Raw genomic sequence first — 143,205 nt, 5'->3', positions numbered from 1 at the left:
TGGTTCCTCCTGCAAGCCGGATTAAGGCTGCTGATCTTAGGCTCAGCAGCGCCCCGCTGGACCCGCTTCTTGGTAGACCGGGGGACAGAGGTTGGGTGGCAGCGGCGCTTGAAGCCGGGCTGCTGCTGCTGCTGCAAGGCGCCGGGCTAAGTCTGCTGCGGAGGCGCAGGCAGGAGCTGCTGCAGGGAATCCGGTTTCCGCCTCGCCACCGGAGGAGGAGCAGCAGCAACACTGCCCAGCCCGGGGTAAGGAGCAGCGCGCGCGCGCATTTTCCCGCATTTCTCATGTCTCGAGGGAAGGGCGATGGGATGGCAGCTTAATGCAAAGCTCCCGATCCTCTCCAACCTCTCTCCCCCCCCCCACGCAGTAAGTCAACAGGTGCGGTTTTGCAATGCGCCCATTGGATAAGGCTTCCCCTGTTGAACTTTTTTTCCTGCTAAAGATTGGGGGCGGGGGGCGGTGCGTGTTGTAACGCAGAGGCGGCAAGGTGTGCGCTGAGGTTTAATTCTATTTCTGTGGCGCCCGCCCTTCGGTCTTTGAAGCCCGTTGTCATCTCTGCCGGAGAGGTCCGAGCTGCAGTTTTTTCAGTTAGTAACACATACTTCTTTTATAAACTGCCCGCGAGATTACCTGTTCCTGCTGTCATGGCTGGAAAGCCGGGCATCCTGTTCTAGACTGTTTTAATTTTGTGGTACGTCTCCGCCTGTGCCCGCGCATTCATACGCGCTATAACACTTCAAGGGCTTGAGCGTGTCGGTTTTCTCTGTGTTCTCCCTCTTCAGCCCCACAATAAGACGCACAAACATTCCATATATCAAACTGTTCTCAATTGTAGAGTTGGAAAGGACAATGAGGATAATCTAGTCCGACCCCTTGCAATGCAGGAATCTTTTGCCCAAACCTACAACCCTGAGATTAAGAGTCTCATGCTCTACCAACTGAGCTATACTGACTTCCATAGTTTGCGCAGTTACTGGTTTCTTTAGACCCTCACTTTCTTTCTCTTCTAGGCTCAACTGTCATCAACCTTCTGTCAGCTCGCAAGTTCCTGTTAAGTGCTTTCCGGGTTGTGATTTTTTAAAAAAAATAAATAATAATTTAAATTAACTCACAGCGACAGTATGTACCTAGGGTTTCCCCCTGGGCATGTAGAAGCAGCTAGTTTTCTTTTAGGTGGTCCTATGCGTCTTCCAAATTGATTGGTACTCAGCCACCTGAGTGTGCTATTAGAAGGAATGGTGTTGCTTTAACTGTGGCCTGTCATGTTTCCACATAAAACGATGGTGTATTTACAGCAATGAAGACCGGAACTTGTGGAGGTTTCTCATGTACTAACTCCTAACGTGGGCTTGAATGGGCCTTGTTCATCACTAGAGGGGAATGCCACAAGGTGCCACAAAAGTGGAGGGAACTGATGCTGAGAATATTTATTTTATTATATTATTAAATTTCTATCTTGCCCTTCCTCCTGAAGGAGCCCAGGTTTTAGTATAAAAGCTGATCGCTTGAGCCCAGGTGACCGTTTCCGCAGTCTGCCACGGAAGGGATTTGTGGCCTTAGCCAAGTCGTTCAGTATTTTTCCAGACTATTGTTCTTTCACCTTTAGCTGCTACATTGGCAGGCAACCTCTGGCTTGGGGGGCAGGGGGACATATACCCCCCCAGTCTGCTCTTACATAGTGGCCCTTGGAATCTGACCCATAAGTGTCTCTCTTTCTTCATTCTTGTATCCTCACTGAAAGAGTGTCAGATCTATACTTATATCTAGTATGAGAAATTGGTACAGTGGTACCTCAGGTTACAGATGCTTCATGTTACAGACTCCGCTAACCCAGAAATAGTACCTCGGGTTAAGAACTTTGCTTCAGGATGAGAACAGAAATCGCGCTGCGGCGGCGGGAGGCCCCATTAGCCAAAGTGGTACCTCAGGTTAAGAAAAGTTTCAGGTTAAGAACAGACCTCCAGAACAAATTAAGTTCTTACCCTGAGGTACCACTGTATTGGCCTCTACCATCATGCAGCCCCTGACAAATGGATTACCCCTTAGGCTGTGTTCGAAATTAGCCAGGCACATTTTGCACGTGGCTGTTGGCCACTTGTGACCAAGTGAAGATGCCCAGGTGTCAGGATGACTCCTGACATCTCCACCATCTGGAGGTGCATTCCTGGGGATCCTCAGATCTCGACTGTTTTCACACACTAATACTACAGCCTGTAGAATTCTATCTGTTATATTTCTTCTGCACAATCAAGAATGAATTTCAGGAAACAAAAAAGCCGTACTGTATTGAAAAACACAACTTTCAAGCTGTCTCCCCCCCCCCCATGGCAACTAGGCAGCATTCCTTTTTTGGCAACTGTGTCCCTGTTTGAAGGAGCCATTTGGCACCTACCTTATACAGTGGTACCTCAGAGGTCCGTTCTTAACCTGAAACTGTTTTTAACCTGAAGCACCACTTTAGCTAATGGGGCCTCCCGCTGCTGCCGTGCCGCCGGAGCACGATTTCTGTTCTCATCCTGAAGCAAAGTTCTTAACCCGAGGTACTATTTCTGGGTTAGCGGAGTCTGTAGCCTGAAGCGTCTGTAACCTGAGGTACCACTGTATATCTGAGTTTCTAACACTGCCCATAGGAAATATGGCCTTTGAGAGAGAGAAATGGCCCACTCCTGATGCAGAGGGCATTGGGCATTGCAAGAGTCCTTGACTCGGCAGATTGTGTGTGTGTGCTTGTTTCTGGGAAGCTTTGCTTCCAGGGAGTGGTGCTGAATTTCTCTTTCTGGTAGTGAGAGATTCCTAGAAGCAGGACCAATGTCCAACCCATTTTTCAGGATCATTTTGATTAGAATAGCAGCAAGGGCAAGACTCATGTGTGCTTAGAAGTGTATAAACAGTGCATGAGCTAGTGTATGGGTAGGCAAACTAAGGCCCGGGGGCCAGATCCGGCCCAATCGCCTTCTAAATTCGGCCCGTGGATGGTCCGGGAATCAGCATGTCTTTACATGAGTAGAATGTGTCCTTTTATTTAAAATGCATCTCTCGGTTTTTTGTGGGGCATAGGAATTCATTCATATATATTTTTCAAAATATAGTCCGGCCCCCCCACAAGGTCTGAGGGACAGTGGACCGGCCCCCTGCTGAAAAAGTTTGATGACCCCCTGGGTTGGACATTGACTAGGAAAGCACAGGCTCAATTCTCTGCTCAATCTCAAAGCTCGGTGGGTGACTTTGGACCGGCCACTATTTCTCAGGCAAACAAAGTTATTATAAGGGTAATATATTTGTAAACTAATGTATGTTGCCCAGATTTCCTTGGATGGATGATGGGATACAAGTGAAATATTGCCGTTATGTCTTTAAAATCCAAATTGTTGTCTTAAACTAAATATCAGCTAAAAGCTCCCTGGCTTTCCCCCATGGTGGTTGCAAAGAAAAACTTGATAACTGTAGTTTTCAAATATTTGGGCAAGCAAAAAGCAAAACCCAAATGCACCGTGTCAGCAAAGAACGTTATTTTTAAGCTGATCTCATGACTTGTGACATCAGGTTACACAGATCTACCAGGCTCCTGTCAGCCTCCGCTGATAAGAAGGAATTTCTTTGATAGAGAAACTGCAGCTGGAATTTGAAGGGAGGGAAGGAAGCACAATTCTGAGCATATTTGCAGAGAATTAAGGATCAGGCTGTGTGGACAGAGTCTCTCATGTGAAACTTAAAATCAGCTTTATTTTAAACCACTCTACAGTGAGAATGTGTAAGCCTGCTTTGACTACAGTATACTGTACAATTGAATTCTGTTCCACATTTAATCCTGAATGAATGAATAGCATTTTACATATGGCGTGATTAGTGTGAAAGAAACGTAGACCGCATATTCTCTCACCTACTTTGGAGTAAGCCCCACTGAACTCATTGGGACTTGCTTCTGAGTAGGATAGGAGTGCAACTGTTACAGATATTTGTGCCTTGATTGCCTTAAGTGTAGATGGCCTGATCTGCTATTTATTGTTGGTTATTTTAATCTGTCACCAGAAGGTACCGAGCCATGGATGGAGATCTTCTGAGAAACTGGAAAATGGAGGAGTCTTCCATCTTCATGTTCTACCAGCCTCTGGAGAGATACCAAACAAAGGTGGCACAGCTTCACTTCTCTGCTAGGACTGTGTAAACTTCTGTGCCTTCCTAAGCTATTACCTTCTCCTCGTGCTTCATTGCTGCTGTTATGGTTGCAACTTTATGCACTCTTACTTGGGAGTAAGTTCCTTTGGACACAGTGGCACGTATTTTTTGGGTAAACTTTTGGGTAAGTTGGAGCTGTGTGATAACCAATAATAATACCCTCTTGACGGTACCATAATCTGCAGTCCCAAGTCGCAGGGCATCTAGAGAGGCGTTTTCGGTGCCTGCTCCGACACTATCGAACTCCATACCTTGGGAGACTTGCCTCAGGTTCGACCACGTGTAAAGCACTTCTGAAAAATTAGAGCTGGTGAGTGGAGCACCACCATGTGGAAGGAGATCTTCCGTGATTCTGAACACGCATTGCAAATACGAACGGACCAATACAGTTTCAGGCATGTTTGTTTCGGCAAGCCTATGTGGCCTATGTTAAATGTTGATACGTGTTTCAGTCTGATATTTAGGCAATTGCTGGTTTTAATTATTGTTTTAAAATAATTGTTTTTAATGACAATACTATTTTTTTAAAACTATTTTTGTAGGGTTATTGCACTAAATAATAATAAATGAATGGATTTTAATAACGAACTAAACAAAAGAATAACAAATTGTGGACCAAGGAGTAGTCTGCAGTGTGATTTTAGTCATATCTAAATATTATTATTCTTAGAAGAATGGTTATTCTTCAGAGCTGAGCAGGCCCAGAGTATGTTCACCCAGGAGTTGGATTCCTGGATCCTAAGAGCAGTCCATTTCACTCTCCGTACATCATTCACCTAGCAATGGTTAGAGTTTCGGTATAAGCTCTGAGCCATCACAGCCCCGTTTCCAGAATGAAAATGGGTTATTCATGCAAATTGCATTTTAACTGCTGGCTTTAAATGTGTTGCGATGTATTTTAACTATCTTCTTTTTAACTATTTGTGTTTTACAAGTTGAGATGGGCTATAGATATATTGGCGTTTCCGTGTGCTGCTCTGGTGCCGGTTCACCGGAGCAGCTTCATCACGCTGGCCACGTGACCAAGAAGTGTCGGCGGACAGCGCTGGCTCCCGGCCTCTAGAGTGAGATGAGCGCACAACCCTAGAGTCTGTCAAGACTGGCCCGTACGGGCAGGGGTACCTTTACCTTTACCTTTTATAGATATATTAAATAATAGTCACCTGCTGTGTTCAAGGAATGCATAGCTATATTGTGGCAGTTCATAATGTGGTGAATCTGCAGGATAAGGGAAAGAGCTGTTTACTGGATAGTCAGTGCCAAACAGGACCGGCCCACCCATGAGGCAGTGTGGGCAATGGATCCGGTCTCCAAGGAGTCCCGCAGCCATGGTGACAACAATGGCTGTGGCGTGCTGCTTGAAATCCTGATCTGCCTCTACAGCAGCCTTGTTCCTGATGTAGATCTTCACTCACCCATTCTTCCCCAGTTGTGGGAGGAACCGTTTTGTGGCTTGCCTCGGGTACCAAAATGTCTTGGGCTGGCCTTGATGGTGAAGATCTCAAGGTGTTCATAGATTATGTTTGCATACCAGGAAGTTCTCCAGTGTTGAGTCTTCCTGCATCTCTGACTCTTAATAGCAGAAGGCACCCCAAGCAAACGCACTACCAACTATCAGGACGTAAAATAAAATGGCAGTCCCACCCCAAAGTGGTTCATCAGCCAGAGACTAGGTAGTCAGTGGGCCACCGGGAATGCTTTCCTTGAGATGATGGGCGTCCCCAGTCATCAGTGATATCTGGCAGATTGCAGATACATATTCTGTATTTCAGAGGCTTGGCCACCTGTCTCTCTTGTAGATTTATATAGATTAGAAATGGGCTCCATATATTTAGGGAACAAGAAATCTGTTAAATCAGGTAACAGAAACTTTTAACTAATGGCATATCGTTTTCATGGCAGCTTTTATCCAGAAATTTTAGAATCTGATTGCGGGGTCTTTGCCTGCCACTAATTTTGCAATAAAAAAAAAGCACTTCAGAATATGCAACACAAACAAGTTATTGAACTACTATAAATGTGTGGAAGCTGCAGTTGTAAAACATAAATTGTATGTTACAATGCCTACTCAGATATGTAGAAAGTTGGCCTGTGTTTTGATCAGGCTGTTAGCTTATTGTTGATTTGTTTATGTTTTAAATAGCTGTTTTTAACTGTTACTGATTATTTATTTATTATTATACTTGAGCTACTTTGAGTTTTTAAAAAAAACAATTGAGTGGTATATGAACTTTTCCGAAATAAATAACATGTTATTTTTGTTTTTGAACTGTAAGAGATTTAAGGCTGCATTCCTAAACTCCCTTGCTTAAAAGTGTTATTTGTTGAAATGGATGGGGTTTATTTTGATGAAACATACGTGCGATGGGTGTTGTTGTCAAATGTATGCCCATCCCTGCAGTTACACTCCTATATCTTAGGGTAGTAACTGAAAGAATTGCATCACCAAAGAAATGGAGCGTGTGTATTAGTTAAGAGCTGGTAAAATCGTCCTAAGAGTTTTGTGAATGCCTCTCCTAGAACACACTGTAGGATACCCCAGAGTGAGGAAGGAGAATACGGAATGATTCTGAAACCTGACCTTAATAGCCAGTTGGTGGTCTAGTAACCATATACAGTCGTACCATGGAAGTCAAACGGAATCCGTTCCGGAAGTCTGTTCGACTTTCAAAGCGTTTGGAAACCAAAGCGCTGCTTCTGATTGGCTGCAGGAAGCTCCTGCAGCCAATCAGAAGCCCCGTCGGACATTCGGCTTCCAAAAATAGTTCGCAAATCGGAACAGTCACTTCCGGGTTTGCTGCATTCAGGAGCAGAAACAGAAAACTCTACAGGTTTTATTTTGTAAAAGGCTTTAAGTTCTATCAATAAAAGATGATATTTATAAATGGCCTGAAGTTTTCTAGACACTATTAAGAAAGTAACACAATCCCTGCTCATAGGCCACAATCTAAGACCCCATCTGCATTAAACATTTAAAACAGTATCTTAATATTTTAACCAGGGATGGCTTTCCCCCAAACATTCCTGGGAGCTATAGTTTAAGGGCGTGAGAGTTGTTAGGAGACCCCTATTCCCCTCTGAGCTACAATTCCTAGAGTTCCCTGAGAAGAAGGATTGGCTGTTAAATCAGCCTGGGAATTGTAGTGAAGGGGAATAGGGATCTCTTGACAGCTTTCAGGATCCTTAACAAATCGTAGCTCCAAGGATTCTTTTGGGGGGAAGCCATTGCTGGTTAAAACATGATACTGCTTTAAATGTATAGTTAGTGCAGATGAGGCCTAACAGACACAATACAAAAGGAAAAACGTGTTTTTTTGGGGGGGAATAAGCATATGCAGGAACAAGTACTGTAAATGATTCATGACCAATTGGGAAGGCAGGCAAAGGGGAGATATCTGGGAAAGGAAGTTGTTCCAGTTGGTGGAGTGGGCTGTGCTGTTTCTCCTCATCCTCTTCTGTCCACTTCTGAATTAGTCTCAGGAGCACAGCTGCCAGTCATTGGAGGGCAAAGTACTACACATTAATCATAAACTCAGATGCAGAAAAAAAGAGTGGAGGAAAACAACGAAGTTCCACCACACTTGGAAGTCAAGGTATCTCCAACAAACAGAATGCTCTCTGCTGATTCTGTTGTTACTGGTTGATCAGCAGAAAGCCCAGCAGCATCTTGTCTTCCTTACCCCATCAAGTTGCTAAGAAGCTGCTTGGAGCATGGTGTTCTTTACACCAGAAGGAAGTGGGAAACTTCTTAACACTGGGCTCTGAGCAGGGAACCAGGAATAGGCTTTAAAGTAAACGAGTGGGAACAGACTGTCATTGAGTAAATGGCAACCAGTGCATGTTAGAATTTGCTGTTTGCAGTTTGCATCACCCTGCTAAGGATAAGAAGGGTTATATTGTACATCAGCTGATGTGTGCTGACTTAATATTAGGATTAGTTAGTTTGTTTAATTATAAGAATTGGTTGGCTTCTGTGTATTGATCTCAGTGTCACACTTTCTGTCTGGTATCTTTTGTCCTTAATAAGGTACCTTCTCTCGGTGTCTCTGTCTATCTGTCTCTCTCTGTGTGTGTACACTTTACATTATTTAAGTGCCAAAATGGTCTTTGGCCCACAAAAGCCTCTTTCAGTCTGTTTGTTACTCCTTATAAAGTGCTATGGGACTTCATTGTTTTGCTGCAACTTAACAATACGGCTGCCTCATTGGAGAATGTACCTTTGTGCGAAAAGGGAATTGCCTGCTAATTTGTGCACAATTGCTAACTTTGAATACCTTTCCGCCCCTTGCGGAATTGGAAATGGTGAGTTTGATAGCACTAGGTTAGCGCCGTGGCTATACAGATTCAACTTCCCCTACCTGGTGGCTTCCAGTTGATGTTGGACTCTCACCTCCCACCAACCCCAACCAGAACGGCAAATTATCAGGGAAGGTACAAAATCCAAAGAAAGCTTTTTCTCTTTGCTTCTGGGCATAAGCTCTTAGCGTCTCCCTCTCCAGCTGAAATTTCACACACGCCTCTTACTCCCCCACAGTTAATGTAATTAATGTTCCTTGGCATGAACATTAATGTTCCCCCAGCATGTTCCACCCCAACCTGACAAGAGGAGGGAATTCTTCCACAAAGCCTGAAGCAATCAGTGAGAATTGCTCTGCAGGTCAGGGATAAGGATCTTGCTCCTGCAGGAGCTTTTGCAAAGTCTTGTATTCATGCTCTCCTAACAAGGTACCAAGAAGAAGCCCAGTCTGCTCATAGGAACTTCGAGATCATAGGTTGTCTGCTATCTCTTTGTGGCTGGGGAAAATGAAGGTGGTGGAGGGACATGTTGGCTGTTTTTGTTTTTTAAATCCTGGGGCTGCATAAAGTCTAATCTGTTGTATATTGATGCATTTAAAATTGCATGTGCTCCGCATTTATTGGAATGTTTAAATTCTTCCTTCACCTGGAGAGGCACAGGAGGTGAACATCTGTATCTGGAAAGTATCAAGCAATTCCCGCCTGCCCCCCAAAAGGAAGTCTAGCCCATGGATGCAGCCTGTTGCAGCTTAAGGCAGAAACACCAGTGGGGCTGCCTAGTGCTAATCAGTAAATCTAAATTAGTGATTTGCTCTTGAGCTAAGCAATGAGATGGGGACGCGGCTGGCGCTGTGGGTTAAACCACAGAGCCTAGGACTTGCCGATCAGAAGGTCGGTGGTTCGAATCCCGCGACAGGGTGAGCTCCCGTTGCTCGATCCCTGCTCCTGCCAACCTAGCAGTTCGAAAGCACGTCAAAGTGCAAGTAGATAAATAGGTACCGCTCCGGCGGGAAGGTAAACGGCATTTCCGTGCTGTGATGGGATGATGAGCTGCTTGTGCGTAAAATGCAAGTCCCTCAGAGTTTGATCAGGTTTTCAAACCTCTGCCTGTGACGGAGCCCCTCCAGCATGGCTGCGTCAATCGCTAGTAGAATCCGAAAGTGGTTGCTTTCGGAATCGTTTCCAACATAAAAGCTCTTTAACGGAAACACATCTTCTGGACTCTCGGCGTGACAGTTTCCGGCGAGGAGTGGGTGTCCCTATAGGAGGTCCTGAGACCTCCCCACTGTTTTCGCTGGAAGCGTCTCTGAGCCATCCCTCCGACTCACTTTCCCTTGGAGTTCTTGCTCGCCCTCTACTGGTTCCCTCTTCCGCTGCTACTTCTCTCTCAACCTCAATGAGCCTTTGCACCTCCGGTTCTTTGGATGGCAGTTCCCTGACATCCACCTCCCCTCCAGGGCCCCCTTCACCCCCTCCCGTCTCCTCCCCTACGGGCGGTGAGGAGGTAAAACCCCTGAAAGAACCTCCCTCATCTTCCGAAGTCTCGAACACTTCCCTCCACTTGTTGCTGTCCCTGGTCTCTCGGTACTCTTCGTCATCGGAGTCCACTCCCTCTTCCAACTCCGACTCCGCAAACCCTTCCAGTTCCTCTTCCTCGTCGGTGGTGCCGAAATACTCCCTCCTAAACCTTGCTACCGGCTGAGGTTTCCTCGGGAATCTTTGGTGGAACGTTTCTGTTAAAACCTCGTCATTGACTTCCTCTGCAATCACCCAGGTGTTTTCTGACTCCGGTTCCCCTTCCCACGCCACCAAATACTCCACCTGATTTCCCTTCCACCTGGAATCGAGGATTTCCGCTACATGGTTGCGGCGTTCCCTCTCTTCCAAGGCTGGTCCCCTGACGTGCTCCCCTTCACGTCCCCCCCTGTATGGTGACAGTAACGACCTGTGGAACACTGGGTGCAATTTCATGTGGTTGGGTAACCGGAGTTTGAAAGCCACCGGGTTGACCTGCTGAATGACCTCAAAGGGTCCCAATCTTCTGGGCCTCAATTTCTTACAACCCCCTTTGAACGGCAACCCTTGGGTTGACAGCCACACTTGATTCCCCACCCTTATGGTTTCACCTTCCCTTCTGTTCTTGTCTGCCTGCTTCTTATATTGTGCCTTGGCCCTTTCTAAGTTGAGCTGGAGCTGATGATGGATCGCTTCCATCTCTTCTACAAAATGTTCAGCCGCTGGGACGCTCCATCTCTCCCCTCCTTCCCCTGGAAATGCCCTGGGGTGACACCCGTAATTAGCCAAAAAGGGGCTCATCCCTGTGGACACATTCTCCGCATTATTGTAGGCAAATTCTGCCAGCGCCAACTTTTCGACCCAATCGTTCTCTCTGTCATTGACATAACACCTCAGATATTGTTGAAGAATGCCATTTGCTCTTTCCGCCTGCCCGTTGGTTTCAGGGTGCCGGGCAGTTGAAAAATTGACTTCCACGTGCAGCAAGCTCATGAGCTTCCTCCAGAACCTGGAAGTAAATTGTTTGCCGCGGTCTGAGATCACCCTCAAGGGAGCCCCGTGCAACCTAAAGATGTGTTCTACAAACAACTTCGCTGTTTCTTCCGCTGTGACTGCATGTGAGCATGCTACAAAGTGGCACATCTTAGTTAACAGGTCTACTACTACCATGATGGCTGTTTTCCCCTTGGACTTCGGCAGATCCGTCATAAAATCTATTGATACCGCTTCCCAAGGCCGTTCTGGTGTGGGTAATGGTTCTAATAACCCTGCCGGCGCCCTTCTCTCCCCTTTGGCTCGCTGACATTGGTCACACCCTCTTACATACTCCCTTACATCTTCCCTCACCTTGGGCCACCAAAATTCCCTGGTAACCAACCACATGGTCTTGTGTTGCCCAAAATGTCCCGCCGTGGGGCTATCGTGCAACTGCTTGAGTACTCTCCCCCTCAATTCACCTTCGGGTATATACAGTGCCCCTTTGTAATACAATGCCCCATTTCTTTCCTCAAAACCTCCGGGGCTCTCGCCCTCCCCCCTGAGACCTCTGAGCTTATCCTAGGCATATTCATCATTTTCCGTTTCCTCTACCAGTTCTCGTTGCCCCACCAGCGCCGCCCCACACACCCAGCGGTCCTCAGGGATGACATGTCTCTCTTCGATCGCCCCCTCCCCTTCCCAATACTCTGGTTTGCGTGAGAGCGCGTCCGCCCTGACGTTTTCTGGGCCTGGCACATAACAAATTTCAAAGTGGAATTTGGAGAATTCCTGTGCCCATCTCACTTGTCGTTGGTTGAGCACTCGAGCTGTTCTCCAATACTCTAAATTCTTGTGGTCGGTGCACACTTGCACCTTGTGTTGTGCCCCAATTAATAAATGTCTCCACCTCCGGAACGCTTCGTGAATGGCAAGTAGTTCCCTGTCATACACCGTGTAGTTCCTCTCGGATTTATTCAGCTTCCGCGAGAAGAAGGCACACGGTCTCCACTCCGACGTACTCCTCCCCGGTTGAAGAAGTACCGCCCCTACCGCCCGGTCGGATGCATCGGTTTCCACTCTCATGGGTTTTCGTAAATCCACATGCAGAAGTTGTTCTTCCGAGGCGAAAGCCCTTTTCAGTTCTTCAAATGCTCGCTCCGCCTCTGCCGTCCAAACAAATTTCTTCTTGCTGCTGAGGCAGTCGGTGATGGGCGCCGTCAAGTGGGCAAAGTTCTTGATGAACTTCCGATAAAAGTTTCCAAACCCCAAGAATCTTTGCACATCCTTCTTGGTCTTCGGTGTCTTCCATTCCAGTACCGCTTGGACCTTGCCTGGATCCATGGCCAATCCCTTGTCTGACAAGCGGTACCCCAGGAATTCCACCTCCTTGGTATGAAACTGGCACTTCTCCAGTTTCACCCACAGCTGGTTGGCTTGCAGCCTGCCCAACACTTCTCGAACGTCCCTCACATGCTGCTCCTCATCTTCCGAATACACCAACACGTCGTCTAAAAAGGCCACACAATTCTTGTAGAGCAAAGGTCCCAGAACGTGGTTAATAAAAGCTTGAAAGCACGCGGAGCCTCCTTGTAGACCGAAGGGCATAACGAGGTATTCAAAGGCTCCCAAAGGGGTGAACATGGTGGTCTTCCATTCATCCCCCTTCCTTATGCGTATCAGATTGTACGCCCCCCGCAGGTCCAGCTTTGTAAAAATCTTTCCCTTCCTTACCCTGGTCAAAATGTCATCAATTCGGGGCATAGGGAAAGCCAGGGGTTCCGACACTGCATTCAGGGCCCTAAAGTCACACACAAGTCTCGGCTTATCTGTGTTTTTTTTGTCCACAAAAAACACTGGGCTGCCCCCCACCGCTCGGGACTCTCTGATGAAACCTCGCTTCAGGTTTTTGTCAATGAACTCCCTCAGCTCCTGCATCTCCCTGTCTGACATGGCGTACAGCTTGCCCACTGGGAGTTGGGCCCCAGGGAGTAGGTTGATTTGACAGTCAAAGGGTCTATGCGGTGGCAGTTTGTCTGCTTCCCTTTCGCTGAATACGTTGCTCAGATCTGCGTATTGCGGGGGCACCTTCCCTTTGTCCATTACTTCCATCCCGGCTAGGGTGACTCTGGCTCCTCCCGGAACCTTCCCCTCCTTGCAGTGTTCTAGGCAATGCGCTGACCCAAAGGAGACCACCCTCTGATGCCAGCCCACTAGCGGATCGTGTAGCGCCAGCCAGCTCATCCCCAAAATGATGGGAGCTCCTCCCAAGGTGGCCACATTAAACGCTATCCGTTCGGTGTGCCTTGCCACCCTCATTATCATCGGGACAGTCTGTTGGCTAACTTCTCCCCCCAACAGCTCTCTGCCGTCAATCGTAGTCACCTGCAAGGGGTTACTTAAAGGGATGGTCTGTATCTGGTGCTCAGCTGCAAACTCCTTACTCATGAAATTACAGGAGCTGCCTGAATCCAAAAGCGCCTTGATCTTTAGTGGGTGTCCGTTTGGCAGTTCTAGTAACACCTCTATCACTAAAGCAGGTCTGGGAGGTTCCGGCGTGGGCACTTTCACTGCTCTTTGGCCTGGCTGCTGTGCCCCGACGGTGGCAGCCAGGCGTTGGCTTTTACTTGCTCCTTGCTTTCCTCTTCCTTTTCCCCAACAGCTCCTGCCATCCCTTGCCATTCCTTTCTTTGTGGGCAGACTCTGGCAAAGTGCCCTGGCTGTTGGCAGAGATAACATCTCTTGGCGCTCTTTCCCTCCTTCTTCCGCCCTTCACTGGGATTTGAAACTGCGCGCGCCCGCGCTGTTCCAACTTCCATCGGCTCTGCCGGCGGGAAAGGTGGCTCTGGAATGTCTGGAATGCGGAGCTCCCTCCAACGGTCTCCTTTCCCTTCCCGCTTTTCCAAAGCCCTCGCCTCCTGGCGCGCTCCTATGGACAGCACAGATTTGGTCAGCTGATCCATAGACTCCGCCCTGGGCCCCCGGGAAAGTTCATCTTTGACGGCCGAAGAAAGCCCCTCTTCGAAAAGCATCTGGATGGGTTCCGCCGATAGGTCCCACCCCAATTTATGAATCAGCATAGTAAACTCAGTCCAGTACTCACGGACAGATCGGCTTCTCTGCTGGCAAGCCATTAACTGCCTTCGCACCACCCCCTGCTCAATGTCGCTGGAAAACATCAGGTCCATGGCACGAAAAACTTCCTCGTGTCCTTTAGGATCTCATTATTCGCTGCCATCAGGGGTCTAACCCAGTCTTTCGCCCCCGATTCGAGATGGCCAATTACAAAAGCCACTCGCGATTCCTCGTCGGGGAAGTCATCAAACTGCAGGTTGAGAGCGTATTGCATCTCTGTTCTAAAGGCATGATAGTTCCTGGGATCCCCCCCGAATTTCTGCACCAATCCTGGCACCTTTCTGGCGAGCGGGGTGGTTTTCTCCTTTCCCTTTTCTGCATCCTGAGCCCTCCTCTCCTCAAGCCTCGCCGTTTGCAGCGCCAGCTGGATCTCCAACGCCCTGTACCTTTCTTCCAGGCTTGGACCCCCTCCAGCTGCTCCTGCTCCTCCAGTTCCGGCTGGGTTGCTCATGATGCCTTCTCCCTGCACAAGCTGGCTTTCGGAGACTTTCGGATTGCTATGATGGGATGATGAGCTGCTTGTGCGTATAATGCAAGTCCCTCAGAGTTTGATCAGGTTTTCAAACCTCTGCCTGTGACGGAGCCCCTCCAGCATGGCTGCGTCAATCGCTAGTAGAATCCGAAAGTGGTTGCTTTCGGAATCGTTTCCAACATAAAAGCTCTTTAACGGAAACACGTCTTCTGGACTCTCGGCGTGACAGTTTCCGGCGAGGTGTGGGTGTCCCTATAGGAGGTCCTGAGACCTCCCCACTGTTTTCGCTGGAAGCGTCTCTGAGCCATCCCTCCGACTCACTTTCCCTTGGAGTTCTTGCTCGCCCTCTACTGGTTCCCTCTTCCGCTGCTACTTCTCTCTCAACCTCAATGAGCCTTTGCACCTCCGGTTCTTTGGATGGCAGTTCCCTGACACGTGCGCTGCTCTGGTTCGCCAGAAGCGGCTTAGTCATGCTGACCACATGACCCTGAAACTACGTCGGCTCCCTCAGCCAGTAAAGCGAGATGAGCGCCGCAACCCCAGAGTCGGTCACGACTGGACCTAATGGTCAGGGCTACCTTTACCTTTAAGCAATGAGATATTTCTTTTCAAAGGCAGCAAAACTCTGTGTAGCACTTGAGTCCAGTTTCTTGGCAGGCTTCAATGCTGCAGCCAAAGTAGTCTAAGGGGTAGGTCTCAAATATATGATTAAGGCAGCGCATCTTGAACTTTTAAAAGTCTACTGCACCATCCAGTCCTTACCTTGCTGCTGCCCCCTCTCACCCCCAGCGCCAACCATCTCTTTGAAAGCTAAGTATGCAAAGATCTTGAAATGCTGCTCCAGATGCCCAAAGCTGCACACAAGAATATGTAGTTCAGGGGAAATCACAGGTGCTTTTAACAGGAATCTCTACCCATCCCCTTACTGCCTTTGGGCTCTACCCTTTAGCCTGGAAGATAGAGGTCTACCAGTAGATCGCAACCTGAGAGAACTGGGTCAAACTGATAGCTTGACCATAACAAGGTGTGTAAATTAGGCTGCTAAAACAAAGATAACTTGGTTCTCAGGGAACCAGGAGTGGAGTTTGGGGTTGGAAAGACTAGGAGCTCATTTCTGGTGCCAGAAACAAATTCCTCAGCTGAACATGTGCTCTTCTCACACAGCCACTTAAGTTCCTTCAGTCGAACTGTGTGTCTGCCCTGGCTGTTATTCTGCCACCAGCCTCTGGTTGGTGGACCTAGAATCTCTAGTGAAAACGCACCAGCAAAATTGATCATTGAAGCCCAAAGTCTGTCCACCCCTGCCTAAAAGCCTGTCCTCAGTCTTGGAAGTCCTGTGAGATTGGAAGTAGCGGCGAAGAGTGCATTTGAGGACATGCAGAGTGCATTTTCCTCACAACAGGCTAACCACAGCCTACTCCCTGTCTGTCAGTGGAGCCGGATGTAAGCTCAAGGATGGTAAACATTAAGCACAACAGTGGAATAAGCTGGTCTGCACAGTATGAATGAAGGGCAAAGTCTGGGCACAGTGAGTTCGTTTGTCTGCTTGATTTCCTCTGGTTTGCAAGGTAGTTATTACTGTTTGACAAAATTCAGCTATCCAAGGAGAGGCTCTTTGTGGTTAGTATGACCTACAAGGAGGGGGAATAAACAAAACATAGTACCTAATGAGCCAGTCAAATTTACAGATATCCTTTTAAGGGGGAAATAGCCTTACAGAAAGGGACACGGGTGGCGCTGTGGGTTAAACCACAGAGCCTAGGACTTGCCGATCAGAAGGTCGGCGGTTCGACTCCCCGCAACGGGATGAGCTCCCGTTGCTCGATCCCTGCTCCTGCCAACCTAGCAGTTCGAAAGCACGTCAAAGTGCAAGTAGATAAATAGGTACCGCTCCGGCAGGAAGGTAAACGGCGTTTCCGTGTGCTGCTCTGGTTCCCAGAAGCGACTTAGTCATGCTGGCCACATGACCCGGAAGCTGTCTGCGGACAAACGCCGGCTCCCTCAGCCTATAGAGCAAGATGAGCGCACAACCCCAGAGTCGGTCACGACTGGACCTAACAGTCAGGGGTCCCTTTACCTTTACTATCCTTACAGAAGTCAACCATCTTTCAAGTCCCTTGTGCTAGTTTGTTGGGTACAGCTTGATGCCAAGATGAGCATTGCCTACAGAAGTATTTAGTCCCCTATAAGCAAACGAATAAATATAAGCCAAATTGTGACACGGGATTGATCATCTTGTTACAAATTTGGCTGTTTAGGCTGAAGTCCTATGTACGCTTCACCTAGGAATAAGTCCCACTGAAATCATTTGGGCTTACTTTTGAATAGACACATATAAGATTCCACTGTTAGATTATTGTGAACGGATTTGCCTAGCATACTACCTAAGTAGAGATCACAGGTTAAGCAAAGAGGTTTAATGTTCTTTAATGGCTGGAATATTCTCTCTAGCCTCATGTTACAGCCTCCTGCTGCTGGGAGAGGCAGAGAAACAACAGTTTGAATTTAGGTTACTTACCAAGCGATGGAAGTTCTGAGCTGGAGTCAGCCCAAACTGGGATGCAAGTAGGGGATGGTGAATAAATTACAATAATTGTTTTGTGGGAATCTGCTGCAAGGTTACTAGTTATGCTGCCTTCTTTAGGTGCCTGTTTGCTTCCAACATGCTCTTCCCCTATACTTATAACAAAGTTGCTATAAATCTCTCATAACTTGAACAAAAACTAGGCCACTCCTAAAACACTTATTTCAGTCAGGAAAGCGTCCTTTTTAGAACACGGTTAGTTGAATGCTGTCACTAGTACCTTCTGACCTGCTCCTGCACAGTTTTTTTCCCCCACAAACGCATTAAAATAAAGATAAAACAAAAATCAAAGTCACGCAAATGTCAGCAACATTTTCAAACGAGGTGGAAGGGGGTGGTGTCTTTAAGCTCAACGATTCTTTAACGTGCAGGGTTTTTATCTGCCACATGTTTCAATTTCCTTATTTTCCTTGGCTTTTCATCTTGCTTGACATAATCCAATTAAATGCCTCTTTGTATTTGGTTGTTATAAGGGGGGAGGGAGAACTCATTCATATTAGGCTGTCTGAGAAAATTGCAACAGGACATGCATTAGTAGAGTTTGTGGGGAGCATTAAGGGAAAACGTGAAACCTCACTGCAATCTGAAGATCTGTGGCATGGCTTTGAAGACTAAAATTGATGCTCTGTTACCTCCTTGAAATTCTTCCTCCAAGTATTTATTTGTTAAATTACTTGCATATATATGGTATACACACACACACACACCTCAAGGTGATATACAACATACCAGAATAAATTCAGCAAAAAGCAACCTTAAGAACAGGCATAGGCAAACTCGGCCCTCCAGATGTTTTGGGACTACAACTCCCATCATCCCTAGCTAACAGGACCAGTGGGCAGGGGTGGTGGGAATTGTAGTCTCAAAACATCTGGAGGGCCGAGTTTGCCTATGCCTGCTTAAGAACATCAACAAAACATCAATAAACAGTGGTTGGTTAAAATGGAAAAATCCATGTTGCAAAGGACTATCAAAACAATACAGTGGTACCTTGGTTTACAACCATAATCCGTTCCGGAGGTCCGGTTGTAAACCAAAACAGGTTGTAACCCAAGGCGCGCTTTCGCCAATGGGGCCTCTCCCCCAAAATTGGTTGTAATCCAAAAAAGGGACACACACTTCTGGGTCTGATGTGGTTGTAATCCAAAACGGTTGCAATCCAAAATTGTTGCAAACCAAGGTACCACTGTATATTTTCAAAAGGTGTCTGAGAGGTGATTTCTCCCAAAACTCCACAGGCAGGGAGTTCCACAGATCAGAGCCTGGTCCCTACCGAAGGCCATCTGAACCCCAGCAGTGTGGGGAACCAGAAGTGCTCTAGCAGGGAATCTCAGTCATTGAGGTGGGACGTAAGAAATCAGATTGTTCTTAAGGTACTTTTGGCTTTGTGGATTAACATGAGTACCTTGAATCTGGTCTGGTAGCAAACTGGCAAACAGTGTAGCTCTCTCAGCAGTGGAGTAGCCTATTGCCAGGAATCTGCTCCTATGAACAGCCTAGCCGCTGCATTTTGTGCTAGTTGAAGCTTCTGGGACAGATAACAAGGGCAGCCCCACATAAAGCATAGTACAGTAATCAAGCCATGAGGTTAGAAATGGTGGTCAGGCGGAAGCGGTTGAGGGATGGTTGCCGCTGATGTATTAGCCAGAGCTGGAAAAAGAACTGGCTGCAGAAGACACTTGAGCCTTGAGTGACAGAGGTGGATTTAGGGTTATATCTTGTACCCCTCCCAAGCGGTTCAGCGATAGAGGACACAACTTGCTGCCTGGTACCCATGGGCAAGATCATTAAGAGAGAATTAGGTGCTTATCATACCTGACACCATGGAATCACAAGACAAAGGGCAACTTCTCTGCGGTGCTTTCTGCCCAAGGCTTGGCAGTGAGTCACAAGCACCAACCTGCCCAGGCAGTGCCGCTACGGCAATGACGTCAATGGCCTCCGTGCATTTCAAGCAGGGTGTGGCCTGAGAAGGGAAATGCTCTTTCCTGGAAGATGTGTACAATAAATAGGAACTCTTGGCTTTTTCAGCTCATGCCAAGAGGCACTTTCTTGGTTTTGCACACAAAACAGTAGCAGGTGGGGCTGTTCTCTGCTCAGGTGCGTGGCCAACATAGTCTATCTGAGCCCACTTCTGCTGTCTTAAGAACAAATGAATTGGATCTGCAGGACTAACCTGGCCATGGGCACAGGGCTCAATGCAGATGTGTCACACCTGGAAGAAATAGGGGGTGTATTCCTCGTTCCCTGCGTTGGCTTTGTGCTAGCCCTACTTCTCACTCATGGGCTGGACCACTGCAAAGGTTGAAGCTCATATGATGGGATGCTTTTTCATACAAAAATTTGCTGCATTTAGCAAACTGCCACACTTGTGTGTGATGGGCATTATTTTTTTATTTTGCATTTGACCATTTGAGACTCCACTTCTGTAGCAGAGTAAACTAGCCAAGACACAGCTTTGACATCTCTGGCGTGTCCCAGGTTGCATTCATAGACGTTGCTCAAGCATCCTCAGATTAAATTTGGAGACAGGAACAAGGCATTGACAACTGGTTTCTTCATAGAGCAACAGCAACCATTCCTGCTGCAACCTAAGCCACGGTTTGGATTACTGTTATGTCTCAACCTGAGCTCATGGTTTCTCTCATTCTAAACAAACCATGTGTTGTCATGAAGCCTTGTTCTTGGCTTACCACTCATGGCTTGTGGGAGACAAATTATGAGCCTGGATTTGGGTGGGATGCTAAGCAAACCATGGCTTGATTCCCAGGAGTGTGGCAGGACCAGGGAAGGAGAAAGCAGCCACAATTTTCTCCCTGTGCACACTTGTTCGTTCATAGTTAAAGCCATGGTTTGGCTTAGCGTTGCATTTTAAAGATTTTAGAAGCACCACCTTTCTTACTAATCTCTTGTACTGATGACAACCCCTACAACTCTGTTTGGCTGTCCAGTCACATGGAACATAGAGGGCTTCTGAGAGATCAAACCTGATCATTGCAGTTTCTCCGCCCTCCCCAAAATAGTTCGGAATTAGCTGATAGGGCTGTTGGAAGAAGCAGCCTAAAAACCACTCAGCTTGTCATGGTCTGGGGTTCACACTGATTATGTTCAGGGGATAACGACTTGAACAGCTGCTTTTGATTTCTTCTTAATCTGTAAACATGTTTCCACAAAAGCATGACTCAAATAATCTCCCGTGCTGATGGAAACTAATCCTGAGTATAAAAAAGCAAAACAAAAACCCAACACACTGCAGGCACACCTCATTGTTTTTGCGTTTACAGGCAGTAACCCAATTCTTATATTATGGGAGCAGTGTGTTTCCTTCTCCTTGCACTTGATTCAATGCTGCTTCTGTCAGGGTAGTTGACACACATCTGTCTCAAGACACAATGGAGGGCACCTCCGGGGGTGAAGTCAAACCACTGCATTTGCAGCACTGAAGTGACCTCCCTGGGGCACAAGCCTAGGCAGTGTGTATGGAGGTCCTGGGATGCTCAGGAGACAAGACCTCCCCTCTCAGCTTGGTCCAAAGGAAAGCAGAGTGCTGCAGGAGTTGCCGGAAGGATGTGTACATGGCACCACTGAACCATCTTAAGGACTCCACTCTGGATTTGTGTAGGGTTTACTCCTTAGTTTTTCTTCTTCTGAAGATGCCTCACAAGACAGTGGAGGCATAGGATCAGAGTTTTCCTTCTCCTAGATGGGCTACCTTCCAAGGTGGACAAGTCATTGGCTGCCCTCACCTCACCTGGTTTAGCTGGCCAGTCAAAGCCCTTCCCAGGGTGTGGCCATTGTCACATGCTGGCAGCTTCTAGGAGCCACAGGTGAGTGCAGGGTGGGGACCAAAGGTGGGCAAACTACCCCAGAAGTATTACTCCTTCCCCTAACACCCCATACACCGTGGCAGAGTACATATGAAGAAATAATGTAGAAGAGTCAGAACCCAAGTGTAATGATGCTGCCCTGGTCCGGCCTGTGATGCCAGCACAGTTCTCATATGACTCTCCTGTGTTGGCAAGGCAGGTGTTCGGTGGTAGAGTAGAAGGTCCCAGGTTCAGCCTCAGGGGTCTCCAGGTACAGCTGGAAGAGAACCTCTGAACCACTGAAGAGAAGAAGAAGAAGAAGAAGAAGAAGAAGAAGAAGAAGAAGAAGAAGAAGAAGAAGAAGAAGAGGAGGAGGAGGAGTAGTAGTTTGGATTTGATATCTGCTTTATCACTACCCAAAGGAGTCTCAAAGGGGCTGAGAGACTCCTGAGAGGTGAGTGGGGCTGAGAGACTTCAAAGAAGTGTGACTAGCCCTAGGTCACCCAACAGCTGCATGTGGAGGAGCGGAGACGCGAACCCAGTTCCCCAGATTATGAGACTACCGCTCTTAACCACTACACCACACTGGCTCCCAATCAATGAAGACAATGCTGAGCTAGATGGACCAGTGGTCTGACTCATTTTAGTGCATCTCCCAACGTTTCTACCCCACTTTCCCACCTGCTTTCTTACGTTTTGCTCCAACTGGGAGCAACATGGACCACTGCCATAGGGAAGTAGAAGGCGGCACTGTGCTTCTGTCATTTAAGAATCAGGTCAAACTTGGATGTCCTTCTGGAGCTAAACCCTAAACAGACTTCCCTGAACTGCTCGGAAGGGAGAGAATGTTCTTCTGTTAACAATGGCAGCAATCTTGAGGATTGCCAGTGCATGAGGTTCCCAGAGGTTGGGGGTGTGAACTGCAAAATCAAGATGGCCGTGGCCAGACTGGAAACTTTTATTCATACCACTAATGACTTTTAGATACCAGCTTCAACTCATTCCTATGCTTGTTCTAACACTGTGCAAAATTGGCATGGGAGGTTGACTGGCTGATTTTATTAATTGCATTTTCTTGCACTCTTTCCAGTAATGTTACCTATGGCCTGTTGCCCAATGTGTTGAAAGGAGCACATTGAGAGGGAAGAATCATGCCCTTCTGGGCATCCTGCTCCATCACTTGCGCAAAATTGAGCTTCCCCAGCAACTAACTTGCTTTATTGGCTTTCATATCACCCAAAGACCACACATTTTATTCCATTAGTCAGGCTTTTAATTCCCTTTTTTAAAAAAGGAGGGAGGGGGAATGAGACCTGAAAGGCCACTGAAAATATGGCTATTTGTTACTAGGGTTCTGGCAAGCAGAACTAGTATTGTAATATTTAAAAGGTGCCAATTAAGAGTCATTCTATGGTTTCTCTGTCAGTTCATGTGTTGTAAATCAAACCCCATTCACAAATACGATTCCAACATGAACTTGATAGCTTCAGAAGAAAGATGTGGACTATTTGCAAATTTTCCCCACCGTTATCAATCAATTTATTTGTATGCCTCCTTTCCAAAGTTAAAACCATGCTCAAGGTGGCTAACAACATATCAAAATATCACATAATTACAAGCAACAACAGTAGACCTAGACAATAAAAAATAGTATCAATAGCAGCAGCAACCCCAACAACAAAAAACCTCTAAACAGTACTCTAGGTCTCTACCAGTGTGGTGTAGTGGTTAAAACCTCTAAACAGTACTCTAGGTCTCTACCAGTGTGGTGTAGTGGTTAAGAGTGGTACACTCGTAATCTGGTGAACCGGGTTCGCGTCTCTGCTCCTCCACATGCAGCTGCTGGGTGACCTTGGGCTAGCCACACTTCTCTGAAGTCTCTCAGCCCCACTCACCTCACAGAGTGTTTGTTGTGGGGGAGTGAGGGAAAGGAGAATGTTAGCCGCTTTGAGACTCCTTAAAAGGGAGTGAAAGGCGGGATATCAAATCCAAACTCTTCTTCTCTTCTTCTTCTACAATTATTCAGATAAATGTATTGGTGATTTAAAACATTCTTCTCTTTCATAACATAATATAACCCACGCTTTATGGAGTATGATTTGCGTCCCAGAATTAAAAAATCTTCAATCATGTACAGTATATTAAAGTGAAGTTACCCCACCACTGCAAGCCTTAACTGTTGGTCTATTGATGTCTGTGTGAAGCACTAGTGATGTCCCTATTTCCTGTATCTAGGTGTTTCCTCTCATGATTAATAGACTATTCTTTGAGCTGTGGGTTCCTTAAAATAACACAAAATGGATGCAGAGACAGGCTCATACAGATAGATACCAATACATTCACTAAGATACGCACACAGAAAAGGGAAAGACTGATGAATAGATAGATATGTGCATAATCATACTGAAATTGTAAAGTGTGTGTTCCTCTTTATGTAGATATAACCACAGATGTGTGACCATTTTGAATGTCCTGTATGGGACAAATACGTTATGACCTCTTTCATTATAAAATGGGATGACCTGTAAAACAAAGTCCCATCTTACCATCCCAGTTTTGGCCCTTTATCTTTTATATCTGTGTAATGTGTTCTTGAAACAGAATGGGTTACAAATAAATTAATAAGAAGATGATGGTGATGATGATTAATTGAATTTATATAACGCTCTATACCCAAAGGTCTCAGGGCGGTTGACATAAAAAGATCACAGTATATAAAATAAAAAAATAAAACAATAACCCAATAATACCCCCCCCAAAAAAAGAGCCACATTTTAAAAGGGTATGGGATGTTGATCAGGTCAAGATTAAATATTTTAAAGTGGTCCGGGAGCTTTGCTAGGGTTTGCAATGCCATAAAGTGTTTTTAAAAGATAGCTTAGGATTTAAGACACTAATCATAGTGAAGACTACTGAGTTATCTAAGGATGTAAACATTTCCCCACATGTAGGCCAAACTACATGCTTGTGCTTGAATTATGGAAGGGTAAGTATTATTGCGTGTTGCCTAATACAAAACATCTGTAGGTGACTTACATGCACGATTAAAAAATAATCATCAGATTTATCAATTCATTATTGAGAGGGGGGGCTGCAACTGCAATATAAGTACCCATATATTTGGGGGATCAGCATAGTGGAAAGGATAAAAAAATACATCTGTGGTAGTACCACAGACGCAGTCCAAATAGCCACCATGCAACATATTTTAGGAAACTTAAGAAGTCACCAGAAGTGCCATCTCTCTCAAGTCACATGTAGTTTGGCCCTATGTGTACACAGGACTACAGCCTTAGGTTTTGGATGCAATGATTTGCACGCACCTTTGGCAGCATGGCTGTTCCCATGTGAGGGCTTCATACTGCAAATGGGCCATTCAGATATAGCAAATGGCAGCAAGTTTTTTTTTTAATTTATTGGATTTTCTCCAGGAAGGGTAAACCCAGATCAAATGGTTCTGGAAGCACCCTAAGTTGCACTGATCTCTTCTGAGTGAGCATGCACAGGTAAGAGTTGCCGTGTTTCAGAAAGTGAAAATCTGGATGCAAAAGTTGTTGAGCCTTTCTTCTTCTTCTTTGCCAAAGTTGTTGAGCTCCCCCCCATTCCAACATTGGTTGACATATGTCCAGATTTTCCTGGACATTTAAGCGATTTCCTCCCTTACACTGCTTCCGACTGCAGTATTAGAGCTATGTCTGGAAAATTCCAGACATATGGCAACCCTAGAGGCTGTTAGTCATGACTAACTTCATTGGATTGTGATGAAGTTATTTCCAACCTGAATTTGCTGAGCTGGGATTTATCTGGAGATCTGACGCAATCTGACTCAGACAAGACTGGGAGTGGGTGGTTCAAGATAGAAAGCGATTGCCCTCCTCTAGATGTTAGTGTATACATTGTTCCTCTTGCTTTGCTAATTCATCACAAGCTGGATAAGACCCCATTTGAATGGATCTGCCATTCTCTTGATTGGATCTGGTTTTTCTTTCATGCTTTGCATTGGTGATAACATACTTGCTTTTCTGAACCTTCTGGCCACATTTTGTAATAATATTTCTGTCCCCCACCCCCTTGCTGGCTTTCTTTTGTACCATCTACTACACCAACAAAAAACAGCACTTCATGCATCATCAGAGGATGGTCCAAGGAACTTTGTGCCACAATAAATATGTTGGTCTTTAATGTTCCACAAGTCTGCATTGGTTTTGTTGCAACAGACTAGCACAGTTACCCCTTTGGAATATTGCTGGAGTGTCCCTATTCTATTAAACAATTTATTGTTATCAGCGGTACATCATCTGATAAATTGATATGAAGCACTCAGTATGGTGCAGCAATAAAACTGCTAGCACATTTGCAAAGCTAAGCAGGGTCCATTGTGGTTTCAACTTGGATGGGTAGCCATGTGTTGAGATTCCTGCACTGCAGAGGGTTGGACTCTAGATGACCCTTGAGATCCCTTCCAAATCTACAATTCTATGATTATTTGAGATCAAGAGCACCTATCTCTTGACAGATAGATTTAAAGTGAAAATAAAGTTAAGAATTTAGCAACGTGTCCGAAGTCCGAATATTTCCGACACCCCAGAGGAAGAAAAGCATCTTAACCGAATCACCTCCAACATGTGTGCACACCTGCTTTTAGTAGACAGTTGGCGGAATTTGCCCACGATTCCCTTATCAGTGATGGACTCAAGTTGTGTAGAGGCTCAATGTGGCGTGCTTATAAAGATTATATTTTTTTATTATTAAAAAAAATTGAGAGGAAAAAAATCCATGCAAAAATCTTTGTTCCTCCAGCTATGTTAATTTAACTTTCAGAAAGTTATGGTTATTCTTAAGCTGATCTGGGCCTTTGTGCTGCTGGTTCCCTTCTCAGCTCTTCCTCGGTTCAGTTTTACCCAGAGTAACATGATAGTGAGCAGCTGCTCCTCTGCATCTCCCATAGTGACATCCCTTCCTTTTCATTTTCGGCTGAGCATTCCAAACCTAAAGCCAGCCTTTGTCCAGAATCCCAGAAATCTCAGTACATGTTACAAAATAACCCCTCTGCTCCCAACTCCCTTGCTCCTATAACATTAACCATGACTGTATATATAGTAGATGGCGATTCAAAATTTCTTATCTCCAATCTGGGTTTCCTACGCACGTCCCCCTACCCACCCCATCTCTTTCCTGTGTATCTCCTCCTCCTCCTCCTCCTCGGAACTGCTGTCTTCTCTGCAGGAAAACCTTGCGCTCTGTGTTTTTCTGGCTGCTGCAAAACTCTGGTGAGTTTGAGAAGTTCCCGTTAATCTGCTCTGCAGATGGATGTTTCTGGATAGGGCTCAGCAGCCAGACCCTCCCTTCTTTGTGCTTATCAAGTGAAGCAGAAAAAAAACAGCACTAATTTAAATATGCTGACTGAATAACCAGTGAGACAAGATTGATTTGGATCTCACCCATGAGTAGTAAAGAAAGCAAACGGACCAGCCTGGATGTGGCCTCCTCCTCGCAGTAATTCATTACCAGTAAGGCCCGCAATCAGTTGTAACAGAGAGGCAGTAGGGAAGTGTGGGTTAATTATACGCAGGGAGAGGCGCCATTGACTAACCTACAGCCATTGAAAGCCAATGCCTTCTTGTTGCTGGCATTATTGTGCATGGGCTATGGAAAACTGACTTTAGGTCCCCACAGGGTGACCTTGGGCCGGTCAGCATCGCAGCCTGACCTATTCAAATGGTTGTTTTGGAGATCAAATGGGCTAATCCCGCGTGTGACCTTGGAGGAAGGATTGGATACAAACACAAGGAAAAGATTCCAAAGTCTTGCATCACTTTATCCTTATGCTAGGAAACTGCTCCACCTGTTACATGTCTGTGTTTCAGGCTGCTGTTAAAGGCACAGAAGCAGGGTCCTTCAGAAAAGGTTATACAGTGGTGCCTCGGGTTATGAACTTAATTCGTTCTGGAGGTCCGTTCTTAACCTGAAACTGTTCTTAACCTGAGGTACCACTTGCCGCCATGCGATGTCTGTTCTCGTCCTGAAGCAAAGTTCTTAACCCGAGGTACTATTTCTAGTTACAGATAGGTAGCCGTGTTGGTCTGCCATAGTCAAAACAAAAAAAGTTCCTTCCAGTAGCACCTTAAAGACCAACTAAGTTAGTTATTGGTATGAGCTTTCGTGTGCATGCACACTTCTTCAGATACACAGATACACACTATTTCTAGGTTAGCGGAGTCTGTAACCTGAAGCGTCTGTAACCCGAGGTACCACTGTACATCTCCCCCAGCATTTTGGTATTATTGTTACTGTTAATTGATTGATTGATTTTTACCCACCCTTCCCCATAAGGCTCCAGGGTGAGATGCAGTGCTATAAAGAATACAAGGAGGAATTCAACATAGCTCTATGGCTATTGTTTCATTGGCACAAGTTTTCCAGCTTGCCAGAGGGAATGGTCCTTCACATTCCCCCCTGCTCAGTATTCTGGGTGTTCTTGTGACTCACCCCACACCAATTTCAAGGGTCATGGGGGGAGAGACAGGGGAAGCTTTGTTGCATTAGCAGAAGCCCTTCCACCAGCTTCCGCTAGCAGGAACTGATTAGCTGAGCCCCAACCACAATATAAAAATCAGTTAAACCCAGGTCTTTTTTTTTGTTAAGCCGGAACTCACCAGAATTGTTCCAGCACCTCTCAGGTGGGCATCATTGCCATTATAAGCAGGAAGGCGTTCATGGTGAGTCCTGGTGCCTCTTTTTCTAGGAAAATAGCATTGGTTGAACCAGATTACATGCTTTATAGCTCAACTGGGGATTTGAAATGATGTTTGCCGAGCTATGCACTAGTTTGTTCCGGAACAGCACAACAGTCTTGTGGCACTTTAAGGTCCAACAGATGTATTAAGGCATACACTTTTGTGAATTGCAATCCAAATCCCATGGACCTGGGAGTAAGGCCCATTAAATTAAACAGAACGGCCTTTCAGCTAGAGGCTATTTTACCTCTAGATTGCACTGTAAATTAGTCTTTAAGGTGCCACAAGGCTCTTTGTTATTTTGGCTGCAAGAGCCTAAAGCGGCTGCCCCTCTGGAAAGAGTTATTCTCTCAGAACTAGCCAGGATACATTTATGTTCTTTTCAGGGACGTAGAACTTGCCCTTGACAAAAGTTGCCTTGGTCCGCTAACGTTGTGGTGAGGAGACATTTTCACACACTGGTTGTGATGTAATCTCATGGAATGTGAGCCATGAAAAGGTACATATGATGCAACGATTTAAAAACGACAAGTGCATACCACACGATTTAAAATCTTGAAGGGAAATAGAGCAGAGCAGAGATGAGAGCGGTAATAAAGCGTGGACTTTTGGACTTTTGCCAAGGTAAGGCTTATCCAGGGAGCTTTGAGGATGCTCTGAAGACGTGCTCCAGTTGGCATTTGCCTGCTGTCCAAGTGTTTATAAGGAAAAACAAGACGGATGAAGCTGTTTTCAGTTTGGCAGGAGCAAGACGCTGCGAGATTGCCGCAGTCATCTGAGTGACTAACACCAACATGTGGTGCTTCAGATGGGTACATTCAAATCTCATGCCAAAGCATAAAAATACCTCCCCCCCCCCTAATGTTGCGCTGGCACCATCAAGCTTTTATTGCCCCCCGCCTCCCCCCCATACCACATCTGGTCCTAATCTAAAGTGTGCCTCTCATCTCCCGTCTCCCCACCCTGCTACATCTTTTGAATAAGGGCACACTAGAAACAATGGAAGCCTCGTATTTCTACATTATTTTTACATTTGATCCAGCAAGGGAGTTCTGCACCCTGAATGAGGGTATCTCTGATATCACTGCGATTTCTTTCCCTCAGTCGTAACCCCGTCCTTTCTGCACCATTACAGAGAGTCTTCTGAAGTCCAGTGGTACCTCGGGTTACATACGCTTCAGGTTACATACGCTTCAGGTTACAGACTCCGCTAACCCAGAAATATTACCTCAGGTTAAGAACTTTGCTTCAGGATGAGAACAGAAATCGTGCCGCCGCGGCGCGGCAGCAGTGGGAGGCCCCATTAGCTTAAGTGGTGCTTCAGGTTAAGAACAGTTTCAGGTTAAGTACGGACCTCTGGAACAGATTAAGTACTTAACCTGAAGTACCACTGTAGTGATGGGGGCGCTCAAGGGACCGAAGCAGGAAGGAAGTGGAGAACCCCAAAACGCTGCTAGCCCTTCTCTGACTCCAAGCCAGAGTTTACTTTCTTCATCCAAAGGATGCCAGAAATGTTGGTTTTGTTCTCACAAGTTTTCCTCCTTTGCGGAATGGGGACAGCTGCTCATGAAGAAACTTGGATTTGTTCTTGGCATCCTTCTCTCCCTCCCCAGCCCTGCTTTTCAGTTATTCCATTTCTTCTCATCCCCACCCTGCTTCTGCTTTTCTATTTATAACATTGTTATTGCCGCATCATGAGGTTGTATGGTCCCATGATGTGGTTCTGTGCCTGCGTTGTATCACAAGGTAGAAGAAGGCTACAAGAAGAGACCGTCCTCAGAAAAGGGAATGCAAACAACTTGCTTCTTGACTCAGGGGTACTGCAGACATATCGGCTTCCGCCTAAGATAGTTTTTCTCACGATCCTTCACTTCATATCCTCCTCTTTCCTTGCCCCACCCAACCAAAGGAATGTATCCATGTTAAAAAACTGAGAGCTGAGAAGATCTCCTGGTCTAACAGACTGCCTCCACCAGCACCTCTGAGAGAGGGACTGAAAATGCCCTTTTGACAACAGCATCTGTGAGCTGTTAGTACAAGATTTGTCCAGGAGACTTTTTGAGACATTTTTGACCTTTCCAATGGGTCCAGCATTTAGCAATTACAGTGTATGAGCTTAGTATGCAACACTGTCTGAGTGCATAAGTTTGTGCATGTTTGTACACACACACACACAAACACAAACATACCTTCCCCAGAAGCAACACTATAACTCCTGTTATTGGGAGTGGGCCATTCAAGTTGCAATCCTATACCTGCTTACTTGAGAGTAAACACACTGAACCCAAGGGGTGGTACTTCCAAGTAGACATGTATATAATTCAATTGCCCTGTCACTATCAACATTCCACTGCCATCCTTTTAATTTCCCGTTTGGTACAGTTTTCAATTCCCCCTCCCCCCAAGAATGGATGGCAGCATTTCACTTAAATATGCGTGAAGGTAAAAAAAGGGTGTTCTTGGGGATGCTACTGGCATGGAATTAAACTGCCCCTGACCTTGGTAACACCAGCTGCTAAGAATCTTATATACATCCTGGGTTTACATTTTTATCACAAAGTGGGGTGGGATATTTATTTAATTTATTATTAAATTTATAGCTGGCACCTGCCTAGATAATGAATTTTGGCTGCTGGAGCTTATATAGAAATTAGATAAGCATAAATTACGTGTTGAGAAGTCCCTTGTGAAATCTCAACCACAAATTCCGTAGGTAGCATTAGGCAATTTGTTGACTTCACCTCTGCAATTTTATATATCAGAGTTGGAAAGCCTTCCAGTATCTCTGGCGATGAGCCATGCTAACTGGGACTGATATTTTCCTGAAGTCAAATGATGATGAGGATTTTATTATTTGTACCTTGCCCATCTGACTGGGTGGCCCCAGCCACTCTTGGCGGCTTCCAACACGTATAAAAATATAATAAAACATTACACCAACAAGATCCCAAGGGCCACAGGTTCTCCATTCCTGATGTATTCTAATAGCGAACTCATTTTTAAGTGTGAATCTTTAGGTAGCAAAAAAAATGGGAGCATTCACACTTAAGAGGGAGGTATCAGCAGGCTTAGGGAATCCCAAGGCTTGTAGAACTACAAATCATATTTTGGCAGAGGAAAGGACCCTACTGGAAGAGAATCTCAAAACAACCCAATGTCAATGGGTACAGTGGGGCCGCCCCTACCGTTAGTCAATAGACTGTGTGTGCCTGCCCTCCACTCCCTAAGCCAGCCTACTGCCCTCAGGTACAGTGGAATTGCCAGGGTTTAAGTAAGTTTCATATAGTTAAAGCTATGGTTTTCCCAGTAGTGATGTATGGACGTGAGAGCTGGACCATAAAGAAGCCTGATCATCGAAGAATTGATGCTTTTGAATTTTGGTGCTGGAGGAGACTCTTGAGAGTCCCATGGACTACAAGAAGATCAAACCTCTCCATTCTTAAGGAAATCAGCCCTGAGTGCTCACTGGAAGAACAGATCGTGAAGCTCAGGCTCCAATACTTTGGCCATCTCATGAGAAGAGAAGACTCCCTGGAAAAGACCCTGATGAAGGGAAAGATGGAGGGCACAAGGAGAAGGGGACGACAGAGGACGAGATGGTTGGACAGTGTTCTCGAAGCTACCAGCATGAGTTTGACCAAACTGCGGGAGGCAGTTGAAGACAGGAGTGCCTGGCGTGCTCTGGTCCATGGGGTCACGAAGAGTTGGACATGACTAAATGACTAAACAACAACAACAAGTAAGTTTCAGTCTTGTTGGCTGGTGCATGGGATGGGGGGAAGCACCTTTACTTCAGGCAATGAGATGCCTTGGGCTAGACCTGGGGGACAGAATGGCCAAACAGGTGTTTAAATGAGGAAAAACCACAACCACAATGCCGTGATTATGGATTTTGTACCCGACTGAGGTGCTAAAACATTTCGAGGACTTTGGCGAGTTTGGTATAAATTCTCAAGAGTTATCATGCTGCTGTGAATCCAACAGTGAAAGGAAAATGGCGGATAATTACTTTTCACCCTGAAAGCATCCATTATAAAACCTTCAGCTGCCGTCAGTTTCTTCAGAATTTATGAGGGGGGAATATCATTGCCTTACTGCGTTACAGTCTCTAATCTCCCTTCCCCCATATATAAAGTGCAAGGTTGTTGCCTGCAGTCTGTTTTCCATCGCTGTGCTCAATTTATTTTTAAGTGAATCAAGATGGGCCCAATTTTAATGCTCCGAATCACCTGTTCCCTTCTGCCGTTTAAGCAACTCTGTTAATGCTCCCATAAAACACACATCCATATTTTATTATTTCTGCAGTATTTTCCCAGGGCTTTAATTATATTCTAATAAATTGACTGTTGAAATTTAACAGCTATTGGCTTTTGGCAGCAGGCCCTGTGGGCAACACCTTTGGTGTGCGAGAGCAGCAGACAGTAGCAGCCCTTTCAGGTGTAAATATAAGAGTCAGCCACACAGTTTACACTCTCAGATTTTATTGCACTATTGTTTGGACTATATTTAAAGTTACTAAAATCTTGTTTGGGGCAGGGGAGTACAAATGAATTGGAAATCAGAACGATTTGAGTTTGTGGGCTGGAAACTGGAGTGACCAGGTACAAAAAGGGGGGGGCAATTTTTGAGTGTGTGCCTTTCAGTGAATTTTGGCAGGTGCAATTTTCCTCAGTCTCTGTGACAAGCTGCACCTGCTGAAATCTCCTCTTCTACTTGACAATTAAAAACAACACTGACTCCCACAGCACCTCACAAACTCGCCCGTTTATTGTGACAAACTTTCATGAGAGAAGGCCCACTTTGTCATATATCTCATTCAGAGATGCTTACCACACTATAAATGTGTTAGTTTTTAAGGATTCTCTGTTGTTCTTCATAAAGTGCATTAACACAGCTGTTCCTCTGGAATTTACATCTATTAAAGATCAAGAACTATGTCCTCCTTTGCCTCTAGTTACACCGACCCACAGTGCTGGCCGAATTTCGCTTCCTGAAGCACAGGACCAGCCCAATCTTCAGGATTCAGCCATCATCATCTGATCAGAGTTATTTGTTGTAGCAGCCAATACCTTAGCACTTAAGCTCATCTGGAACGTTGTCCTCATTTTTATATTTGCTTTTTCACTCTCTACTCATAATAGAAGCGATAAACAAATCCTTTTTATTCAAATCTTCCTCCTGCATCTCGCTGGCATTTGGTTTTTCCTTCCCTTGCCTCCCAGGACGCCAGCGTAAGTGACTTTTTAAAAGGATTAAAGCAACTGAAAGAAGACAGATCTGTCAATGGCTATTAGTCACGGCAGCAAATTAGGACCTCCACATTCAGGAACAATATACCTGTGTGTGTGCATACATGCTGAGGACAAAACAACAGAGAATGGCTATCATACAATGCTTTGTTTGTGAGCGTCTAGAGGCATTTAACTTGGAATTGATAGATACAGTGAGCAGAACCTGCCAGACCGTGCAAGGCGATTGCGACGTTCTTATTTTTATTTTTGCTAATATAACGTTTGCTGGTGAAAGAACCAAGATGTTTGGATGCCTTTCTCCCACAAAGTGTCTCTTGTTTTATTGGCATTCTGAACCATCTGAGGAGTAGCTCAAAGCTATAATTTGAATTAGCCAGAACCTGTTGCATTCCATTATTCAATTGAAAACATAGAGCTCTAGGCATTTCAAACTAGTTTAGTGTGATTATTATTAACTGTCTTAAAGTGACTTTCAGAGAACAGAAATAACAAGCATTAAAAGCAAACATAAAAACATCAATAGAACAATAATGTAAAATGCTCATCCATAAATATATATATAAAGAACAACTAATAATAATAATAATAATAATAATTTATTATTTGTACCCCGCCCATCTGGCTGGGTTTCCCCAGCCACTCTGGGCGGCTTCCAACAAAGATGAAAAATACACTAAAATGTCACATATTAAAAACTTCCCTGAACAGGGCTGCCTTCAGATGTCTTCTGAATGTCAGGTAGTTGTTTATCGCTTTGACATCTGATGGGAGGGCGTTCCACAGGGCAGGTGCCACTACCGAGAAGGCTCTTTGCCTGGTTCCCTGTAACTTGGCCTCTCGCAGTGAGAGAACCGCCAGAAGGCCCTCGGAGCTGGACCTCACCCCACTAAAAGGATGAGCACAAAAAATAGGCTACAAATATAACTAATTACAGTTCAAATGAAGGACTGAGGACCTGGGTGAATAAAAATGTTTTTGCCTACCACTTCAAAGCAGACAGGAGGAAAGCATTCCACACACGAGGGACCTTCACCGAAAAGGCCCTTTTCGTTCATCTGAATGAAGCAATTCATATGTTGGGGCCAAAGTAAATGCAGAAGATTTGCAGTAGGGTAGGCAGTTTTGCATCACACACAGGCAAAAGAAAACAGATTTCCATAACACATGCAGGTGTTAATTTGTATGCCCAGTAATTTACCAAAAAAGAAAATACTATAATTCAGATATTATTATTTTTATTTTTCTACTGCCCTTAAAGAGGGAAAAACCTCAGGACGGTTTACACAACAGAACATTGAAATACAGTACATACAAGAAAAGTCACAGTGAAATCTAAATATAAGACATTTCACTATAATGAGGAAGACCATGTCAAGCTGACCTGTGTTCCTGTTCAGTCTGCTCATCAGGTGCTGTTGATGGGCACCTTCAAGGCTGTTGCTATCCTGTCTTATGGTTTAACCCAGGATTGGACCAGACAGCCCCTCAAACAGGCTCAGAAACAGAGCAACTGGAACTGGAAAACTACCAATTCCTTCTCCTGCATGTCTTTTCCTTTCCATAATTACATGGTCTCTTTTGTCTACTTTCCTAAGATTGGAGAAGAGAGAGAGAGAGAGAGATGTGCTTTCCCAGCACTCTACAAAAAAAGTAAATCTCCTGAGCTTTTAGTTCATTAAAACCACTTATTTTGAACAGTTCCCCCCCCCCGCCTTTTTTTGTTCATTTATAACTTTGGTTCCAGATTATGGTTGCGGTTCACTAGGGGGGAAACCCTTCTCTAAACTGCGTTCAGTTTGACCCCCCTCGTTCTTTCAGTCCGTCCTGCAGCTTTCCTGCATTCCTGGTCCCCTATCTGGAATTCCTCCTTCTGCCTGCTGCCTGAGTTAAGTTATTGCTCTGCTTCCAGTCTTGTCTGCTTATCTGCTTCCTGCCTTCAGTTCCTGGGCCTTCCTGATGCTGGTTGCCACCCTGCTGGCCTTCCCAGAACAATCTGTCCGGCATCTTATACCGGCCGATGATCATAAACCTTGCGGGAGGGGAGTGAGAGACACTTTGTGTATAGTTCTTTGAACTAATAATGAAATCTGATTCTGTTCCTTTGGGCCAATCGCTTTCGGACCTTCCGCAGATGTTGGTTGATTCAGCACTGCTAAGACAATTTTGCTGTAACCAATTACTGTACTGCTGTTGCGAATGGACACTTGTACTTACTTTGCAGACATCTAAGCTCCCACTGAATTGTCACAGGCTGTCCTGTTTGCGTGCTGTTACCATTTCACCCGACCTTTTCTAGTTTTCCAGCCTTGGCACAAATACGTATATCTGACACCAACTGACATTCTGTGCATCTGATAAAAGTGGTTGGCGCTGCTCCACAAAAAGCTTATTCCAGTTAGTCTTTAAAATAATTTTGTTGCTTTTGTTGCAGCAGGTTTAATACTGCTACCCTCTGGAAGTTTTTGTAACTGTGGTTTCCCCTCTGTCGCCTGGAGTCAGCCCTGCTTTCAAAAGGAGCTCTGGTTCAACCTGATTATCTTCAATACTTTTTTAACCTGCACTCTTAAAAGATATTTCCTTATTTTCTCTGGTTTTTTCACTATGCATAAACCATCCCGCAAAGGCTAAGCTGTCATGGTGTCATGTTTTGATTGATCACCAGGAAAAACTCTTAGGTATGAAGTATTCTAAGTAGCAGCAGGTACATGGAATAAGAAAAAACAGATTCTGTACCTCTTAAATAGCTGCAATAGAGAGGGTGTGCTGTATTTCTGCAGCATGGAAGTAAAGGTAAAGGTAAAGGGACCCCGACTGTTAGGTCCAGTCGTGGACGACTCTGAGGTTGCGGCACTCATCTCGCTTTACTGGCCGAGGGAGCCAATGTTTGTCCACAGACAGTTTTTCTGGGTCATGTGGCCAGCATGACAAAGCCGCTTCTGGCGAAACCAGAGCAGTGCACAGAAACGCCGTTTACCTTCCCGCTGCAGTGGTACCTATTTATCTACTTGCACTTTGATGTGCTTTCGAACTGCTAGGTTGGCAGGAGCAGGGACCGAGCAACGGGAGCTCACCTCGTTGCGGGGATTCGAACCACCGACCTTCTGATCGGCAAGCCCTAGGCGGTACTAGTGATTAAATCAAACCAGGAAAAGTGAACCAGAGGTAAATGAACGAAGCTCATGCAGTGTGCTTTAAGGTCGCTGAGATGCACAGAATGACCAGCTGCCAAGAAAGGACACCCAAAAGGCACAAGCACTGTCAGTCATCTAAGGAAATCCTCACTGTTAAATGTGGAGGGTGAGAAACTTAGCTACTGGCAGGACATGCCTTCTGGCTGATTTGAGCTGCCTGGCTGGGCACAGAGGGGAATTAGTATCTCAGGAGGAACTGTGCTTCAAAACAATGTGGGGCTTTAAGCAGCATTTGTAACATCTTGGGCTGAACCCAGAAGTGAATGCAATAAATGTACAGGATTTGCTATCATGCACACACTTTGTACTCGCATCCTGTTGGGCATTGGCCGACCCACTGCCTCTACTATTCTGCAATAATGTCATGACTAAGGTTACCAGATTTTTTTCAATGAATCCGGGGACACTTTTCAACTTCAATGGATTCTGTATGGGGACTGATTTGTAAATCCAGGGACTGTCCCTGGGAAACAGGGACGTCTGGTAACCTTAGACGTTATTTTGCTTCTTAAGGAGCTCAGCATACATAGGCAGGAGCTGGCCGGGGCTGTCATTTAGAGAAGGCCAGGGAGGATATCTGAGTTTCAGACCGTGCATGGTCATTTCTCAGAAGCGCCACAATATTCATTATTTGTCAAGCAAATCTGTAGACCGGTCGGCAGCATAAAGCCATCGATATGATGGTGTACAAGGTAAAGCCAGAATAAAGAGAAGAACCACAAGCATCAAGAAAAAGAAAATGAATTCAGTGATCTCTAAAACACTACAGCTCTGTAAACAATGACAGCATTTCACCAAATATGACCCCCCCCGAACTTCCATAAATGACTGGGGAAATCTTCCTAAACAGATAGCTACAGTAGTACCTTGGGTTACAGACGCTTCAGGTTACAGACGCTTCAGGTTACAGACTCCGCTAACCCAGAAATAGTACCTCAGGTTAAGAACTGTGCTTCAGGATGAAAACAGAAATGGCGCGGCGGCAGCGGGAGGCCCCATTAGCTAAAGTGGTACCTCAGGTTAAGAACAGTTTCAGGTTAAGAACGGACCTCCAGAACGAATTAAGTTCTTAACCCAAGGTACCACTGTATTCAGTAGGTGTCTAAGCATCACCGGACAAGGCACCACTCTGATTTTGGCCAATATCCATTTGCTGGTTTTGTTTATTTATATTTATTTCCCACTAGAATATCTAAAAAAATAAATAAATGTAAAGCGACCACCTAAGTGGGCCTGTGCCCTAATAGGATTACAAATCCCTTTGTGAAGGAAAGAAGGGTGACAAAAGTTGCTCTATGGCAACTAAAAAGGTGAGCAATAAGTCAGGAAGACCCTTGTCCAAATCTTGCTTCTTATAAAAACCCCTGTGAATTTAGGCTTATCGGGACGTGGGTGGTGCTGTGGGTCAAACCACAGAGTCTAGGACTTGCCAATCAGAAGGTCGGGGGTTCGAATCCCTGCAACGGGGTGAGCTCCCGTTGCTCGGTCCCTGCTCCTGCCAGCCTAGCAGTTCAAAAGCACGTCAAAGTGCAAGTAGATAAATAGGTACCACTCAGGCGGGAAGGTAAACAGCGTTTCCATGCGCTACTCTGGTTTGCCAGAAGTGGCTTAGTCATGCTGGCTACATGACCCGGAAGCTGTACGCTGGCTCCCTCGGCCAATAAACGATATGAGTGCCGCAACCCCAGAGTCGGTCACGACTGGACCTAATCGTCAGGGGTCCCTTTACCTTTACCTTTTACCGTATATCCAAGAACAGGTTTTTGTTTGTATTGCTGTGAATTGTTCTTCCCCACTGAAATAGCTTTGCCCTCCTCTTCTGAAAGTGAAATGGGTGTGTTACAGGTGCTGCTTTTTATATTTATATTTTTTGTTATTAGCATTTTATTGCAGGATGCATTTTTTTATTGTGCACGGTACTGCCTACGCACGCAACATTAGCCATTCCACCCCTCCCTCCATCGCCCCATCAATGCCACGCAATAAAACATGGACACTGGGCCAGTGTAAGGTTAGGATGGTCCTTAAAAACCTGTGGTAAATTACTGCTGCCCTTATGTGACCCATGGTGGGGTGAAAAGCAGGTGTTATCCAAGGCACCTCATGTAGACTGATTTACTGGGTGGACTTGAGGGATGAATAGAGGGCACGAAAATAGCCAAACACAGTGAGATGAAAGGGGTAGGCAAAGTTTGCGAATACCAACCGGGATGGATAGGAATAGCTTTGTGAAGATGGTGGAACTCTGGGAAGACAACAAGCACACAAGGATATCGAGTGGCTCCTGGCAGCCCAGTGCCCTGGCCCTCGTAGCACCATTGGCTTAGGGGAAGGAAGATAACACATAGACAAGTTGGACAAGTATCGGTTTCATGGGCACATTCTTCCCATTTCACTGTCAGTGTGTGAAAGGTCTTGAAGGCTATAGTTGCCAGCAGTGCCCCGGGGGCTACAGAACTCATGGGCTTTTTTTTCTTTTTAATGGAAAATAAAACCCCTCTAAATACACAAGGACAAATTCTCTTGAATTTTTTGCAAGCCTGATGAATTTTCACTTGTTTTCTAGGAAAACAGAATGAGTGATACCTGGGGGGTTTGCTTTTCCTCCCCCCCCTTTCTATTTCTTTGACCACTTGCTTCGTTCCGCTCCTCCTTTTTAAATTTCTTTTTTTAACGGCACCTCTAAAGTATTGCACAGTCCTGGCCAGACATCTACACTATCTGGAAAAGCCAGTTTGAATATACAGGAATGTTGTTAGATGGGATGCATGGGGGTCATAGAGCCATGTGGGTGACCCGGTGAGTTTCTGAATATCTAATAGCTTGACCACCTGTCTCAAACCATCTCACACGAGGGTTTAGGTGGGGGGAAAGGGAGGCGGAACTGCACGTTAAAGGCACAAGGCAGACCAATGCAAGCATTTTAATGGCATGGATAAATACGCGCTTAATGATATTTTGTTTTGTTTCAAGTGTCCAACTCAATCATGCATTAAGATGCTATGAGGGGCGTGCATTAAGATGCTACCACCGCAGCGGTTCAGACCTGCAGCTCCTCATGTCCCAATTTTCAGCCTTTGCACCATCATAATGATGTGGGTGGCGCTGTGGTCTAAACCACTGAGCCTTGGGCTTGCCAATCAAAAGGTTGGCGGTTCAAACCCCTGCAATGGGGGAGTTCCCATTACTTGGTCCCTGCTCCTGCCAACCTAGCAGTTTGAAAGCACCCCAAAAAGCGCAAGTAGATTAATAGGTACCACTCCGGCGGGAAGGTAAACAACGTTTCCTTGTGCTGCTCTGGTGTCAGTGTTCTGTTGCGCCAGATGCGGCTTAGTCATGCTGGCCCCATGACCCGGAAAAACGGTCTGCGGAGCGGACAAACGCCGGCTCCCTTGGCCTGTAAAGTGAGATGAGCTCTGCAACCCCAGAGTCATTTGTAACTGGACTGAACTGTCAGGGTTCCCTTTACCTTTCTAATGACATGAAGCAATTTGAGGACTCAGCAATGAAAGGCATCTCACCCCTTTCGTTTGTTTATGTCTCATCCACAATCTCTGCTAGTATAAATATCTATACTGGTACAGGGAAACAGCAGGGCAAGTCAAGGAATTCGACATTAAAGATGGATCCACATCAGTCAAGGTTTCAGGCTTTATATTGCCATGGAAGCATATTTCTAGTTGCTGGAGGTGGCCAAAGCAGGATATAACTCCACCAAGTCTTCCTGACTTTTCAGCTGCTTAGCTACCTGAGCTAACACCTTGGCGTTTGCAGGTAGACCTGGATGAAAAGAAAGCAAAGAAACTGCAATGGCCAAGACAAAATCCCGTTTTGCAGAAGAAAAGCTGGTGATGATCTGAACCCCACCCCCACCCTATACCCAAAAAAGTCAGGCAAACTATCTACGTACCCTCAGACAAATAAAACCCAGGCCAAACAGGCAAAATCACTCCCCCACCCAGCAATGTAGCATTTCAATGGTTAAAACCTGACTTTTTGGGAAGGCACATAGTACTGACTGTAGATGTCTGGATCTCATTCGTTTTTCTACTGCTGAAGTTGTGGATGCTTTTATGGACGTTTTAATTGCAGTGTTTTAATGGCTGTTATTAGCATTTTAAGTATAATTTTATGGCTTTGATTGTATTGGCATTTTAATATGTTCCACATGGCTCTGGTTAGCATTTTGCAAACACAATTTGGATGTTTTAGCAAAAAGCGATTACAGTGGTGTAAATAAATTGCTCTATTGTAAATCCTGGATTACAAAATGGGCACGGCTATGAAAGCGGGAGTCAGCATATCTAAAGGCCGATGACATTACCATAGTAATATCAAATGCTGACTTCTCGAATGAAATATCTCTGTGAAGAGAACAAGATTGGAACATGGAAACCTTGGAGAAACACTGGAAGCGATCTTAATTTCATTTTCACACTGTCATCTGTAAACCGTTGTTGCAGACTCTGCAAGGAGAGGTGGCACTATGACCTATTATTTCAGTGTGTCTGTGTGTTATGGAATTGTTAAGCCATTGCTGAAAGATGATATAATGTCAACTGCTTGTGTTGTTATAACTAGCAGTGCCCGTTACTTCAGGCACAGCCCTTCATTTTGGGCTAAGTTTGCCAAATCTCTGGACCTACTGCTGTACCTTCAGAATCTCGAAGCAAAACAGTAAAATCTCATGATGGGATCCAGAAGCAAAGGGGGCAGATGATTATCCTCACAGTCCATCCTTATCCTTTTTCAGCATTTTAACTGAAGTCCTCCTGTTCCAGATTCCAACTAATCAGCCACACCTTCTAGAATACTCCGTTCTATCCTACTTCACCATCGGTTTTCCCCCTGTTCCACCACCCACTGAGTGTGTTTGGTCTTCACTGGGCTATTTTTGCAATTCCTCCCCCTGAGGATTCCACCCCCATAAAGAATTGCCTGCTGATACTCCCTTTTGTGCGGGCTGTTTTGGCTACATACGGATCAACATTCAGAGATGGAGTTTACTGTTAGCATATAGGACAGACAGACATGTGAGCAGAGTACTTTATATCTTCAAGAAGATTAGAAGCCCCCCCCCCTTTTTTTTGTTCCCTCAAAATCCCTCTGGGTGTGCATCTCTCACTTCTTCGCTCTCGGTTTACTCTTTTTTAAAAAAAAAAATTAAAAAAATTATTGGAAGGATTTCAGCTGCAAAACTAAAGTGGTAAAAGAAAAAAGAGAGAAAAAGAAAAAGGAGAAAAAAGTGTGAAAACAGTGGCGTAGCGTGGGGGGTGCAGGGGGGGTCGGCCGCAACATCTGGGGGTTACGGATAGGGGGCGCAAATCCACGGGTTAGGGGGTGCAAATTACTTGCCTTGCCCCGGGTGCTGACAACCCACGCTATGCCACTGTGTGAAAATATGATTAAATGCTATAATGCAATAAGTATACACAGTTCAAGGCTATAACTGTTTATGCAGGAGTAAGGTCAGCTGAACTCAGTGGGGCTTTTTCTTAGTAACACCATATAGGTATTTAAAGTGTATTGCTTCCCCCAGTCAGTCTTCGGAACTCTAGTTTATTTCTTACAGGGTTACAATTCCCAGTACCCTTGTTGTTTAGTCGTTTAGTTGTGTCCGACTCTTCGTGACCCCATGGACCAGAGCACGCCAGGCACTCCTGTCTTCCACTGCCTCCCGCAGTTTGGTCAAACTCATGCTGGTAGCTTCGAGAACACTGTACAACCATCTCGTCCTCTGTCATCCCCTTCTCCTTGTGCCCTCCATCTTTCCCAACATCAGGGTCTTTTCCAGGGAGTCTTCTCTTCTCATGAGGTGGCCAAAGTATTGGAGCCTCAGCTTCACGATCTGTCCTTCCAGTGAGCACTCAGGGCTGATTTCCTTCAGAATGGAGAGGTTTGATCTTCTTGCAGTCCATGGGACTCTCAGTTCCCAGGATTCTTTGGGGGAAAGTCATGTGCTTTACATGTATGGCATAGATGGGAGCTGTGTTTAGGGTTGCACTGCCTAAACACTGTATTGGGCTTTCATTTGTTGGAAGCCGCCCAGAGCGGCTGGGTAACCCTCAGCTTGGTGCCCTATGTGGGAGAACTGCTCACACTGCCCTAAATCCAACACTACGCCGAGTAAACCACAAAGGTGCAGGATGAGCTGGGACTGCAGGAGTAAGTGGGAGAGTGGCAGCAGCAGCAACCACTGGACTCTAAGACCCACTGGCAGCACTGCAGGGCTGTTGTGTTGCAGTCGGGCAACGAAGGGAGTGAGGAAAGCTCTCTTCCCCACAACCCGCCGCTGCTTCGTCACAAGAACCACGTTGGCTACCTCCATCCCCACCTCCCACCCCATTTTGGGGTTTGAACTACAGAGACTTGGCCAACTCTATTTCATCACTGTACTGTGTGGTTTGTACAAATCCATAGCTGGGAAAGACTTTAAAACGAGAAAGGGCATGCCGGAGACCTTTTAAACAGGCAGCTGCCTCAAGATACCTGTTTCCCAATCAAACACCTGTGTGGGCCTGCAGCAAAGCTTTTGACTAAATAGGAGTGACAGGAGGTTTGCACACTTTATTTATTTATTTATTTATTTATTTATTTATTTATTTATTTATTTATTTCTAATGATGTGTAGGTCATCTTTCAGGTTTGTTTGTTTTTATAAAAAAAATCTAGAGTAGTTTATCAGTAAAACAACAAAAACCAGAATAAAATATATAATAAACTAGAATAAGGTCAACATACAGCAGACATTGTCATTGGCCCCCTTGGATCAAGAGACAATGGAGTCCACCTCCAGGGGTAAAAGTCAAACTGCTGAGTTAGCAGCACCAAAGTGACCTCTCTGGGCAGTGTGTATGGAGGTCCTGGGCTGCCCAGACGACAAGACCCCCCTCTCAGCCTCACTGATGTGCTCCAAAGGAAAGCTGAGCAATAGGCTTAGCACCAGCTTGGCTGCAGGAGTTGCCAGAAGGAGGCGTACAAGGCCCCATCCAACCATCTTAGAGACTCCACTCTGGATTTGTGTAGGGTTTACTCCTTAGCTTTTTCTTCTCCCAAAGGTGTCCCACAAGGCAGCAGAGGATTTGGATCAGAGCTGTCCTTCTCATAGATGGGCTACCTTCCCAGGTTGACAAGTCCCACCTGCAGGTATATTAGCAGTGTAAAACAGAACAGATGAATCAAATGGTCAAATGGTATCAGAGCAGGCACAAGGGAAACCTCACTGAGGAGAACACTCCACTCCACCACCAAGAAGGCCTTTGTAAGCCTCTCATCACCCACTTCACCTAAGACAGTAAGTGCACCCCAATGGCCTTGGGCAAGCTTACAATAGAGAAGCCAATTCATCTGAGCATCATCTGTGTCAGGTGGAGGAGAACCTTTGGTCCTCCAAATGCTGGAATCCCATCACTCCCAGCAACCACAGCCAATGGTTAGGACAACAGCATCTGCATGGCCAAAAGTTCCCTGGCCCCAATATACATGCTTGTATTTGCAATGTAAAACCCACCCAATGGATTAAAGTTTATCAGTTCTGGAATGGATTGTCAAAAGCCCTTGTGACATGTGCATGGCTAATATTTAGATTCCCAACCTAGTAACAGAAGTACCCGTATTTTTTGCACCATAACACTCACTTTTTTCCTCCTAGAAAGTAAAGGGAAATGTCTGTGCGTGTTATGGAGCGAATGCCTGCGGGTGGCGGGGGGGATCTGCTGCAGTCGTGAGCAGAGGATCCATGGTTCCCCTTCCTTCCCTCCTCCGTGGTTATAAAGCATGGATCCACATGGATCCTCAGGATTTTTGCATTGGGCTACTCCAAACTCACATGTCTGTGGCCACAGCATGAACCACAAAAATCATATATCCACTATTTCGTTTAGAATATTTTTTTTCTTGTTTTCCTCCTCTAAAAACTACATGCGTGTTATGGTCTGGTGCGTGTTATAGAGCAAAAAATACGGTACCTTTCCGCCTTTACTAATCATGAATAAACTGTACAGATTCTCTCTCCCTTTGTATACAATAGTCAGTGCTGGGCCTGTTCGTTTTCTCCACTGGTTGATACATTGGTACAAGGCCTTGATGTTTCTGCACCCTTGGCAATGTTCCCTAAATCACACACTCATCGTGCCTTTGCAGCTGCGCATTGCAGGGCAAGGGGAGCAGTGGACAAGCAAACTTACTTTCTGGGGTGCTTTTCAACTGGCTGCCACTGAAAAAACATCCAAGAATTCCCAAGAACACGGTCTACAAAACGGCTTCTTCTGCGGTATAGTGGTTAAGAGCGGTAGTCTCGTAATCTGGGGAACCGGGTTCGCTTCCCCACTCCTCCACATGCAGCTGCTGGGTGACCTTGGGCTAGTCACATTTCTTTGAAGTCTCTCAGCCCCACTCACCTCACAGAGTGTTTGTTGTGGGGGAGGAAGGGAAAGGAGAATGTTAGCCGCTTTGAGACTCCTTAAAGGGAGTGAAAGGCGGGATATCAAATCTAAACTCTTCTTCTTCTTCTCTTCTTTATCAAGCTTTCTCTTCCCCCTTTACCCTATCTGCCTTACTCAATTTGTTAGCCTGAGTTATTCCGTGCATCATTTGCCATGATGCGAGCATGCCCTTGCGCATGAAGCATGTGCAAAGTACTCCTCTCACTGATTTACTAGAAATCACCCACATTGCAGGTCAGAATGTGTGACTTGCCACTGGCCTCTCATTTTATAATTCTCCAACAGTTGCTTGGAGTTTATCTAGACAGCCTCCCAGGTGGCTGGAATAAAAGCAAGAGGCACATGAGCATCATGGCGCAGCCATAGCATTGGCTCACACGACAGAGAGAGGCTATTGTGTGGCTACCGGATCCTTGCATTACACCTCTAACAACAAATACAGTGGTACCTCGCAAGACGAAATTAATTCGTTCTGCGAGTTTTTTCGTCTTGCGAGTTTTTTCGTCTTGCGAAGCACGGATCCTGTGCTGAATTTCTTCCTCAGTCGCTCAGGCTCCCCCCCTCGCTTTCAACCGGCCACCATGACCATCAAGTTGCGCTCGGGCTTCTACGTGGGCAAAAAGTCCGCCGCACTGCTGGCGCTGCTCTTGGCCGCGCTGCTCTTGGCGCTGCTGGTGCTGGCTATCCTGTATGGGCGCTGCGCGCAGGATTTGGAAGGGAGAGGCGACGAGGCGGCGGCGCCCACAGATGAGGCTCCCGCCAGCGCCGACCCATCCGCGCGGCTGCCTGGGACGTAAGAAAAAGGAAATAAACTAGCAAGACATTTTCGTCTTGCGAAGCAAGCCCATAGGGAAATTCGTCTTGCGAAGCAACTCAAAAAACTGAAAACTCTTTCGTCTTGCGAGTTTTTCGTCTTACGAGGCATTCGTCTTGCGAGGTACCACTGTATAAATAAAGCAAGCAACGACAGTGTGCACAGAGAGACAAGAGACCAAATTTGTCCGACAAGCGTTGTGCTTAGTGACAGTTCCCATGAAGCCTGTGGCTCCATACATTCCAGGGACTGTGGGTTGTTATTACATGCATGGACTCTGGCCAAAGGGATGGCATGTTGCGCAGGGCACAGAAGGTCGTAGTAGAGCAGGGTGGCAAGGACAGAAAGAAAACAGAAAGTTGCCCGTTCCAACCCTTCTCCCCAAAGCAAGGTCTTTCATACACTGCTCTCCCACTGGATGGGCTCTCAAACACCCTGAAAACTGTGGGTGTCACGGTCCAGTCTACAGGCGATCGAAGTCCCAGCTGAGGACATCGGGACCGGGGGCAAGATGGCGGGGTGGGAGCAGGAACAAGAGTCCAGAAGCAGGAGTCCGAGGGTCAGGAAGCAGGGAGTCACGAAGTCAAGGGTCCAAGGGTCGAGAAGCAAGGAGTCAAGAAGCTGAGGTCTGAGGATCAAGAAGCAAGAAGCCAAACGCAGCAAGGCAGCAAAAGTGTTGCTGTGGCAAAGAGCCGAAGGGAAATGCTGACCTTATATCCCTTCCCAGCTCTTGCCACCAGGTGCAGTGAGTTACGAAGCAGCCTCACCTGTGCGGCCACACCTTGCCTCTCCAGAACAAACTTAGGAAGGCCCCAGTCCTGCAAAGCTCTACTGGTCACAGGGCCTGGCTCCTGCATGCACTTCTGACAGTGGGAATGCTAAGGAAGGTAGAAGAGGATATATTGTTTTGATACTATCCCTGCTCACTCACGCTAGTGAGTGAACAGCAGAGCACATTCCCTTTGCAACATATTGGAAGCAAGTTGATGATTCGTTAGAATCCTTTAATTGTCTCTCTGTGCCCTTTTACCTGGTCAGTGTGGGTCACACCTATCTACCTGGTCACACACAAGGGGAGGAAACTCCAGAGCAGGTATGAAATGAAGTCCTCCCTGTCTGGAGCCACATTCCTCTATGTGCCCATTCCAGACAACAGGAAAATGTTGTACTTGACTGCTCTAGTAATAAATACATCCCACGAAAGCACACTGCCAAGAGAACGCAGCTTTGCTCTGGCTCCTTGACCCTCATTTCCACAAAGAATGTGAGGTCTTAAAAGAGCACATCTGTGGCTCAAACTTTACAGTTTGAGGGAACTCTGTCCTTGGAAGTGCTGAGACGTGTGAAAGGGCCCCCTCGGAGGAGGAGACGTGATCCAAGCCGCTTCCTGCCTGACAGGAAACGGTGACAGAGCCCTGATGAGCTTAGTGGTTCTCCATCTCTGCGGCGAAAACAAACAGGCAGACAAAAAAGCTGGACCAGCTCATCCTCCAGGCTGCTTTGTGAGTAAGAGGGGAGTCTTTATTGTCCTTTCAGTGGGGAAGCGTTTAGCAGAGAATCCCTCTGCAAACTCCCACAGCGTGAGCTGGCCTGTCACTTATAATCACAGGGCTTGTGAAGTGGTAATTAAATTGTGCAACGTGTCTGAGTCGCTCTGATTGGGATGTTCTAGCAAAGCAGGCAGGCAGGGCGGAGTTCCCCCGGCTTTCTCTTCCCCCACCCGAATGGAAAGGTTCCAGGGAGGGAAGGGAGTGCAGCATGTGAAAGGCTATTACTGAATTAACTGGGCACCTGCTGCTGCCATTCTTCCAGGGCTGTAAAAAACAACAAACCACCATGTAAGCAGTTTGCGGCGCACTGAGCTGAGAATACCCATCAGGGGATGCTGCAGCTACAGAGAGAGAAGCTGCAACTTGGCTGGCAGGCTCAAACTTCACAAGGGCCTGGGTCATCTATGGTCATGATCCCAAAATAGATCCAGTTTACTGACCATTGATAGTCAAGGCTGGGGTGACTGAGTGAGCACGCACCAGAAGACTCATTCATGTTGGCAGGTGTTATCAGCACCCAAGATATACTCCCCTTTGACTCAAAGGCAGAAGCATCTATGATTTCAGCTCCCACACAAGAAACTATGCCATCTTTGTGTGACTGGCAACACTGCTGTGTGTGGGGGACTGTAGCAGACCCCCCCTCCCACATCTTCATATAATTGCAAAGTTGTAAGGGTAACCCCTTGCCCAGGGCCATTCCTACAATGCAGGAATCTCAGCTAAATCATATCTTGCAAGGGTTCTCATCAGCACTGCGAAATCTGCGTTCTCATTTTCTCAATTCTCGTTATTCATTTATTCCTTATTTTGTTTGTTGTGAAAAGCATTGCTTGAGGGGATGGAAAATTGCAAGAAGGGGAACTCTAAAGAGCATCCGCTCCCCTTCATTTTGTCACTCGCAGCAGGCAAGGGCTGACTAGTGCAAGAAGCTATGCAAGGGCTAGCTGCCCAGTCACCACCCTCTATTGACATGGAAAAGAGAAAATCCTGACACTCTGTGCCTCTGGCCAAATAGCTTTCAGATGTGCAGAGTCCCCCACCCTAATGCAATCAAAGACAACACCTGAGATCCCACCTGCATTATAAAACAGTATCATACACGTTTTAATGGCTTCCCCAAATAATCTTGGGAACTGTAGCTCGTTAAGGATGCTGAGAGACACACACACCCCACTCCCCTCACAGAGCTACTATTCCCAGAGCTCCTTGGGAAGAGAGATTGACTCTGGTAATTGTAGCCCAGTGAGGGGAATCGGGGTCACCTGGCAATTCTTGCTACCTTTAAACTACAGTTCCCAGACTGCAGTTTAAAGTGCTGTAACATTGCGTGGGTGGCTTAGTCATGCTGGCCACATGACCCAGAAGCTGTACGCCGGCTCCCTCGGCCAATAAAGCGAGATGAGTGCCACAACCCCAGAGTCGGTCACAACTGGACCTAATGGTCAGGGGTCCCTTTACCTTTACCTTTTAACATTGCTTTACGTTTATAGTGCAAGTGGGGCGTGGGAGCTGGGAATTATTCTTTGAATTCCAGCTGCCCACCACCAAAACACACCAACCCCTTGCACCTCTTACGCTAGCTTGTTTCCTCTGCCGCGTTACAGGAGTCTGTCCCATCAGCAGTGGGATATAAATAAATATAATAATAATTTTTGGCATTGGGGAGGTTGTTGCTTTCAGTGCAAGCTTGAATGTTGAAACGTGGTGAAAACTTGGAAGAGGTATTAAGCTGCCCACTTGAATAACTTTTAGTCTTGCAATAAGGAAGGGGGCAGAAAAAGAATGGGAAATTTCTTCATGCCCAGGCTTTTGTAGTGTTCCTGGTTCTGCAAGGGGATGGGGCAGAGGGGGAAGAAGAATCTAAACGCATAATAAATAAGAGCGTACTTTGGAGATCAAGGGGAAAAGGAGGAGAGAGGCAGCTTGCTTTCATCTACTTTGGGGGTTCTCACACGGTCTGCGTTCCTTGAATCCTTTGTCAAGCCCCTCTCCTCTCCCCACCCCCAGTCTACAGATTATGAAGCGGTCCAGTGTGTCTGTAGCTCTCTGACACCCTGCAAACTGGTCTTGCTCTACCTCAGGCTGCCCTAAAAGCTAACTGGGAGTTTTTACTGCAATACACAAGCCAACCAGATTGCAAGCGACCCTTGTCTGTGCTTCTTTTCCTCCATGCGAGAGCAGGGAGTGAACCGAAGTTGTGAGATTACGGCTGCAGTCCTGGCAATGCATACTTGGGAGTAAACCCCATTGATTTCAGCAGGACTTAACTTGCTTCTGCGGAACTGTGGTTAGGGATGGCACTGCGAATCTGTAGCCAAGCAGCCCTGAGAGAGCTAGGCGCAGGCACGATGATGCCAAATGCTAAAAGAAATGCAAAAAGGGAAGCATGTAGAAATGGACTCTTCCAAAGGCTGTGCCCTTTCCCAGACCACAGCTGCCCCCCACCCTCCCCAAGGCTATACGCAGCCTTGATTGCATTGCCTGGCTGGAATGCGTCCCTGAACTTCTGCATGCCTGGAAGCAAGGATGGAAAACTCAGAGAATCGTCTAATTGCCGGTGGTGTGAGAGGCAATAGAGAAAACTGTTGTTAAGTCCAAGCACTAATTTTTCCCCAAATCACATTTGAAGTCAAAATATATCATAGTACCTTTTTATTACATAAAATGATTAATTTTTTTTTAATGAAAGTTTGAGTTCATTCCCTATCAGGGAACATTCCTTTTATAAAGCACATTCTGAGCAACATTGGTGAAATGGGTATTTTGCGGTTCCTGCAACAGATTTCCAAATGCGCCAAAGACTGTGGACCCCTGGCCCCTGGTGACATTTAGCGAGGGTTGCCAACTTTTCAGTTAGTCTCTTAAGTCGAGCCTTTCACAACAGCAGACATAAGCGCATGATACCTTTTATCTCCATAATGTGAAAAGCACCATCTATTTATTACTACGTATCAAGCTGCTCCTAAAAGCATGCATGTAAAATTGCATGCATTGAAAAATTGACACAGCTAGGCTTATGAAACTGACTGGGAAAGTGGCCTAGCTTGCTTGTGTGCCTTGAACAGTACATTGATCTGCAGAAAATAAGCAGCAGAATATTTTTCCCAGCATGGAGGCTTCCCCTTCACCAAAGCATTGTACTGCCATGAGAAAAGGGAGACTGGTGAAATTCTTGCTTCCATGCAACTATTTAGAGGTATAGGAGTCTTCCAAGGCTCTGGAGCTGGCAACTGTGTAAGTATCTGGTTATAGCATTAGAGAAGGACCGAGTATGCCTAGGTTCGAAATAACTGTTCAGAACAACCAACATCACAGGGTTGTTTTTTGACTAAAATGAGGAAGGAGAACTGTATGCTCTACCTCTGATAATAAACAAACAAACAAACAAAAATGAAGTTACAAATAGTCTTTCAGAACAGCTGTAAGCTTCTTCTGTCTAGTCTTGCTTTTGCAAATGCAAACCAGATGTAGATTTGGGTTGTGCCTGTCTTATGTGCAACAGGATTTCAGCTAGATTTATCAGTAGCATCCAGTTATGCATTTGCTAAAGAAGAAATACAATATCCCCCAAAATTGGACAAAATAGGGCACAGATTTGCATAAAATGTGCACATGCTAATTTATGCCTATTTAGAAATGATTACAGGCAACTGCCCATGTAGGCGGAGGTTACATTTCTGGGTACCGTGCATATATGTGAAATCGCATATAGTGGGGAACACCATCTAAGAAGCCTATGAACACCCTCTAACCTTGGTGCTCCTGGGATTGCTAGCCATTTCTCTGCTTTTTCCACACCATTTTTTTTGCAGTTTTCCTACTCATTTTGGGCCATTCCCCACCACCACCTTTTTGTACAAGTCAAATATGCATTAAGGGGAGACATATTGTATTTCTATTTAAATGGTAGTAAGGTGGTGGGGGAAGACGGTGAAGCTGTGGGTTTTTCCAATCTGCTGTTCAGATGCTGTCAACTCCAAGGCCCCTGCTGTGCTTTCCTGTAGTTATCTTTAAACTGGATTAGACCTTCAATAGATGCCTCCTTCAGATAAGAGGACTGCCCTTTTATAAATTAGGACAAATGGCCTCACTGCGGTTGGCATGTTCAGTTTAGATCACAGTTCCTGAACAGTGATCAGTTCAAAAGGCGAAACTGAGACCACACAAAAAGTGCTGTTTTTGCAGAAAAGTATTTCCTTAAAGGACTCCCTTTAAATGCTTATCTAAAGCAGTTAATTTCATCATTGTCATTATGGTGAACTGGGTTGAACGGAAGCAATGGAGGAGGGAGTTCCTATATCTTCCACGGTTGCACAGAAGAGGAAATTTCAGCCAGAGGAGAACTAATATATTTCTGTGCCTGAGGCAGAAAGTCCAAGTGGCCTCCGGCAATGATACAATCCCATTAAACAGCTGACAAATGGTCCTCTAATGTTATCACAATATCTGCCATTTGAGACAGGCTGAATGACAAACAGCTTTTGACAAGATTCCTCCTTCTGGACAACTTTTAGAAGTACAGATCTGTGTCCTTTGCCTGATGCACAGGAAAGAAAAATATAAAAGTGGGGAGGGTAACTTAAAGGCAGCAAGCCTCTAGATTTCTTGAATTATCTCTTACTGTTCTGCTCCAGAAGAGCACCAGGGCAAACTAATCTCGTTGAACTGAAAGAAAGCATGTTTTTCGCAGAAGCAAAGAGGTTTACATTTTGCAGGTGCCTACGACACCCTTGGAAAGATAAGAGCAGCAGGCAGGGATCCTATGATTTGCCCTCTGGGTCTAATTATATTATATATTCATGACAAAGACACTAATTGCTTAATTATAATTAATTGTTATTATAGGTTTGATCTGGAACCCAAAGCAAGGGTGTTTAGGATTGGGGAAAACAAACATCAAGCTAGTTGTCTTCTTTGAAAAATCCAGGCTAAATCATTAATTGATGTCACAAGCCTGCCTGAGAGCTCTGTGGAGGCTCACGACTTTAAGAATAAATGTAGCCTTCTTAGCTCATAAGTAAAATTCCAGAGGAATAACAACAACAAGGTCAATGCACAGTTAGGGAAAAATATTTGACAGCAAACATAGCTTATTGGCTGATTTTCAATACTTATATTTATATCCTACACATTTGGTCCAAAGTAGCTAACACAGCATATTTGAAATAGCAAATCATATTAAAATAATAGTGGTGATGATGCAAAAAGCAATTCAGCTTAGGAAAACCAGGTGACAAATTAAAGCAGGTCGGCATTCAAACTATTCCCAAAATTCTAGACTCAGAGAGGCCCTAGTAAGCAGCTCAGTTCAGCACCCACAACAGATGTGCTCTCCAGCTTCTGCTTAAAGATGGACAGTCCACTCTGTTTCTGGGTAATAGTTCCATTGTCAAACTGCTCTTACTATCAATATGTCTCTCCTAAAGTTTCACCAAAATTTACCCTCCATTAGATCTAGTCCTCCTGCCCTCTGGGGGCAGCAGAGGTCAACTCTTTGCCCCCTTCCGTGTGACAGATCTGATAGCCCTTGCGGCATCCAACTGGCCATCTCCATAAAGCAAGCAGGGAGGAAAAGGCTTGAAATATACACCATTGTAACTTCTTCCTTAGACATGTTGAGTGAGGGGACCTGGGGACTTCCCAATGTGGTGAATCTCATAACTGCTACCATGAAGGCTACAAAGAGGAAGGTACATCTCCTGCTTATTGCCGTGTGTGTCAACTTGGAAGGAAGAAGATGGCCCATTGGATAAGCCTGGTCCCAAGTAGTTGAGGTCATAAGGCAATAACCAGTGCCTTGAAATACTGTGCATTTCCTCTAGAATGAAATGGGTCTTGGTTTAAATTGTTGCCTGGTATTTCAAAGCAATAAGGGCCCTTTAAGGGTCTGAACACCCGAACCTCTACATATAAATATTTACCCAAACACATCTGCCTGAAGAATGCTCTAAAAATGGCCAGCTTTGTAGCCTAATGTCGGCGGGCTTCATCTCTGGGGACTTCAGTGTGACATGGAAAGTATGCGCATACAGATGCATGCATGCTGCTCCCAACACACACACCATCCAATTTCTTTTTTTAAAAAAAAGGATTATGGGGTGTAATTCAACATCACCAGGGGTAGGCAACCTAAGGCCCATGGGCCACAAGTGGCCCACAGGGGTTGTTTAACCGGCCCATGAGCCGCGCCCAAACAGAGCTGCCTGCTCGGCGAGTTCTCGCATGCTGCGCTAAACCGGTGCAGCGCGGCACCGGGACTCGCTTCTGCAGTGCCGGAAATCGTGTCTGTGCAGACACAGGCGCTGTAAATCGCGGGTGCATGCACTCACACACACGATTCAGCTCACAGAGGGGGCTCCATGGCAGTGAACTGGCCCAGGCAAGGTAAACATTGCCGACCCCTGAACATCAGCTAAGATGGCCGGTCTGTCAGCACAAGCCTTTCTGGTTGTCAGACAGGATAATCTCTCCTCTCCTCCACTCTATGCCATGTTTTCGGGGTTTTCCTGACCTTCCCAAGCAGAATTAGAGAGGGCGGGGGGGGAGGTGGGTGTAGGGGGAAAGTCCCATTGCACTAGCGGGACTCATTGCACTGGCTTCCGGGAACAGGGATTGTGGATATGCATCAAATACAGAGTTGCCATATTTCAAAAAGTGAAAACCAGGTCACATAAAATTGTTGAGCTTTATTCCCCTGGCAAATCTCAAAAGAAGAAGAAGAAGAAGTTCTTGAGCTATTTTTAAGGGAAATTGCCAAAATCTAGACTTCCGACATGGATTAGCCATACATCCGGATTTTCCCAGACACTGTTTCCAACTGCCATATTCTGGATTTGTCCAGGAAATTCCAGACGTATGCCAACCCTAATACTTCAGCATACATACCATGGTAGGCCTGTGTATTTCGGACTGGTAAATGCATGGATTGGAGCTTCAGCCACAACTTAATCAATGTTTTTAACAGCTACCAGACAGTGAACATACGTAGATGGATATTTACTATTCCCAATGAATCGCTTTATATATAAATTTCAAGGCAATTTGCGATAAGAACAATTTAAGAAAAAAACAAGGAACAGTTAAAGATATGAATTACAGAAAGCAGATGGAACAGCTTGTTGAAACAAAATCCCTCCCCAATTGTTTCCAAAAAATACATGTAGTAGGTGCAAGTTGTATCTCAACGGGAATTCCTGCTCCACAAAATATACTCCATCAGGGATGTAGCTGAGCATTGCTGCCTCTTTCTATGAAGAAGAAGAGTTTGGATTTGATATCCCACTTTATCACTACCTGAAGGAGTCTCAAAGCGGCTAACATTCTCCTTTCCCTTCCTCCCCCACAACAAACACTCTGTGAGGTGAGTGGGGCTGAGAGACTTCAGAGAAGTGTGACTAGTCCAAGGTCACCCAGCAGCTGCATGTGGAGGAGTGGGGAATCAAACCTGGTTCACCAGATTACGAGTCTACCGCTCTTAACCACTACACCACACTGGCTCTTTATGAGCAGCGAAGTCACCTGCTAGAACACATGGGGAAGTGCAGAATGTTGAATGAACTACCAAATTCTTCCTGAGAATTTTAGCCTCTTTTTTGCTTTTTTTAAAGTAGGTTTCCAGCACTCAAGACTAGAAGAATATGCATGGAAGTGAACGAGCAATGCCTCTTTCCATGATTAGCTAAAGCAGATTAAATTATGCAAAGTGAGAAATTCGTCTATTGAAATTTAAAGCAGCTGCTTCCAAGACTGAACATTCATTAGCGTTTCATCCTATAAAATAATGGCTTTTTAATGAAAACAGAATAAGAAACAGAGGGCTCTTGGCTGATTTGCTATGGCATACAATAAAGTTATTGTTTTGCTTCCTCCTCATCTAGGGGGCCTTTCTCCATAAAGCAAACATGAATTGGGACATTGCTTGCTTGCTTCCTGTAGCAGATCTTAAAAAGGCATCACATGTCTTCATATGCAGCGCAAGGAGTTTTCTGGCCATTCAACAGCTTTCTTTTGAATGGTATCTTTATAATTCATCTGATTGCTTGGTAACTTAAAATGCTGGCTAAATTATTGGTCAGATATTGGGATCTGATTTCGGGCTGCTCTTGCCAATAATTGGCCAGAAGGAAAAAGAAACCCACTGCAACCTGGTCTACTTCTGAGCCCAGTGAAGAGAGTTTTGATATGCAGAAATGAGCAGGTGAAGCTTTTCCCAGCTCAGAGGATGATCACCCACCAATAGAAGGCGTAGATCAAATGACAGGGACAGCTTTAAGAGTTGGCACCCTAACTACATATACGCTGTATAATATTATACAGGATTAGGGCTGGATCTAGACACATCAAAGAAGTGTTTCAGTTTTAAGTGCTGTAAATTTAAACAGGGAAAACAGGTGGAGAAAAATAGGGCTTCACGTTGCCATCTGGTGGCACAATATTATATTGCACATGCAACGCATGTACAGTGGTACCTCAGGTTAAGTACTTAATTTGTTCCGGAGGTCCGTACTTAATCTGAAACTGTTCTTAACCTGAAGCACCACTTTAGCTAATGGGGCCTCCTGCTGCCGCTGCGCCGCCGGAGCATGATTTCTGTTCTCATCCTGAAGCAAAGTTCTTAACCTGAAGCGCTATTTCTGGGTTAGTGGGGTCTGTAACCTGAAGCGTATGCAACCTGAGGTACCACTGTAAATGACTTTTTCTTTACCAGTCAATATATCTGAAGGAGTGATGAATGGAAAGAAGAACTATTTTGAAGCACCAACACCAAGAACTCCCCAATTGTGCTTTCAAGATGACTAATGCAAATTAATAAAATGCTGCAATGTTTATTTAATTTAAAACAATGGGGTTTTGATGTTGTTGTTGTTTTTAGATTTGTGTGTGTGGGTAGAGGTAGCCTAGAAAGACGGACTTGGAGACCAAAGACTGTCAAGAAAATATATGGGAATCAAGAGAGATGTGGGAAGTGTTCAGGCTACAGAAGTTGCCAGGTCACACAATCCAAAGATTCTTGTCACTTTCCAAGTCCTCAGCTGCTGGGAAAGATACAGCTTCTGCAGTCCTGCTTCTCCCTCACATCCTTGTGAAGGCTAAAACAACAAGAGTCTTCCATGCTCTAGCACAGCGTGGAAAGGTCCTCAAGAAGCTGAAGGACACCAAACTCCCACCATCCCCAGACAGCAAAGGCCAATGGCACACCTTCCAACAATTCTCCAATTAAAATAGGGACGTCCCATTCCATAATGATAATTTTACTATCTAAACCCCACATATCTTATTGGGTTGCTCCGGCCACTCTGGGCAGCTTCCAACATATAAAAAAACATTAAAAACATTAAACATTAAAAAAAAATACCTTTCCCTGTACAGGGCTGCCTTCAAATGGCTCGGGGGTTGGATAACTCCATACCCTCCAACATTTCTCCAGTGAAAATAGGGCCATCCTAAGGAAAAGCAGGACATTTCGGGATCAAATCAGAAATCGGGACAGCTTCTCTAAATCAGGGACATCCCTGAAAAATAGGGACACATGGAGGGTCTGCAATGGTCAGCGTTGATGAGCATTGCAGCTCAGCAACATCTGAAGGGCCTAACCCTGACCTAGGAAAGTGGTGGGGAGGTGTGGGGTGTGATGAGATAAATGAAAATTTGGGTGAGACAGAAGAAGCCATAATAGCTTTATCCTCTTCCACAGCCCCCTGTTTTAAGACACCGCAGGTTCTCCAGGTTGTCATCTGCACTCGCTCTAACTACTATTTCTGTAGCAAAATCTTTTTGTTAGTATTGGAGGAGTAAGGTTGCTGATAATTTCCTCTGCCAGCTCTAGAGTAATGGAGGGGAAATTTATTACCCAAGTTGCGTTGTGTCCTAACAAACCTCTGATAAACGCAGATCAGGCACAGCGATTACAGCTGCAATCCTACCTCTGTTGCGAAATAGTAGAATGCGTGCTTTTATTTAAAATGCATCTCTGGGTTATTTGTGGGGCATAGGAATTCATTCATCCCCCCCAAAAAAAATATAGTCCGGCCCTCCCTCATGGTCTGAGGGACAGTGGACCAGCCCATGGCTGGAAAAGGTTGCTGATCCCTGGGCTAGAATATACTCCTTCAGGAACTAATTTTGAATAGCTCTCAGGTATTTTACCTTTCTGAGCTGCAGTCCAGTGTTTTTGCTTGATCTCAGCTGAATACAAAACATGTGAAAAAGCACTTTTGATGGAATTCCCTAAGCCGGCTGGTGGGCAGAGGGGAATCCAGTTATCCTCTCTCCTTTTTGCTTGTGGTGGGTTGTGGGGTCTGTGTGTATCACAGGAGCCAGCAGTGCTGTGTCTGATCATGCTTATCAACCCCATACATGCAATTGCTGTTGAAAGGAATGGGAATTATGTGTGTTTTGATGTGATAACTGGAGTTGACAGATGCCAGGCTAGAAGGGGCCTCTCTCTCTCTCTCTCTCTCTCTCTCTCTCTCTCTCTCTCTCTCTCTCTCTCTCTCTCTCTACCTTTAAGACCTCAGGAGCAAAGACTTCCTGCCCCCACCTTCCCTACCCAGCTGCTGCTGCTGCTGCTGCACTCTCTATTCTCACCTCTCTGGGTACAGGCTCTGCAATTCACAACCTCTGTGGTTTCAACAGTGTTATTTTGCTCGGACTCCTTTAAGGAACCTGGAAAGCAAAGACCTTGAAAAGTGTTGCTCTTTGTTTATGAGGATTCCCTTGAACCCAGTCAGGGCAAGCTATTGGAATTTCTGCTCTGGGCGGGAAAGGAGGAATGGGCAGAAGGCCCGGCTTTGCATTTGCGCAGGGGGTAAGGGGTATCTTTTTATAGCCTGAGGACCACATTCACTACTGGACAATGTTCAGGGCCTTTGCCTCTTTTTATTCCCCCCCCCCAATCTTGTTTGACGCACCTGAGCTTGCTCCAGCTGAGTAGCTGTGTCTCGCCCCTTAACAAAGTATGTGATGGTCACCTGCCCCCCCCAGCTTAAAAAAGCTGAGTGACCGCAAACCTCCTCCCAGACCCAACAAGTCTCGTGATCTCCACCTGGTCGGCTAGTAAGCTGGGCTGTGTTCTCTCGGCTGCCTCAATCTCTTAAAGCGTACTTGCTGCTGTGCCAAACACCTCAGAGCCCATTGTGTTCACTGAGGGGGGGGAGAGCACCTCTGGTTCTGGTGATTTAGAAGGCGATTGGGCCGGATCCAGCCCCCAGGCCTTAGTTTGCTTACCCATGTGTTAGAGAATTAGTTAACTAGAGTATTCGTGATTTCAGGATTGGAACTTGCTGGGATGGGAATGGGTCCATGGGAGCCATTTCACATCAAACAAGGCAATGCAGATGCCTTAGTGCTTCCCAGGTTTTTGCTCATGTGCCGCTGTGTAGCACAGTATGTTTGCAAATGCTTTGGGACACATGACCAAGAGCAGCTGCTGCGCCGTCTTCTGCTCTGCCAGGGAATGTAAAGACACACCTCAGATTACTGGGTAGATGCAGACTAGCACCCAGGGCACTTCCAGACTGTTGCTATTTCCATCTGGGATTCAATCACATCCTGGCAAATTCAGGTTGCACAATTGTTGCTGACTGGGAGGCCTTGTATGATGGACTCACTTCCCAAAATAAATTAAAAATTAAAAAAATGTCCGGTAGCACCTTAGAGACCAACTAAGTTTGTTTTGGGTATAAGTTTTTGTGTGCACGCACACTTCTTCAGATACTTCCCAAAAGATTGGGCTTTCCAATCAGCTCAGAGGAAACAAAGTAATTCTCTGGAGACTTGGGGGTGGAAGGGAAGAGAGTGAGAAGGAATTTGGTTTAAGATCCCAGCTGAACTTTTGCAACAAGGGAAGGAGCAAGAAAATGCACCGGAATGTGTGGGATAACACTGGCTTTGATGTCATCTAACCTCCCCACAACCAAATCAGGACGAATGCTCGGTCAACAAGTTGCCTGGATGCGCCCATCACCAAAGTGTGGAGCTCCCCTGCAAACAGTGGTGGACCTACATTTTGGGGGGTCCTGAAGCTTGAACTGTCATGGGCCCCCCTTTGCATCCAGCCATGAAGTCTGTTATCTTCTTCAGCGGAGTTCTTCCACAACAGATGACCACAAATTTATTACACCTGTGCTACTGACTCTCAAACTTTGGGATTGCTGAAATATATCCAACAACCACAGATCAATTGATTTGAGTTGTTCGACTCAAATTAGATTGGCTTGCTAGACCCAAATTTGTTAAACAATGTGGACTAAAGTCACTTCTGGGGCCCCTCCAGGATTAGAGGCCCTGAAGCTTAAGCATCATTATTTTCCTACTAGATTCTTCCCTGTCTGAAAGTGCTTACATGGCAAACAGCACATTGGAAAGTGATGGCAGGCTCAGGTTGCCACACATGTCAGCTCATAGGGAGCTGCTTTATGTGCATTTTGTTCAGTACAGTATTATCTACTCAGTGCACGGTAGCGCTGTGGTCTAAACCACTGAGCCTCGTGGGCTTGCCAATCAGAAGGTTGGTGTTTCAAATCCCCACAACGGGGTGAGCTCCCATTGCTCTGTCCCAGCTCCTGCCAACCTTGAAATTCAAAAGCATGCCAGTGCAAGTAGATAAATACGTACTGCTGCAGTGGGAAGGTAAACAGCGTTTCCGTGTGCTCTGGTTTCCATCACGGTGTTTCATTGCACCAGAAGTAGTTTAGTCATGCTGGTCACATGACCTGGAAAGCTGTTTGTGGACAAACACCAGCTCCCTTGGCCTGAAAGCAAGATGAGTGCTACAACCCCATAGTCATCTTTGACTGGACTTAACCATCCAGGTGTCCTTTACCTTACTCTGCACTGACTGGCAGCAGCTCTCCAGGGTTTCAGACAACCCAGCTGGAGATGGCAGGGATTGAACCTGGCACCTTTTGCATGCAAGCAAGACTGGCGCTGTGGGTTAAACCACAGAGCCTAGGGCTTGCCAATCAGAAGGTCGGCAGTTCGAATCCCCAGTTCGAATTGGTCCCAGCTCCTGCCAACCTAGCAGTTCGAAAGCACGTCAAAGTGCAAGTAGATAAATAGGTACTGCTTCGGCGGGAAGGTAAACGGCGTTTCTGTGTGCTGCTCTGGTTCACCAGAAGCGGCTTAGTCATGCTGGCCACATGACCTGGAAGCTGTACGCCGGCTCCCTCAGCCAATAAAGTGAGATGAGCGCCGCAACCCCAGAGTCATTTGTAACTAGACTGAACTGTCAGGGGTCCCTTTACCTTTACCTTTAAGTGCCTTGACACTGAGTTATGCCCCCCATGTCCCCACTCATTGTGTTAGTGAGTGAATATGAGAAGCAACCCTCTTTTGTGTGGAACCAGCAGGACATGTGACACTTTCTATTGAAAAGGTTAACATGTTTTATTACCTGGTGTGAGCAAAACAAAATAATGGCTCCCAATCTTGTGTAGAAATTCCAGATGTGGCAATCCCTCTGCTGGCAAACAGACCTGTTTATCCCCATCCACTAAATTAGCCCCTGCTACTAAAACAAGCTGAAACTTCCTTCCACCCCTGTAGCCAGATGTGTATAAAATAAGCTTTTTCCACCTCCATTCATTCCCCAACTCCTTAACCGCCCTGCTGCTGTATCTAAAATGCACTTTCTATATAACACATGGCAGAGACTGGAACATTTGCTTTCAGAACTTGGTTGTTGCTATGAAAAGATTTAAGTCAGGATTACAACAAAGTCTGAACAGACATGATGTTTAGGAACAGTTCTTCCCACGATTTTGCTAGCGCTATAGAAGAGCAGCTTTTGCATTCTGTTCTTGCATATCACTTTGATCCGACACGCTTTGACCTGATAAAAAATCCCACTGAATGAAATGGGAATTGCTTCTGAGTGGACATGCGTAGGATTGCAGGCTAAGTTGTCCTTATTTAAAGAGTTGTTTCTTATTTCAGAGTTCCATGACCTAAGAGACACAAAACGGTGAAGCAAGGTTTCTGCAAGGTGGCTGACATGGAAGGGCGAGTCAGGAGGAGACGGGGGCGAGGATCCTGACGCGCCCTGGGAGAAGACTTGCAAGCTGACCTGGAGCATGAATTTTTGAAAGACCCTGAGCATCAAGGCAGCCCTCAATGGGTCCCTGATGAAGGAGCACAGCAAAGTCAGCTGCAAGCTCTGCCACAGCTACTGCCACCATTGAAGGAGCTGCAGGCAACTTCTGCAACTGGCCCACCACTGAAGAGAGGGTGCAAGTCATTGAGCAAAAGAGGAGACATCCTTTCTCAGCTCACCCAAGAACTCAGCCAAGTGTGGAATGAAGCTAACTGGATTTGAATGGTCTCATCCAAGTAGCTGAAACCAAGTCATGGTTACCATCCAAAGCACCTGATTCGTACCTGACCTCCTATTTGAAGTTTCGGCTTAACCCCAATGCTCCCAGCACCTACAGAGAGAATTCTCTGTATAACGCAAAAGCAAAAGATTCTCAGAAAGAAAATGAGAAAACAGATCCAAAACCATAGAGCTACTGTTCCTTATAAGAATATTATTGCACCAGGCAAAATCCATGGGAAGGGCTCCCGGTTTGCTACTTCTGTGCAATCCTATGCACCCCACCCATCTCATAATTGCAGATATGTGCATGATATTCCTGCTTTGGTCACAAGGCAGCACACAGGGAAATTCCGCCAGTGTTTTCCGCCTCCCCTCCTTGCAATCCTTCTGAAACACAGGCCCCAGTTATTGGGGATTAGATAGAACAGATGCATGTAAGATGCTTAGCGCTTTGGTCCAGACAAGGCCACTTTCCAATCAGCTCAGAGGAAACAAGGTAATTAGATGGAATCTTGGCCAGAGAGAAAGAGAAGGAATTTGGTTGTTACTAGACCATAAGATTCCTGTTCCAGCCCCTTCCCTCTTTTCCCCGTGTTTCTCATTTCCCTCTCCTTGTACACAGCAGCTGATGTCAGCTAAGAGCTGCTAAACAGGTCGGATCTCTGCTGAAGAAACTTGTGTCACTTAAGCAGGGCAATGAATCAAGAGTGTCCTTTTAAAAAGCAACAGCTTTTGGATCGGAGACAAACGGCGCTGTGTGTCCCTCTAGCTGTTTCTGGGATGGCAGGGAAGTTGGCAGGAAAGCTTCTCAATACAATTTAAGCTTTGTCTGACGGTCTCATCGTTAAAGAAATACACTCTGCTAATAAAGACAAAGAACATCAGTGCTGGGGAAGTGGTAGCATGCGGAGGGGAGATGAGCCACAATGACTGAGTTTCTGGTTATTACCAGAAAATATGGGTTGGGAGCATGTGAATCAGACATGAGATGGTTTGAGGTGATTGGCCAAACTTTTGGAGACTTGTAGCAGAGAATTGGACACAAAATGCTGTTTTGGTCGCGTGTAACTTTGACCCTCTGAAAGCCCAGCTCTACACGTTTAGTTTTTTCACTCGGAAGTAAGTCCCACTATGTTTCCTGTGTGGCAGGATGGTCTAAACATGTCTCTGTCAGTGATGAATACCTATGAACCTGAAGCAAGCTTCCCTTGCTGAGTAACAGAAGTAGAGATTTCCCATTTCTCTTGCCTTCCTTGCAGAGCTATTGATCAAAAGAGTGAAATAGTAATAGTCTGAATGTGAGTGAGGGAAAGAGAGGAGTAGGAGACTGAGGTTTGGTGGGGCAGACCCTTCAAAGAATTTTCTCCACGAAATGTTGGATCTGAAAAAAACCCGCCTCACCCCTCCAATTAATTTTCAATTAAGTGTGCATAGCTCTATGGATGCTTACCACACTTCCCGTGCCTCTGGCAGAGGCTTTTCAGCAAACAAGTGCTCATCAGAATCTGCAAGCATCCTCCTATGAGCAAGAATGGACAAGCTACCCATTTGTTTTGGGTATCCAGTGTCACCTTGCAAGAGAAATTGACTTTCTGGAAGTAATTGATTATTTTGTATTGAATGAGGGAAGGAAAGAAAGTTTTAATTTGAATGGGTTTGTTTATGAAATGCTTGCAGCTGTGTTGGAAACATTAGAATAAAAATAATCAGAATACTGACAAGATAATGCCTTTATTAGGACCAAAAAAAAGGTGCAAAATGACCAGCAAGCTTTATAGAGCTCTTCTCCAGGGTTGGGTGTACGTTAAATAAAAACAGGAGGAAAAAAGAAAAAAACTGACATAGTAGAAAGCCCCCAATGTGGGTTTATGATGTAATTTCAGAAATGTAGAAAATGCAAATCCGGAATTAAAATAGAAACTTTTCTGACATTCTTCACCGTATTGTGTGTGAGAGATAGGAACTTGATGCAGAGGGGAAGCCCATGTTACAAGTTTGTGCTGGTCTGAAAAAATGATGCTAGGCCCCTGAGTGCATTTGATTTTCTCACACACACACACACACACACACCCCACCGGCCGCCATGATCCCAGTGAGGCAACTTTATCACAGTGCTGCACTATACTGAATAAAAAATTATATTGTGCCTTCTGTGGGCACCCACTCCTTTTTCCTCCCTTTGTCACTTTGTATAGCCCTCTTTCTTAAGTATGTGAGACCTTGCTCTCTGCTCCTGCACAAACAGGCTTGTTTCCTTTCACTTCTGAAAGGCAGATTCTGCTGCAAGGTTCAAGGTTGCAACCGGCCAGCCTTCCCTTCTTACATGGAGCCCCTTTCCCAACATACAGGATTTGCTGGTCACAGACCATGTTCCGGGTCCTCATTGGGCTGGGGTGGTTTTTGGGGGGCAGAGGGTCTCCTTTGGGTTTTACCCTTCAAAATTTTTGCATTTCTGCAAACTTTAGGGTTTCCTGAAGCTTGAGACTGTGCTCCATCTCATGTTTTGGAGTACATAACCCCGTTTTGGCTTCATCATTGTTGGTACTTGGCATCTGAGCTATTAGTGTTGATTGATTGCATCATCATAGTTCTTTCAAGTGGTCAAAGCTCTTTACGTTGATTTATGGAGTTATAATCCTTACAGTAAACCTGAACACAAATATTAACCCACATTGTTGGAATTAGGATTTCTATGTTGCAGATGAGGGCTGAGTCTTTGTCCTTTTCTTTCTTTCCTTTCTTTCTTTCTTTCTTTCTTTCTTTCTTTCTTTCTTTCTTTCTTTCTTTCTTTCTTTCGTAAAGGTACCCCTGACCATTAGGTTGAGTCGTGGACGACTCTGGGGTTGTGCGCTCATCTCGCTCTATAGGCCAAGGGAGCCGGCGTTTCTCCGCCGACAGCTTCCGGGTCATGTGGCCAGCATGACTAGGCCGCTTCTGGCGAACCAGAGCAGTGCATGGAAACACAGTTTACCTTCCCGCTGGAGCGGTACCTATTTATCTACTTGCACTGTGTGCTTTCCAACTGCAAGGTTGGTAGGAGCAGGGACCAAGCAACAGGAGCTCACCCCGTCGTGGAGATTCAAACCGCCGACCTTCTGATCGGCAAGCCCTAGGCTCTGTGGTTTAACCCACAGCACCACCCACATCCCTTACTTACTTACCTACTTACTAAATGTGTGGCAGGAGTTTTGAACCACTCCCTCATATGTATCTGAGCCGATTCAACCCTCTACACCAGAATATCCAAGTACCAGAGCAACAGTCCCATGAAGAACTATTGCAATTTATCAGGGATGCATTTACAGAAACAGAGCAAAGGGACATTTATGGACATCATTCACAATACTACATCTGAATCGAGCCTCTGTCTGGGTCTGTGGATACTTTCATTGAGGCCTAGGCATGTGTGTCCATCCCCCTCCCCCAGTCCACTTCTGCCAAAATCTGCAACCAGCTGTCATCTGGTAAACGCAGCCTACTTGTGGAGGAAAATAAAGTTAATTCTTTTGAACCAGCAGCTTCTCTGTTGTGAAGGCTCAGGCTGGCAGCATTTCTCAAGCTGCCACTTGGAGAGCACTTAACAATGGCTCGTTGTGGCAGAGTTTTGACAAACAGCTGCAGCACCAGAGTCCGTGTGTGATTTTTCTTAACACCCTGTTTTAGTGCCGGCACCAAGGGTCTCTTATGCCCCCGTGTAGGAGTAGGAAACTGAAGAAGAAGTGTGCATAATAAAGCTTTAAGAACCTTTGAAGATATAAAGTACTGGGAGTTTAAGGTTGCAGGATTAGTTGGTGCTTTAACCCCGACTCTATAAAAAGCTTAGATCTAGGTATAAATGTCACAACTCTTTGAAATACCCATCTTCACCATCTTAGTCCATGTTGTGGATCTAAATATGCACTTGTCTAAAACAGAAAAATATGCTAAAATTAGTAATTAGTAATACGTGTCCTGCAATCCTAACCAACCTGATTCTGGGAAGACACACTCCTGCCATGCCACTTTCATCATGGCCACAGGCAGAACCACCAGGGGAATGTTCGAGATCATGCCTTGCAAGTTTAGGCTTTCTGGTTTATGAAGAACCTGAGACCAGTGTAGGTTTGAGTGCCTAGGCTGGGTCTTCTTAGGGTCAGGCTGCTTTGAAGTGCTGCCCAAAGTTTCTATTCAGTTAAGCAGCTCAGTGTGTTTTTAGGGTGGCATAGTTTGTTTGATTCTATTTTGCTGCTGCAGGTGCTCTTTCTGAATTTGCCCCTTTCCTGAAGTGTAATTTGCTTCCAGATGGCGCCACTGTGTGGCAACCTCTGATAACACTGGGCAACAATTTTTTACTTTTTGAATGTTGTCTAGATTTCTACAACTGATTTAGGGTATTTTTGCACTGCTGAAACCGGAAAATGGCATCCGTTTCTCTCCATCAGGTCAGGTTTTTGTGCTATGTTGATTTGAAAAAAATCAGATCTTGTGACAAAATCGATTACATTTTTGTGGCATTATTAGCTGATTTTTGTCAACACATATCATCCTAAATATGTTTTTAAGAGAAAAAAAATGTTTTTCCAACAACATATATTGATTACCTGATAGAAACATCAATTACTGTAAACTGAATAGTGGGCATTGATAAAGGTAAGTACACGTAAATTGCATGTTGCTTCACCATTTTTCAAACTTCAGGGCTTGAACTTCCGTTTCTTTGAACTTCTGGAATGCTCAGCGGCAGGGAGGTCTCTCTTCAGAGTCCAACAGTAGTCAGCCATCATGACTGCATCCCAGCGACCCTGATACCTGGTCTCCATCTCTTTCATGTCCTGGTGGAATCTCTCCCCCTGCTCGTCACTCATTGAACCCAGGTTCTCAGGAAACCGGTCCATATGTGAAAATAGGTAGTGCATCTTGACGCTCATGTTGCAGCCCAGGTTTATGAAAGCAATCAGCATGTTGCTGACAAGATCTGCATAGTTTCTGGCCTTATTGTTGCCAAGAAAGTTCTTCACTACCAGAACAAATGCCTTCCATGCTTCCAGTTCCACTTCGTTCATTGAGTATCCGAACTCTGGATCTCTGATGAGCTGACGGATCTGAGGACCGTCAAAGATGCCAGCTTTCAACTTCTCCATGGTCAATCCTGGAAAAGCCTGGCACAAGTAAGTGAAGCAGTCACCATCCTTGTCCAGAGCCTTGGTGAACTGCTTGATTAAGCCGAGCTTGATGTGCAGCGGTGGGAAGAATATTCTGTCTCTGTCCACCAGAGGGTCGTTGATGACGTTCCTTTTTTTGCAAGGCACCAATTCCTCCCACACAGGCCAGTCCTTCTTCGTGTAATACTGAGCACGGTCCCTACTATCCCACATGCACAGAAAACATGGGTACTTGGTGAAGCCAGACTGTTGTCCCAACAAAAAGTTCACCATCTTCAGGTCAACACAAACAAACCACTTATGCTGATCATAACCAATTTTCTCCAGCACATACTTCACTGCTTCATAGATCTCCTTCAGTGTAGTCGAGTGAGCCAGTGGTATAGAGGCAAACTGGTTGCCGTTGTGTAGCAGAACACATTTCAGTGATCGTTTGCTGCTGTCAATGAACAGTCTCCAATCTTTGGGTTCGTACTGTGGCACTCCAAGCTTGAGCAGAAGCTGTGCAATATTTACACAGTACACCAAGTCCTTTTCTTCCGAGAAAAAACGGAGGTACTCTTGATGCCTGTTGCGGAAGAAGCTGATGCGAGCACTGTGAGAGAGGAGTTTTTTTCCCTTCAATCTGCATGCCAACAGTTCGGCAGAGCCCTTTGACAATTCTTCGTGGGGCGGCTGCCCCATTAACTTAGTTTTGATCCCCCAACTTTATGCTTTGCCGCACTTATTTATGGAAGATTTTGAGGTTTTATGACTTCAAACTGATCCCTTTTCGACATAATCACCCAGAACTTTCGGACCTGAATACTTCTTGTCATTAAAATAATTATTTCCAATCAAAACAATTATTCGACGTGGCATTTTACCCCCACCAACTTCTTCTAAAATGCTCCACACAAGCACACATGTGAATAAAAACGTTTAAAAAAAAGACATGTGGCCATAGCTCAAAAACTTGACCTGATTGAGCAAAACCAATGTGATTTTTGGATTCAGCACAACAGATTCGTCCTAAATCAACTGAAAAAACGCAGACAACAAATTTGTTGTTGACCAGTGTAATTTACTGTTTTCCAATTGCTTCTGCAAAATGCTGTTCGCAAGCCTTTTTGCCACTTCCTGTGGCCTCTTTTTAGTGTTGGAGGCGCTATTTCTATTCTGCTAGTAGAGCTGTTCCTCTCCACTCGAGGAAACACATTGCTGTCGATCCCACTGCTTAATTTCTATAGCCAATATTGAGAAAACCTAATCCGCAACTGGACCTAACGGTCAGGGGTCCCTTTACCTTTACCTTTTAATCAGTACAGTGGTACCTTGGGTTACATACGCTTCAGGTTACATACGCTTCAAGTTACAGACTCCGCTAACCCAGAAATAGTACCTCGGGTTAAGAACTTTGCTTCAGGATGAGAACAGAAATCGTGCAGCGGCAGCGCAGCAGGCCCCATTAGCTAAAGTGGTGCTTCAGGTTAAGAACAGTTTCAGGTTAAGAACGGACCTCCGGAACAAATTAAGTTCTTAACCCGAGGTACCACTGTATTAGGGGAACCTCTGCATGTTTCTCCTCTCCATTTCTGCCTTACTGCTACAGTTACAAAACAGTGTATTTTTTTAATGATCCTGAACCCTCTCAGGAATATTTTCACAGTGAATAGGTGTCTTCTTTTTTGCCCTTTCTCTACAGCAGAGGTCACCAACTTTTTGGGTATGTGTGCACATATAAAAATGTGATGAGTGAACAACCACCAGCTGCTCTCCTTGTACAGTGGTACCTCGGGTTAAGAACTTAATTCGTTCTGGAGGTCCGTTCTTAACCTGAAACTGTTCTTAACCTGAGGTACCACTTTAGCTAATGGGGCCTCCTGCTGCCGCCACCGCGCAATTTCTGTTCCCAGCCTGAGGTAAAGTTCTTAACCCGAGGTACTATTTCTGGGTTAGCAGAGTCTGTAACCTGAAGCGTCTGTAACCCAAGGTACCACTGTACCCTGAATTTAATACCCCCACAACCTTGGTATTAAAAGTTGTCTGGATACACACACACTTCCAAGGGATCTGTGTCAGATCCAGCAGAATTAAAACAGATCCTCTTGAATTTGCATCATTTTACACAGCGTCTCCCCCCCCCCGCCCCAACCACCTGCAGATTAACACTTGCAGTGGTAGACTGCATAATAAAAATCACAGATTCGGTGCTTGCTAACACCACAAAAACACTGATTCAAAGCACAGATCCCTGTGATTTTCACATAGGCCAACAACAAAACTGCCAACAAATTACAGAAAGCGCTCATGAGTACAGGTGATCTGTGATTTGATGGTGGTTTTTTTTGGGGGGGGGGTCCGTAAGAATCCATGCTGCAGTATTGGGAAGGATTAGTTTCTTTCCAGGAAAAGCACGGCCTTGAAGGGAGGACATCTGGATCTTATGAAAACAATGGCATAGCATCTGTGCAATTACGGCAGGGTGGGGGAGAAAAATCATCTGGAAAAGGTCTCTACATTTAAGGGAATTAGATGGCAAGTGTCAGTAGATCAAAAGACCCAGCTGGCCAGTAGCTCATATGCAACAACGGCCAGAGGATGTATGTTGCAAAAGAGGCATTGCAAAATGAAGCAGGTCAGGCTTGCAAGTCAAACCAGCATTTGTGCCTCCAGCTTAAATATACTTGCACTATTGTTACGTACTCCAGTTTACCTTCTATAGATTTCAAGTGAAATGTGAGCCAGAACGTCCCTTGAAGTCACCAGGAAGCCTTACACTTTTCCACATCTACACGACTTACTGTAGACCTGCCTCACAGGTCAATGTTTTCAGAATTACTGGGGAAATCTTCACAAATGCAAAAGCATCAAAATAAAAAAAAGAAGTCTCTGCTTTTCCCAGTGCTTGTCCAATGTTTATTAGAATTCATATGGAGTGGATTATTTCCAGGATTTGAGCAAATCATCATCATCACATACTACCATGGCAAATATAAAAGTGAGGGATTCCAGAGGAATAGTGGTGTTAATTTCTAACAGAGGCGACAGACCTGTGGCTCATTAAAACGTAAAGTACCAAGAGATTGCTCCCCCCGCAATTAAAATAAATAGTTCCAAAGTACAGCAGTGGTACAGAAAGGCTGTTTTTAAAACCAGCACTAACCATCAAAATTACAATTATTCTGTGGGTTCAACACTACCGTTGTGTAGTATTTTTCTCTCCAAATAAGCATGCTGCCATTTGACCTGAAGTGTATATAGAAGCTTTTCCTATATATATTTCGCTGGCCTTTTGAGTGGTCTGGTTCAGGGGTTTGTATTATTTGTTTTCCAATGTCAAGCTCTTTGTTTACTAAGATTTACTGGAGTCTAGGATTTCTATCACTGACAAGTATTTCAGAATCTACTTATAATGTGTTCTGGGGCCATTTCCAGTTGATGCAGCCTGATGTTGCGGACAAGATACTTACAGTGGTGGGTCCAGCCATGTGCACCCCTGGAGCCCTGCCCTTCCTGACTGGTTAGAAAATCAGCTGAAATGAGGTGACCAGTAAACGCTTCATTGTGTGAGGGTATGGTGCCAGCCACACTTAAAAGAGGCGGTGGTGAGGCTGCTGCTTAAAAAGCCCACCTTTGGTGTGCCATCAGCCAGCTGCAAACACCCTTTTTTTTGGGGGGGGGGTGGCAGAACCATTACTAGAGGACACTGGTTTTCTACATCTTAGTTTAGGCCTGGTTGACCAGATGGATGGACCAGTAAACTGGAATCCTTGGAAGATGTTGATTCTGGAGGCTAGGTGGTTCCCATGTTTGGAAGACAGGCTAGTTGCCTGTTCTGAATGGGACACACCCTCTAACACTTAGAGGAGGGGGAGTACTCCTGGATACACCAGTCAGTGGAGGACCAAATGGTCTCTGTTACTAGGAGTGCCTTTTACCAGCTTTGTCTGGTACTCCAGCCATGGTGGCATCTGGATTGGGGTCATTCGGCAACTACAGTCTGTGCACTGGTTAACCTCAAGCCTGGATGAACTGCTCTACGCTCTAAATGGGACTGCCCTTGGGCTTGGACCAGAACAGTGGTGAGACAGAATGCAACAGCTCTGCTAAAACATAAGCACTGACTGTCCATTATACTAGGACAAGCTCAAGGTTCTTGAGCTGATATACCAAACCCTTAACTTGGGCCCAAGTTGCTTCAAGTGCCACCTGAGCCTTTCTATCGGGTCTCCATCATCAAAATTATCCAGGAGTGCTGTAAGTTGTCTCCTGTGCTACAGAGGCCCAACTAGCCTCAGCTAGAAGCCAGGTATTTAGTGTCAATGATCCTATGCTGCGGAAAACTCTTCCAGCAGAGATTTGGCAGACATCCTTGCCTTCTGACTTTCAGTTGTCTCTTGAAGACTTTTTCATGGCAATAGACCTATGCAGCTGTTTAAACTTTTATTTTTAATTAGCCAGTCACCATGCTACCCAGATTTGATGATACAGGGGTATAAAAAACTATCCCCAAAGCTCATATATAAATGGTCTTTTGAACAGTATTGCTCCTCTCCCCCTGCCGTTTACATATATTCCTAGCTGAGAGGTTAGCTTCACATGCAATTATGAATCGTAATACTTTCAGCTTCAACGTCGCCACAAAAACCTAAGCATTTACTGTGACTTACAACATAACTGGCACAGTAACAGAGCATTCTAATTATATACCAATGCTTTATTGGAAAAAGACTACACAAACTTAACTGAACAGGGCATGGTTTTCATAGTACTGTAATATTAAGATAGAAAGATGTAGTTATGTATCAGTTGCAGCAGAATTCAGGTTATCAGATATCCAAACTAATGAGAGCACCTTTTGCACTTCTGGCAAGAAATCCCACCAACCTGTCATTATAAATTACCGTAGGATGCTACTAGCAAGAGCTAGAAGACAGTTTAACACGGAGTATCATAGCTTAGTAAATAACAGGGAAGGTGGGTCTACCTCATCAAACCAAGTTTTACAATGTTACTGACATCAAGATTGCTGTGAATAATGTATTCTACTTCAGTGCAGCACACATTAGTAAATGGCTAATTTGTGTCAACAGAAGTGGAATTTCAATGATCAGTACACCTGGAAATTGGGTTACATTGATGAAGACCACTGTCCCTCATGCCAGGTTTGGCAACAACATCTTGAGAAGTGACCAAACCTGTTCTTAAAAAGTGACGCTGAAGTTGTGTTTCGATCCACAACCTTGATATAAGATGGAAGAACTCAGAATTCAAATTGTGATGAAGTCTGATGCCCCCACCTCAGGATTCTTCATGCGAGGTTTGCCAACAATATCTCAAGAGGTAGCAGAACTGATGCCAAAAGATGTGTGAAAGTGACATCTTGATTCAAAATGGCAGCTACCATCCAAATCTTGACTGCCACCCCCTTGTGCAAAATCTAGCGAGGATATCTTGAGAGCAGCCAAACCTATAGAGAACAGATGGCACAGACAAATCACTCCCCCAAACTAGATTTTGATGTGAATTATTTGTGAAATAGGAATTTTTCATTTCTTCCCTCTACTCTCCAAAAGTAGAGATTGACACTTTTTGTCAGTTATTAACAAAATACATTACTAGTAATGGAGCAAATTCTGAGCTTCAGACCTCATTTTTAACAGCGGACAACGTTCCAGGAATCTTACAACTTTGCACATGTTCCTAGTACTCTAAGGCAAGAGGAGCTGCCATCTTCTTCACAAGCAACACAATCTCTTGATATTTGATATTTGACAATATAGCTATTATATGCAAAGATTCTATGTTAGTATAGATGTGGGTTCTGCCCTGAGGGTATTAAAATACTGTGGCTGAACGTAGCTTTTTGCTGGTTCAGCATCAGGCTTTCTTTCTTAAAAGGAGTAACAGAACAAAATAGATTTGACTTCATTTTCACTTTGGCAAAAGTATTTTTAATAATGCGCTTTTTGACATTCCTGCAAGTTGCAAGGTACTTTGACTCAAGTTCCCTCAGAATTTTGTTTTTATTCTCTTAAACTTTGTGGAGTTTTTCCTCAAAACAGTAGATGAAGTAAACCTGTGTCTGCATGTATTACTTCTGAGTGCAATGAAGGCTGAGTGTTTTCTTCTTCACCCCTCAAAATTTCTAAAAATAGAAAGCAAGCACATCAAGGAAAAAGGCTCTGTTACAATCTTCCCAACTTGTTTTTTTATGTGCAGATCTCTTTTTTCTTTTTTTTTAAAAAGCAGCATCCAAAATCAATGGGGGAAACAAAATTGAGGTAAATACTCAAGCTACAATAAAGTTAGTTTGAAATTATTGTCATTTGTGCTTTAGATAAGTCCATGCAAGTTTAGGCCACATCCACAATTCTAAGTCACCATACTATTAACAGGAATTGTGCTGTTCACACATTTATTTGATTTGCCTTGCAGTGGGGCGATTGTGCTTTAAAAAGTTAATATGGAAAAAAGTTACCAGCTTTTTTGTGTGACATGCGGCTCATTCACTGAATGGATGGAAGACAACAGAAGTAGTTCTGAGCAACTGCAGCAAGACTCATTTGGACAGAATGTCAAACTGACTTTCAGAGTTCTGAACAACATTCCCACTTGCAGTAGCAGGGTAATGTACAAAACCAGAATAAAGCTTCCTAGGATTCCAATCTCTTGGGTAGGAAGGAAAACATGAAGTCAAATACTATAGACAATTAGAGTGTAATCAACAATATAGTAAAATACCTGTCATAAGGCCCAAGTCAGAATGCAAAGGTGACGTGTATAGCTATTAATCCAGTCACAGATTCCTCTCTTCCCCCATCCCAAAGTTGAGAGATTAAATACATCCTTAACTCTGTATACCCTCCATTACCCGTTTGCTGAATGTGACAAGCATGAATAATCCAAATTAGAAGATTGCAAATTGATGTTTTCAATGTTTAATAAAACTTTGTAACAGGATATTTGGGCCACATGTATTTTTTTTGGGGGGGGGAATACCATATTAATTACTAATGCATAATAATTAAAACATAATGGTTTCCTGTTCAGAGCTCCGTTTAATAAGCTGAAAGAGGAGCAAAATGATACTGCCAAATGTAAACACTGAGTATTTAAAAGTTATCCCTTCCATGTGGACTATTTCAGTGAAGGGGAACCCTAAATGTAAATGGCAGCACATGACTTTTCCTTTTTAAAAAAAATATTAAAAAAACCTTTAAACTTAAGCAGTAAGGTGACGTGCAAGTATTCCAATGACTTTGGCTTAGATATGCATCATAGGCGATCAAGCTATAATTATTTTCTGATGCAAGGAGGAAAGACAACTGAAAATGACAACTGAATTTCATGTACGAATGAGGCCTTTGAAGGTATACAACACCTTTGTTTCCAATCTTCCAGTCCACTTTCAACTGCTGCATTTCAGGCTACCACCGGATGTGCATTATTAACAATTGCAAGTTAAGCCAAAGAGATCAACATGACTTTAAATTAGGAAATTAACATACTTTTAGTTTCTCATCAAGTCAAACTTACTGAGGTTAATAATGGAATTGATCCTAGTTGGAGGGTTCCCTTCTGAGCAAAATGCAGAGCTGAATTTATCGCTAGTCATTTCTTTAAACAGGTAAGACATTGATAAGAGTTCAAAAAGGGAAAAAGGCACAAGACTAAAAAACAAACTTAATTTATGTTTTTACTGTCATTTTAGAACTTATTCTTTTGTATACAATCAAATATGGGAACAGAAGAGCACAATTCCACTGTACAGGTTGTAAGTTGTTGCCCAAAGACATGTTCATGAAAGTCAAACCTTGTATCCAGCTTTATCTAAGAATTTCAATGCATTTTTCTATCCATGATTGGGTTTCAAATGGTGGAAGAGTCCCTACAATTATAATGGCCTGGTCTGCATGACACGCCAAGCCAAATTATAGCTTAATGGGACTGGAGGAACATGCAGGCTCCTGGAGAGGAGCTTACAGACTCTTTGCTCCTCCTGCATCTTTTTCACTCACATATTGCGCTCAACTAGGCTTAGCTTATTGTCTGAACCAAGCCTTGTGGGTAAGCTTTCTTCCTGCCAACTCAAACTATGGCCAAGAACATTACCTGCCCGTGGGGTGTGTGTGTGTGTGTGTGTGTGTGTGCGCGCGCTACAAGTTACTATCTAGGAGCCTGCCTGTTCCACTGCTCCTAGTAAGCCATATTTTGACTTAAGAGTGTCATGCAAACCAGGCCAATGGTGAGGACCAATTTGCAACCATTTGAACTAGGCATTCAAAAGTTACCCAACTTGCTATATTCACCAGATCTGCTGACCAAGTCAAACTACTAACAATTTATACAGATGTACAGTTATATTGCAATCAAAAAAGGGGGTGATGAATGCCAAAGTGAGCACACAATTCATATTTCACAAGTGCAGCTGCTGTAGAAATCCCTTATTTGACACACATGTAAGAACATTTGGGATCTCAGACTCAGTGTGCGCTTTATGTCAAACAGCAGCAGCAATAATGTAAAAAAACAAACACTATACTGCTAAAAGCAGTTACACCGGCTTGTGCCTTTAGAATACTAGCTACACAAAAATGCGACTCAGTGCTTCATGAGAGGTTCCAACATGCGTACCAAAAAGGAGCTGCATACATGTAGCAAAGAATATGATAGATAACTCTGAGTAACAGATAGGAAAATGCATAAAGACCTTCTTTTATGACAGGATACAATCAGAACAGGGTAGGAAACGACACATTTGCATTTCTGATGACGTCAGAAACAAAAGGTGTGCAGATGACAGATCAGCATAATGAAGAGACTCTAAAGGCACATTTCAGATAGCACAATGATTCTTAATTGTTTCTTTAAAAGGAATAAGAAGTGCATTGTAAGCAGTGTTCTCTGAACACAGCCAAATGCTTATAGTCCAAATGTTTTTCATAGTATTCTCCTCAGTCGATATGGCTTCTCAGCACAACTCCCAATTCAAGCAAAAACAAAAGGGAGGGGGTTGGATGGCTGGGTTAATAAAGGCTGACTGTACTAACAGTATTTACTCATCAGATCCTACTGATCTCTTCTGCGCCCTCTTCCGGGGCAGCCGTCTTGGGGAAGCTTTGTCTGAAGGAAAAGAAGAAGAAAAGTTACTCAATGGGATAAGTTAAATGAAATATTTTGGGGGCCAGGGGGAGAAAATTATTTTCTACTTTATTCCCTCAAAGAACGATCATGCAAAAGGCAGATCTGAGAAGCATCTTATATACGTTCTTCAGTTATGGACATGCAACTAGTAGCCTATTAACAAAGATGTTCCTAAAACAATGCAGGATCAAAGCATTCAATCTCAGCTCTGTGATGACAATGGGTGGCTTGAGCAAGAGTATTTTGCTCTATTTCAGTTTCTAAATATAGAAGAGGTGTGTATCTGTTCTAATGATGAAGGAAACATCATGCCCTACTTCCCTCTAGGCTCAAGGACAGCCAAATCAAAAACTAATCTTTACATTCACAAGCTCAAGTTTCAGTATCTGTAGAATTCTAAATCATACAAAGTAGAAAGAATGCTAAGTATTCAGGCAGTAAATCCCCCAAAAGGTAACGATATCAGTCTCTTATGGGCAAACAAAAAGAGAACTATGGCACCTTACACTAACATTTTAGCAAAAGCCACAATAAGTAATAAGCCACAATAAATGTGTTAATCTTCAATATTTAATTAGTATTCAGTTTTCTAGATGGTTTACAAGCAATTGGCTGATTAGTTGTGGTGACTGAATTTTGCACACTGATTTGAACCACCTTTTGGTCTTGATTGCATACAGACAACCTTAATGGGGCAAAGCAGAAGTGAATGAATGTAATTGTGGGGTTCCAACTCTAGATCTAGTAACCTTACATCTTTTCTCAGCTCCCTGGCCATTCTCTAAACCTCCCTTGCTTCTTTAATGAATTCCTATCTATTCGCACAGCCCCTTCCACGTATACAACCTTTGTTTTGTCTGAGTCCTACTTTCCCCTGGGCTCATTTCTTGAACTCGATGTCTCCACCATCTATTGTTTTCTCACATTCCTGTTTTTCAGGCCTCTGCCCACTTTGCAACATTTCCTCTAGCTAGTTTCTTGTTGAGCCTCCCTCTGCCCCCTTCCCTCAACCCCATAGCAGACAGCCCTTCTGCACTTTAAGTAGTATAACGTTTCTTTTTTTATAAAAAAAGATCCCCTTCTCCATCTAGCTAGCTTGGCTCAGTTCCCTGTCACCTTTATCCTCTAAGCTCATTCTTCAGACATTTTGGTTCTGCTTCTCAGTCAGCTCCCTACTCTGCAATCTTTCTTGAGCATCCTTCTTTCTCAGCAATCCGTCACCTATCTTCCCAGAATATAGCCTGTCCCTGTATAGCCTTTTATTTCCCATGCACACTTGCAACTTCCTTGGCACTCACAGAGGTTGGCCTAACGTTTTAGCTCCTACAGCAGCTGGATATTGCACTCCACCACATCAACTCAGTCAATGACAGAGGCTTCACTGCCACCAACACAGTACAATATATATTAGTAACTATTTGCCCCTTTATCAGTTAAAGCACCATGATCATGAAGTCCAAGCAAGCAGCAATCTTAATGCATTTTAAAAGCCCTCAAATGTGTTAATACTTATTTTCTATGCAAATTGCTGTTTAGCATCAATAGTTAGTATCCTATGGTATGGAACAAGTGATGTGACAATTAAATTTTCTATCACGTGTTGTGAAAATTGTTGGTGGTCTATTTTGTTTCTGGCAATCTGAAGAATGTAGCCACGGTTTCCTTTGGGAAATCAGGCATGTAAAGTAGATGACATCCCAGTAAGCGCAAATACCACTGAGTTCTGGTGGCTGACCATGTTAACAGTGTAACTAAATTAGTATCTGAACATCAGCTCCCCCAAGATATGCAACAGTAAATGTACCAAGTGGGATTAACTCCAGACTTCTGTTGCATCTTCAAGATACTAGTGAAATCCTCCAAACCTTATTACTTTAACACCACATGCAATTATGTGAAGTGTACCAACTACGTAGAAATGGATTCAATGTATAAGAACCTAATTAGTGCACAATATACATTTCAGAAGCCTCAACCCAATAAAGTGTCTCACCTCTTCTACTTTGCACTGAAGCCACAGGAAAAGCAAAACAGAAGAGACAGTAAAGATATTAGAAAAGTCCACAAGCATTTAAAAGATCTAAGAACATATTTGGACTAATTTTTGAAATCAGAAGTCACCAAAACATACAGCTAAAGCTCCACAGCTCCCAACCCAACAAAAAACCCTGTACACTAGTCACAGAATTACAGTTTTGTCCTCACCTAATGCTGTATAGATTCGGCAAGTATGCTTCTAACCAGTATAAGAAACAGTCAGTGATTTCACTATTGACTTCATCACTGATTTCAATATTATTGAATACTATTATCTTCTTCAAATTCATATGCATTCTCAATTTTTGGTTGGAGTCTCATTGAAGTTTATAAAACAATCTAATAGTAAAGGAATAATTCTTTCTGGAAATAATTTCAAGTGAATCTGGCAGAGTAAAAAAAGGAACATTTAGAACAATCCCTTTTCTAAACAGTTAGAAGCTGGCATATTCAACATTGCAGTTAACATTGTTTGTGGACTACAACTCCCATATTTCTGACCACTGACATTCTGACTAGTGCTGATGGGAGTTGGAATCCAAACATCTGGAAGATGTTGGTTATCCTTTTGTAAAAAATTCATTAATGGATTAACAACCTATGGTAATATGGATACTTACTTATCTGGTTTAAAGTTTCTTGAGGAATCCAACTCATGTCAACATCATTCTGATTCGATGTCCCCATCTCTACTTTTTGAGCTGGTCTTTTTCTCTGGAAACATTAAGCACAATATTTAATAAGGGAAAGAAGTCCACTGAACTCCACTTAAGCCATTCAACTTGTAGCATGTTTTTGTGATCACAACAGTGGTTAATTTCAAACCCAAAGCTGCTGGCTTTACATTCTAGCAGCAGTTCTAATACATGGTGGCATGAGCATCAATAATTTCTTAAAACAGTGTGCATATTTTACAAATATTTAAAGGTAAAAATCCTAATTTGTGATAAAATTCAACATAACACAGATAATTTCAACTTAATTGATTGAATCAGTATTAGGGTGAGCCATAATCTATGAACCATTTTTGAAGTTATAGTCCCATATTCGTGGCAAATATAGTTGGTTAAGCTAAGTGAGTATGAAAAACGCATGTTGGGAGGATCAAATATAGGCCTGACATGTGGAACTCTTACAAGACGTCAAGCGTCACATGCTGCACTTGTATCTGATCTTTATGATGAAATGAAAAATGGCATTTTAGCCACTTTTCACTCTCAACTATGGCTAAGATTTGCTTACGTAGTCTTCTATTACAGCAACTCAACATCTGATCACATTTTACAACATTCTGTTTATAAGGAAGTGTGTGCAGATGCAATCAAGTTACCTCCAGGTGCAAAGGGAATACCACTGCATGAAAAAAATCATTTAAATAAACAGGAATTGGCCTACAGTCTCTAAAGCAAATATTAGCTACACTTCTACTGCATGGTAGTTTGATCTTTGTGTAAAACTACCTTGGATTAAGGCTTGCCTCAAGGAAAGCAATGTTCTAATATATGACATGATCTTTCCTTCCAGGTAGCCTATAGCAGTGTGTACAGGTTTCAGTCACCAGCCCATCCACATATTAAAGAGAGCCAGTTAGTTTAACAGTGTGTCTTGAGACCACAGTCTGGGTCCAGAGTAGCATCTAGAACCGGAAAGATGACCTGCAGAATTTCTTACCTTCCTAGATTCCAACAGCTGGTGTAGACCAACAATGACAAGCAGGCTAAGTCCACCAAGGAACATATACATAAAAATCCTTGTTTAGAAAAAGGAGAAGAGAGGTCCAGTAAGCTTTCATTTCTTCAAATAGAAGAAAACTAAACAAATCATCCCTGTCCTAAAAATGAACACACACTCATATACCCATCTCAACATCAACCCCAACTACACTTTGTAGAACACTTTATGAAGGACTCATCTCTTGATAGGAGGAGTCAGATTAGCCAACCAAGGGACACCAGTTTCAACTCAATAACTTTGGTGGGACAGCTAAGTTCTCATCTAGATAAATTCTCCCCATCCCAAGCCAAGATGACAAAAAGAAATTAAGAATGATCCAAATTACTGCTAAATCTTAAATCCTGCAAATAAAACATGTACCTAATGGAGCTATGTGTGGGAAACAAAAAAATCCTCGTCTTTCATAGCACTGCAAAGCACTTATGAGTTACTACTCTAAAATCAACAAAGGAGATAATATAGACCTGCCTCGGTGTTGAGATCAGCAGAAGATGCCTTGCTGGTTACAGCATGGTGCTCATAATGCCAAGGTTGCATGTTCAATCCCTGTGCGGGACAGCTGCATATTCCTGCATTGCAGAGGGTTCAACTAGATGATCCTCAGGGACTCTTCCAACTCTATGATTCTATTAGAAGTTAGTGGGACGGTGGTGCTTGAGAGAGCATTTTCTTTGGTGCCTTCTAGATTGTGCCTTGTCCTATGAGGTGTGCCCACCCTCATTACTATACATGTTTTGTTTTTAGGTCAAGACACACCTTCCACAGGCCCTTGGGGGTGGAAGATGCTACATAGTTTAATTTAAGATTAACAGTAGATAACCTGTTCTAGGACTGCATGATGAAGGGGGGCATTAAAAGCCTATGAAAGAATTAATAAATAAATAGGTTATTGAAATTAAGCCTTACGTTTCACCATCTAATCCATCTTCCTTTTCAATAATGGTAACAGTCTGGTTGAAAACAGCATCTTGAAAGAAGTTTCCCTAAAATGAAAAATTCAGCAATGTTAAAGGCTGCCCAAGATAACAGATTCAAGCCAGTATGTGGCAGTAATGTTAATATAGTGGAACCTTGGTTCTTGAATGGCTTAGTTGACAAACAAATCGGCTCCAAAAATCTGAAAACCCACAAGTAACTGTTCCGGTTTTCAGAAGCCAAACATCTGATGCGGCTGTCGGCTATTGTTTCCGGGGCGCCTGCACCAATCAGAAGAAACACCTTGGTTTTCAAACGTTTCGGGAGTCGAACGCACTTCCAGAACGGATTAAGTTCGAGAACCAAGGTTTCACTGTATATACCTCCAGGGATGAACTGCTTCTCAGCGCTTCGTTCTTGTCTATAATTTCCATTCACGTTGCAAATCACAATAATCGGAAAGCTAGCTTACAGGACTCAGTGTCTTGTAGGCCTCAGGTTGTCAACACACATTTTCAAAGCTTTACTAGGAGAAAATGTCCACAATAAAGGGATGAAAAGCGACCACTCAAAGTGGAGTTTGTCTAGAACTTTTGAAAAGGACAAATAAAGTTACATTTGGAGATTGATGAAGCTTTTTACTTGGATTTGGCAAGGTGAGGGGAGAGAGAGGAGGCGGAAAAATCATAAAGATAGTATATGTTGACCAAAACAACAAGAACAAAAAAGACCAACTCAGATTCAAAGAGTGTCAGAACATTCAGATATTGATGAGTGTATAATGTTGTTGTGAAGAGTTACAAAAAGTAAAGGCAGTGTTTTAAAAAGCAAGACTGCACCTGTTCAAATCAGGGTCCAAGACATGAACTCTAATGTCTCCTTCCAAAACCACTCATCACAAACCTTAGACTATCATATTGGAATACTATCAAGGATTTGGCTATACCAGAACTTGCAGAAGAGATACCCAAGCCTAAGCAAGATAAAAATGGCACCCTTGGATAAACATCACTTAATACTCCTGGATAACATCAGCAAATGCCTAGGTTAACACTAAGGAAACCTTGCCAATCTTCCAGGCTGCCACTCACATTTTGGTCTTTGTAGTTCAGATTGATAACCAGTCCAAAGGGGCGACCACCCATAGGCTCTGCAGGAATGAAGGAGTATTCAAATGTGGCCTGTCTCTGTGGTGGAACAACCGTGTTCAGAGGAAGAGCAGTGAAATTCTGAATGAAAAACTGGTAATCCTGAGGGTACCGGAACGAAGCATCTAGAGACTCCACAATGAAGTCTTCTGTACCCTTGTTAGTAAAGCCAACTAAAAACTTCACAATGTTGTTTGCTGGAAAATCTAGGAGGAAATTAGAAAACTGGTTAAGCTGAAATTGTGTGCACAACTCAAAACTTGCATAATGTTGCACTATAATTAGACTAAACTGATAAAGTGTGCTGGTCTGAGGTAAAAAGGAGGCCATTTTTTACCTTCTCCTTTCACAAACAAGATGGTTGTATCAGCGCTAGGGGATGCTTTCGGTTCTCCCGATAGATCTTCTTCCTCTTTCTCTTCTGTCTAATACAAGAGAATGTTTTTGAAAAGCCTATGACGAACAGTGAAGCAATGAATATCTGAAGTAAGACCACTATTGCAAAATCCCACATAAAAGCATTTCCATGCAAAAACATTAATGTTGCAATAAATATTTGGAATTTCTTGAAAACAATTTTTAAACAATTAAACAATCCTTTGTGTGTCTGTTTGGAAGCAAGTCCCATAAGAAAGCAAAAACCCCATGTGCTGCCCATGTCTAACAGGGCTCCTTTGGAAGGTTGTTTGCTTGCAAGCTGGATTCATGTTTCTTTCTGTTTAGTTGAGAGAAGCAGAAAGAAGTGCAACCACTCAATGCAACATGACTGCTTAGACTTGGTTTCTCCATCTTTGTCCATGACAATTATGTATTTTTTCATGTTGTGAGCTGCCTTGTGTATGGTGTGAAATATGGAAGTGCGACATACAAATAAAATTATGTATGCATGTATTATGTACTCCAGGAATGGAGAGGGAAGAGGGTGGGGAAGGTGAACAAATCAGAGGTGAGCAACTTACCTTTTGTAAATATAGTAGGTATCAGAAAGCTAATGTTCATATTATCATGTAACAAGAGGAGGCCAATACATAACCTTACAAAACAGCTACCAAAACACCAAAATAGGCGCTTGTACACCAAACCACAACTAAGAACAGCCAGCTGCATGAAAAGCAGAAGTGGTCAAATGTACAAAGTATAGAAAAGCTTAGAGTTACTAAGTAAATTATCAAATATACATTTGTTAATTGTGTCTAGGCAGTGGTATTATACATAATCAAAACCAGCCTTCTGCTGTTGTAATATTCACTAGGATTGGTGTATTGATGGCAATACAGCCATCACTAAGATTTGCATACAACTTGGTGGCAGTAATACAAACTGTGGCCATCAAGCATTGTACTTCCCTTTTGGGCTTTTGATATACAAGAGGGAACCATTCTGGAGGATGGAGACCTGTAGTGGCAGGCTTAGGAAAGAGAACACCATAAGCCTAATGCAGATATTTCAAAGTGTGACTCTTCCCTCCACAACTGCCCATGTGGTCATTCCAACCACTCAAAAAATATTCCCCTCCCCAATATACTGCTGCATTTCTATCCCTGCTACACATTTTTTGACCAGCAGTACAGCTCCTTGGGTTTAGCAAAGGTCCATTTTTACTATATCCTACTTACAGTTGGAGCAACTCAAGAATTATGATTTGTGGATGTTCACTATGGCAGTTAACAGGGCCAGCCCCATTTCTCAGCGTGGCAGCCTAAGGACAGCTTGGAGGAGCAGTAGAACTGGCCTCCAAGGAGCATGCCACCTGCCCCCCTCTTCCCAGCCTCCTTTCCATCCCACCCCCTGTGAGTGGGCTATGGCAGGTATGCAGATGAGGAGAGAGAGGAGTGGCATTTTATGCTTTACCTCGAAGAGCAAAACATCCTGGGTAGTCTCTGACAATTGAGTACTCTTGATAACAGGTTATCTGCTGTAAAAATTGTAATAATGGACAACATAAGCTTGTGAAACAGAAACAAATACTTGTAGATGTACCAATTCTGTGGGTTCATCTTCTTCAACTTCAGCTTCATCATCTTCATCTTCAACGACTGTATCTTCAATAGCTTCTTCATCTTCTGTGGCATCTTGGGCAGCCACCAGCAAACTAGAACCTAGAGACAAGGTAAATGAAAAATTATTTTAAATGTAGGCAAAGTTATTCTTGTGTTTAACTTTGCTTATGAAAGCTTTCATTACACTTACTAAGTTATCAGTTTAGATAAGTTGTGAGTTGCATTCATGTCTCTAGTGAAAAGCATCACTAGAAGTTCAGTGTAAGAAGATCCAGAGTTTACTCTGATATTTATAAAGCAGTTGTCAATATTAATTTTCAATACTACCTAATATTGCACAAGGCACCATACAGATTAGAAACGTAAAGGCCAACGACACTGGCTTAAATCCTACCAAAATACATTATAGAAGGGACAGAAATAATTAAAATAAAGATTTCCTCACAAAGGTCTTTTTTAAAAAAACTATTATTGCAAACACACAGAAGTCATCCCACGACTAACACCCTGAACAGAACTTTAAAGTATGGGCATGTTAATCCAGCTAAAAAGTAGCAAGTATCTACTTGGCAAGGAAAAGGACCTCTAGTGAGCAGGTTAGGATCATGCAGAATATTTTCTACCTAACAGTGGGGTATATCTTAGCAGAAGCTACAACTGAAGTTGCACTATGGCAAGCTAGCAACTTTGATTTATTAAGGTTAAGAACTCTGGAATGTGGAGGTATGCTAGTTTGTATCAGCCCACACCAAGTTACACAATCACAGCCCATAAAGAGCTATTTGCTAAAATAGAGCATGACAATGCATGAAAGAGCTTGAAATAAAGGATTTTAGGACACCTCCTCCAAATGTATGGCAAAAGCAACCCCTCTTTTTTTTGGTCACGGGGAAGACTCCAAATAAAATTTCCCTTCCTTTCAGAATGTTACAAAAGGAAAGGTCTTAGTGCCATCAAGCAACCACAGCTCAAAAGTTTCATTACAACTCAGTTCAAGTGACTTCAAGAGAGCTTAAGATCAACATACTGGTTTAATTTAGCTGTCTGTTGAGCAGAAGCGTTAAACTAAATCTCTTAAATTGTGATAGTAGACTTTCATCACTAGGATTCTTTAGTGATTTCCTTGAAATGTTCATTATGCTAAAAGCACTATGGCAGACCACACAAACTTTTCCAAGCAGTAGCATGCTTTCAAGATTTCATGATCTCTCCTATATATTTGAGAAAGAATGATGATGTGGCATTATAGTGGAGAGGAGGGAGTGTATTCAACATCTGTTATCGCAGCCAGGAACTAACTACCAAGAACTGAGAAGTGTAATTTTCCAGTTATCTTAAACTACTAATGCTGAAAGAGAGCTACTCTGAATTTATCTAAATATTTTGAATGGGGGACAAAAGTGGAAATGCAAAGCAATTAATTTGTGGAACCAGCTCTCAATCAGAACACTTTGCTAAAAACACTAAGCATGTGTTCTCTCCCATTCAACAAGGAATGTAGGTATTTGACTTTGTTCCAGAACAAAGAACACTAACTAGAGGTTCATGAAAACTGAATTGGAGCCAAGAGACAGCCAAGAGACATGCAAAATCTCCAGAAGAGCTACGTTATAACTGATTAGGTCACAAAACCAAAGAGAAAACACACATGTATCTATGACATTGTACAAGAAAAAATGGTAATACAAAATCACTGCAAATGAAATTGAAAGAGTGCTAATTTTAATCTGAAACTAATAAACCTATGCCAGTAAGCCCAAATGATATCTGTGTTGTTACTATTAGAAGGGTCATCCATAAAACTATAAGGATCTTTCCAATTGAGGCAAATATAATTCAAAGTGTAAAGTGATGCACAATGAGGCAACCCCCCACCCTTTCAAATGAACACTGGTGGGGTCTGAACTAGCAGTTACAAAGAAGGAAACATCTTGGGTCTGTGGTGGACAGCTCAATGAAAATGCTGGCCCTATGTATGACAGCTGTGGAAGGTACTTGGCATGTGAGAGACAACTGGGGAAATAATTGAAAATAACTGGCAGCATTGTAATGTGGCATTATACATTACAGTGCTACCTCGGGTTACATACGCTTCAGGTTACAGACTCCGCTAACCCAGAAATATTACCTTGGGTTAAGAACTTTGCTTCAGGATGAGAACAGAAATTGTGCTCTGGTGGCACAGCAGCAGCAGGACGCCCCATTAGCTAAAGTGGTGCTCCGGAACGAATTAAGTACTTAACCTGAGGTACCACTGTATATGGGTGGAATCAATCCACCCCCTCCCCCAGTTCTGATATGCAAGTTCATGCTGTTTTAAGGTGGATTCACCTTGTGGTTAATGCACAAGGCATATACTGTATCAGAATGCATATATATGCTTAAGGCATATATATCACCCATCCTTTATGGTATCTGCATATAATACCAGCAATGTTTTATTTCATGTTTGAGCGTTATAATTTATGTGATTTTTGTTCCAGAATGTTTAACAATTCAAATACACAACATTTCTGGATTTATGTTTTAAATGGAAATAATGCCAGTGGTCTGCCAGGAGTAGGCTTCGTGCTGGGAGGTTTGAAGAGACAAGTGTTACTGGCAAATACAGCATGCCTTTTAAACACATAACCCTCACCTAGACCTCCAGCTGTGTTACCACACCCTGTATAATTAACCTTGGAAAGCACGTGCAATATTTTCTGTGAAGTATACCTACCCCATAACCTTGATCACACCTGCATATCAATAATTGCCCTACATAAGATCACAAACTTGTATTCTACACTAGCTGCCCCTGTATTCCTTCATTTTGTACTCAACTACAACCCCAACCACAAACATTGTTTCAAAATCGAAAACAATCTACATTTACACCATCTGGTTGAGTTTAGAATATGTTGATTAATTACTTAATTAAGCATTAATTGAACTCATTTGCTGGTATGATACACAAAATCAAATCTATGCTGGTCTCAATTTATACTGACAAGCTTCTTGAGCAAGGCCCTCCCAAAAATTACTTGACCTTGGCTTGTACTGCTGCAGAAACATCCAAGAAATTGCAAGTAATTTGTATGATAATGCATTTTAAATGCTGTTATTGGATTTACTCAGCAAAAACATGAAGGTTTCAACCCTGACCATGGACAACCACAGGGATATGTTCTAAGTTGTCAAATAAACTCAGGAAAGTAATTTGATTCAATTCATACAGTTCAGCAGACCTCTACCAGTTCAGACACCCAACTTTGGAGATCAGTAATCTCCAAGCTCTCCACAATTTTATTAGCTGTGAAATCACTACTGAACAGAACCCAACAGATTTGGGGAAAACTGTCTTCAGTTACAGACTCCCAAGGTTCCTTCAAGGAAACTTGGCTGAGCCCCTATGAATCCGGCACAAGTTTCCTCTGGGCACGAGTTTGCTCTTTCTTTCCCATTCAAAGCAAGGATCTCAAAGCTGCAGCTTGTACCCTAGTGCAACAAGTTGATCACGAGAACCTGAAATGTTATGATGCTTCCGTGTGAGTTGCCTGCACTTCAACTCTCCCTCTTTTAAAGGGAACAAGAGAAACTGGTTTCCCGATAGCTGTCCATTTGGCAAAGGTTGCCAAAGCGTACCGAGCTTTTCGGCTCGCACGTCTCCAGGTGGGGTCAGAGGCCGAACCTGAACGCTGTGCTGAAAGTAAGAGGAACTATGTGTGATTTCCCTCTCTTTCTTCCCCTTCAGCAGCAGCCAGAAGGAATCACAGCTGCACCGGAGGAGACACACGAGCAACGTGAAGAGCTGCGCGCTCCATTCCCACCGAAGGTAAGAGTTTGCAGGAGTAAAAAAGCGAAACTCCTCGCACAACCTCGGGCTGCTGACACGTGTCAGCTGTCGAGTCCCTCAAAAAGGAGGTTAACGAGAAACGAACGAAGCTGCGACCAGCCAGCCCCATGTGGCTGTCGGAGGTCTGGACTGACACGTCAGCCTAGCGAATAGGGGAGGGGGGAGAGAGCGCAGAGCAAAAGGAGCCCCCCGCCCCACTCAGAAGCCTCCGCCCCCGCCTTTCAGAATTCACCCGCCGAAGCGGCGCGCGCGAAGCCGCCTCACGCGCTGCTTCCATTTCAAAAAAAGCACAGGAACGTTCCTCCCCCCCCCCACGCCCGGTCCCTCAACCGCCGCCTCGCGTACGCGCGCGAGGCGGAGATAAAGCGGAGCCCCCGCTCGTTCTCTGTCGGTCCGCCTCACCTGGGCCGCTGCGGGCGCCGCCCAGAAGCAAGGCGGCGGGGAAAGCCAGGAGCACGAGCAGCAGCAGTTGGGGAACGGACCTCCTCATGGTAGCGGGCCGACTAAACGCCCTCGGCGGCAGTTACTACTTTTTCCTGCCGCGACGCAATGGCGAAAGGAGCTCATCCGGCCCAGGTCCCGCCCACCGTAACCCCGCGGCGCCCTCACGTCACCGCCCTGTCACGCAAGGCCCGCGGACTCCGCCCCTCTCCTGCCCCGCCCCCTCCCCACCGCCCAGCTTTGCGCGGAGGACGTGGCTTCCCCTGGAAGGAGGAAGGAGGAGCACGTGACTGCAACTTGGCTGGTTTCAAGCGCGCATGCTCCGCGCGACCAACCGCTCCTTATGTACCTTTTCCTCGTCAGGCTTGCTTTCCAGAGCGCAGGCGCGAAAAGTTTTGACCGCGTGGAGCGCCTCAACCGTGGGCTCTCTGGAGCGCATGCGTGGAATCCTACAGACGAGCGGAATCGTGCAGTACCTTTGACTTTACATGCGGACGCTAGCGTGTCTCGTTGCGTGTCACTACGAAAGGGATATAACCCTCAACCGGCGACCTTTTTAAGACACGGCCGTGGGATTGCCTCTTTCAAGATCCGCAATAATCAAAACCATTGTTGTTCCGCAACCTTTTGATACGCGATGCCCCTGATGACACAATGCATTGGATGTGTATACCCCAAAATAATATTTGGAAGATTCCCTCCCACGCAAAAAATAAAATAAAATAAATCATGCTCCTTAGGGTTTCAAGTCGTGGATCTTTCGCAGCAACCACATTAACAATGGCCAGGGATGGGTTTTGGGATTAAGCAAGACTCATGGCCGCTGCTTGGTCCAATTGCAGTGGTACTTTTAATTAATTGATCACAGTCAGTTACAGGTTTCTTTCTCCGTTCTCCACTCCCACTGCTTCACTTGAGCAGTCTTTTAAAAAAGAGAGACTCGTGGCCCCTGTCAGCATTTAAATTTCCCTGTTGTGGAGGTGTGCAATGCATGTGGGACAAGCCGGAAAACAAGCTCCTTCCAGTGATGAGAGTCTGGGGAGTGAGATAATGGGGTTTCTCTAGCGGGTGCTTCCTTACGTCAAAGAAGCTCCCATATGAGCGGAAAAGAGATCCCCCCTTTCCCCCCTGTAAACCGAGTGGTTTATTGCACCCGGGAATAAGGAATGAGGAAAATATCCACTACTGCCACCACACAATCACACAGTATGACAGGACACAGAAGCATCTCGCTCTTACGAAGTGAGAATCCCTTAAACAGGTTGTGGGGCTCAGAGGTGTGGTTTCGTTAACAGTGTCTTGTGCCAAAATGAAGTGCCGGGCCAGACTGACTATCATTATTATTATTATTATTATGGCAACAAAGTATCTTCCATGTTTCCACATTGGCCCATTTTAGAAAATATTGCCTTTTAAAACAACCCCAAACCAACATTGACATACTCTGTCCGACTGCTTCTGAAATTAGAGTACAATGATAAGGGTTTTTTCAGAAGTAGTACGGAGAGTTGCATTCTTCAACCTTTGTCTTTCAAATCGGTCCGGTCAGGAACCAATCACCAAAATTCTGCATGGTTTCCCAACAAGTCCCTGGGAAGGTATAACTCACAGGGGTGCCGACTTGGGCCCCAGGTTATTATGGATGCCTCAGACAGCAACTCTGAGCTCTTGCAATGCCTTGGGCATGACTTTTGGTGTTTTGTAAGGCACCAGAAGTTGCGTCGGCAACCCTGCAGTGCACCCACAACAAAAAAAATTGTGGATGCTTGGAGATGGCGCCCTTGATAACTCATAAGAAGCTGAAGACTATTTCAAATGCATTCCTGAACAAGTACCACACACATTGTTGTGGATAAAAATTCAGTGGGACAACTAAATAGAGCTTCCCAGCCAGAGGTCCCTGAAATGCAAGCAGTGAATTAAGTGTGCACACAATTGCAGCTTTAGAGTAACTTACTTGGGAGTGCTCCTGTTTAACTTTAATGGGCCTGACTTTTACAATTGCAAACTCGATTGCAAAACCTTTTTAGTGAACTGTAAGCTCTAGGAGCCTTTTTTGGCTGAAAACTGGGCTTTTAAAATCTTTAAATAAATAAATAACTGCACAGTACTTGCCTCAACCCCAATGGGGTGTAAATTCTGTTGAACTCAGTGGGTCATTCATCTGTGTTAATAGGCATAAGATTACATTTCAGTAAATGCATTATGGTACTTGTTTTTTCTAACTAGGTATTATTTCTAGCACTGGAACTTATTGGACAGCAGAATCTATGTGGATATAATACTGCATATTGGGAAGCAGATCTTGGTGTCTGGGAAGTAGAAGGTGTAAAACTTCAATGTACTTGGGTAGGTTAAGAATCAGAAATTTTGGGATCAAACAAGGTTAGATATCTCAACCTGAATTATGTGTTATTACATGAAAGAGGGTTCATTCTTTAATTCACTTAGCAGCATCTTTGGAAAATAATTCACTGTATTCAAACACACTTCAAATTGTTGTCTCCTAATAATAAGAAAAGAAAATTATACTCACAAACCAAGAAAAAAATGAAGAAGGTTTCTATTTTTTAATCAACTTTAATATGTCATTTGTAAACCTACTTTGCTGCAGTGACAATGACAATCATACTTGGCATATTTAATTGTTTGTCCTTTAGTAACTAAATGGGTTCCACTCAGTTTTTGAAAATCCTGAAAATGGAAGGAAAAATATTACAGTTCAGATTTTCCTTCAATTTTATGTCACTAAAGGTGATACCCAACTATGTTGCACGCAGAGTAGACCCATTGAAATTAATGGAGTAACAACCCCGGTTATTTTAGTGAGTATACCCCGAGAAGGCCTAACAATGCAATCGTACAAACTTACGCAAAAGAGAGAGCCCCACTGTTTTCAATGGAACTTACTCCCAGGAAAATTATACAGGATTACAGACTTAATGTTATATATCTCTCTGTTTATATAATTTTGATATGTAATGCTGCAAATTGCAACATGAGATTACAGATAATGATCCAAAGGAACTTAAAGTGCTTTGTTTTGTCTTATGCCGTTAACAGAATTAAGTATGTTTTTGACTCTTCTATGGAAATCAGTGAAAGATAAGTGCTTAACTTTGGACTGTGTCCAATATAATACAACCACACATAATATGCTATATTTTCTTAAAACATCTGAATAAAAATGATAATTCTTTATTTAAACATTTGCAGTCTGCCTTACACTAAAGCAGAGTAGTTTATGACAGTGCTGTTCGGGGAACAGATGGCATTAAAGAAGAAGAAGAAGAGTTTGGATTTGATATCCCGCCTTTCACTCCCTTTTAAGGAGTCTCAAAGCGGCTAACATTCTCCTTTCCCTTCTTCCCCCACAACAAACACTCTGTGAGGTGAGTGGGGCTGAGAGACTTCAGAGAAGTGTGACTGGCCCAAGGTCACCTAGCAGCTGCATGTGGAGGAGCGGAGACGCGAACCCGGTTCCCCAGATTACGAGACTACCGCTCTTAACCACTATACCACACTGGCTAGTTAGCCTGATAAGGGACCAGCATTACCCTTTCAGGAGCAAAATTTGGACCCCGGTCTCCAGTTGCTGATCCTTATTTAGGGCAACATATCTTGACTTACCCCCTGAATCCACATTTTTGGGAAAAATGAAGACCACCCTTGCCTGTGGAAACATAAAGAAAGTGCTCACTTAATGTTTCCCCACTTGAAAATGTAACTTCTGGCTCACTTGGGGAGTGAGACAGACAGCAGAGAGTAAAGTAACTGCCCAAGATTGAATCAATACCCACAAGTACGCAGGGCTAACAACACTGAGGACTAGATTAGATGTTACAGGCAAATGCAGGCAATATAATCTCAAATATTCTTTTTTTTATATTCTTCTGCAAGTGCAGAAGGTTCAGTCCCCCTTTCTCTATTTTCCCTAGTCCGATTGTCCTCCTGGCAGCATCTTTTCCTGTTTAAAACGGCTGTCATGGTACTGCTATGTGCAAGTATATGGCCACTATGGGTTTAATGGGCAACTTCAGGCAACATAATCGTAGGTGCATTTTTCATGAAATACATATGCACAGTAACGGTCTCGGTCCAGTATACCTGAAGGAGCGTCTCCTCCTCAATCATTCTGCCTGGACACTGAGGTCCAGCGCCGAGGGCCTTCTGGCGGTTCCCTCGCTACAGGAAGCCAAGTTACAGGGAACCAGGCAGAGGGCCTTCTGGGTGGTGGCACCCACCCTGTGGAACACCCTCCCACCAGATGTCAAAGAGAAAAACAACTACCAGACTTTTAGAAGACATCTGAAGGCAGCCTTGTCTAGGGAAGCTTTTGATACTTAACAGAGTATTGTATTTTAATATTTTGTTGGAAGCCGCCCAGAGTGGCTGGGGAAACCCAGCCAGATGGGCATGGTATAAATAATAAATTTATGATGATGATGATAACAGAACAAATGCAGGCATATTATCCACCTGATAGTTGAAGCCTGAAATTTATGTGATGGTACTGGGACTCAACATGTTGGAAGGTATGTGTAACTGTCCCAATACCCTCGTGAGCAAAAATTATGAGAATTCCTTTTTTTGTGCTCTGGAGGGGCCCCCAATATTAGCAGATGGGAGCTATAGTTAGGTGGTGGCCACATTTTATTATTTTATAAGAAGCACTTCAAGATTATGTTTACCTGTCTATGCAAGTTGTATGTAAAGGAAGACATTCGTAAGTTTGATAATAATGTGAGCACTTTCAGAACCCTCCTCTTCTTGAACGTGAAATATATATGAAGTTTACCTCAGCTTTCTGGTATTCATTTTGAACTTCTTAATTAAATCTTCCAAATCCTGGTTTCTTTTCTCTAAACTGCCAGTAAGAGACAATTTAACTGATTGGTACATTTGTTTCAGTTCTCATAGAATTTATCAAGATATAGGCTGTCACTGCAACGACGATTTGCAAACTGCTATTCCAGTCTGAAACACATTTACTTGGAAATAAATCCAATTGATGTCAATGCAGTTTGCTTCCAAGAAAAATAAATAAATGTTTCGAGACTCGGGATACAAATACACTTTTTAAAAAACAGGCAGCTAAAGTTCTTGGTTTGTAGATAGATTTGCAATTTCACTTTTACAATCCAAAAAGAGTTTCTTCATATGTGTCTGAAATTTGTATCTGACATAATAATGGAATTGTCATAATTTTGATTTGTAGGCTTAGGCCCTTTACTTTGCCAGAGAATTGCTTACCCGCGTCCCCAGGACCGAGAAGAGAATAAAAAAATTCCAGGAAAGTTTCTTCTTTGGAGAAAAGAGTTTTATTGCAAATCTGTGCACAGAGACAGCCAGCAGAATATAGTTTCTGAAATCTGACTGTAAAGCAATACGCATTTGCAAGCCTTCTTATACTTTGAGAGTATTTACCCACCTCCCAGACCTCCCCCAAACCTTCCCCAATCAGCTGGCAAGTTTTCAACTCATTCCCTTTTAGGGCATATCAATATTTGCTGGCTAAGGCTGCTAGCTAAGCACTTCCTCTGCTGGTTAAGCATTTTCTCTGCTCAGTAAGCACCCCCTCCCACCTCCTTGTACACGTGTCTTCTTTTGCTAGCTAAGCATTCCCTTGTATCTCTTCTTATCTTGCATTACTTAAAGCAGAAGCAAAGCAGGAAACATCTTGCTAGTGGTTTTTAGTTGACAGCAGTTTCTGGCTAGGCAGGAAACGACCTTCTGACCTGTAGCTAACATCAGCAGTTTCAGATAGCTGGTTAGACAGGAAACGGCCTCCTGACCTGTCTGATTTAGACTTTGCAAATAACTGCATTTTTGAGTTTGAGCTTGTGTAGCCATCCTAGCAGAGTGCTGGAATTTACTATGTGTAGATAATATTAATGATTAACCGTTCCCTTCTCCCTTCAATCCCTCCTCTTCTTCTGAACAACCTAATACTTAGGTTCGTTCTGGGGTATGGGCCTATACTCCCTCATCACAGCGATGACTGTGGGTCCTAGCTTCCGTGACAGGAGTCTTTGCATCATTTGCTGCAAGCATTGCAATAAGCAGGGGATACAGAGGCAAAGAAGCAAAAGGATTAATAGCGGTCCTGCTAATAATACTATAATATTCCTGAGCCAACTGCCATCAGGGAGCCAGGAATACATCCAACCCCATGCATCACTCCCTGTGGCTTTCAGCGGGTTTTCAGCTATCATTGTTTCCATGTGGTTGATGGTGGCTGAAATATTTGCTGACTGGTCTGAAATGTACATGCAGCAATGGGAATGAATTAAGGCACAAACTCCGCCCTTAGAGGCAAGGACTACATCCAAAGCGTAACGATTTTGAAGGACTACCTCCCTTATCTCTGACATTTCCTTATTAATTGCTTTTAAGGCCGAGATGGTGGAGTTAAACAAAGCCTCGGTCCAGTTTGCCAATCTATGCAGATCCTGGTAATTCATGGCTACACCCAAAGGGGGTAGAAGGGACCTAGAGATGGCTGTGCCGGTATACTGGTTAATAGGTGATTTCGCGTCCCTTTTGTTACGCAGACGGACTGTTGGGAGCTTATCCATCTTATACACCAGGGGTACGACTACTCCTAAAGTACAGGTTCCAGAAAAGGCAGAGGGGATTTCTTTGTAGGCTCTTGTGCCACAGAGCAACCACAAATCAGACTGGAGCAGGCAGTTAGATCTGCTGCGCGCCGTCATCCAGGTAAACCAAGTATAAAAATCGACACACATAGCATCATAAATGGAAGTACCTTTTTGGAAGCAGGAAGATCCATTAATATACTCATAAGTCCAATTGCAATATGGATAGTGACCTAAAAAATTGCTGCTGTTATGATTGAAACGGAGACAACGAGGTGCCTGTTCCATGAGTGACAGAAACACTGGGGGTGAATAGGTGCGACCATCTGACATAAGATTACTAATTCTAAATGACTCATTTATTGGAATACTATGCAGTAGTATGCCAGGCTTCTTAAATTGAGGAGGGATATGCATACAAACCCAACATTCAGAAAGATTAAGCATAGAAGAGAAACGATCTATATCTCTAACATAGGTATTATTACTCCAAATCTGATGATAGGGCTCTGACCGGTCGGTTTTCCGTATATGTGAGTCATCTCCCAGACCCAACCCAAGTAGGGCGAGTACCAGAAGGGTCAAGGGGATGGGGGCTGGTTGTTCCCTCCCACAAAATCGGTGACGCTCATGCCAGCAAAAGAAAACACACATCCATATGACAAGAGCGGTTGAGATAACCCCTATCCACCAACCCCAATCCTTCCATGGTTCCTCCCACCAATATTCAGGGGGTGTGCTCATTGTTGAAGAGCTCACTGATATTTGTGCCTAACTACCTGTTGAGCCTCAAGGATGAGAGTCCACTGGTGAGCTGATGCTCCTACTACGTGGGTCAACTTTTCTGCTAACCCTGATGGGTGGATTGAACCACTTGTTTAGCAATTTCAATGCACACCTGGTTAAGGCTCCCACCCCTGCAATACTTGCATTAAGATAGGTTCCGTCCCATCTATCGCCTGCATTAAGAGTAGGACCTGGTCTATCAAATGAGGTTGGTACAGTGCTCTACCTCCCATATAACAGTTGACTACCCTCCCACAGCAGCAAGAGCGGTCTAGAACTCGATAGATTTCGACCGTCTCTGCAACTTCCCGTATGAGCACTATCCACGCGTGCTGGGCAGTGGTGTGGGAGAGGAGCCACAACGGGGCAGTGGGGTGTTTTAAAACAGCAATCTCATCAAATCCCAGTTTCCAATAGCCATAGAGCACACCATCTCTTACCACCGGCAAGACGAACCAGTCGTAGCAGAGGCCATCAGGCCAATAAATGCGGTATGGCTCAGTGAGGTCAGGGCTGTGGGACATAGAGCAGATAACAAAAAGAAAAGAGAAAGTCCCTACGGAAATATTAAATGTCCTGGTGAACTTCCTGGGTTAGTCCCGGCACGGAGTTGGGGACGCTGCCCGCGGGCGCCCCTCCCATCCAATTCTTCAGCTGTGCGTTGAGATATCAGCTTCCGGTGTGATATCAGCAGAGCGGTCGTCTGCCAGGCGTCTGGAGATGGTCAGCCGAAGGGAGTTCTCTGGATCTGGTGTTACTGTCCAATCTGAGATGGCTTTCTTCACTCGAGTATGGTGGACCCACGGGGTGATGCCGGCAACCTTCACAGCAGTAGGTGTAGAGAGTAGCACAGTATAGGGTCCCCTCCAGCAGGGCTGTAGGGGGGCTCGCTGCCAGTCTTTCACCCACACTTCGTCACCTGGCTCGAACTGATGGAACGGTTCAGTCAACACACATGGGGTGCGAGCCTGGGTCCACCTGTTGAGATAAGAGAAAACTTGGGAGAGTGACTGTACATAATTATTCAATTGCACATCTTGGCTAGCATATGGAGTCAACATTCTAACATATGGAACTGGTCTTCCAAACAGAATTTCAAAAGGTGACAGGTGGGTTCGCTTTGACGGGAGACTGCGGACCCTGAGTAATGCCAAGGGCAACATGGTCACCCAATTAGACCCGGTTTCCTGAGTCAGCTTGGACAGCTGATTCTTTAGAGTTCTGTTCATTCTCTCTACTTTTCCAGAACTCTGGGGTCTATAAGCAGTATGCAGCTTCCAGTTGATCTGGAGCGCTTTTGCCAGCCCCTGTAGGACTGCATGAACAAATGCTGGTCCATTATCAGATCCTATGGACCTTGGCAATCCATAGCGAGGGATGATTTCCCTAAGCAGGCACCTGGTTACTTCAAATGCCTTTTCAGTCTTTGTGGGCCATGCTTCGACCCATCCGGTGTAGGTGCACACTGCCACCAGCAGATAGTGGTGTAGTCCACAACGGGGTAATTCAGTAAAGTCCACGACAAGATCTTCCATAGGTGCCGTTCCACTGTGCTGAATCCCTGGGGGAGCCAGTGGTCCGGTTCTGGGATTATTCTTTTGACACAGCAGGCATTTCCTGGAGATCTGGGCTGCCAGTTGGTAGAGGTGGGCTATGTAGAAGCACTTTTCCAGCTGCTTGGTTGTAGCATCTGGTCCTATGTGGGTTGAATCATGGTATCTCTGAGTAACCTGCCGAGAAAGGGACTCTGGAATCCATATCCTGTCATCAGGGGTAAGGTACCATCCTTCTTTGGACAATGTCAGCTCCTGAGCATCTGCAGTGTCCCTTTCCTGCTTCGTATAAGCTGGCTTGTCAGTGGTGCTTAAAATCTCTTCTGGGACCAGGGCTCCAATAACCGAAGCGGGGGCCAGTTCCCGGGCTGCTTCTTTGGCCACTTTGTCTGCCAATCGATTTCCTCTGGCCACTTCCCCTGGTCCAGTCTTGTGGCCATAGCAATGGATAACTGCTACCGCTTCAGGCTCCCATACAGCATCCAGAAGGTTCAACAAAGCTTGTGGGTGGGCCACCTGGTTTCCTCTGGAGGTAAGCAAACCTCTCTCTTTCCATAAGGCTCCATGGGCGTGTAAGGTCAGGAATGCATACTTAGAATCAGTATAGATGTTTATCTTCTGTCCCTTTGCCAGGCTCAGGGCTCTGGTAAGCGCAGTTAGTTCTGCCAGCTGGGCCGATGTTCCAGGCGGGAGTGACTTTGCTTCGACCACCTGGTCGTCCAGGGCTACCACTGCATAGCCTGCTTTTCGCTGCCCAGCCTCGACAAAGCTGCTTCCATCCACAAACCATGAAAGCCAGTGGGGGTCTGCTTCGTCTTTGAGATCAGGCCTGCTGGAATATACTTCGTCCATTACTTCAATGCAGTCGTGCGTCTTCTCCTCACCTTCTCCTACCGGCAACAGGGTAGCTGGGTTGAGGGCGGTGGTGACCTGGAACTTCAAACGTGGGTGCAACAATAACATCTGGCACTTTCTCATTTTTGCTTGGGAGAGGAAATAGGTGCCCTTCATGTCAAGCAGAGCTGGGACTGCATGCGGGGTCACACAAACAGTGTCTTGGCCAAAAGTAAATTTGTCTGCTTTGTTCAATAGGGTGGCTACTGCCACAACTGCTCTCATGCACGGTGGTAAGCCTTGTTCTGTAGGCGTCAGGCGCTCAGATAGGTATGCCACGGGCTGCTGCCAGCTTCCCAATTTTTGACATAGCACTCCCTTTGCTGTTCCCTGGTCTTCATCCACAAACAGGGAGAAAGGCTTTTCAGGATTTGGGATGCCCAGCGCTGGTGCTTGCTGCAATGCCCTTTTCAGATCCTTGAAGGCCTGTTGTTGCTCTTCTTTCCACACAAAGGGGTCCTTTTCAGTTCCTCTGGTTGATTCATGCAGAGGCTTGGCAATTGTGCTGTAGTTTGGTATCCATATTCTACAGAATCCTGCCGAGCCCAAAAAACCACGAAGTTCCCTGCGATTCTTTGGCTCTGGAATCTGGATGATGGCTTGCTTCCTTTCTTCCCTTAGGGTCCGTCGCTGATGGGATATATCAAATCCAAGGTATTTTACGATGGGTTGGCATATTTGGGCCTTTTTCTTAGATACTCGGTATCCTGCTTCAGCCAGATGATTTAACAAGTCCTTGGTGGCTTCCATACACGTGTCCTCGTCTGAACAGGCCAAAAGAAGGTCATCTGCGTACTGCAACAGAATCCTGTGTGGGCTGGTGGGGAAGCTAGACAGGTCCGAGGCCAATGCAACCCCAAAAAGGGTTGGAGAATTCTTGAAGCCTTGTGGAAGCCTTGTCCACGTGTATTGCACCCTGGTGCCTGTTCCTGGATCTGTCCATTGAAATGCAAACAGGGGTTGGCTTTCTTCTGCCAAACGGCAACAAAAGAATGCATCCTTCAAGTCCAGTACTGTGAAATAACATGCGGTGGGAGGGATTAGACTCAACAGCGTGTAAGGATTGGGCACATTGGGGTGGAGGGTTTCCACGGCTTGGTTAACTAATCTAAGGTCTTGGACCGGGCGATACGAGTTATCTTCCTTCTTCACCGGCAAGAGTGGGGTGTTCCACTGAGATTGACACTGCCTCAGGATGCCATGGCGAAGTAACCGTTCCAAATGTACCCATACTCCTTCTGCAGCTCGCCGGGGGATAGGGTACTGGTTCACAGCCACAGGGTTGGCGAACGGTTTGGGCTTGACTATTATAGGTGGGATGTTCTTTGCCATTCCGGGCGGGTTGCCTTCTGCCCATACACCAGGGTTAACCTTTTGCAGGAGGTCTTCTGGAATAATCCCCTCCTCTTCTTTTACCATCATTAAGCGCCAATGTTCCCTCAAGGGTACCTCTAAGGAGAACTCCCCTGCCGGCCCTGTGGTCATTGCCACTTCCCCTGTTGGTTGGAAGGAGATCTGGGCTTGCAATTTTGATAGCAGGTCTCGGCCCAATAATGGGATAGGGCACTCTGGTATATACAAAAACTTGTGTTGGACCACTTGGCCACCCAGGCGACAGACAACAGATTGCAGGAATGGGGCTCTTTGTGATTTGCCTGTAGCTCCTATTATGTTAATTGTTTGCTTGGTGGGCTTGGACACTGGTACTGGCAAAACAGAGTGGGCGGCTCCTGTGTCAACCATGAAGGGGATGGTTCGGTTCCCTGTTTGTATTTTGACCATGGGCTCACGGGAACCTAAATCAGCTGGGCCCGGTCTGTCCTAATATTCTTCCTCTTCTCTCAGGCTCATTGCGCCGGGTTGTCTTTGGGCTGGAGGGTGCCAGGGAGGCCCTTGTCCACGTCCTCTACCCCTGCCTGCATTTGCCGATGTCCAGGGTCTCAGTCCCTGTCCAGGTCCCTCGGGGATTGGGCCTGGGATTCGCTCTCCTCTTCCCCTTCCACCTGAGTGAGCCTGTGGGCATTCTCTTTTCCAGTGCCCTTCCTGCCGGCAGATGGCGCACTGGTTCCTTCCCAGACGGCCTTGCCCTCCTCCCCGGGCACTTCCTCTTCCCTGAGGGGTGGGTGCGGTAGCCTGTAGCGCCATCAACTTCTTTGCTTGATACTTCTCCTTTTTCTTCTGCGCCTCTTCCTCCCTCTGATTATAGGTGGTTTGAGCCAGTTCTAACATCCACTCTAGGGTGTGGCCCATGAACCCCTCGTTTTTTTGAATCTTTCGACGGACATCGGCTGCCGCTTGCGCTACAAAGGCAGCTTTTAAGATAGGGGCGTTGGCAGCCTCATCTGGGTCCACAGGAGTATACTGGCGGTAAGCTTCCTTCAGGCGTTCTAAATATGCTCCTGGGGCCTCTTCATTTCCCTGCACTACCTCTCTAACCTTTACAAAGTTGGTGGGTTTCCTGGCTGCCCTTCTCATTCCATTTAATACATTCTGGCGGTAGGTAGTGAGGATGTTCTGGCCACCAGTAGTTTGATAATCCCAATTCGGGGTGTTTTCAGGGTACCCTGCTGTAATAGCTGGATCCTGCACTCCCTGCGCTCTCATGTGTGCTCGGGCTTCAGCATGGATGCGCCTAGTCTCTTCTGTGGTTAGCAGCGCATCCATTAAATACTGCACATCATCAAAGGTGGGATTATAAGTTTTAAAAATCCCTTCAAACAGCTTTATGATTTTCGCTGGGTTTTCCTCAAATGAAGGATTTTGATTTCTCCAATTACAGACATCTGCACTCGAAAAGGGTATATGCTGGACCGTGTAGGTCCGTTCTGCTGCTGCCCCATTAGCTCCTGGAGGTCCCGGTGGGTCATAAACCCTTCGGAGGGGTAGTACTCCGGCTGCCTGATCCCTCCTGGTTTTCTCATACTGTCTATGAGACATAACTTTCTTCGCTGCCTGTCCCCACTTACGTTGCCATCTCTTTCTCTTGTCAGGGGTGCAGCATTCTGCTGCCTCAACTAACAAGGGACTCACATCCAATTTTTCCGCATAGGGGCTTACGTATGCCGTAATGCGTTCCTCCTGTTCCGTGGTCCACCTCATATTCTTCTCAGTCCATCTTATCAACTCCTCTATAAATTCCTCATCATCTTCTTCCTCCTTCTTTTCCTCTAACTCATCATTCATTAACAAGTTGCTGTCCCTTTTTTCTAGACTTGGTGCAGGGCTTGCTTGGGCCTGGGGACCGGCTCCTCCCGGTGCCTGGAGACCTGGGCCTGGGGGATTTGCCAGAGGGGCAGTTGGTGGAGCATAGGGTGGCGGTGGTTTGATGACTTCCCCCTCCTCATCTTCTGGGTCTGGTATCACTGGGGGCTTTTCTGACTTCCCTGCCGGTCGAACTGCACAAACTGTACTTTGTGGGGCGTCGCCTTGGCAGGCTTTCAACCATGGTGGGTTCTTTTCTACATTGGTTTTCCAAGTAGAAATGTAAGGGATTTGGTCGGGGTGGGCATTCAATATGTTCTGATATAATGGACTGATTAGTTGCAAATCAAAGCTTCCTCCTGACGGCCAATTAGTTTGTGCGGGCCAGTCAACTTCACACAATGTCCTCATTCTCTGTCTTCTTAATTTAATTCCCCAGTCATAACTTTTTGTGGCGGCTTTCCAATTGTTTAAAAAGCATTCCAGGGGACTACATTGGCTTGCCCCAGACCCCATTTTTTTTTTTTTTCCTTCAGATACTCCTCTCCTAACTGGGTTATAAATTCTTTCACACACCAAATAATACAGATTGTGGCCTGCACGAGGTCGCCCTGGCAGAAAACGCACAACCCTGCAATCGCTCGACCAAGGGGCACTAATACCCCGGCCCACACTCGACAATTCAATCACCGGAGTATCTGACATGCAACACACACAACATACAAATCACATCAATATAATTTCCCCTCCTTCCTCTGTTCCAAATTTATGCTGGTGGCATTCTCCTGCACAACCAGTCCCCTTATTCCTGGTGGCTGGCACTGTACTGCACAACCAATCCCCTTGTTCCTGGCTGGCACTGTACTGCCACAGCCAGGTGAGGCTGATCAGGCCTCGCCCTTTCCCTTGGGCTTACCTTTTTTCGCTGCAGACCCCTTCTGGCCAGTTCTCTTTTCTCCCTCGACCTGTGTCTCCACTCCGGAGCGGTGTGGCTGGTTCCCCCCACGAATTGGCAGGGTGCGCGCTTGGAGCCTGCAAAACGCCGATCCGAGCTGTTCACCGAGGTCGAGCCTGGCCCTCCCCGGCCCTCTGGGGTGGGGCCAAGATTCCCGGCCAATGCACCAAGCTGTAGGCTTAGGCCCTTTACTTTGCCAGAGAATTGCTTACCCGCGTCCCCAGGACCGAGAAGAGAATAAAAAAATTCCAGGAAAGTTTCTTCTTTGGAGAAAAGAGTTTTATTGCAAATCTGTGCACAGAGACAGCCAGCAGAATATAGTTTCTGAAATCTGACTGTAAAGCAATACGCATTTGCAAGCCTTCTTATACTTTGAGAGTATTTACCCACCTCCCAGACCTCCCCCAAACCTTCCCCAATCAGCTGGCAAGTTTTCAACTCATTCCCTTTTAGGGCATATCAATATTTGCTGGCTAAGGCTGCTAGCTAAGCACTTCCTCTGCTGGTTAAGCATTTTCTCTGCTCAGTAAGCACCCCCTCCCACCTCCTTGTACACGTGTCTTCTTTTGCTAGCTAAGCATTCCCTTGTATCTCTTCTTATCTTGCATTACTTAAAGCAGAAGCAAAGCAGGAAACATCTTGCTAGTGGTTTTTAGTTGACAGCAGTTTCTGGCTAGGCAGGAAACGACCTTCTGACCTGTAGCTAACATCAGCAGTTTCAGATAGCTGGTTAGACAGGAAACGGCCTCCTGACCTGTCTGATTTAGACTTTGCAAATAACTGCATTTTTGAGTTTGAGCTTGTGTAGCCATCCTAGCAGAGTGCTGGAATTTACTATGTGTAGATAATATTAATGATTAACCGTTCCCTTCTCCCTTCAGATTTCTAAGGGCTGAAAGCAACATCACTTTTAAAAAATGATCACCCAGCAAACCCCAACATAAAATATAAACTAATGCACTAGGGTAAATGTATGAAAACTCCAAATGTGTGCCTTGAAAGCCGATCTACAGAAGAAGGTGTTGCAACACTTCCTGAAAGTCCTTTAGGTTCAAGTTTCAAAGATTCCCCAGGAGAAGTGAATCTGGGACAGTCATAAGATCACCTCTACATGCCTTCGCTGTTTCGATTTAATGCTGCGGATTGTATATGTATAAAGTTCACTCCCCACCCCACCCCCAAGACTCTTAATTTGCCTGTAACCATTCACAAAATACCTAACTTTGCCACTTTCTTCTGGGTAGGAAGAAATAAGCTTGAGTATACTGAAATTAACGAATAACTCTTATTTACTATTTACTATTTATTTATTTATTTATCAGTCAGCATTTGTATGTCTTCATATAACATAAACTTCTCTGGCAGTTTAATAAATAAATATGGAAGCCACGTAAAGGCGAAACAAGGCACAAAGCCACAAAATCAAAAGCCGCAAAAAGAAAACAGAAATGAAACCACATCCCCAAAGTTAAAACACAGATTTAAAAACTGAGAGGCTCTTTCTCTGTCTTGTCTGTTTTTTCCTCTGTCATAAAGGGCCCTTAGTGTGGGACACTTTTGTGTGAGAGAAGGAACAGGGCAAGGATCTTTTTGTCACACAAAAGCACCTGAGGATGACGTGAAGTGTGACCCAGGACAATGCGGCTAAGGGAAAGTCCTGAGGGACAATTATTCTGCCTGTTATTTTTCTTCCTGTCACTCAATCCCAAAATCAACCCCTGGCCATTGCTAATGTGACTGCAGACAGAGGGGCCTGGAGAGCGACCTTTGGCCCTCAGGCCTGAGGCTTCCAACCTTCCAATATGGGGAAATGGCCTACTTAATGCTGCTTCTTCCATTTTGCTTTCCCCTGAAACTAGCCAACACTTGTTTTCATCCCTGTGGGATTTCAGACCCCCCATTTGAGAGGTTAATAAAATTCCAAAACAGTGGCAGAATTAAAAAAAAAGGGGTGGGGAGAAAGGAAGTGTTGATCTATCTGTGACTCTACTTTGGTGAAAAACACCCCCTTCTTACTGAGGCTGCCTTACACATGGATGGTGTGCCATGCATCATTTGCCACTGAAAATAGCGGTGTGGTCAGGTGTGAACCTGGAACGGACTAAGCCCTGAGATCGCATCTTTAGGCTGCTTTCACACCAAAACAGCCCAAGTTAATTTGCAACCCCAGAGAACATTGAGCTGAACACACTTCCTCCTCAAGAAGCAGAGCAGCTATTTGATTTAGCTAGAGAGCAGTGACTCCACACATCTCTCTGGTGGCCGCCAAAACTGTATCAAATGGGTGCAGCCATGTGCTTTAATATCAGCCCAGCATTTGGTTAGAGAGTTCCTAATCTGAAGTGGCTCTATGAAATACTGCAGTGCTAAAACACCTGATTACAAAATTTCATTTAGGTTTCACTCAGTTTTCCAAGTGCAGGAATTGTCTCTTACTATGTGTTTCTGGAACATATACAACAGAAAAGAATCCAGAAGCAGTGCTATACCTACTCAGATATTTCTGAATTGGCTTGTTCAAGCCTTTTGTCAGCGCATTCTATGATTTCCTCATATGATGTCACCTTTTAAAATAAAATCAGAAAATGATTTAGCATAGTACAAAAGAGAAAACAGCCCGTGAAATCTCAATTAAAGCATAATATTATTGCATCTTTGATTGTATATGATATTTTATTAATTGTGATCTGCCTTGAGTACACTTGAAAATCCTGCCTTTTTGCAACATTATAGCAATACATAAATATCAGCATTATCACTGATCTATGGAACGTCATCCACATGAGCACTGCATACAGAAATCCATTTTTTAAAATCACTGCATATAATCCCAGTGAATCCACTGGGGTAATTAAATGAGTTAAATGGGCTGGAGGTGGATCTTACTGGTATGTTTACACTATCACTCTGCACTATGACAAGGGTGGAGCACATCTGATCCTGCAAGTGAATTGCATCTCTCCAAAAAGAGATTTTTACAGCTTGCATCTTTCCATTCTTTTGGTAATGAAAACAAGTTGTTTCCTTTTAAGTCATTTGCAGCATTTTATTCTTTATTTTACTGCCAATAGATGGAGAATTGCTTGCTCTTACTTCTGAAAACTCTGTGAGTAAAATCTTTGCCAAGTTAAGTGTCTGTGATTTATTCTAGCCTAAGCATTTTTTGTGGGGAATGTTTGTTCAAAGGTGGATGAAGCCCAGGTGTAAATCTAACCAAGTTTCTTGGAGCTTTGTTTCAGGGATGTCAATAGCTCAGTAAAGAGCTTCCAGACACATCTGGCCATGGTTGGGAGCAGAATGCTGGACAAGATAAACCTGCAACTGATCTAGCAATGAGTACAACTCCAGATTACAGTTACTATGTTTTGAAAGTGAATTGAGTTTTTCAACCTTGTCAGAGTAACATCAGCTCATGCTCATACCTTGCATGTCAAGCTGCCCAAATCCTTCTGAAGCTCGACAATTTCTCCAGTGAGCTTCTTGCATACTTCTTCTTTGGATGCCAGATTAGCTTCCAGTGCTTTAATCTTTCCAAAGAAAGAATGTCTCATTAAAATGAATGGATAAAACTTGGCCAGGTTGACTCATTTTAATGGGTCTACTCTGAGTAAAAGGTCATTGAATACCACCCATTATTTTTGTATTCTCCAAAGTGCCTAGCACATTACTAGGGCTAGTCATGTTCAGCCATAGATTAAGCCTGTCAACACCAACTATTTTTCCTGGGATACATCCTGGGAGCAGCTGATACAATCAACACATCATCCCAGGAGTGTGCCCATTTTCCTCCCTTGGGAAATGAATGCTTCTTCAATGACGTAATGGACTAAGGCAGGAAAGACAACTGCCCCATACAAATATGTGCTTATAGGGCAATTTGTTTCATCCAGAAACTATTTTGTGTAGAAGTCCCTCTAGAAGTGCACCCAGGAGCTATTCAAAGCAAGATTCTCTTGGCTCTTTGCTTACAGAATCATAGAACTGTAGAGTTGAAAGGGACCCTGAGGATCATCTAGTCCAACCCGCTGCAAGGCAGGAATATACAGCTGTCCCACATGGGGATTGAACCCATGACTGTGGCGTTATCAGCTTCACACTCTAACCAATGGAGCTATCCATTATGAGGGCTAATTCCTTTGTTGCTGTTTTGGGCTAAAACTGATCCTTTTGGACAACCATGGGGGGCAACCATCAGGCATGTAACAGAATCAGGAACAGAATTCCCATGGATTTCTTCTGAAAACCTTCCAAGGATTTAAGTTTTGCCAATGATAACAAGAACCTCAGTTTTCTGGAAATGGAAGCAATTTCATGGAACTTATTCCTGAGCCCTCTTTCTCTCATATCTACTCACCTCAGCTTGGAGCTCATCAGTTTGCTTGTGGTATTCACTCAATTTTGTTCTCAGAAGATCAGGCAGGTCTCCGCCATTTTCTGATTCCTGTTCGCCAGCTTCTGTAGCCTGTGAATAAATACCCATTCAGAACAAGGCATTAGCCTTTAACAGGGTAACCCTAGTATGTTTACTTGGAAGTAAGTCCTGCTTACTTCCATTTGGCTTACTCCCTAATAAGTCTGTTTAGGAACGTATCCCATATTTGCTACTTTTCTTAGCAATAGCAGGCCTTTTTATGTATACATAGCAAGTCTACAGTATTTACCACATGGTCAAGTCCCCCCAAGTGAGTATATAGGACTGCAGCCATATTAATGGAACTTCTTGTTTAAAATTAATGCTCCATAATGCACAAAATCCAATTCTCCTTCTGATTTTCTTTTAATTTCTGTTCTTTTTCATAATATTGAACTCACCTCAGTATCGGGGTCTTCAGACGCCTTCTCATTAATTATCAACTCCCTCATGGCTGCTATGTTTTCTTTGTGTTTCCTCAACTAAATATTTATAGTGATGAATTATAGGCAAGAGAGAGGGAGAGGTAAAATTGAACATATTTCATTCAATTGTGTTTGCTTCTCCCCAGACTTTCTTATATGTTATACATATATCCCAAAGCAAAACTGACATATTCAAGAAGCGGTAAATTTCATGTTAATTCACTATCCATCTTGCAATGGCACATTAATTGATCCCAGCAGACTGCTCCTGTACTTGTGGCAGGGCATGTAGTTCAGTTTATTGCTTATTTTGTAAGAAATATGGGGATGGTTGAAATGTGTTGTTTTTGTCCATATGACAGAATGCATAGGATCCTTATGAAGTTCACCTGCCATTGCACAGCATTCTCATGAACAAGACTCAGACGTACAGACCAACCTCCCATCGAGAATAGCTGTATGTGCCCTGAATTCATAAGTGGTACTTTATGGATTTACCGTATATATTCTCTATCGTATGCAGACCACAGAGCTTTTCCTCAGAACATAACTATCAATCTCAGAGTGGCTCCAAGGAGCACACCACAGCCGTCGCTGCCATTGCTACAGTGGCAGCAGCAGCAGCAGGTGATTTATTCCTCGGAAGCTGAATCTGCTGCCCTGGTGGATCCTGCTGCCTAAGGTGGTTGCCTCACATTACCTCATGAATGGGCCGGCCCTGCAGACGGGGCATCTGGTGGAGGGCCTCGAGTGATGAACACAGGGTCCGGATATATTCAAATTGGGGGAAGCTGTACTGTTTTTAACACTTGATTGGGAGCAGCCCAGAGTAGCTGGGGAAACTCAGCCAGATGGGCGGGGTATAAATAATAAATTATTATTATTATTATTATAGATATCGGGGTCCTGAGCCATATAGAGCTTTGCAGGTTAAAACCAACACTTTGTTCCTGTCAGCAGTCTTGCCGCTATATTCTGCCCCAGCTGCAGTTTCCAAGGTGTCTTATGGTTTTATTATTCTTTATTAGATTTATATACCCTTCATCAAAAGATCTGAGGGTGGTTCACAAAACAAAAGTACAAAGTCTCACATACAGCACGTTTAGAAGATATTTTGACATGAGGGTTAAGGATGACAGGAGTGTTCTTGCAGATGCAAACATGAAAACAGGATGTAACTGGGAGGGAAAACAACCAGTGCCCATACCTCTTTCTCCAAGCTTTTCTTTTTAAATAACAGGCGCTGCATTTTCCCCTTCACTTCAATAACAGTTTCACTTTCTGTGGAACACTCAGCAATTGCCTGATTATCTGTGTCCTATCAAACAACAGTGACATAAAACAAACATTGTTTAAACTCCAAATGGACACCAATTAGTTTCCTAAGAATTAATGCATCACTTGTAATAAAGTGAATTTCTAAACATGATGTTGTAGAGCAGCAATTCCCTGATTGTGTGCTGGAGAGGAAGCCATTGGACTGTGAGAAAACGGTTTGCACGTTTCAAGAAATAAGTCAATCCAAATAATTCAAGTTCGACCCCACAGGAAGCTGTTCTGCACACAAATCGCTCCCCTGGTCTTCCCTTCTTCCTGGTAAGAGACACGGCTAGATGCTCATGCAGAATCAGACAAAGTGGACTATTTTGAGTAAAGTGATTCTTACTTATAGACAGACTAAAGGGATGCCCATATGAACCCGCTCCTGCATTTACTGGAAACATGAAGGAGTAGTGGGAATGCAACTACCGGCCACATCGCTCCCAAATCATTGAGCATTGACATTAACCAGAAGCAGGACATACAAGTGTACACCTGTATGCATGTTCAACTGACCAGCTGTCTTGGACAATCATGGCTCAAAATTGCACAGAGAAGCCCGACACAATTGGTCCTGCACAGGGTCCCTTTTTCGTAATGCAGAAGACACAGCTGCTGGAGAGGCATGGCCAGCAGACATGTTAATTTCAGGGGAGGATAGCCAGTGAGGGCCTTTCTTGTAGTCCCCTCAAGCATTCACTGAATGCTTGAAGGAATTCGTAGGGACACCCCTTTAAAAAAAGAAGCCCTTTTGTGGGCAAGGATGAAGCGCAGCTCACAGTTTGAATCAGAGTTGAAGTGTGCCTCAGGTATCGGAAGTTTAGGTAACAGGTAAAAACAACAACAGGGGAAAGCTTGTAAACATCACTGAAGACAGCAGGGAAATAAAAGGGTGAGATTCAGAGAAAAGGAGACACATTTCAGCCATTGGTTTCAACAGAAGTTTTATTGAGTAGTGAATTTGCTCTGTAGCAAACGTTCTTAGGATGGCTAACACACAAAACCAAGGCAAGACTGGGTAGCCATTTCCATCAGGGAGAAGCAGCGAGCGGCCTTGTCTTTAGAAGGAAGGCGGTCGTTCTTTCCCCACTGCTTTTCAGAGTTGCTCACTCGTCAGTTGTTTGTTTCCTTAGTGTACTTCCAGACGTACTTGACCTGGCAATCCACATGTGGATTATGGTGATCCCCATTCTGACGACTGGCAATCCAAATCAACTAGCAAGATATACACAACGGACACACCAAGCATTATGGCAACAGGTGAGGTGATAACCAGCAATGGCAACAGGTGAGAGTGCACCTCTTTGTAGAAGTACTTCTTCTCTCACTTCCTGTTCAGTGCTACCAGTGCTAGGGGAGGTGACTCTCTGGAAGCAGTCAAGAGGAGTTACCTAGATCCACATAATCCGATGGAAAAGCACTTCCTATTTTCCACTGGTTCCTACGTGAGACTGAAGAATGTAGCCGCATATGAACCAGGGTGTATATTCCTTGGAAGGAATCAGATTCATTGACTGCTGAGACATGGGTGGTCTACCATGTAAGGAACACTATTTCCTATAGAGAAATGCTACTGAACATTACAACACGGTACAGCATGGCACTTTTCTTATCCAAGTATCTCCAACAGAACTCAAGAGTTGTTACTCAGTTTGCTTCGAGCTGTGATTCCATTCTTTTCAGAGCTGGAAAAAAATCTTACTCAGCTGGTTTAGAACAGGGACTTGATGTTTTCTGAAGTTTTTTTATAAAACGGTGGCAAAATGTCAGGATGCACCCTGCCATTTGAATATGTCACCAAAGATGCTAATAAGCAACTGATGCTCTGCATTAAATACTTCCCCTTGTTTAGTCCTGGGGGAAATGTGAATTGTAAAGACTTTCCCATACACTTGACTTCGATGCTCATGGAAATTTAATGTAATTTTAACGCAAGCTATTGCTTTGTGTACTATGTAACTTTGCCTGTACCATTGCAGGCAAAATATAAAAGCACACCCATGCCCAGTCCACACCAGAGATTACGCTACACATTTGAAGAAAGTACCATACACTGCACTAACAAAGATACCTTGTCATGATTGCCTGAACTAGCCCTTTGCCTGCAAAGGTATTTTCATAATAATGAGGGATGGAACCTTGGCATTTACGAAGCACAAAAAGTTAGTGGGTGGTATACAAAAAGGATGGGGAAACTCGCAAGTACACATGCAGACATTTAATTAAAACCTAAGTGTATACCTTGCTAGTTATTTGTTCAAAGTGCACCACTAACCACAGAGAGAGCAGGAGGACATAACCAGGTGTTTCCTATGTGATCCATAGGTATCCAACTTTTAAAACTGGGAGGCACATTTCAACGTACCACAATCACTGCGTAGGCACTATCCAAGGACTCAAGGAAGAGCATACAATAAAACACAAATGTGGTCAGTACTGTTTCTGTCTGATGTACTTGTGTGAACAGAATCATGGTTGGTTTGGGTAGGCTACCCATGCAGGCCACTGTTCAAGGCATTTTCTCTTCTGCCATTCTGTTTCCCACCCTCTCTGAACCCCTGCAACAAAACAAAACAACAAAAACCACAACCCAGACAGAGAATGCTGCATTTGTGTCATGTCTGATAGTTAATGATTTAGGAGCCAGAGAAGTACTACTTCCTAAATAGTAACATCCATGTGATCTGCCTGCATAATGGTGACGGAAGAAAAGCTGGAGGGAAGGGAAACATAATAAAGACTGATTTGTTTTACTGGCAGAGTTGAAAGATCCTTTATTTCAATCTTGTTGGAAATATACAGTACAGTGTATACTGGGTGACTGGCCGTTCTGGATGGACCATAGAATTCATGTTTTAGGTGCTATCAAGGTGGCTATTGAAAAGGGCTGTGGTATTTTGCATTACCTGGCAGGTAAGTAATCCTTCTGCAAGAGCCAGAAGACTGCAGATTTTTGACAAGAGGTGAGATGCTTTCTGGACATAAGGAGAATTGAAATGGTCTTCTTCACTGTGGAGATCTCTGATGGACAAAGCTGAATGCATCGACTTCATGTTCTGTTTTGACAGAGGATACAGTGAGGTACATTAGATTATAATAAAAGAAAGAAGAAAACAGGTTGAACATAGAATATCGGCACTGTAAACCTATTAAAAAGCATTATGCAAGCAAAATATATTATGGGGTTTTGATTGCCTACAGTAGGCTTCCTCAACCTCAGCCCTCCAGATGTTTTGAGACTACAATTCCCATCATCCCTGACCACTGGTCCTGCTAGCTAGGGATCATGGGAGTTGTAGGCCAAAAACAACTGGAGGGCTAAGGTTGAGGAAGCCTGCCTTACAGCTATGGATGGGGGGACGGGGACTTAAGCTTAAAACTTGTGTTTCCTCCTACCCTAAGTTCAATATTTTATTTAGAACAGACACCAGCACAAGAAAAATATATATAAAGATCTCTGCAGTAAATATTTTTAATACAACCAGCTACTCCAAAATCATTGCCCTCTTTTGTCCAACTGCCGCTTACTGTTCATAATTGTATGAACATTTCCAAAAGTATGTTTTGCTTAAAAGTAAACATTCCAGGAGCTTAAAAAGACATACCAGTTTAAATGCATGTTTGTGATTTTTTAAAAGAGAAAATAGGCTAATTTCTCATCCTCCTTTTTTTTTTTTTTTGGCTTTCTTTTAAAATGGAATGTACTTCTTACTACTTCCATTTGGAAAAGGGTGCAGTTTTGACAGAAACTGAAGGCTGAAAGCACCCACACGTGCACTCAGACAAAAATTCAAAATGGTAATGATAAAGCTCAGGGGTATAAAACTGAGCATACCAAAAGAAACCTTCCCAGAATGTGCATGCTCCACTCGATTATTTCTTCTTTCTTTCTCAACTCTTCCCTCTTTAATCCAAGTTCATATCTGAGAATCTGGATCATTTGGGAATGCAGCTGCTCCTAATATGAAGAGAGTGCAAGAACAATCAGCTTAGGTTATTTGTATATCCCTCAAAACAAACACTCATAATTTGTCAATCTTCACATTCACAGTTACTGTTAGGAATGATGTGACCTGGGGGCGGGGGGACCTCTTCACTACAGAGGAGAATCGAAGCAGGTTTGTGTTGTACCTGAATTTTCCCTATGGCCAACATCCTTCTGGTGACGCAACATCCTTCTGGTGACGCACCTCATTCTGGTGACGCAGGTGGCGCTGTGGGTAAAAGCCTCAGCGCCTAGGGTTTGCCTATCGAAAGGTCGGCGGTTCGAATCCCTACAGCGGGGTGCGCTCCCGTCGTTCAGTCCCAGCGCCTGCCAACCTAGCAGTTCGAAAGCACCCCCGGGTGCAAGTAGATAAATAGGGACCGCTTACTAGCGGGAAGGTAAACGGCGTTTCCGTGTGCGGCTCTGGCTCGCCAGATGCAGCTTTGTCACGCTGGCCACGTGACCCGGAAGTGTCTCCGGACAGCGCTGGCCCTCGGCCTCTTGAGTGAGATGGGCGCACAACCCTAGAGTCTGACAAGACTGGCCCGTACGGGCAGGGGTACCTTTACCTTTACCTTTAACATCCTTCTATAATGTTTACTCACAACTAAGTCCCATTCTGTAAAGGTTCCTTTCCAATGTTATTTAAACATTTCCTGTTTTCTAGTCTCATTCATTTCATTGTCTTTTGTTGGGGACACCCCGGGAATTAAGTTATAAATAGTCTCTTGACTACTCTAATGTTAGTTTCTGATCCTGGAGTGGGAAAGGCTTTAATTTCCCTGCACTGGAATAATGAGAGGAAATCAGTAATTAACCTTTCTCTTCTGACACTGTGGCCATTCAGACATGTTAAAGGGGGCGATTCATTACTGACCTCGGCAATTAACAGGAAGCAATCAAGTACAACAGATACAAAACTGTTAACTTAAGGTACAAGAACTCTGAAGAATTTTTTTTTAAATATGCTTTGACCAATTGCCCACATTAACGCTGCAATTGCATTTGATTAAAAAACCCAAAAGATCAGATCTGGGAAGGAAAACCAGGGACGGTGCAGAAAACACTGGCCTGCAATCATAGCTGGATAATAATGGCAACATTAATTGGATCTCTGTGAGTGAACAAAGGATGATAATTCTATAGGAAAGGGCTGGTGTGGAAGCATCTGTAATTTTGAGCTAAGAGCAAATCAAGACCATCAATGTAGCCTTATTAGACTTTACTGATGGTAGGGTGAGCGTTGCTCCCAGACCAGGGAGGAAGGAGTCAAATGACACCGAGGTTGATTCAGAGAAAGAGTTTATTCTGCTCTCCGGATAGCAGAAGGCACTTGCGTGGTCAGTTCACAGCACGTCCAAAGAAATGAGATATTTCATGCAATATATATATATATATATATATATATATATATATATATATACTCCAGGCACCCTCTCCCCCCTTCCCCAGGAATCCAACCACGTCAACTTATACACGTAAGCTGACATCCATGACCATAAACAGATATTCCTGTTCCAGTAGTCTTGACCATAAAAGGTTGTTCCTGTTCCTATACTCTTATCTTGGGGCAGGAGGTCACCAACAAGTCTGTGCATCTTTGTGGTCAGAACTGGCAAGGTCATCCATTGCCGTCACAGACTGATAAAGGAGAGGGCTTTGAGGACTTGTTTATACAGCTGGCTTTCTGTTTATACATTGATTCAAGAGCTCAAGTTAATGCATTTTAGAAATGCTCCCTTGGAGGAGGAAAATGAGGATTTTGGGTCCCGTTTCAGACTGACTGCACAGAAACCCATTCCTTCCCCCTTCATCAACATTTTGGAATACCTACTTCTCATATTAGCAGTGTACTTCCACTAACCCTGATCCTGTAACAGGAACAGGATGGAGCAGGGAATCTTGCCACAGGGAATGGAGTGAGAAAGAGAAAGCCTGTTTGCTCCTTTAAAAGTATGTGCAAACCTTTAAACACACACACACACACACAAACTATGTGCTACTCAATAATTTTGAGATAGCCTTGTATACCTTCAGTGTTTGTGGCTCTCTAATTTGTCTGCACTGCTCTTTCCACCTGGCAGACTCCAGCTGCAAGAAGCCATTCTCCTCTCTGTTCTTTGTCATCTCCTCCTGCAGCCTGTTCGCCTCTGTTCTGAATGCACAGACCTGCTGTTGCATTTGCTCCATCTCGGCCCTCTCCTTCTCAAATTCCGCCTGCAGGAGTTTAATCTGAGCAAGCAGCGTATTGTATCTGCAGCCCAGCCCTTCCCTTTCTGCCAGCCTCTCGTCCTTCTGCCTCTGCAGTTCTGCCTCCAAGGACAAGGAACGCTTCTGAGCGTCCTCGCTTTCTCCCCTCAGTTTGTGCAGAGCCAACGTGGTGCTGCTGGCTTCACGCTCCAATTTTTGTACGACACGATTCAGTTCTTGTATCTCTTGCTCTTTCTTGAGGAGAGTGCAGTCCAGCTCCTTACACTGAGCCATATATTTGACCTTGTCTTCTACCTCTGCCTGGTGTTTTTCTTGAAGAACTCTGTAGTCTGCACTGAGCTTTTCCAACTGCAGCACCAGAGCTTTCTTCTCAGACTCAAAGTCCTGGAGATCGTCCTTAGTGTTTCCTGAAGCTCCCGTCCTGCACTTTGGGCACCCCTCTGCCTCTTCCTTCTTCCCTGTGACTTTGCCCATTGCTTCTATGAGATCAGCAGTGTTCTCCTTCAGCTTCCTGATGGTGTCAATAAAGTCGTGCTTCATGAAAAAGTCCACCTCCTGCTCTTTAAACCTTTTCGCCAAAGAAACATCACAACGATAAAGGTCCATTACTTGGATCTGTTGCCTCTTTTGGCCTTGCTCTAGTGCCTGGATGATTTTGTTCAAATCCGTATCTCCTTCCTCAAGAAGGAGTTTCTCAATTTCTTTGGTCTTCTCGGAAAATATACTGCCATACTGAAGACCCAAGATATGGGGCAGGTGCTTCTGCTGGTCCAGTTCTAAGTCCTTCATGACCTTGCTGAAGTCCATATCGCCTTCTTGAAGCAGCAGTTGCTTTGGACTAAATTCCGGGGTGTTCCAGAGTTTGTCTGAAGCTCCATAAGGACTCAAGCAGCAGCTCTTTGTTGAATGGGTTGAGGAAAGAGCTTTGTCGCCTCTGTCCCCTTGTGTAACTTCTTTTGCCATGAAGGAGGACTTCTCTGAATGGAGAGGTGAAGGCTCAGCTTTATGCTCTCCTTCGGACACATTTTCAACCTGTATCAACACAGATCACGTGATAAGCAAAGATTTAAGTCAAAACGTCATGGGTGAAAAGTAATTTCTATGAGATCCGCTTTCTGTAACAAGCGGACTGACGTAAACTGTTGTAGATGCTACTTGCCCTCACACACTCCTTAGTTTCGTCTACCAAGGTATGCAAGCTGGGCAATTGTACAGATTTTTTGTGGTGGACATGATCTAAAGTCCACCAACAGATTCATACTTAATTTCTTGGCAGTGCCTTAGTACTAAAAGTTGCTTCACACGTGTTTTACATATCATAATTTAACCTGGGATGGGGAATGTTTCTTCTCTGGGTGCTTGCTGCCTTGACTTACAACACAGGAAGGTGTTTTGCAGAGTCAGTCTATGAATCCATTTAGCACAGTTTTGTCTACTCCGACTGTCAATGGCTCATCAAGGTTTCAAACGTAGTTCTTTCCGAGCCCTGCTTCCTGACATCCTTTTGCAGGGGGGATTTTAAGTGGGATCGAAACTGAGACTTTCTGAATGCAAATCATGCCCTCTGCTATTAAACTACGGCCACAACCCAATCATGTGTACAGTGGTAAGCCATAATATTTGATGTGATCATCTGTGGGATCACATCAACTATTGCTCACTCGTACTTTCAAGTCATCAAGTGGTGAAAGTCAATATAGAACCAATTCTCATTTAAATTAGATCAAACTATGATTGTTATTTTTATTTTTTACTGATGAAGCTGATAGTACTGCCATTTCTCATGGTTGCTTTTTCTATGATCAATTCTGCAATATTTATTACGTTATAAATTTTAAAATCTTACATTTTCTGGTAGAAGTATGCTATCGTCCACTTTCTCATCGCTGATGCAACATGCTATATTGCTCTTGAGACGTTCTTTTAAATGTCTGTTTGACTGCACCAGAGTGCGAATGTAATCTAGGTTTTCATCCACAGCATTTGGCAAAACCGTGAGCTCAGAGTCCTGGAAATCTTTTGCTGATTTGTTGTGGTGCCCAGTCTCCACCTGTCAACAAGAGGGATTCAAAGCTGGTTCATTGTATCGGAATGAAAATATACTACTACAACCATATCTTTGCCAGACACAAAGCTCCAAGTCAAAAAATTTACAGTCAAACCTCGGTTTTCAAACGTCTTGGCTGCCGAACAATTCGGAAGCTGAACGCTGAAAACCCAGAAGTGAATGCTTCTGTTTTCAAATGTACCTCGGAAGTCAAACGGCTTCCGCAGCACATTTTTTCATTTTCCCCATTCCCTTTGCCGGCAGCTCTTTGATTTTTGAACGTTTCGGAAGTTGAATGGACTTCCGGAATGGATTTCGTTCGAAAACCGAGGTTCCACTGTATGTACATCCCGTATTTCTCATTATAAAAGATCATAGAAAGAGTACAGAGCTTCTACATCCTGGAAAGGGGTGAAATCTGACAGCATTCTTTGAAAAGGGTAGTTAGGGTGTCTATGTTTTTGGAGTTAAGAATGGACACCACCATCCTTCCCATCTACAGCCCAGCTAAAGGAAGGCGTACCGTATTTCCGTCATCTGATGCTTTTTCAATCGCATTTGAGCCATTCCATTGGACAATTAAGTCTTCATTAGCCGCACACACATCTGTCTTCAATAAAGAACCTGTGGGCTGTGTGAGAAAACTAGACACAATGGGCGATTCCTTAACAATGCAGTCCAATAAGGACTCTCCCATGATAGGCACATCTGATGTTTCCACCAGTAACTCCTCCGCTTGCATGGCATTTTCGGCTGTGACTTCCTGTGAATCTTCTGGATCAGATTCTTCCCCCGTTCTGTACCATTCCTCCGGCCAACCATGCATCCTGCACTGTTGCTCTGATTCTCCTTGGTCCAATAATCCCTCGTTGGATTCCTTCCACTCAGTGATAAAGGAGGAATCTTTCATTATAGGGCAAGTTCTTAGCGTCCCCAATGGCGACATTTGTTTCTCTGAAGCATCTTCAAAATCTGCACGGTTACAACAAAAAATACCGTCAAATTCACTGAGAGAACCGGTGGTACTTTTCAGGTGTGCAGGATTAAAGGTGGTTCTCCTGCTCTCTGTAAGGCAGGTTCTAAAGTGAGACAGCAGTTTGAAATTCTCAATCCAGTGATTTAATCCAATATTGCCTCTCATCTTTTGGGGGGGACACCCCATTTGTGATTTTTTTTTTTAAAGAATAGTGCTAGGTTGAGCAATGTGGACTAGTAACAAACTACTGAGGCTTTTCAGTGCTAGTGCCTCTCTAATTAGAAGCTTTTTCACAGCTTGTACAATTGTAATTGTTTCCTTTCCAGGAAAAGATGCAGCCTTACTGAATTGTCCTTAACTAGCCTTTAATTGCTCGATTTGCTTTCCCTGCCGAAGGAGGATAATTATTGGTTTTCTCTTTGGAGCCAAAACAATTGCTTTCTGCTTTTTTAAATTCTACTTTTTATGAGCTAAACTGATGGGCAATTTAGAGACTACACTGAAAGACTTCTAAAATATAGGACACTTGTCAGGGAACTGCCATCGGAGCCAGGAGTGGAGGGAAGGCTCTCCAGCGATGCCGGAGAAGGGCCCAGCAGGGAGAGAGAGAACTCATCCACTGGGGAAGGAAATCAGTGTGACACCAGGAAGAAAGGGGAGCAGGGGAGGGCTTCGGAGAGATGTCTCCAGGACTCTTCCACAGAAACTAGTGGGGAGAGCACAGGTCCTCCGCTGGCCACGCCCACCCTACGCAGAAGACTTCCGCGCAGGGAGGCTAGGCGGAGACTTGGCGTCAAAGAACTTTTATGCTGGAAGAAGTTCAGGAAACGCCCACTGACGGATTCTGCCAGTGACTGACACAGCCGCGAAGTAAGGGCTGTGCAGCCAGGGAAAGGTTTAACCAGGCAACTTTGCCAAGAGTAGAGGCAACTTACGCATGAGCAACCCCAATTCCCATTACAACACTATAGTAGGATCTTGGTTGTGAGGAGATATATTGCCAAGTAAGACGGTGGTATTATTTGGGTTGCCAACAGCAATCTTACATTAGATGCTCGAGCTGCTCTTGCCAACAGGAGGACTATCTTAACAGAGCAATGCTTTGCAATCATTTTTGAGACAGTGCAGTTCAGCACTGTGGTACATATCAGGAATTTTTACATGACCAAGCCTTACCTCTTGTATTAGCCATGCTAATAATCACTGTCATGCATAAAAGAATACTTCCATAACTAAAAGTGCTCATGCACCTGCTGCGTCATGTGAAAGAAGGGATCAGGCTAGACATTCAAGAGTTCAAGCACCTATTGCTTCATTTGATATAGTTAAGAAGAGGCACATACCATATGTGAAATCTTCAAACATCAGCTCAGAATGATGGTCTTCCTTGTAGAGTGTGCAGTCAAGTCCACTTTTCCTCATTGAATCCTGCACTTCATTCTGGAATAATTATTTTTTTAAGAGTCGTTAATAACCTTTGCAACTGACACGAGGTTTAGGACATCAGGACCTCAACAGCAGTAAAATGAGATGCCCTTGAAAACTGTTCAGAATCTTCCAACTAGTTTATAATGCACTGACCAGATTTTTTTTTAAAAAAAAATATTAAATTATACACACTTACATAAAATAGCATAATGCATACATAATAAATATATATAATAAAGAAACAACGGCAGAAGTTGAGAGTAAAGAGGATGTGAAGGGTCACTGAGAGGAAAAATAGTGGCAGTTTTGAACAATGGCAGAGGTTTGGGTGGAGTGAGCAGGGTGTGACACTGAGGGGAGTGTGGAAGCTTGAAACAGAGTTTGAGTACAGAAGAAAGAAGATGCTGTGCTGCATTATCCTTTTGATGTCAGCTTCTGAGTTGTACTCGTCTCTGCTATTTCTACTGGTTAAAAGTTATTTGTTTTCCAAACCAAACCCAGCGTTCCATCCCTGCTTTACTCAAACCTCTGTTGTTGTTTAAAACCACCATTTTCATCTCAGTGAACCTTCACCAGGGGCGAACGAAGGCGTCGTGACACCCAGGTGGGGCGTCGCTACGTACGACGCATGCGCCATACGTAGCGACACCGAATATGCGCTGTACATAGCAGTTTGCCGACGGCAGCACTCCAGCGCCGTACAGACGGTGCCAGGATCCTCTGTAGCAGGAGGGTTCCCACCGCTGTCCGTACAGCACTCAAGTGGCGATGGCAAACCGCTATGTACAGCACATGTACGGCGTTGCTATGTACAGCGCATGTGTGCGACGCCACACATACACTGAACATAACGGTTTGCCGCCGGTGCTGGGATCCTCTGCTCGCAGCTGCAGTCACGAACGGAGGGTCCTCCACATGCGACGGCTGCTCGCGCCACCGCGAGCCCCCACGGGGTGCCTTCCTGTCACCCCCACAGACATGGCACCCAGGGCGTACCGCCCCCCATTGCAACACCACTGGCCTTCACCCCGCTTTACTCAAACTTGAGACCTACTCAGTTGGTTTTCGTACGTGTGCCACCCCCGTCTCCTCTCCTCATAGACTTCTAGCATTTCAAGGGCAATAATGGTGGTTACAGCCCAAACAACTACATTCCTAAGCTGCCAAGAGAGGGTACAAGCGATGATTCAAAGAGCACATACTTGGGAGATCTCTGAAGCTGTGCTGCAGCTTTCTAGGTCCAAATAAATGTTGCTGGTGGAAACAGGGTTTACTACTTCACTCATGATAGTTAAAGGCTCCCAGGTGCAAAAAGAAATCCTCCTCTGATGTGCCGATTCCTAAAGAAACATAAGATTATTTTCAGTACCTTAGACATGGCTAAAGCATCATACGCATGTCTACTAAGCATCTATGCATGTCTACTAAGGCATAAAACAAAGCAAAGGCGATTTTACGATTGCACAACCGGTTCATTCGCACTGGGCTGCGCCACCACAACAATGCAGGACAGACAGAAGTAATTAGAAATCAACCAAAGGAAAGGTTTAAAAAGGAGTGGGACTGTTTTAAAGTGTACCTGGAAAAACATTGTTCTCAAACAAAATCTTTGATGTATTTAGACTGAAGTTTGCAAAGTAAATAACAGATAGATAGCATATATTATGTAAGAGAAGTGAAATAAGGAAAACAACACAGACACGAAATGTGCAGTTCAGAGAAAAATGTGCAGGTCCAAAAGCATGCCTACATAGTTCAACATTCAAGCCATGGGATAGTTATGTTCTCTGACAAGAAAATAAACACCGATTACAATGATTCCTCTTATGCGAAGCTTGAATTTAGCAGGGCATTAGTGCTGGCAGTGTAGAAGTGTTCTGAAAATAAATCTCTTTTCTATCTCTTATGCCTGCAGAGTTTCTGACAAGAGGAGTGATAGATTTCCGCTATATTTTGCCACCACAAGGATTCTATTACTTTTCTTACTATTTATTTTTTATTTATCATTGAGCGCAGGGTGTGTGTGTGGAATCTAGCCTTTCCATAACTTTCCCTCTCCCTTTTAGTCGTCTTATCGAGGGAGGTTTAAATGCCAAATTGCTCACAGTTTTCCGGATCCATGGAGATCGCCCCAAGTTTCGCCCGAGAGGAGGCTGCAACTTGCTTCCTCGATGCCCCGATCTCTTCTGAAGGGGCTGTTGACAGTTTCTTGTTCGTAAAAGCGCACGTGGCCAAAGGCGCGCCAACGTCACAAAGAATCTTAAGCCCCCGCAGCCGCTCCATTTGCAAAGAGGAGAGGAGAGCGCGCAGTTTTAAGAATAAACACCGCATTTCTCTCGCCGGGCATAATGTATGCAAGCGCAACTCGATCCTCCTTGGAAGTCCTCAAGTTAGGCTCCCCCCCCCATGTGTAAAGTGTGCAAACGGACCTACTGAACTCCGAGAAAACGTGGAACGGACCAAGCTGTCAGTTCCGGAAAAATAACGAAGGATGGGATCCCTTGCCAGTCCCTGCGCTCAGACGAGCCGCCTAGGATCGACACAGGGCTTTGGGTGCCGATAAAGGATAGTGGAATAATAAGAACAAGCGAGCCTGCCGGATCAGGTCAATGGCGCATCTAAGTCTCAAAGTGGCCAACCGGATGCCTGCGCCAAACGTGCAAGCAGTGCGCCACCAGTCTAAGGTTGTTGTCGTTGTTGATTTGCAATCCCAACTCCACTTACCAGGGAGTAAGCCCCACTGAATTCGCCCTGGCTGACGGATTCCAAGCAGACACGTGCAGAAAAATTCTTGAGTTCAGAAAAGAAATTAAAAGATTCAACCCGGAGCCGGACTGGGTCTGATCAGAGTGCGCATCTTCCTAACTCCGGATGCGTTTAATGCATCGAAGTGCATCTCGCGCAAATGGTTCAGGGGCCGGGGGCGCAATGCTATGCGATGCGCGCGTCCGCCCGGCTCTCCATCCACCCCTCTCCGCGCCGAAGCGAAACTCCTTCCCTCCCTCCGTTGCTCCGGCGCCGGCTCCGATCCTCTTCGCGATCCTCCCCTTCCCCTCGATTGGGCAGGCGCCGGCAGCGACGGGCGCCCGGATTGGCGCGAGGGAGAAGGGGAGGAGGAGAAAGAGGGCTGGGCTGAGCCCTGCGGAGCCGGGCAGCGTGTCGGCGGAAGGAAAGGTAGGCCCGGGCAGCAGGAAACGGGCGGCGGGGTGGGAAGAAACAGCGGCTAGGGCGCCGGGGGAAAGGGAAAGGAGGCCTGGCCAAAGGGGAGACGCAAAACCGGAGCGGGGCTTGGCGTGGACCTTTGTCCGAAAGCAGCGCTCCCCGCAAGAGGCCTGGGCAGCCAGTGCGCTTTTGCGCTTTTTCCCTTGCTGGCTGCTGCGGGCGCCGCGTTGGGGACCCTGGAGCAGAGCCTACAGGGGTTAGGAGCGTACAGTTTCGGACCTGGTTAAAAGGCAGGCCGCCTCCTATAGTTTGTGCTACCTCCTGAGTAGCCGGAGTTGAAGTCCAGCCTGGCGCGATCTTCTGTAGGATGTACACGCAGGATGTTGCTCTGTTGAGACGTATAATTTCCACGCTTCGTGCGAGTCCCCAGGCGGGGTTGTAGTCAAGTGTGCTGTGTGAAATGATCTGGAATAGTTGCACTCCTGTTTTCTGTGTTCTATAGACTTAGTTGAGCAGTGTTTCTCAAACTTGGGTTCCTAGCAGTTGTTGGATGGTGGGTAAGGGTTCTAATCTTCAGCCTGCCAAACCCTGGAGATGGGTATTTGACTGGTTAAAAAGGGTTATGGTCAAATAATGGTCAAGTTCGTTAATGGCACCACCTCCAGATGACCTGTTTATACTGATTTGCTTGCACAAATATTATTCCGAGTTATGGAGTATTTGCTCTGGCTTCTTAACAGTTCTGCAACGGTGAGCATTCGCTCTAATTTGCTTCTGGAGTATTTACACGTCTTCCCATTGAATTGGTTCGTCTCACACTTCCCAGTGTAATTTCACCATCCTTTTCCTAATCCCAGAAAATCTTGTTTTTGTTTTTAAGGGATTGGACAGAGCACTTCAATCCGCTTTAATTGTTCAAGCCTAAATTCCCAGTATGTGCTTGAATCCTTCCTTCCAGAACAAGAACAATTGTTTTTATTTCATTTATTTACTATTTCATCATTCTTATAACCAACCCTTCCTCCCATAGGGAGGATGGCTTACAACAAGAATAAAAAGCTAACAATGCTAAAATCATAATAAAACAGCCTTAACACAACAATCGGACAAAAATCAGTTATGGAATATTGTAACAGGTTGAGCCTACTACATGGATGAGTACAGCATGCACACCACCCACCCACTCGCAATATATAGTGTGTAAAACATTGTCTTATTGTACCATAAATATTTTACAGGAAGTGGATCAGGGTTGCGTGCATTGGAGATCTTCTACCTAGCCGCAATGAATTACAGGGTGAAAATTATGAGCAAAATAGTTCCAGGGCAATTTGATGATGCGGAATCTTCAGACAGGTAATGGAACAATAGAATTGTCAAAGTGATTTTCAGGTGGTGTGAAAGAACAGAGCTCCACAGAGTCATCTTTCTGGAGAGGCTGTTTGAAGTATGGGGAGAAAAAGAGAGTAGCAATGTGATGTTGACACAGAAGAGCAGCAGAACATTTGGGGTATTTTTTCCTTCCTTTTCCTAACCTGTCGTAGGTTGGGCCCAGTTTCCATAATGTACCACATTATGAAATGTGATTTTGTCAAGGGTATGTTTCTGGTATGGACTTCCTGGGTTGCCTTCAGTTATAGGCATTTTTTACAAAAGCTGCCATATCCTGTTTACAGTATCCAAGGCCTAATAATCAATCGTGCTTGTACTTTTGTTCCCAATTCCTCTTGCTGGATTTCTCGTGCATCTCCATTCATACAGAGAGGGGTATCTATGATCCGATAATGTTATTTATAAAACTTTCAGCTAATTCACTTATCATTAAGGGATATGCACAGAAATTTAGACCGGTGTAGATAAGTAGCCGAAAAACGTAACTGCCACCAATGCTGTTCTTCCCAGTAGTCAAATGCCAAACTTCACAGCAGCTACTTTCTTTTAAAATGCAGATCAAATGAAAGGAAGGGAGGGGATGGAATCCAACAACCAAAGAAACACTACAGTAAAAAAAAAAAAAGGTTACAAAGCTGTATTTCTCTTTTTTATTGTCTACAATATCTGTAATAATAATATACAGGATAAATCTATTTTGTTTCTGCCTACTTGCAAACTAAATTGAGTTATAGTAAAAGTTCAGAACTAATACACCCTACTTCAAAATTTCATTGCTTTCAACACCACCAATCGCCTTCTTCAGAAATTGCTCGTGCACATACAGCATGCAGAAGAGGCTGTTGGGTCATGCTGCCTGCCCCTGACACCCATGCGCTCAGTGTGGGTGTCTGCAAAAGAAAAGCATGGACACATTGCTGCAAGACTGAGAATCCTCTTCACGTAAGGTTTCCAGTTGTGTGAAAGCATATTCACATAGTTGATGTGCCTTAGCCCATCTTTTACAGATGTGGGCATTAGAGGCATGGACATAGGACATAGGAAGCTGCCACATACTGAACAGGATCATTCATTCCTCTATCACAGTATTTTCTACACTTAACAGCAGCAGATCTCCAGGGTTTTAAACTGGGACGTTTTCTGGAGATGCCTGGGATTGAACCGCAAAGCGGATGCTGTACCACTGAGCCTTACAGTCCTTGCAGAGGCATTCCCTCACAGTCTTCCAGGGGCAGGGTTTGCTGAGCATGAACCTTGGAAAGGCTTGCAGGTCACCTTGATACTTGTCCCCCTTCTTGTACACAAGAGGGGCAAGGGGGAATCTCCCAGGTGTGACACTGAGCCTCAAGAAAGCTTGGAAGATAGTCAGTGAACTTACCTGGGACGGCTAACAGCAAAGCAGCAATTAATCTGTGCTCCAAGGTACTATTTCAGTATAATAATAATACTGATGATTATGATGACGAGAGGGAGCTAGTTGTACTGTGTTGCTGGCTTTGCTCAACTTGATGAGTTTACCATGATTTTACTAAATACGTGCTTTTAAAATGCATACGTTAGCGAACGCACACAGGCTTCAAAAGCAGCTGAAGAGGAGAAGGCGGTCTGTATAACGCAGCAGCCACGTTTGTGTGAGGAAGCAGACGAGGGTGAATTGGATGAGAGTGGCGAGGAGGAGGACGACAGCGATTGGGACTGGGACGATGCCATGGGGAAGCTCACGAAGCGAAATCCGTTATCTGCAGGCAGAAACCCTCAGGTATGTTCAAGGAATGTGTGGCTTGAGGGTGCCAACTTGTTGTTGCTCTTAAGTGAGTTTTTAGACTGCCTCAGGTTTAGATCCTAGCTACACCTGGAGGGATGATAGGAATTGTAGTCCAACAACCTTTGGAGGGAAGTAGGTTTCCTATGCCTGAACTGGATAACATCCAAGGTTCCTTTCAACCCCATTTTCTGTAACTCTTTAATGAGGGATCTGGAGTGAGTTGCAGCATCGCACGCTCCCTCTTCCTCTGGTGCAAATATACCCCTCCCTCCCAGGCATAACCATAGTTAAAGTGTTTATCAGAGCTTGACTTCACATGCTGATTGGGCTTTTGTACCCAGGTGGATGGTCTGTGAAATTTGCATGAGAAGGGATGGGTTGTGCAAGCATGGTGTCCGGATTGTATAGCTCTGGTTATGAGATCGGGAGTACGATTGTGTGACAGGGTTTCTTTTTTTGTTTCAGGCCAATAAGCAAATTCCTAGCTGCAACGCGGCCAAAATGTCCACTCCTACAGATAAGGCCCTAAGAAAGTTTGAGAATAAAATCAATCTAGGTAAGAGCAGTCATTCTCGTTTTCTAGAAATACAGTGGTACCTCGCAAGACGAATGCCTCAGAAGACGAAAAACTCGCAAGATGAAAGAGTTTTTCGTTTTTTTAGTTGCTTCGCAAGATGATTTTCCCTATGGGCTTGCTTCGCAAGACAAAACGTCTTGCGAGTTTGTTTCCTTTTTCTTAAAACCGTTAATACCAGGGTGCATCCGTGCTTCGCCAGACGAAAAATCCGCAAGACGAAGAAACTCGCAGAACGAATTAATTTCATCTTGCGAGGTACCACTGTAGGTATTTGTTAAGGACCGTGCCGTACAGCCATATTTGCTGGGTTATAGTTGGTGAATCCACGTGTGTCACACTCCCTAATGTAACTCATCAGCATGAGTTTAAGAACTGCAGAGAGGCACACACAGCCTGAAAATATGTTTCTCAGGCTCTGTGGCTGCACCTTTGAGGACACCCTGCCTCCAGCTCACGCAAGGGGGCACAGGGCTTGATCAGCTGTAGGGCTGGCTGCTGTGTCTTGGTGGGGAGGCAGAAACGGTCAAGACACATTCCAGAGTCAGAAATATATCAGCATATCATGGTATTTAGCTGCTGATATATCATGATGCTGAAAACCAGCCCTACTTGGGAAGACTATACCACAATGGTAACCATTGGGTGGGGGGAATTAACTTGAAATTTCCTTTTTAAGCTATTCTTTTTTAATCATATTTTCTGTGTAGCACAAGGCACACTATGGCTGTCACAGGACAGGGATGCTGTGGCCCTCCAGATGTTGCTTGACTTCAACTCCTGTCATCCCTGATGATTGGTTATACTGGATAGGGTAGATCAGTGTTGTGAGTCCAACAACATTGGGAGAGCTGCAAGTTCTCTCATTCTGATACAGCCCGTTCTCCTCTGTCTGCATGACGGCAGGTATCACTGAACCCTCCTCCATTTGGAGGTCCTGCATCCCACAGCACACCCTTAGTTACTTCTGGAGCTAACCTTAAGTTCCTTTGGCCACAGGGAGAGAGAAGGACAGTATTCGTACCAGATTTCTTCTTCAACACCCCAGTATATCCATATCTATGTGAGAGCAATGTAATAGACTTCCCTTTTGTGTGCCATTGTCTGAAACCTTAGAAGAGTGTTGGAGGAGTCTCTGAGAGTCTGGCCTAGTTCTCTGTATTGTTCACTTTCTGCCGAAATAGCAGACCTGAAACTACAGTGGTACCTCTGGTTACGTACTTAATTTGTTCCGGAGATCCGTTCTTAACTTGAAACCGTTCTTCACCTGAGGTACCACTTTAGCTAATGGGGCCTTCGGCTGCCACCACGCTGCTGGCACGCAATTTCTGTTCTCATCTTGAGGTAAAGTTCTTAACCCGAGGTACTACTTCCGGGTTAGTGGAGTCTGTAACCTGAAGCATTTGTAACCCGAGGTACCACTGTACTTGCGTTTAAATGATTTTTGGACTAAAAAGAAGCCAAACGTAGTACCTTTGTTGTGGGTAATGGCTTTATTTTACAAACATTGCAACAAGGACATTTTTCTTGATGTGTCTTGAATAAGGAGTGTGACGCATTTTCAGGCTGCAAAGTCAGAAGCTAGTTTTAAATTGAGAGGTGCAGGTAGGCGGAAGAGGAATGTATTGGTGCTAATTTCCTTATATGTGTGTGTTTTCCCCTCTTCAAGACAGGCTACACTTTGCTGACTCTGTTATAAATAAAGTTACTGAGAAGTCCAGGCAGAGAGACGCAGAAATGTAAGTAGTGAGGGTGAACACATTTGTATTACAGTATTATCCAAATGAAGCATAGTGGACCATGAAATTCCTTTGTTTCCACTAGGTACCGGGTGAAAGACAAGTCAGACCGAGCGACAGTGGAACAAGTAAGTCACGCAAATTATCAGACAGTTGCAAAAAAATCCCCATTTAAATAAAAATTAAAGAGTCCTCACCTTTTTAAAAAAGTGAACTGATGTAATAAAATGATTCAACCACATTTACTCAGAAGTAAGTCCTGAAGAATTCTTTGGTGGGTGTCCATAGCTCTGTAGTTTTTACTGTGCTTTTGTCTTCCACTTTTGCTTAATCTTGGTATTTACTTACTCCATTTTAATCAACCATTTTACTGTGATTTATTGTTCTAATTCTTGGCTTGGACTAATCTAACACTTAGCTCCTAACTCCCCCCCCCCCCATGCTCTTAGCTCTCTTTGTGTTTTTATTATTTTATATAATCTCTTTTATGCAAGAATAGAGACGGGACCAATAAATGCAAGAGAAAAGTTTCTGGACAGCAGTTCCAAGTAATGCCATTTCATAGGGCTGTTTTGTTGCTTTCCTGAGGTTCTGGATCCAAGGACTAGGATGATTCTGTTCAAGATGCTAACCAGAGGTGTCATATCGGAAATCAATGGCTGCATCAGCACAGGAAAAGAGGTTGGTTTCACAGCAAAAAGAGCCAGCTATAGTAAGCTGTTTAGTCTCATGGTTTTAGACCAAAAAGAGGGTCCCAATTAAACACACTACACATTTTCAAAATATAAATAAAAACCAAATTAGTTCAAACTCAAGTTATTATATAAGCGGCAGACAATTATACAGTATAAGCATGCAAAGACGATGGAGAGGTTGTACGCTACACTAAACAATGTTTTAGTGTTACGATGGTGAGCTGCAGTTGTGTGATTTCTTCCTTCTACTTTCAATCAATGCTGTGAGAAGATTAGAAGCTGAATCCTGGTAATTGTAATACAGAACATAATGTAATCCAGCCTATGAATTCTGAGCTTTAAAAATAATTACCTTTTGGAGGGTCAGATCCAGCTTGCAAGCTGCCAGTTAGAAGTCCCTGTGCTAGATGATTGATCTTACTTACCGTATTTTTCCGTGTGTAAGACTAGGTTTTTTTCCTTTAAAAAAATGTCAAAAATTAGGGGGTGTCTTCAGTGGCGTAGCGTGGGGGTGCGGGGGGGGGCCGGCCGCACCGGGCGCAACATCTGGGGGTTAGGGGGCGCAAATCCACGTGTTAGGGGGCGCAAATTACTTGCCTTGCCCCGGGTGCTGACAACCCACGCTACGCCACTGGGTTAATACACGGGACCATCTCCCCCCATTTTCTTAAATCTGAGTCCCCCAAAATAGGGGGTGTCTTATACATGGGGGCATCTTATAGATGGAAAAATACGGTAATAAGTGGGTTTGGTATGTACGGCAGTGAGGCAGAACAGGATTCATTTCGTGAGAACTTTACATCCATCTTTATTATTTTCATGAAAGGAATCTTGTTCTGTGTGCTTCATGCAAATTGTGTGCATCATTGGCGCCACGCTTTGCACATGCATGCAGAAGTATGCAGGTATGCCCCCACCTGCCTCTTCTGTTCATGATCCAAGTGTTTGGGGACTGTAAACAGAAATGTGGTTCTACGCAGGTGCCTTCTGGAATAGGGCTGCACAGGTACAGTGGAACCTCGTGTTACGTATCGTCCTCCTTGCGAACACTTTGAGTTATGAGCTCCGCTAACCTGGAAGTAGATGCTCCAGGTTGCAAACTTTGCCCCGGGATACGAGCGCAAGTCGCGTGGCGGCGGCAGCGGGAGGTGCCATTAGCAAAAGCGCACCTCACTCTAAGAACATTTTCGGCTTAAGAACGGACCCCGAAACGAATTACGTTCGTAACCGGAGGTACCACTGTACTGTATTTTGGTCTGCTTAGTCCTTAATAACCTGTTTTTTGTAGACCAGGTAGGCAGTAGAACCTATTGGTTCCTTGGGCTGCCTTTAGCTTGGTGGATTAAGTAGACTTTTGTAGTATAGGGTCTCCTTGGATTGTAATCTTAAAACTATGGGGGTTTTTTTGCAACAGGGTCTTTATCCTTGAATAAAGATCAGATGATACATACCTTGATACGTTTTTGTTTTGCCCATTTGCAATTTGCTAGGCTAATGTATATCATGCCAACACAGCAAATGGAGAGAACAGAGCCATAAAGATTTATAAAACGTCTATACTGATGTTTAAAGATCGGGATAAGTATGTGAGTGGAGAGTTCAGGTGAGTCTGAGATTTTAATTTTTACTTATGTGTGCAGGCTTACTTGACGTTTTCCATAACAATAATTTCCATGCTGGGTTTTTTTTTTATAATTGCATTTGCCTGTTGTTGTTATCTCAAGGTTTCGCCATGGCTACTGTAAAGGAAACCCAAGAAAAATGGTGAAGACATGGGCAGAAAAAGAAATGAGGAATTTAACAAGGTGACCTTTTTCAAACCTTTTGGCCAAGACTTTGTTCCCATACGCCAGCTTTCATCAACCTGGTGCCCTCCAGCTGTTCCAGCCTACAACAGCCATCAGGCACACAGAGTTGTAGTCCAGAACACCTTTGCAAAGGCTGCTATGCTTTATTTTATAGTGGATCAAATGAACATTTTAATGGGCTCCCTTGGGAAATTAAAATAGAATCCTAGGGTTTGAAGAGATGAGAATTTTGCTAACCCCAGTCCCTTCTCCCATGGATGAACATTCCCGTTTCCCCAAAAGTCATGCTTACCTTTCTGACAGATAAATGGAGTCTTTTTTTGTGCTATAACTATCAATGGGCCTTTATTTTTTTACACTTAGAACATTTTAGTAAGTGTTACAAGTGTTTTTTTTAAAAAAAAAACCCCTTCATGCTGGCTAATATCATTGGGGGGGGGCTTTTTTTTTTGTAGGTTACATACAGCCCAAATTCCATGCCCAGAACCTATTATGCTCAGAAGTCACGTTCTTGTTATGAGCTTTATTGGCAAAAATGACATGTAAGTATACTCAGAAACTTTGTCCGTGTTTGTGTATTTCTTTATATAAAGAAATCACTTTATTAGCAATTCAGTCCTGTATCTAGTTAGAAGCAAGTCCATAGCTCTGTTACTGAGTTTTCTCATCTATCTATCTCAAAAAAAATGCTCTTGTATTGTCATGTAGTTCAGACAGGGCTGTCTCATCATTGCTGGGGGGGGGAGCCTAAATAATAAAAATCTGAAAGCAAACGGGGAGAAAAATAATATAATTTGTTAGATGCAAATAACTGATACAATTCATTAGATGTGAATACAGTGGTACCTTGGTTTTCTAATGTAATCTGTTCCGGAAGACCGTTCAAGTTCTGAAATGTTCAAATACTGAGGCGCAACGGGTGGTCTGCAAATTTAATAAACAAATATGAGAAAAATAACATATGCACTCAGCGGGAGCCGCGTGGCATGTTTGACTTCCGAGGCGGGTTAGAAAACCAAAGCGTTTACTTCCGGGTTTACGGCGTTCGAAAACCGAAACGTTTGTCAACAGAGACGTTCAAAAACCGAGGTACTACTGTACATACTTGATTAGCTTACCCCACCCGTTAGAAATTACATTAGTATAAGCAAATACAAAAAACACATGTGCAAAGGAAATGAGAGAGATGTCTACTGAAATAAAACAAATAGTGATAATAATAGTAACTGTGATAGATAGATAGAAGACGCCATAGAAGGGAGAAAAGGAAAGAAGGAGAAAAAAATAGAGGAAGGGAGGGGAATAGGTGTGTGTTTGTGTGTGCATGTGTGTATAATGCAGTGTGTATAATGCAGAAGTCAGGTGCAGTGGTACCTTGGGTTAAGTACTTAATTCGTTCCAGAGATCCGTACTTAACCTGAAACTATTCTTAACCTGAAGCACCACTTTAGCTAATGGGGCCTCCTGCTGCTGCCGCGCCGCCGGAGCCCACTTTCTGTTCTTATCCTGAAGCAAAGTTCTTAACCTGAAGCACTATTTCTGGGTTAGCGGAGTCTGTAACCTGAAGCGTATGTAACCTGAGGTACCACTGTATTTGAAAATAGGTTACAAGGGGAGGTGTTGTCTTTGACCCTTTCTTCCAATAGCTTATGCCTCCGAATACCAGTCTCTGAGAACTGCAATTGGGGAGAGTGCTGTAACACTCTGGCCCTGCTTATGAGCTTCCCATGGACATTTGGTTGACCATTGTGGGAAATGGGACATTGGACTCGATGGGCCTTTGGCCTGACTCAGAAGAGCTCGCATTCTGTTAGCCAAAGTGGGTATGGTATTGGAGAAGGAGGAGGACAGCTGTTGATTATATTCTGGTGTTTTTTGTTCTCTCTCCCCCTTTCCTTTTGATCCAAGGCCTGCTCCATTGTTGAAAAATGCCCAGTTGTCGGAATCCAAAGCTCGGGAGTTGTATCTGCAAGTCATCCAATACATGAGAAGAATGTACCAAGATGCCAAGCTCGTTCATGCAGATCTCAGTGAATTTAACATGCTGTACGTTTTAAAGAAGCTGAACGTTGATACTTCTTTCATCCGTATATGTTACCTTGCACAACTCTGCCCTGGAGCTAGGGTGTTGTCCTCCTGGCTTCACAGCCTGTGAATTTGAAAGATGATTTGTGTCATTGTTACACAAGAGCTCTTTAAAAATTGGTGCCGTTTCCATGAAACAAAATAAAAAATGAAAAGCTGAATTTATCCTACAATATGGGGTCAAATGTAAATGAGCTTCTATTCTCCCTTTTTCCTAAAACCATTTTGGGGGTTCAGTGAAGGTTGGCTATCTTTCTGCAGTATAAAAATAAATATGTAGAGCAAGAGATGCAATTGGACTTAGATCAAGCATCTTTTGGCATCCTAAGATTCAGGTGTTTGACATGCTCCTTCGTCTCTGTTTCCAAGGTTTCCCTAAAGTTAAAACCTTGGTCAAGTATCTTTCATAAGTCTATATCCAGCTTTTCATGGATCTTAAAGACACCTCTGGCATCTGCGCTTAGATTCTCCTGCCTCGCCTTCCTTGGTACGCAGGCTTATGGCGAGAAATAAGAAATGAGATTAAGAAAATAGCTAAAACACATTGATCAGCCTTGTATCTTCTGATCTGCCCTCAGCTTTCAAGTAGAAAAAAATAATAAAATAATAATCATTAAATGCATTTTAATTTAAGTAAACAAAACAGTCGTAGGGCATACAGTGGCCTTATTTTGCAGAAATGACTTGGGCTTTACATTAGCTGAAATTCTAATGACCTCCCTCTTTCACCCTAAGTGGTAGAATGTTCCGTAAAAAGTCTCTAGTAAACTTTCAGGAACACAGTACTAACGATAACATCATGTTGCTTATTCCCACTTCTCCAGGTATCACAGTGGTGAGGTGTACATCATAGACGTGTCTCAGTCTGTGGAACACGACCACCCACATGCTTTAGAATTCCTGAGGAAAGATTGCTCTAACATCAATGGTGAGTTCCAGCTAAGGAACATCAACATCCTGGATATCTTGAATATTTTTGTGCGCATGATTTAATCCCCTGTCACTTGACAGATTTGCATGCATGGATCTGATCCCGATTGCTCATACATACAATGTTGAATGGGCGCTGGTGTAAATTTTCCTGCAAATTAAAAATGTTATTGAGTTATCTCGGATGATATTTTGACTCGGATATGCTTTGAAGATTGGTTGCTTCAACATCAACTGCCCAGGATAACTCTTGAGGACTCCACCAAATAACAGAGTTATTCTAGTAATAAAAAATAATAATAAATTTTATTTATATCCCGCCCTCCCCAGCCGAAGCCGGGCTCAAAGCGGCTAACAACAATAAAACAATAAAAAAAAAATTCTAAAATCATTTCATTCTAAAATTAATTCCAATCAAATTAATGGCAACCATTGGGCTAGAAGTTCTGTGAGGATTGCCAAAGTAGGGAGTCAGGCTGTGCCCTGGTCAAAGGCCTGGTGGAACAGCTTTGTCTTGCAGGCCCTGCGGAAAGATGTAGATTTTTTAATTTTACAAGAGTTCAGATATTCCACACTGCATTTGGTTTGCATAGGTGCTAATATCTTATGTTGCCTTTGGTCCTTTCTGGCAGATTTTTTCCGGAAGTACAATGTTGCAGTGATGACAGTGAGAGAACTCTTTGAATTCGTTACAGATCCATCTATTACAAACGAGAACATGGATGCTTACCTTGAAAAGGTAAAGCTTTAGAGATTTTGCCTCTATGGGAAAGCATTAGGAGGGAAGATAGAGGTTCAGCTTTCTTGCAATTCTCTTTTTATAAATGAAAGCTGATTTAGCTATTGTGAATAGCAACGATGTTGTTTTTGCAAAGGTTTCTGCATCTTGCTATAGATACGGAAGTATGATACACATGCACTGCTAATCAAATATGAAGGGTGAAAAAAAGTGTGTCCGTTTTGGTCCTTTCCCACAAACTCATAATGCCTGCATTCTTGGTCTAGTACTCTACACTAATTCTCAGAGTTAACCTTCCCCAACCTGGTGCCCTCCTGTTATTTTGGACTACAGCTCCAATTATCTCTGACCTGGCTGCTATTGGTTGGAGCTATATAAGGTTGAAGACTTAACCACTCGATTCAGTCAGTTGCTTATTTGTACTGTATTCTACTCATATGGCATATGGAGTGGCTGTACAACATAAAGTACAGCATGTAGATTAAAAATGCTAATAATAAAGTTTAAAAAAACACAAATGTAATATGAAGACAGCAATAGTCAAACCTTTAAAGGATTATAATTCTTTAATTAGAATAGGTTTTAAGAGGCAATGAAAAGAAGGCACAGAGAATAATGTGTTTCCACAGGACATGTATTAAGACCTCCAAAGCTGATTTTAAAGCATGGGAAGTTCTGTATTGGACGTGAGAGTTGTTAAGGTAACCAGAACCTGGACAATTTAGAGCTTTGAAGGGCAAAATTAGCAGTTTTAATTGAGCCCAGATGAAACAGGCATCCAGTGAATTTGAGAAAGAATAAAGAGTTACATGCTCTGGACAAAAGTCTGGCCTGCACATTTTGGACCAATTCAAATTTCCCATCTGTTCTTAAAGGCAGTCCCTTGTAGAAAGCCTATTCTGGGAGAGGGACAGCCCCTCTGGGAGAGGTAGCGGTCACTGAAATAGGAAGAGCTATTTCTGAGGGCTACATGGAGAGCATTTAGGTCTTGGCGGCCTTTGAGTCACTGTTAAAAGTCTTGCATTATATCCTGTAGGCAATGGAAATATCGTGTGAGAGGACAGAGGAGGAAAGGTCCAATCAGGATAATGTGGATGAAGAGGTAAGCCAGAGCTTGGATTTCCTCCCTGGCTTCTATATCTGTTGTGTCTCTTTTGTGAAATGTTGCTCAGTAATTTGACAATGTTCTGCAGTGTCTTTATTATAAATGTTTTTACAGTATCTAAATGCCCGTGAGATTATTGGCCTTGCAGTCTTTCTCTTTCTATACTTGAGTGTTTCCACCTGTTCCTAAGTGGCCCCTCATGTGGACTACACGATGGCAGTGTTCCCACATCATGCCAAACCATGGTTTCTCGTGTTGTTGTCTGTATGGCAAAGTGGTTAACACTAACCATGGCTGGTTTCACAAAAGCCAGCATTAACCACAGGTTGGGTCATCAAAACGAACCATACTTTGTGTTGTTCACAGTTCTGGGTCCAGATAACACTACAAGCTGTCATTAACTGGAGGTGAAAGCTTCTGAACTCCCCCAGGAGAAGGAGAGGGAATGGGGCACACGAGTCCAGGGTTTGCTGCAGCTTGTGGTAAACCATGGCTTAGCATGATGTGGTAATGTGACCAGTGTAGGAACACAGTGATCACAAATAAGGTTTCTAATCACGCCAGCTGCTAAATGTGTTGACATAATTACAACAGTTGCTACTGGCCAAATCTAGGCCACATGATTTCCATGTTGCTTGTCCACGTAAACATATTCCTGAGAACCAAACTAGACATAATATCAGAGGTCGACAATTTTTGCTGATCTAGTCATATACTCTTTATTAAAACTTCGGCATTGCAGAACTTAATAAATGTTTGTGGTTATTTCATCTTGTTAGGTGTTCAAGAAAGCGTATATCCCAAGAACTCTGACTGACGTTAAGAACTACGAGAGGGATGTTGACATAATGATGAAGCTGAAGGAGGAAGAGACGGCCTTAAATGTGCAGCAAGATAATGTAAGTATCCTTGGACTATATGGAATTTGAGGTTGCACATACAGTGGTACCTCGGGTTAAGTACTTAATTTGTTCTGGACGTCCGTTCTTAACCTGAAACTGTTCTTAACCTGAAGCACCACTTTAGCTAATGCAGCCTCCTGCTGCTGCCGCACTGCCAGAGCACAATTTCTGTTCTCATCCTGAAGCAAAGTTCTTAACCTGAGGTAATATTTCTGGGTTAGCGGAGTCTGTAACCTGAAGCGTATGTAATCTGAAGCGTATGTAACCCGAGGTACCACTGTACTGACCAGAACATGGCATGATACACTGTAACGATGGTAGCAAGCTTGTAATAAAACAGTGTTCCTAAAGGAAACCTCTCAGTCTTTTTTTCCTCTATTTAAAGTACCACAATTACAGCCTCAGTTGGTTTCAGATATGGTAGATTATTACTATAAAAGGGATGGTCATGATGTAAATATTGGGACAGGTTACCTAAGGGACAGCCTCATACTATATATCCCTGCCTAGTAATTGCTCCTCAGATAAGGCACTGCTGAGAGTAATGTGTGCCCCAGAGTTATGCTTAGTTTGTACTAGAAACTGGGGCTTTTAGCATTCGCGCTGCAGCCCTCTGGAATAAGTTACCAACTGAAATCGGACAAGCGCCTAACATCTTTACCTTCAGACATCTACTGCAAACGTGTGTGTTTTTTGTCTATGAAAGCATTCCCTTAAGGGGTGACACAATCATTCTATCAAATATTATTTGTTTATCTTGTAAAAAGGTTTTTCATTGTTTGTAGAAATTGCTTTAGTTTTCATAAAGACTTTGTGATTTTTGTGTCTGTTTTATCTCATTTGGACACTGCTTCAATGGCTTGAGGCTATGAATCAGTTTATAAATCTGTATGCCTGCATGAATAAATGCCTGTATTCACAGAACAGCAGGGTGTTAATGGACACACTGAGTACTTGACGCAGTGATCAGTGCTTTGTGTCAACTGAGCCAATATAAAGTAATGTAATGGGTAGGCTGAGGGACATAGACTGGAGACACCCAACTTCATATTGCTGCTTCCCCAAAAGGCTCATTGAGACGGATTTTGAAACGTGCTATATAAATGCGAACGTTTATTCCAGGTTTCTTATATTTATTTCCTATGCAGATTCTCTACCAGACTGTGACAGGGTTAAAGAAGGATTTATCAGGTGTCCAGAAGGTAAGTCTGAGATTGTATTCTTCCATGTGTAAAGATCACTTTGTCTGAAGCTTCTCAGAAGATTAAATTTGCATTGTATGTATGTATTAGGTAAATATGGAAATATGGAATGTTTTGTTTCTGTTAGCTGAAATATCCTAGTATATGGAACCATAAGCTCATGTCAAACATCATACCAAACAATACACAATCAGCAGATGATGGCTTAGATCTGCTTGCCTTCATTTTCCCAACCCTCGGCTTCATAAATCCATACTTTCCTCTCAATAGTGCAGCAACCTCTGGAGGTAGGGCTGTGGTTTGTGATTTGTCACAAATGAGTGACACTGACTAGCAATGGTTTACAAACCCATTTCAAGCCGTAGTTTGCAAATTCAGGCATCTTTCCAAACCATAGCAAACCTCCCTTTCACCATGAATTGGCATGCCATTGTAGAACTGGAAGAAGCCTTGTGGGTTATCTAGCCTCTTTCTCTGTAAAAAGCAGGATTCCCTAGTTTGATATTGGAATTGTTCTTCCAGTTCTCCAGCTTTTCCTGAGCAGGTTGTACCCTTGCCTAATTAATCTCCGAGTTTAGAAATGGTTACCTAGTTTCCATCCTAAGGCTGCTTTGCTGTCACTAGAATCAAATTGCACATTGTCTTTACAGTGACCTTTTAGCTACTAGAACAGTTCTTCTTGTGATGATATATAATACCTAGTTTGCTTGTTCACGTTCATTACTTGATTACTTTATGCTTGATGACGCAACTGACTTCACAGGGGAAAAAAATCACTGTGTTTGAGGCAATGTGAGCGGATACAAAAACTTGGCTGTGAGGGTATATTTGTGATGGTGCATTGATGCTTCATGTGTTCAACCAGCTGTTGAGGCAAGAATAGGGGACCTGAAGCTCTCCAGATGTTGTTGGACTCCCAGTTCCCATCATCCCTGACCATTGGTCATGATGGATGGGGCTTATGCGAATCGAAGCCCAACAATCCCTGAAGGGCCACAGGTTCTTCATTCTTGGCTTAAGAATTAGCTTAGAGCAGGGTTTCCCAATCTTGGGTCTCCAGCTAGTTTTAAAATACAACTCCTTTGAATCCTAGCTTGCAGCTGAAGACCCAAGTTTGGGAAACCCTGGCTTAGAGTACCCTTCCCCAGTGTAATACTCTCCAGATATTTTAGATTACAGTTCCCATCAGCCCCCTGCTAGCATGGCTAGGGATAATGAGCGTTTTGGTCCAAAATATCTGGAGGGCTCCAGGTCATTATGGCTGTATATATATATATTTTCTCTGAGGGAAAAGTACAGCAATTGTATAAATAGGTATGTGAAGAAAGAGAGAGTTCAGCAACGTATGTCGACTCCTTTGTGAACTTACAAAAACAATTAGATTTAAGTGAGAACAAAGAAGAATTGTCTAGAATTGTAGTGCGTCCAGCGTTATTTCCTATGGAGCTTTTCTTGACACTTTGAAGTCCAGAACTAGAACGACACAATTATGTTGTCTGCCTTTTAGGTGCCTGCTCTCCTTGAAAACAAAGAGGAGGCAGAATCTGATTCAGAGGACAATGATAGTTCTGACCATTCAGAGTTGGGCTGCAAAGAGCAGGAAGAAGAATATGTCCATCCTAAAGATCGACCTGCTGAAACCAGCATGGATAAAAAGGTTAGTTGTTCAGATGCATCTTCCATGGCGGAGTATGTGCTTTGTGTGTGCTAAAGATTTCAGGTTCAGTCTTTGGGATTTGTAGCTAGGGCGAGGGAGAAACCTCGTCTAAATGCCTGGAGAGCCATCGCTGAGACAATACCGGGCTGAATGGGGCCAGTGGCATTAAAAACCCAATTACGCAGCATTCAAACATAAACACTTATAAATAAAACCAGTAATGTTCTTCTATGAGTCCACTTGGTCACTTAGTCCTATTATTCACAATACTCTATTTTTCCAGGAACGGAAGAAGATAGCCAAAGAGGCTCAGAGAGAGAAGAGGAAAAACAAGACCCCAAAGCACGTGAAGAAACGGAAAGAGAAGACTGCGAAGATGAAAAAGGGCAAATAAATCATGGCTGCCATTTCTAATGGGCAGCCTTAGCCATTCATGATTTAATGGGTCGCTGTTTCGATAGTAAAATAAACCCAATGGGCCATTTATTGTGGTGGCCACCAAAGAAACAATGTGAAAGGGACATACTGTTACCAGTCACCGAGATTTGCTTGTGTACCCATGCATATAGTCTATAGCTCACACCAGGAAAGTCTTCTTGGTGGATAAATAAAAACAAATGGAATCCTTTTAAGGCAGTTGGCCAGTCCAGAGAAATTTACGCAAGTTATATTTTGCAGTTTAGTAGTGTGAACAGCCAGAGCGATGCCAGATTCTTTTTTCATGCTCCAAAGCAGATTCACATGCATATGTAAATAATAATAATGTGTATAGGGAGGAATATGCATACTCACGAATTAAAACTATCTGTTACATTGGAACTGCTGCAGTTTGTCTAGTGCACAGCAATGAAAATTGTCTACCCATTCATCATAATCCACAGTGTTGATGGTGTGCTGGAAGAGGGTAGGGAAGGAAAACAGCCAGGCGTGGAAAGGTGGTTGATCATCCTCACTCTTGGCTGTGTCTGGATTTGTGTTGGCCTAGAATGGGATGGACTATGGGAAGGAACAGCAGTGCTTATTGCAGGACCTCGTTCCTGTCGTTCATCAGCAAGTGAAGGGTTAAAGAGTGGGATCCTCCTCCTGCCTGATGGGAGAAAACCAGCAGAGCTCTACTAACTGGACAGCTAAATTAAATCCTCGTCTTCTCTTTTGGAAATGTGTCATTTATTTCTCGATCGGCTTGTGACACTTCAGTGACCTTATTCGGACATAACAGTAAGCCAAATTATAGCTTACAGTAGCACAAGCAAATAAGGTGTTCTGATGCAATGAGAAAATCATGACATCTTCCATGCTCCTGCTGCACTACCAGGAAGTAAGCCATGGTTTGGCTTAGTGTTACATAGGAACTTTTGGTTTGTTTGAGAAACTACCATGAGTTCAGGCTTGAATATAATGCTATGGCAAACCATGGCTTCGCTTCTGATAGCATGGCAGTTGTACAGGAGGCCAAATAGCCAGCATTTTCTGACTTGATCATTCATGGTTAAGCATTTGTGCTAATCTGGTTTAGCATTATGTACAAACTGGGCCAGTGATACTTGCTTTTGTGTTTAATTCTTCTGTGATAAATTTTTGTTCCTTCGGCTTCCTGGTTGTTAGAAGTACAGCCGTACCTTGGTTTTCAAACACCTTGGGAGTCGAACGTATTGACTCCCGATCGAAAACCGAAACTGATGCTTCTGGTTTTTGAAAGTTCTTTGGAACCCGAATGTCCAACATGACTTCCACGGCTTCCAATCGGAAGCTGCGCCTTGGTTCCCAAACGTTTTGGAAGTCGAACAGACTTCCGGAATGGATTCCATTCGACTTCCAAGGTACCACTGTACTTGTTCAAATGGTAAAACTTGGAAGAGCAGCTTTTTCCATCTTTAGTGAGAGTGGATACGTGCAGACTGAAGATCTGTGATATGTAAGAGCAATAATCTATTTGGATCTCGTTGTGCAAGTGTTACCATTTGTTTTCAAAATATTTTCAGTTCAGAGAACAAGCACTGCTATGTTGTTTGGGGCACAGTTCTGCAGATGTGCCTACAGTGTTTAGGCTAAACAAATGCAATGCAAGCTATATACAGTGGTACATTTATTTGGTTCGGCCTTTTAAGGAGCCAGAGTGCTCAAACAGCTGCGCACAATAATATTTTATATACCTTACCGATGATGCCCTTCTGTTTTAAATAAACCTGAAAATATTCTCTGTATGGATACTGAGTCTATAATTAGAGGGCTAAATAAATTCATGGGCTAACAGTTGCACTGTGGATTCCAATAACGAATTCATTCCCAATAATGTTCATTTTTTAAAACAAACCCCCCCAAACCATCTTTGTTTTACTGTAAAATATGAATAATACTGCAGTTGTGAATGATGTCAAACAAAACAATTGCTTCTGAGATGAGGGCTGAGCCCAATAACATTAGTTTACACCACTTTTAAAATAAAAAATAAATTATAGAACAGATAGCCTAAAAACCTTTGAATAATGCCAGTACCATCATGGACTAGATTGTTCACATATTCCAGAACAGTTGCAGTGTTTTCAATGAGACTGTCCTGAAGTAAAATGGATTGTATTACAGTCTACAGTTTCATGCATATTTGGTGTGATGTTCCTATTCATAGGTGCCAGAAGCAAACTTGCAGTCATTTCCCAACAGTAAAAGAAGTTTATCCTTTTTAATGTAGCATTCATTCATCAAAATATTGCATCGTCACCATCTTCCGCACCCAAAGCTGGCTTTGCTGGCTTTTGAATAAAAATCTAGCGTTTGCTTTAATGCTTAATTGGAAGCAAGGTGTTCACACATGTGTCAGTGGTCTTAAATCAGCATTTCTCAAACCTGGAGATATACACACACATACTATTTTAGTCTTGGGTGTACTGAGCCTTTTCAGAGAAATGTGCCTCTGTATGATGTACAGCTGACAATTGGTATGCAATTCACCTGCAATCAGCAGAGACTTGCCTTCTGAGCCAGTAATAGATGGTGACAGGACTGTTTATTGCCCTTCTAAATCAGGCTTTTGGAGGAAAAGCACTATTAATTGCAGAGCGGAGATAAAAATGTCAGGAGCATCTCTCACTTGGTTCTTTTGAATACTCGCAGAACTTTGTGTAGAAAAACAAAGCTCAGGTCATGTTCCTGGAATCCACCGGTTCCGTCTTCTAACGTGTGTTTTGCGGAGTGCCATTGATCCTACATACAGTGGTACCTCGGGTTACAGATGCTTCAGGATACAGATGCTTCAGGTTAGAGACTCCGCTAACCCAGAAATGGTACCTTGGGTTAAGAACTTTGCTTCAGAATGAGAACAGAGATAGCGCAGCGGCAGCGGGAGGCCCCATTAGCTAAAGTGGTCTTCAGGTTAAGAACAGGTTCAGGTTAAGAACGGACCTCCAGAACTAATTAAGTTCTTAACCCGAAGTACCACTGTACTTCTGCGTTGCTAAGCCTCACTTCATTTGATGCGATGTGTGCACTTAATTGTACACAGCGTTGCAACCAGTTTGCATCATTTGAATGTTCAGCCCCCTCTTAGAATTAAACTAGGTTTTTATTCACTCTTCCTCTTCACCTCAGCAACCACAACTTTTTAACAATTTACCTGACTGTCATAGGCTACAGGGAATGAATTGCAGAGGAGTACAGTGGTACCTCGGGTTAAGAACTTAATTTGTTCTGGAGGTCTGTTCTTAACCTGAAACTCTTCTTAACCTGAGGTACCACTTTAGCTAATGGGGCCTCCTGCTGCCACCGCTGCTCAATTTCTGTTCCCATCCTGAGGTAAAGTTCTTAACCCGAGGTACTGTACTATTTTTGGGTTAGCGGAGTCTGTAACCTGAAGCGTCAATAACCCGAGGTATCACTGTATATGGAATGTCCTCTAGATAAGTAGGTCTGGTGGAAGAGGAATAGTTCTCTCTATCCCACTTCAGGAAAACTGCCTGATTTGTATATTGGCCATGAAGGGTGTATAAAGCTCCCTCCAACCAGGCTGGCATGGAAATATTGTGGGCAAAGAAAAGGGGTGGTTTGCTGTTTTTCTCCTAGCATGCTTTGCGTTTCTGCACTGGCAGAGGAGAAACATAAAGTTTCCTCAGCTGCCGGCACAGAAACCAAGCCTGCTGCTGCTGCCGCTGCAGGGAGAGGGACAGAGCGATCTGTTCCTTTGCTGCAGCCAAGCACAAAAACTGGGCTACCAAATGAGGGGGAAAGTGACCCACCCCTACAAGCCATGCTTGGGAGAATACATTTTAATTATCAGCTTTTCCTTCCAGTAGCACCTTAAAGACCAACTAAGTTAGTTCTTGGTATGAGCTTTCGTGTGCATGCACACTTCTTCAGATACTTCTTCAGATAGATTATCAGCTATACTTTTCACAGACTCTAGAGGGAGCCTCAATTTCATCCTCATAGGACAAAAAGGACTAGAAATAGATACTGAGATTAGTAAATTTTTTGAAAAATAATATATAAAAAGGTACCAAATAAAGAGGGCATAAAAAGATGGTTACTTTTAATGTAAAAAACATTTGACGTGGCACGTCCTTTGTAGAAAGAAAGGAAAAGAAAATATAACAATTTGCCCCACAGTATTTAATAGGGCTTACTCCCTAGTGTGTTTTTAAGATTTCAGGCTTAGTATTTTATTTTATTTTTTAAAATTGGCCTTGTATCCTGTACTTGGAGTCTCCACAACACCCTCCCAACCTGCAACTTCTGCTGCGACACTTTGGTTCCTACTTGGAAGAGTCTACGTGGCAATATTTAATGGGAAAGAGTACAATTGCCTTGATTACAGTTTCCTTGTTAATTAGTACAGTATCCGCTACTACTAATCTAACGGCAGGATTCAATAGCTATTTTATTCGGCCTTCGCCCAGAATTGTTGCCTCTACTTGCGAGAGCCCTGAGGTACCATAACAAGATGGCGGCTGTGTTGCCTCATGCTCTGCATCTTTGCTCTCCTGATGTGGCTGACATGATTCTCCATTGTTTACTGGGTAGGC

The 143,205-nt window shown here is 44.2% G+C and overlaps 3 protein-coding genes and 3 long non-coding RNA genes across 7 annotated transcripts in view; 4 read left to right on the top strand and 2 right to left on the bottom strand.

The window, feature by feature from the left end:
- The window catches only part of LOC309373816, a 6,516-nt gene extending 71 nt beyond the window's left edge, over positions 1–6,445 (top strand). The window contains exons 1-3 of the long non-coding RNA XR_014170176.1: positions 1–245; positions 4,030–5,143; positions 5,336–6,445. The exon at positions 1–245 is cut by the window's left edge and continues 71 nt beyond it. This is a non-coding gene — a long non-coding RNA (uncharacterized lncRNA). The remainder of the gene's footprint in view (positions 246–4,029; positions 5,144–5,335) is intronic.
- Positions 6,446–45,947: 39,502 nt separating this feature from the next.
- On the top strand, positions 45,948–61,051 carry LOC309373856. Its single transcript, XR_014170243.1, has 3 exons — positions 45,948–45,986; positions 46,024–46,899; positions 60,888–61,051. It is a non-coding gene; the product is annotated as an uncharacterized lncRNA (long non-coding RNA).
- A 7,751-nt stretch (positions 61,052–68,802) lies between these two features.
- LOC309373835 lies at positions 68,803–72,624 on the top strand. The gene is made up of 2 exons (XR_014170220.1): positions 68,803–70,025; positions 70,705–72,624. It is a non-coding gene; the product is annotated as an uncharacterized lncRNA (long non-coding RNA).
- A 2,460-nt stretch (positions 72,625–75,084) lies between these two features.
- SSR1 (signal sequence receptor subunit 1) lies at positions 75,085–87,812 on the bottom strand. Of its 2 annotated transcripts, none has more exons than XM_081918329.1 (8): positions 87,606–87,807; positions 83,349–83,467; positions 81,706–81,793; positions 81,312–81,574; positions 80,212–80,288; positions 79,243–79,321; positions 78,192–78,285; positions 75,085–75,513 (listed from the first exon to the last, which is right to left on the bottom strand). In XM_081918329.1, the coding sequence occupies exons 1-8, from the start codon at positions 87,691–87,693 to the stop codon at positions 75,446–75,448; spliced, it is 876 nt and encodes a 291-aa protein (XP_081774455.1). In that variant the 5' UTR covers positions 87,694–87,807; the 3' UTR covers positions 75,085–75,445. The 2 variants fall into 2 exon arrangements, with proteins under 2 accessions (XP_081774455.1, XP_081774456.1); XM_081918330.1 differs by lacking the exon at positions 75,085–75,513 and adding an exon at positions 77,463–77,542 and having other exon boundaries at positions 87,606–87,812.
- Positions 87,813–90,204: 2,392 nt separating this feature from the next.
- On the bottom strand, positions 90,205–120,739 carry CAGE1 (cancer antigen 1). The gene is made up of 16 exons (XM_081918179.1): positions 120,541–120,739; positions 119,638–119,775; positions 118,351–118,447; positions 116,555–117,003; positions 115,831–116,034; positions 113,805–115,016; positions 111,624–111,746; positions 110,695–110,844; positions 107,676–107,786; positions 106,445–106,525; positions 105,987–106,094; positions 105,055–105,159; positions 104,126–104,196; positions 92,443–92,511; positions 91,275–91,317; positions 90,205–90,338 (listed from the first exon to the last, which is right to left on the bottom strand). The coding sequence occupies exons 2-16, from the start codon at positions 119,719–119,721 to the stop codon at positions 90,225–90,227; spliced, it is 3,021 nt and encodes a 1,006-aa protein (XP_081774305.1). The 5' UTR covers positions 119,722–119,775; positions 120,541–120,739; the 3' UTR covers positions 90,205–90,224.
- Positions 120,740–121,452: 713 nt separating this feature from the next.
- RIOK1 (RIO kinase 1) lies at positions 121,453–139,009 on the top strand. Its single transcript, XM_081918214.1, has 18 exons — positions 121,453–121,609; positions 122,836–122,953; positions 124,550–124,748; positions 125,220–125,310; positions 126,998–127,067; positions 127,153–127,195; positions 127,656–127,748; positions 129,253–129,365; positions 129,487–129,567; positions 130,026–130,112; positions 131,479–131,616; positions 132,480–132,583; positions 133,218–133,324; positions 134,361–134,426; positions 135,209–135,328; positions 136,480–136,533; positions 138,041–138,190; positions 138,474–139,009. The coding sequence occupies exons 2-18, from the start codon at positions 122,883–122,885 to the stop codon at positions 138,582–138,584; spliced, it is 1,698 nt and encodes a 565-aa protein (XP_081774340.1). The 5' UTR covers positions 121,453–121,609; positions 122,836–122,882; the 3' UTR covers positions 138,585–139,009.
- The last annotated feature ends 4,196 nt before the right edge of the window (positions 139,010–143,205 follow it).

The sequence above is a fragment of the Podarcis melisellensis genome (assembly GCF_964234715.1).
Source record: "Podarcis melisellensis genome assembly, chromosome: 7".
Lineage (NCBI taxonomy): Eukaryota > Metazoa > Chordata > Lepidosauria > Squamata > Lacertidae > Podarcis > Podarcis melisellensis.
This window is presented reverse-complemented; position numbering and strand designations above follow the sequence as displayed.

What these genes read in the sequence shown, in the direction of transcription:
- RIOK1 (XM_081918214.1), top strand. Translation starts at nt 122,883, where the DNA reads ATGAATTACAGGGTGAAAATTATGAGCAAAATAGTTCCAGGGCAATTT. An exon ending in GATGCGGAATCTTCAGACAG is followed by an intron (nt 122,954 to 124,549) that starts GTAATGGAACAA and finishes TGCATACGTTAG; the next exon opens with CGAACGCACACAGGCTTCAA. An exon ending in TGGATGCTTACCTTGAAAAG is followed by an intron (nt 133,325 to 134,360) that starts GTAAAGCTTTAG and finishes TATATCCTGTAG; the next exon opens with GCAATGGAAATATCGTGTGA.
- SSR1 (XM_081918329.1), bottom strand. Translation starts at nt 87,693, where the DNA reads ATGAGGAGGTCCGTTCCCCAACTGCTGCTGCTCGTGCTCCTGGCTTTC. An exon ending in CTTGTTTGTGAAAGGAGAAG is followed by an intron (nt 81,575 to 81,705) that starts GTAAAAAATGGC and finishes ATTTCCTCCTAG; the next exon opens with ATTTTCCAGCAAACAACATT. An exon ending in TGAACTACAAAGACCAAAAT is followed by an intron (nt 80,289 to 81,311) that starts GTGAGTGGCAGC and finishes TTTTCATTTTAG; the next exon opens with GGAAACTTCTTTCAAGATGC.
- CAGE1 (XM_081918179.1), bottom strand. Translation starts at nt 119,721, where the DNA reads ATGAGTGAAGTAGTAAACCCTGTTTCCACCAGCAACATTTATTTGGAC. An exon ending in TGGGCAGCTTGACATGCAAG is followed by an intron (nt 104,197 to 105,054) that starts GTATGAGCATGA and finishes TTATTTTAAAAG; the next exon opens with GTGACATCATATGAGGAAAT. An exon ending in GCCAATTCAGAAATATCTGA is followed by an intron (nt 92,512 to 104,125) that starts GTAGGTATAGCA and finishes TCTTACTGGCAG; the next exon opens with TTTAGAGAAAAGAAACCAGG.